The sequence below is a fragment of the Callospermophilus lateralis genome, chromosome 7 (assembly GCF_048772815.1).
Source record: "Callospermophilus lateralis isolate mCalLat2 chromosome 7, mCalLat2.hap1, whole genome shotgun sequence".
In the NCBI taxonomy this organism is placed as follows: Eukaryota; Metazoa; Chordata; class Mammalia; order Rodentia; family Sciuridae; genus Callospermophilus; species Callospermophilus lateralis.
Window position 1 is genome coordinate 114,355,528 of NC_135311.1, and position 107,028 is coordinate 114,462,555.

At 41.6% G+C, this 107,028-nt stretch overlaps 1 protein-coding gene and 1 non-coding gene across 2 annotated transcripts; one reads left to right on the top strand and one right to left on the bottom strand.

Moving 5' to 3' along the window:
- Positions 1-27,244: 27,244 nt before the first annotated feature.
- Positions 27,245-76,265, bottom strand: Smap2 (small ArfGAP2). Its single transcript, XM_076862903.2, has 10 exons — positions 75,746-76,265; positions 46,964-47,097; positions 44,926-45,011; positions 43,854-43,932; positions 39,295-39,381; positions 38,253-38,334; positions 37,119-37,225; positions 35,160-35,325; positions 34,391-34,707; positions 27,245-28,599 (listed from the first exon to the last, which is right to left on the bottom strand). The coding sequence occupies exons 1-10, from the start codon at positions 75,846-75,848 to the stop codon at positions 28,474-28,476; spliced, it is 1,287 nt and encodes a 428-aa protein (XP_076719018.2). The 5' UTR covers positions 75,849-76,265; the 3' UTR covers positions 27,245-28,473.
- Positions 76,266-79,548: 3,283 nt separating this feature from the next.
- Trnaa-agc (transfer RNA alanine (anticodon AGC)) lies at positions 79,549-79,620 on the top strand. Its single transcript has one exon. It is a non-coding gene; the product is annotated as a tRNA-Ala (tRNA).
- Positions 79,621-107,028: the final 27,408 nt, after the last annotated feature.

Below are 107,028 nucleotides of genomic sequence, written 5' to 3' on the forward strand. Positions count from 1 at the left end.
AGCCAATGACAAAAATCTATATTTGTATGAATCTAAACCAACATTTATTTTAAGATACACCATTATTTTCTGTACCATTAATAAAGAAAAATGCTTCAATTAACACATAATGCTTTTTTATAATTAGATTTTTATTTTATACTTAATGAAAGAGTTATTTTGGGTATTTTTGAGGCACAGATTTTTATCACGTGTCAGGCTGTATTGCTTTGTGACTTATTATGTACATGATGATAATTTTTCACTGCAAAACTAAATCACCCTGTATTTTTTAAGACATATAAAATAGTAATTAAACTGAAACATCCAGTACTAATAATCCTGGGGCACTCATAGTCATTGACTACTAATTTCAGGTCAGCTTTAGCTATGTTAAAGGGGAAAGGGATAAAGGGGAGAAAAAAATTACTTGAGTGGAAAAGAGGCAAATGGTATAATTAGATAATGCATGGAACAGAAATGCAAATGGTCACCAAGCACAAGAAAGGATAGTCAAACATACAAATTAAAAATAATAATAAGTACTACATTGTTCCCAAATGGCAAAAATGAGAAGTATGACAGTTATTCCAATTGAGAATGCACAGAGTATATTTTAATACACCACTGGGGTTAAGTTTTAATGAGTCATATGAAATTGCAATTTTTGTATATCAAAACTGATCAAATATCTGGAAGTTCACAAGGTTTAATCTCTAGGCAAGTGCTCTAGTTTTCTCATTTTAAAATATTTCATGGAGGGCTGGGGTTGTGGCTCAGTGGTAGAGCGCTTGCCTTGCATGTGTGAGGCCCTGGGTTTGATCTTCAGCTCTACATATAAATAAATAAAGAAATAAAGAAATAAATAAAATCAAGGTCCATCAAAAACTAAAAAAAGAAAAGAAATAGAGGAATTTAAATTATATATATTGGAGCCAGGCATGAAATTTGGGAGATTGAGGCAGGAGGTCCAGAAGTTTGAGGCAAGCCTCAGCAACTCAGCAAGATCTTGTCTCAAAATAAAAAATTAAAAGGGTTGAGGATGTAGCTCAATGGTAAAACACCCCTGGGTTCAATCCCTACTACCCCCCAAAAAAATAATTTGATGGAAACTAATTTAAACATTATACTATATACAGGTATCCAAATGTCACATTATCTCATTAATATGTATATTCTTTATGTATCAGAAATTTAAACTAAAAAAATGTCTTATGGAAATCCTGCCAACTGATGGTGTAGCTCTTATTGATCCTTTTTAAATCCTTAGTAATTCCCTTACTGATAGATATTTACTTTCTTATTTTCTGCCAGAAGAAACAGTTCTATAATAACCATCTTTGTACTATTGTCTTTTGAAACAGTGCTTTAATTTCCAAGGGATAGATTCTCAGGAGTGGGATTGCTTTGTCAAAAGATGCATACATTTAAAATTTTATGAAAAAAAAATTTTATGATATGTTACAGATTGCTTTTCCAAAGCAATATACATACGTACATACACATAATTAAAGAATATATTTACTGACCCACATATACATACATGCATACATACATACATACATATTAGATAATGTATATACAGGCATATATATACACACAAAAATATACATATTAAGATGCATGTTAGGTTGTTAACATGCACAAGCAAACGATTACCTCATAATACTGAGCTTGAACTGGGGACTTATGCTAAATGGTGTTGACTGAATTATATTGAAGCTCTCAGCTTCTTTTTTCATTTAATAAATGTACTCAAAAGAGGACATTTGTCTACTGTAAATAGGAAAGCATTAAATGACATAAAAAACAATTAAATATTACATCCAAGAAATTCAAATTTGAAATACGACAATGAGAAAAAGTAATAATACAATCAATGAACAAAAATAAATATCTGAAAAAAAACTTTCTCAGTGAGATGACTGCTTCTCAGTTTAAAAGGGCTTCCCCATCAAGATATTTTACTTGATGTCACTTATTTTTCTTTCTTTTTTTTTTTTTTTTTTTGGTGGTGCTGGAGTTTGAACCTGGGTTTGAACCTGGGTTTGAACCCAGGGCTTTGTGCATTCAAGGGAAGCACTCTACCAATGGAGCTATATCCCCAGCCCTCACTTATTTTTCAAAAAATAAAGTTAGCTAACTTAGTAATATGCCCTTCTCTGATTCTCTTATTTTTCATCTTTACTGGTATTTTCTGTGTTTCCCAAATAAACTATCGGCATTTCATTCTTTGTCTCAGGATCTGCTTCTGGTATAATCTAAATCAGATAGTCACTGAATGTGTGAACAGGAGTCTGAAGTCATGCAGTTCCTATGAGGGTTAGATATTTTGTCTGACCAGCCTATACCATCCTATCCCAAGCAAAAATATCCTTCAAATGTCATATTTAATGTACCTGTTATATTTCTTCTAATATAAATTTTAAAATAAGTACATAGACAATTCATCAAGCCGGAGGAAGCCCATCAACCCTTAAAACCCATCAAAGGGGGCGTGGCTACCAGCATGGTTCTATGGCTGATCCAGGTACCCGGTTTCCAACTCCCCCACCCTTAGCTGCGATAACTCAAAATATTTCCCACAAGCTTTTGGGGGATGTAGCTATCAACGCAAAACAACAACTGTACAGGCACCTGGTTTCCACCTCAGAGACTAGAGTAGGGAGGATACAGGTGGAAGCTCATGTCCTTTCACACTGGCTATATCCACCACCCTGAACACAGAGGCTCAAGCTAGGAATAGACAATGCCACCTCCTGGAAGAAAGGAAAACAGAGTTCTGAGAGACTTTTTTTTTCTTTCTCTCTTTTCTTCTCTCTCTTTCATAACCTCAACATATGTGAAACCAAGAACCGTGCATGAACAACCGAATCACCAAAATAATATAATATAGAGGAATTTCATATGCTCCACCTTCCCCCCCATTTTTTCCTTCCTTCTTTCTTTCTTTCTCCTTCTCTCTTTTTTCTCTTTTCTTCCTTTTTTTCTTTTCTTCATTCTTATTCTCTCTATCCTACTTTCAACCCCCTAACTTTTACTATCTATACATAGGGTAACTACCTAAATACAGATAGGAGGTTGAATCTATATATTCTTCCATAAATTACCACTCTACTGATTAGAGTTCTCCAAAGTTGCTAAGTTAGTTTAACCTCATACCCTCACTCCTTTCCCTCTAAGTATAACATCCTTCATCTGAAATTCAGTTTTCTATATGCCACCAGATATGGTATGCCTTTTATGAAACTAATGACTATATTTTTAAATAATAATTGAAACCAATATCTATAGACTTAGATTCTAACTATAAATGTATTAATAATGAAAACTTGTGCTTAGATGATGTACTGTTGATATTGGGAACTGTTAACATTGTCTTTCTCCGCAAAAAAAAAAAAAAAAAAAAAAAAAAGGATTTTGGAGCTATACAAGTACAATATAAATATATAAGGGGAAAACCATTAACACATCAGTTTCACAAAGCTATAAAGTAACATGAGCAGTATGAAAAGACAAGGAAAGAAAGGACCATAAACAACGCAGGTCAATTCAACATTAGAAGAGGTAATATCTGCAGCTAATGGAATGTCAGATAAAGAGTTCAGGATATACATGCTTCAGATGATCTGAGTCTCAAGGAAGACATTAGACAGCAAATTCAGACAATGAAAGATCACTTTGACAATGAATTACATAAACAAATCCAAGAAGCAAAAGATGAACTCTACAGGGAGAAGAGGATATATAAATATAAAAAAAACAGAAATCCTGGAAACTCAGGAAACAATAAACCAAATTAAAAACTCAAATGAGAGTATCACCAGCAGAGTAGAACACTTAGAAGATAGAACATCAGACAACGAAGACAAAGTTTTTCAACTTGAAAAGAACATAGACAGCTCAGCGAGAATGTTAAGAAATCATGAGCAGAACATCCAAGAATTATGGGATAACATCAAGAAACCAAACCTAAGAGTTATTGGGATACAAGAGGGTATAGAGGTCCAACCAAAGCAATGAAATAATACTAGAAAACTTCCCAGACTTAAAGAATGAAAAAGAAATCCAAATACTAGAAGCCCACAGGACGCCGAATGTACAAAATCATAAGAGATCCACACCAAGACACATAATAATGAAGATGCCCAACATACAGAATAAGGAGAGAATCTTAAAAGCCGTAAGAGAGAGGAAGCAGATTACATTTAGGGGTAAACCAATCAGGATAACAGCTGATCTTTCAACACAGACTCTGAAAGCTAGAATATCCTGGAACACAACATATTTCAAACGCTGAAAGAAAAAGGGTTCCAACCAAGAATCGTGTATCCAGTGAAATTAAGCTTCAGGAGTGAAGATGAAATAAAAATCTTCCATGATAAACAAAAGTTAAAAGAATTTGCAGCTGGAAAATCAGCTCTTCAAAACATCCTTGAGAAAACATTTTAGGAAGAGGAAATGAAAAATAACAATGAAAACCAACAGCAGGAGGTAGTACAGTAAAGGAAAAACTAATCAAAGAGGAAAAACAAATCATGTTAAGTAACATAAATAACCAAATATGGCTGGAAGTACAAACCATATCTCAATAGTAACCCTAAATGTTAATGGCTTAAATGCACCAATCAAAAGACATAGGCTAGTAGACTGGATTAAAAAAAATCCAACAATATGCTGCCTACAGGAGACTCATCTGATAGGAAAAGACATACATAGACTGAAGGTGAAAGGTTGGGAAAAATCATACCACTCATATGAACCTCAGAAGCAAGCAGGGGTGTCCATACTTGTATCAAATAAAATAGACTTCAAGCCATAGTTAATCAAAAGGGATAAACAAGGACAATACATACTGCTCAAGGGAACCATATACCAACAAGACTTAACGATCATTAATATATATGCCCCAAACAATGGTGCAGCTACATTCATCAAACTCTTCTCAAGTTCAAGAGTCAAATAGACCACAACACAATAATCATGGGAGATTTTAACACACCTCTGTCACCACTGGACAGATCTTCCAAACAAAAGTTGAATAAAGAAACCATAGAGCTCAGTAATACAATTAATAACTTAGATTTAATTGACATATACAGAACATACCACCCAACATCAAGTGGATACACTTTCTTCTCAGCAGCACATGGATCCTTTTCAAAAATAGACCATATATTATGTCACAGGACAAATCTTAGCAAATACAAAGGAGTAGAGATACTACCATGCATTTTATCTGATGATAATGGAATGAAATTGGAAATCAATAATAAAATAAGAAAGAAAAAATCCTACATCACATGGAGAATAAACAATATGCTACTGAGTGAACAAAGGGTTACAGAAGACATCAAAGAGGAAATTAAAAAATTCTTAGAGGTAAATGAAAACTCAGACACAATATATCAAAATCTCTGGGACACTATGAAAGCAGTACTAAGAGGAAAATTCATTTCATGGAGTTCATTCCTTAAAAGAAGGAAAAGTCAACAAATAAATGACCTCACACTACACCTCGAAGCCTTAGAAAAAGAAGAACAAATCAGCAGCAAATACTGTAGAAGGCAAGAAATAATTAAAATCAGAGCTAAAATCAATGAAATTGAAACAAAAGAAACAATCGAAAAAATTGACAAAACTAAAAGTTGGTTCTTTGAAAAAATAAATAAGATTGATAGACCACTAGCCACGCTAACAAAGAGAAGAAGAGAGAGAACCCAAATTACTACTTACAGGATGAAAAAGGCAGCATCACAACAGACACTTCATAAATACAGAAGATAATTAGAAATTATTTTGAAACACTATACTCTAATAAAATAGAGGATAGTGAAGGCATCGATAAATTCCTTAAGGCATATGAGCCACCCAGATTGAGTCAAGATGATATAAACAACCTAAACAGACCAATATCAAGTGAGGAAATAGAAGAAGCCATCAAATGACTACCAACCAAGAAAAGCCCAGGACCAGACGGATATACAGCAGAATTTTACAAGAACTTTAAAGAAGAACTAATACCAATACTCTTCAATCTATTTCAGGAGATAGAAAAAGAGGGAGTACTTCCAAATTCATTCTATGAGGCCAATATCACCCTGATTCCAAAACCAGATAAAGACACTTCAAAGAAAGAAAACCTCAGACCAATATCCCTAATGAATATAGATGCAAAAATCCTCAATAAAATTCTGGCAAACTGGATACAAAAACATATCAAAAAGATCGTGCACCATGACCAAGTGAGATTCATCCCTGGGATGCAAGGCTGGTTCAATATAGGGAAATCAATAAATGTAATTAACCACATCAATAGACTTAAAGATAAGAACCATATGATCATCTCCATAGATGCTGAAAAAGCATTTCACAAAATATAGCATCCCTTTATGTTCAAACTCTAGAAAAATTAGGGATAACAGGAAATTACCTCAACATGGCAAAAGCTATATATGTTAAGCCTCAGGCCAGCATCATTTTAAAGGTATTCCCTTTAAAATCTGGAACAAGACAGGGATGCCCTCTCTCACCATTTCTATTCAACATAGTTCTTCAAACACTAGCCAGAGCAATTAGACGAAAGAAATTAAAGGCATAAATATAGGAAAACAAGAACTTAAATTAGCACTGTTTGCCGATGACATGATCCTATACCTAGCAGACCCAAAAAGTTCAACCAAGAAACTTCTAGAACTAGTAAATGAATTCAGCAAAGTGGCAGGATATAAAATCAATACCAATAAATCAAAGGCATTCCTGTATATCAGTGACAAATTCTCTGAAATGGAAATGAGGACAACTACTCCATTCACAATATCCTCAAAAAAATAAAATAAAATACCTGGGAATCAACTTAACAAAAGAGGTGAAAGATCTATACAATGAAAACTACAGAACCCTGAAGAAAGAAATAGAAGAAGACCTTAGAAGATAGAAGGATTTACCTTGCTCATGGATTGGTAGAATTAATATTATTAAGATGGCCATATTACCAAAAGCACTTTACAGAATCAATGCAATTCCCATCAAAATCCCAATGACGGGAGGGGGGATAATAGAGGATAGGAAAGGCAGCAGAATACAACAGACACTAGTATGGCAATATGTAAATCAATGAATGTGTAACCGATGTGATTCTGCAATCTGTATATGGGGTAAAAATGGGAGTTCATAACCCACTTGAATCAAAGTGTGAAATATGATATATCAAGAACTATGTAATGTTTTGAACAACCAACAATAAAAATTAAAAAAAAAATCCCAATGACATTCCTTGAAGAAATAGAAAAAGCAATCATGAAAATCATCTGGAAAAATAAGAGACTCAGAATAGCTAAAGGAATTCTAAGCAGGAAGAGTGAAATTGATGGTATTGCGATTCCAGATTTTAAACTATACTATAGAGCAATAGTAACAAAAACAGCATGGTACTGGCACCAAAACAGGCTGGTAGACCAATGGTACAGAATAGAGGACACAGAGACAAATCCACAAAATTGCAACTACCTTATATTAGACAAAGGTGCTAAAACTATGCAATGGAGAAAAGATAGCATCTTCAACAAATGCTGCTGGGAGAACTGGAAATCCATATGCAATAAAATGAAATTGAATCCCTTTCTCTCACCATGCACAAAAGTCAACTCAAAACAGATCAAGGAGCTAGGAATCAGACCAAAGACTCTGCAACTAATAGAAGATAAAGTTGGCCCTAATCTTCATCACATGGGGGAAGGCCTCAAATTTCTTAATAAGACACCTATAGCACAAGAGTTAAAACCAAGAATCAACAAATGGGACGAATTCAAATTAAAAAGTTTTTTCTCAGCAAGAGAAATAATATGCGAGGTGAATAGGAAGCCTACATCCTGGGAACAAAGTTTTACCCCTCAAACATCAGATAGAGCTCTAATCTCTAGAGTATACAAAGAACTCAAAAAGTTAAACATCAAAAAAGCAAATAACCCAATCAACAAATGGGCCAAGGATTTAACAGAAACTTCCCAGAAGAGGATATACAATCAATCAACAAATACATAAAAAAATGCTCACCATCTCTAGCAATCAGAGAAATGCAAATTAAAACTACTATAAGATACCATCTCACTCCAATAAGAATGGCAGCCATTATGAAGTCAAACAACAATAAGTGCTGGCGAGGATGTGGGGAAAAAGCTACACTCACACATTGCTGGTGGGACTGCAAATTGGTGCAGCCAATTTGGAAAGCAGTATGGAGATTCCTTGGAAAGCTGGGAATGGAACCACCATTTGACCCAGCTATTTTCCTTCTCAGACTATACCCAAAAGGCCTAAAAGGAGCATACTACAGGGACACAGCCACGTCAATGTTTATAGCAGCACAATTCACAATAGCTAGAATGTGGAACCAACCTAGATGCCCTTCAATAGATGAATGGATTAAAAAATGTGGCATTTATACACAATGGAATATTACTCAGCACTAAAAAATAACAAGATCATGGCATTTGCAGGCAAATGGATGGCATTAGAGCAGATTATGCTGAGTGAAGTTAGCCAATCCCTAAAAAACAAATGCCGATTGTCTTCTCTGATATAAGGGGGGTGACTCAAAATGGGATAGGGAGGAAGAGCATGAGAAGAAGACTACCACTAAATAGGAAGAGAGGTGGGAGGGAAAAAGAGGGAGAAGGGGAGTTGCACGGAAGTTGGAAGGAGAACCTCATTGCTATACAGAATACATATATGATGTTGTGATGAGAAAAAGAAAAAAAGTGTGACATTAGATTGGATAGAGAGAAAGGATGGGAGAGGAGGGGAGGAGTAGGAGGGATAGGAAGGGCAGCAGAATAGAATAGACAATATGATTGATGTATGTACATTCCATGTATGTATTATACGTCAAAATACATTCTGCTGTCATGTATGACTAAAAAAATATTTAAAAAAATAAATAAAATAAATAAAAAGCTTTTAAAAATCCAGAAAAATAAAGAGATTAGCTGCCTGGGGTACCATTGAAAATGGTAGGGAAAGTGATGTTAAAAATAGAATTTGGGGGGACTGGGGTTGTGGCTCAGCAGTAGAATGCTTGGGTAGCACCTGTGATGCCCTGGGTTCGATCCTCAGCACCACGTAAAAATAAATAAATAAAACAAAGGTATTGTGTCCAACTACAACTAAAAAATAAATATTAAAAAGAAAAATAGAATTTGGGGGGCAAATCTATTAAAGCAGCAGTTAGTTTCCCAGCATCTCAATAACACTCAACAGTCAAATGACATTGACCTCTGCAATAGGCTAGAAGAGCCGTCTCAACAAGGTCTTGGAACTTGAAGGACACCAGGCACAGTTGAGGACAAGGTACTGTACTGAATATAGAAGATGACATTGGGGTAGGGATAAATGAAAATTTGCACACTCAAATGGCACGACATTTACTCAGTTTCCAAGGGGATTGGGAAAAAAAGACACAAAAATAGAAAAAGTGGGACGTGGTGGTTCAGCCTGCCTCTGGTGGAGGAAGACTGACCATGCGGGGGCTCAGCATGTCTATTATATAGGTTTAAATATCAAAAGGGTTTATTGTGAGAAAGCTTCCTTTAGATAAACGAAACCAAAGTTGTGGGTAAAACAGCCCCATTGGAGCTTATCAGCTTGCACCCATAACTCTCTAGTTTGGGCAGCTGGTGTTTGAACTCGACTATAAACTAATAAATTCTGCAGCTAGCACAGATACCCCCTTGAGCAAGGTGTCACCATCCACTGAGCAGTTTTTGACTGGCATCTTCCCACCAGGAAATTCCCAAGGGAGGTGTCACCTGTGTCTTCGGCAGTTCAAAGCAATGATTCATTCACCACTTCCCATGGAGTCTCCAAACTTCCTTCCCAGAAAGCTCCTATCCAAGTCTATACTCTCTGGACAATAAATCTGAAGAAACTTTTCCAGTGACTCCAGTTGGCCTTAGAGAAAAGATCTTAAATGGCATTAGTCAGCTTTCTGTCACTATAACAAATACTTGAGACGATCAACTTATAAAGAGAAAAGGTTTATTTTGGCACATAGTTTTGGAGGTTCCAGTCCACAATTAGTTGGAAGGAAGGGGCTGGGGTCTCCTAATCCCCTTTGAGGGCATGCCCACCAATAGTGTCACTCCAAGGACCAATCCTATAACATATAGACTCTGGAAGCACTTAAGATCCAAACTATAGCACTTATATTGGAGATTCCCCTTCAAGGACATAGACCAGACAAGTCACTACCCAGTTCATTGTGGGAAGTTCTGGTTCTAGGACAACAATGTTCTCATGATCTGGGGTTCAAGTAGGGAAGTAGTTATTTGCCAAAGGCAACACTTCAATTTTTGTAGTTCAGTGGCAAAGCACTCGCCTCACATATGTGAGGCACTGGGTATGATCCTCAGCACCACATAAAAATAAATAAACAAAATAAATATATTGAAAAAAGAAAAGTAAAAACATATTTTTTTAAAAAATCAGTTGCCTCTTTTGTGTTTCTTGCCTTTTATCTCGAAAGATTCTCTATACAGTGTCTAAATCTGCTATTGATCTATTGATTCATAGGTTGAAGGCAGAGCTGCCTGTAGTCTGAAGAGGAAGACTCTTCCCTCATTCTGAGCTACACTTGAAGCAGATAGTTTTTCAGATTATCCCTATAAGGTCCTTGCTTAGCATTTGGATGGCCATCTTAAGTGACAGCCGCCATTTTAAGGGAAAAGTTTCGCTTTCCCTCCAGAGGGTGTTTCTGAGAAAGGCTCACCATGCCCTCACACCAACCCAACCCCTAATGGCCTATATTAGAACCTGCCCGGCTCTGATCCCTGAGCCTGCCCCATAAAGGTCCCTGAACCCAAGCCTGTTTTGCCTCACTCCACTATAGAGATGGCCTTGTTCGTCAGCTCTGACAAATAAACTTTCAAGTGTACTCTGCCTGGTCTCCGTCTTTTATTTCTTGTTTTATTACCTGTCTCTTGTTCCTCATTTTTCCTTCAATCCCTAAAATTGATTTAGACAACACATCTAAATATGATCCATGGGCATCACAAATCCATAGAGAATAAGTACTTCTTTTGTAATAGGTTAAAAATTTCAGCAATTTGTTCCTGTCTTTAAGGTTATCCCAACATACCTCTGAAAGACCCCAGCCCAGAAACCCCAGGCCCCATTGTGAAACCATCAGGGCGTGTTGCTAACCCACGTAAAGAGAGGTCTCTCTGTTAATCAGTTAAGGGTAGTCTATTGTGAGGGGACAGGATGGTTGAGGAAGAACAGAAAAGCAGATCCCAAGGCATGTCTGAACAAACAGGAACTGATAATGATAAGCAGGAACAGAAAAACCAGAGTGTTAATATGTAACTGTCATGAGGTTTATCCAGGAACATAAAGTGAAAAACAACTTTGCCCTTTAGGTAATCTATATGTTGGGTTCAAAATAACCAATAAGAAACCTGTCACTTCCCGCGCGCGCGAAACCTGCCCCATTATCCTATAAAAGACCTGTACCCCAAAGCCCGGTGTGCCAGTTCACCAAAGCTCCGGCTGAGGTTTTGCTGAGCACCCACAGGCGTCTGTGTCTGAATAAACCTCTTGCGTTTGCAGCCAGTGCCTCGTGCGTCTTTCTTGGACAGGGAATCGGTGGGTCTTTCATTTGGCGAGCCAGCCAGGAGAACTCCTGTAACCCCGTCCGGATCCCTGCCCGAGGAACACCCGATAACCACTGGGAGGTAAGCTGGCCAACTCGTGTCATTTTGTCTGTCATTTTGTGTCCCTTTTTGCAGTCTCCGGTTGATATCTGTCTGTGTGCGGCGTCCGTACGATTGCGCGTAATCGCTCTGTTTTCTGGGCAGCTCGAGAAGGAGTTGACGAACTCGGACTTCTCCCCTGCCACCCTGGGAGACGTCCCGGGGATTTCTGACACCCTGGGAGACGTCCCAGGGATTCGGAGGGCCCATTTTTTCGGGAGGCCTACTTTCGGTTTGTGCCAAGGCCGCGCAACATTCTTTGTGTCCAATCTGATATTTGTGTCTGTCTTCTTGTTTTTGTATTTCTCATTCCATCTGAAACTAACATGGGACAATCTATAACAACTCCCTTGAGCCTTACTCTTGATCACTGGCAGGACGTCCGGAACCGGGCTGACAACCTGTCAGTGGAGATCAAGAAGAAAAAGTGGCCGGCGTTCAATGTTGGCTGGCCAAAAGAAGGGACATTTAATCTTGATCCCATTTTACAGGTGAAGTCTCAGGTGTTCGCCCAAGGGTCTCAAAGACACCCCGATCAAGTGCCCTACATCGTTACCTGGGAAAATTTGGTCTCTGACCCACCCCCTTGGGTCGCTCCTTTCTCTCCGTCTAAGCCTACTCCGCAATCTCCTCCCCCGACTTTTCCTCCCAACCAGCCTCTCCATCTGCCAACTTCCAACCGCTCCACACCTCCGCCATCTTCCGCTCCACTTATCCCTGTACCTACGCCTCCTCCCCCTTCAACCTCTAGACTCTACCCCATTCTCGATAAATCTAAAAAGGTGACTCCAATAGGGACAGAACCCAAAAAGGTTTTGCCGCCGGAAGACTCCACTCTCGTAGATTTGATGACTGAAGAACCCCCACCCTATGGGCCCCAGCCTGTACCGGCTCCAGATTCCATCCAGGCTTCCTCAGAGGAAGAAGAAGAACCAGCCGAACCAGTCACCAATAACCCTCCGGGCCCATCCCCAACCGCCTCGGGGGATACATCTAGAGTTCTCCCCTTGCGGCAGACGGGAGGCCCCGATGGGCTGTACCAATATTGGCCTTTCTCTGCCTCTGATCTCTATAACTGGAAAACACATAACCCATCCTTTTCCAGTGACCCTGTAGCTCTAACCTCTCTGATAGAATCTATTCTAGTGACTCACCAGCCAACATGGGATGATTGCCAACAGCTCCTACAGACCCTTCTCACTTCTGAGGAGAAACAGAAAGTTCTCCTGGAAGCCCGTAAAAATGTGCCCGGGGACGACGGGCGCCCCACTCAACTTCCAAATTTGATTAATGAAGCTTTCCCCTTGACTCGGCCAGACTGGAACTATAACACTGATGCAGGTAGGAACCACCTACGTCTCTATCGCCAGTTACTCATAGCGGGTCTCCATGGAGCAGGGCGGCGGCCCACTAATTTGGCTCAGGTAAGACAGACTATTCAGGGATCGACAGAAACTCCGACTGCATTTTTAGAGAGACTAAAGGAAGTTTACCGGAGGTACACACCTTTTGACCCCGACAGTGAGGATCAGAGAGGAAATGTTTCTATGGCCTTTATTTGGCAGTCCGCTCCAGATATTAGGACTAAGTTACAGAGATTAGATAACTTACAAGATTTTTCTCTAGCAGATTTATTGAGAGAAGCAGAAAAGATTTTTAACAAGAGAGAAACTCCAGAGGAAAAAGAGGAAAGAATCAGGAGGATGCAGGAGGAGAGAGATCTCAAATTTAAGGAAGAATTAGACAAGAGAGATCGAAAGCGTGATAAAGAATTAAGTAAGATATTGGCCACTGTAACACAGGCAGGGCAACAAGGAGATAAGCTAAGTAGGGAAAGGGAACAAGGCAGACCCCGTGTAGACCGAGACCAGTGTGCCTACTGCAAAGAAAGAGGACATTGGGTAAAGGACTGCCCAAAGAAACCCCCCAACCCCAGAAGAGGTACAAACCGGACCTCTCAATTGCTAGCCTTGGATGAAGATTAGGGGAGTCAGGGCCAGGAGCTCCCCCCTGAGCCCCGGGTAACCCTGCAAGTAGGGGGGCAACCTGTAACCTTCCTAGTAGATACGGGAGCCCAACACTCGGTGCTAACACGGGCACCAGGACCTATGAGCCACAAGACAACATGGGTCCAAGGCGCCACCGGGAGCAAACCTTACCGATGGACCACCAAAAGAGAAGTACACCTTGCCACAGGTAAAGTTTCCCATTCATTTCTGCATGTGCCTGATTGTCCGTATCCATTACTGGGAAGAGACTTATTGACCAAATTGAGAGCCCAAATTTATTTTAAAGATGGGAGTGCCTCCATCACGGGACCAAACCAGGCCCCTTTACACGTATTGACTTTCAAATTAGAGGACGAATATAAACTTTTTGACAAACCTTCTGTACCTATGAAGGACATGGACTATTGGCTTGATTCATACCCGGAGGCCTGGGCTGAAACTGGAGGAATGGGAATGGCTAAACAACAACCTCCAATAGTCATTCACCTAAAAGCAACCGCTACTCCCATAAACATTAAACAATATCCTATGTCGAGGGAAGCTCACCAGGGCATCAGACCACATATCAAACGCCTCCTAGACCAAGGCATCCTAACTCCTTGACGGTCACCCTGGAACACCCCATTGTTGCCAGTCAAAAAGCCAGGAACAAATGACTACAGACCTGTCCAAGATTTAAGAGAGGTAAACAAAAGGGTAGAAGATATTCACCCCACGGTGCCTAACCCTTATAATCTCCTCAGCACCTTGCCTCCTACCCATACTTGGTATTCCGTTTTGGACCTAAAAGATGCCTTCTTCTGCCTAAGATTGTCTCCCCAAAGCCAGGCTCTTTTTGCATTCGAATGGAAGGATCCCGAAGAAGGAGTCTCTGGACAGCTGACCTGGACAAGACTGCCACAAGGGTTTAAAAACAGCCCGACGCTCTTCGATGAGGCCTTACATCAGGATCTGGCCGATTTCCGTGTAAGACACCCCTCCTTAATTATGCTTCAATATGTAGATGACATCTTGCTGGCTGCTACTTCCGAGGAGGATTGCCTGGCAGGTACGGAAGCATTACTACAGACTTTGGGGCAATTGGGGTATAGAGCATCAGCTAAGAAGGCCCAGATCTGTCAGACAACAGTTACTTATCTTGGCTACGAACTTCATGATGGCCAGCGATGGTTGACAGCTGCCAGGAAAGAGACTATCTCGAGCATACCAACCCCCCAGAGTCCCAAGCAGCTGCGGGAGTTTCTAGGAACTGCAGGTTTCTGTAGACTCTGGATTCCTGGGTTTGCTGAGATAGCAGCCCCCCTGTATCCACTGACTAAACAGGGTAACTCTTTTGATTGGACGGAAGAACACCAATCGGCATTTGATCGCATCAAATTGGCCCTTTTATCTGCCCCCGCCTTAGGCTTACCAGATATTACCAAGCTTTTTGACCTATTTATAGATGAAAAGCAGGGCTATGCAAAGGGAGTCTTAACCCAAAAATTGGGGCCATGGAGGCGCCCCATAGCCTATCTGTCTAAGAAACTGGATCCAGTGGCATCAGGATGGCCCCCATGTCTTCGGATGATAGCAGCTGTGGCTGTCCTGATCAAAGACGCCACCAAACTAACTTTGGGACAACCATTGACTTTATTAACCCCTCATGCTATTGAGACAATAATTCGCCAACCGCCCGATCGCTGGGTGTCAAATGCCCGACTCACCCATTACCAATCTTTGTTGTTGGACACTGACGGAATTCAGTTTGGCCCCATAGTCACACTGAATCCAGCGACCCTCCTACCGCTCCCAGGAAAAGCTAATCCTCACAACTGCCAGCAGATTCTCGCAGAGACACAGGGAACCCGGCCAGACCTCACGGACCAACCCATGAAAGATGCAGAGCTGGTCTGGTACATGGACGGAAGCAGTTACCTACTCAATGGAGAACGGCAAGCAGGAGCAGCCATCACCACTGAATCTGAGGTAATATGGGCGAGTGCATTGCCGGGAGGGACATCAGCCCAGCGGGCAGAACTGATAGCTCTGACCCAAGCCTTAAAATTGGCAGAGGGGAAGAAACTAAACGTGTACACAGACAGCAGGTATGCTTTTGCCACGGCTCATATACATGGAGAAATTTACAGACGCCGGGGATTACTGACTTCAGAAGGAAAGGAAATTAAGAATAAGACTGAAATATTGGCTTTGCTTAAAGCTTTATTTCTACCCAAAAAGTTAAGCATTATGTATTGCCCTGGTCATCAAAAAGGAGACAATCCAGAAGCCAGGGGAAACAGATTGGCAGATGAAACAGCCAGAAAGGCAGCTTTGGGGCCCCAACTCTTGGTGATGACCCTATTGCCCCAGCACACCCCACATGTGGACTCTTCACTACGAGACCATAAGGACCAATGGATCTATGAGGATAAGGACTTAGATATCGTCCAGAAGCTAGAGGCCACTTACAACTCAGAGGACAATACCTGGGAGCATCAAGGAAAAACCATAATGCCCCTTAAAAATGCCAAAGAACTAATAAAATCACTACATGGACTAACCCACCTGGGGGCTAAAAAGATGAAAAAACTCTTGGACCGTGGAGAGGGTACTCTATATCTCCCAAACAGGGATCGACTCCTCCAACAGGTGGCAGAAAATTGTCAAGCATGTGCTCAGGTAAATGCTGGTAAAGTTAAGATTGGGACAGGAGTCCGAGTTAGAGGACACAAACCTGGAACACATTGGGAGATAGACTTCACTGAAGTCCAACCTGGTATGTATGGATATAAATATCTTCTAGTCTTTGTTGATACCTTTTCCGGATGGGTAGAGGCATTTCCCACCCGACATGAAACTGCCAAGGTCGTTGCTAAGAAGCTATTAGAAGAAATTTTCCCAAGGTATGGGGTACCTGGAACAATTGGGTCAGACAACGGGCCTGCCTTCGTCTCCCAGGTAAGTCAGGCAGTGGCCAATTCGCTGGGGATTAATTGGAAGTTACATTGTGCATACAGACCCCAAAGCTCAGGGCAAGTAGAAAGAATGAACAGAACAATTAAGGAGACTTTAACTAAATTAACGCTTGAAACTGGCACTAGAGACTGGGTACAACTCCTACCCTTAGCTCTATATCGAGTCAGGAATACTCCTAACTCTCAGGGACTAACCCCCTTTGAAATCCTATATGGTGCTCCACCACCTGCTGTTAACTTCTATGAAACTGAAATTTATGCCTCCCTTACCCCATCCATGCAGACTCATTTACGTGCACTGCAACTAGTCCAGGACGAGGTCTGGAAACCATTGGCAGCGGCATATAAGGAAGAACTCAAAACTCCTTCGGTGCCACACCCCTTCAGGATCGGAGACACCGTCTGGGTACGCAGACATCAGACCAAAAATCTTGAACCACGGTGGAAAGGACCTTACACCGTCCTGCTGACCACACCGACAGCACTGAAGGTAGACGGCATAGCTGCTTGGATCCACGCCTCTCACGTGAAAGCTGCTCATCCACCGGACTTGACCAACACCCCGGAGACATCAGGATGGAAGCTACAATGCACTCCAAACCCACTAAAGATAAGACTTACACGCTGTTAACCGTTCTTGCTCTTTGCTCTACTCCCCTTGTCTTAGGTAGTAACCCCCATGCTCCCATGAAGTTGACTTGGCAGGTATATTCTCAAACCGGGGAGGTAATTTGGTCTATTACAGCAACCCATACCCCTGGCACATGGTGGCCTACCCTGACCCCAGATTTTTGCCAACTAGCCGCTGGATTAGACTCATGGGATATTCCTGACAAATCACATGGCCAACTCCAGACCTACATGGCCCCCAGGCCTCAGCAAGGCACTAATTATGGATGCTCAACCCAGGTCGCTAGGTGCCGGCTAGCCCAAACTGACTTTTATGTCTGCCCTCGGGACGGTAGAGACAGATCACAGGCTTATAGATGTGGGGGATATGAAGCATACTTTTGCTCCTCCTGGGGCTGCGAAACCACAGGAGATGCATACTGGAGCCCCACCTCAAGCTGGGACCTGATACAGGTGGCCAAAAATTTTACGACCCCCAATTCAGATGGCCATACATGCTACAGGAAAAACTCACAATTTCAGGCGGGCCAGTCGCTGCCCCTTAAGATACAATTCACGGACAAAGGCAGGGAGACTATCGACCCCTGGCTTACTGGAAGAACATGGGGACTCAGATGGCACTTGCCTGGAAATGATCGAGGTGTAATTTTCAAAATTAGACTATCTCAAACCCCAGCTATAATTAGCTCTATAGGACCTAACCCTGTACTTGGGGGCCAAAAGATCCCTTCACCGCCTAAACAGCCCAAGAGCTTGGCAACAACTCCCTCCAGTAAGCCACCCGTGCCTCAAATTGTAACCATGGACTATCAATCCTCTAGTTCTTTCCCTGAACCCGTTTACCCAGGGACTGGAGATCAACTATTAGATTTGATTCGAGGAGCATTTTATGCCCTCAACGCCACCAACCCAGATCGCACCCAAGATTGTTGGCTGTGTCTCACCTCCAGTCCACCCTATTATGAAGGGATAGCAATGATGTCTAACTGGAATAGTAGTACAAACCCTGACCCTAAGTGTGTATCCCTACCCAGCTATAAGCTTACCATCACTGAAGTATCAGGACAAGGGGTCTGTATAGGGAACGTACCCCTATCACACCAACCTCTTTGTAATACTACCCTCCCAACGACAGGCTCACAAAATAGCTATTTATGGGGCCCCCCTGGAACTTACTGGGCCTGCAACACTGGGCTGACCCCCTGCATTTCTACGGCTGTCCTCAACGCAACCACTGATTTTTGTGTGTTGATACAATTATGGCCCAGAATATCATATCTAAGATCAGACTATGTCCTAGGACATCTAGAAGGGCAGAAGTGGTACCCTAGAGAGCCCATAAGCCTGACTATAGCCATACTGCTGGGCGTTGGAGGAATAGCCGCAGGGGTAGGAACAGGAACTGCAGCCTTAGTGCAGGGAAACCAATTCTTACATTTACAAGCAGCTATGAACGAAGATCTAACTGCAATGGCCAAGTCTATCACATCCCTAGAAAAATCTCTCTCTTCCCTCTCGGAAGTTGTGTTACAAAATAGGAGAGGATTAGATTTACTGTTCCTTAGAGAAGGTGACCTCTGTGTAGCCCTAAAAGAACAATGTTGTTTCTACGCTGACCATACGGGGGTTGTTAGAGAGACCATGGAAAAAGTCACTGAAAGATTAGCGAATAGACAAAAAGAATTTGAAAATCAACAGGGATGGTTTGAACACTGGTTCAGTAAGTCCCCTTGGTTAACAACTTTGTTATCCGCGGTAGCTGGACCCTTGATTATTTTACTGATAATCTTAACGTTTGGGCCTTGCATTCTCAACAGATTAATACGATTTATAAAAGAAAGACTGTCCATTATTCAGACCATGGTTCTTACTCAGCAGTATCAGTTGCTCCAGCAGCAAACAGGGTCACAGACCGATCTGGCTCAAGAACCTGAACAGGCAGAACAATGGATATAAGATTCTATCCATGAAATAGAAAAAGGGGGGAATGAAAGACCCCAGCCCAGAAACCCCAGGCCCCATTGTGAAACCATCAGGGCGTGTTGCTAACCCACGTAAAGAGAGGTCTCTCTGTTAATCAGTTAAGGGTAGTCTATTGTGAGGGGACAGGATGGTTGAGGAAGAACAGAAAAGCAGATCCCAAGGCATGTCTGAACAAACAGGAACTGATAATGATAAGCAGGAACAGAAAAACCAGAGTGTTAATATGTAACTGTCATGAAGTTTATCCAGGAACATAAAGTGAAAAACAACTTTGCCCTTTAGGTAATCTATATGTTGGGTTCAAAATAACCAATAAGAAACCTGTCACTTCCCGCGCGCGCGAAACCTGCCCCATTATCCTATAAAAGACCTGTACCCCAAAGCCCGGTGTGCCAGTTCACCAAAGCTCCGGCTGAGGTTTTGCTGAGCACCCACAGGCGTCTGTGTCTGAATAAACCTCTTGCGTTTGCAGCCAGTGCCTCGTGCGTCTTTCTTGGACAGGGAATCGGTGGGTCTTTCACCTCCAATAATTCATATAATGAGCTTGTAGTCCTTATAATGACTATAGTCCTTAGAGATTACATAATAGTAATGTCCATTACTTCCTGATTAAAACAACAGTAAGGATACCACCAGTTACCGGTGATGAGTCCTGCTTCCCCACTTTTCGAAGTATAACATTAGAGAAGCACGCAGAGGCAAGCATATAAAGCAGGGTTTATTTAAAAAGGGGCAACATAGACTTCTCCCAGGAGGGAGAAGGGAGCCATAGCTGGTATCCTGGTATCCCAATAAGCAAGGTATCTCAAAAAGCCTTTTTATATGTCTTAGGTTTCCTTTGTTCTCCTGCTCTCTTCCCCTCATCTTTCTCCTTCCTGCATACGTGACTAGGCTCAGGAACTGCTCAGTGGGATGACCAAATGGTGGGAAACAGGTGGGCTGAAGGGGGATGGACAGGATGAAGCAGCCCAGGACATATTTATTAACAACTTTTACAATTCAATGTAGGAAAGGGCAATTCCTGGGACAGGTTACCATAGCAATAGGTTGGAGCAGGAGCAGGTTAATTGATAGGGAGGAAGAAGGGCTCTGATGATATTTCAATTCCTGGGGGTGGAGGGCAGGGAAGTCTCCAACTTCCCATCTTCCCAGACTCACTCAAATGGGCCTCCTTGATCTGACCTGACTCGATTTACCTATCTATACCGACTGTCTACCTAATTCTGGTTTCATTGATCATTTATTCTCTCTCAGTTTCCATGAGTCAGGAATTTTGCAGGGCACAGTGCAGACCACATGTCCTTGCTCCATGATGTTGGGGGCCTACCTGGAAGACTTGAAGGCAAAGAGCTGCAATCATCTGAAGGCATATTCACTACCACGTATAGGGCTTTGCTGGGTCTATTAGCCAGAATACACAAAATGACCCTTCTGTGTGGCCTGGGCTTCCTCAAAATGTGAGGAATTGACTGAAAGTTCAAGAAATCCAAGAGAGAGGCAGGAAGAAGCCATATTGCCTTTTTATATCCTTGCCTTAGGGTCAGGTCATAGCAGCTGTCAAGGTAGTACTAACAGTCCTCTCATGTTCAAAAGGAGAGAAAATAGATCCCAGATTCCAAAGGAAGAATAGCAATGTCACATCATTAAGACAAGTGTGAGGAATGGGATACATGTTGGTGTCATCTTTGGAAAATACAATATCTCATAGTGGTAGTCAAAGCCCCCATAGACAAATGGTGGCATAGATTTAAGAGTTACATACTCCCCAGATGGAATGGTAAACTCATACTGCTCTCCTACCATGTAGGAGATAACTGCCTCTGATATTTTTTGCTCCCCTCCCAAACTGTCATGTTAATAGATTTATAGATATATAGTATCTATCTATCTATCCATCTCTCTATCTATCTATCTATCTTTCTATCTATACAGTGTCATGTTAGAAGATATATAGTATCTATCTATCTATCTATACAGTGTCACGTTAGTAGATATATAGATATATATAGTAGATATATATCAGGTGTCAGCCACTATCCTGATTCAATTCAAAAGGAAATGATTTCTGGTACAGAAACTGCAATAGATATCCCCACCTGATAAAGCTAATGGTCTGTCGTTCTCCCAAACCCTCCTCTTCTGCACCAGCTAGCCCAACAAATTAAATGGACATGTGATAGCAATCATCATTCTGCATCTGCACATGTCTTTCAATCTCTGCAACTCTCCCAGAGGTGGGGTGCTATAATGAGCTGTCTTTCTGGTGAGGAAGAACTCCAAGAACTTCTGCTCCTCTATTTCTTTCTTCACAGTCCTTACTTCATAGGTGAGCAAACCAGTGTGGGATTCTATCACTTACTAAGGGTATAATTTCCAACTGGACACTCAGGAATGTGGAGAAGTACTGTCAGAGAGGTTAAAAGTTCAACTTAGCCAATGTTGAGCCTGATTTAGGCCAAAACTCCATCATTACCTGGTCCCATATGGTCCCATTTGATAAATGGACAATGACATTATAGGTATCCAGGAACTGGTAAGAACTAACAGCTTGAGTCCATTTATTTCCCAAATGTTTGTGTAGTTTACCCTGCAGTTATCTAGATAACATGGTAATGAGTCCCTCTGGAGAAGACTAGGAGTAAGCCCCCATCAGGATACCTGGCCACCTTTATTCAGTAGGCTCTGAATCCATCAACTAACTCAGATGCAGCAATAGACTGCAAGACTGCATTCCTACCTTGATAACATCTGTCTGCAAATCTGAGAAATTTTAGTTACATAGATCAGGTAGGTCTTTGGTGATATCCATTTATCTGGAACTCTATCCCCAATTACCTCAATATCCATTCGGAATACCATAAATTGAAGGTGGATCATTGTTAAAAGCTATTATTGGAAACATCACAATTCCACTGAAAATAAGAAATAAACTTCAGCATTCTTAACCTACAGAAAACACCTACTAAATTATGTTTTAATGTGTATAGTATTTTTGTAACAAAGAAATGTCTTCAGAATCTTGCCAGGGATAAACTGGGAAAAGGATGATATATTTGGTAATCTGTCCCCTGAATTCCTTTCGGATTTCTTTTTCTTTTCTTTCTTTCTTTTGGTACCAGGGATTGAACCCAGAGGTGCTTAACCACTGAGCCACATCTCCAGCCCTTTTTATTTTTTATTTTGAGACAGGATCTCACTAAGTCACCCAGGCTGGCCTTGATCTTGTGATTCTCTTGACTCGGCCTCCCAAGTGGCTGGGATTATAGATCTGTGCCACCACATCTGGCTTGTTTTTCCAAGATTGTCATGACTGTTCTAGATTCCTTGCTTTTCCACATATATTTTATTTTTCAAAAGTATTTATTTTTTACTTATAGGTGGAAATAATGTCTTTATTTACTTTATGTGGTGCTAAGGATCAAACCCAGTGCCTCACCATGCTAGGCGAGCGCTCTGCATCTGAGCCACAACCCCAGCCCTCCACATAGATTTTAGAATCAGTTTTCACCAAAAGAGCCTGTTGGACATTTTGTATTCATCCAACATGTATCCCTGAAGTTCTACAAATTTTTGCTTTATTTATTTTGAGACTTTAAAAATGCTTATTTGTTCAGAATTCCTCTCTTTTTAATCCTGTTTCTAATAAAGCTTTCTGTCTTAAAGTTTATTTGCATATATAAATGGTGATTTAGATATGAATGATCCCTGTTTACTTTTGATTAGTGTTTGCCTGATTTTGCTCATCTCATTCATTTAAACATTTTCCTGTGCTTATGTTTCAGGCAAGAAACTAAGCAACTTTCAAAGGGTAGACGGAACTTCAGGTGAAGAGGTGATCTTAGAAGGAAGGTCTGAGATGGCAGGAGTGGATTTTACCACTGAGCTACACACATCCTTGTCCCCAGGAGTGGATTTTAAAGGTCTATCTGACAATCTCGATACTTTAACTGTATTTATTCCATTGATATTTTTAAGTTTTGCATTTAATTTGTTTCAAACAACATTGCTTTTAATTCTAATTGTTCCATTTTTCAGTGCTTTTAAAAATTTTTGTTCTTACCTCATCTTTTTCTTGGGGGAAGGCAGACGGTAGATATTTTTTGAATTTTGTTATTCCAGTGTTTTCCTCTTTATTGGTTTGGAATTTGCACACTCTGTTTCTATTCTTATGAGCAACTCTTAAAAATCTTACCATTTTATTTAATAGGTCCTTTTCCTCTACTTTTCCAATTACTTCAAATCAGTCTTCAGCCAACCATAAATTGGCTTCTGGCCCTACAACTTCATTGAAATTACTTTTGCAGAAGTTTTCAGATGCTGAATAGTTCTTTTAATAATCCTTTTTCATAGGATGTCCTTGCTGATTTGACACTTGTGGTCATCTCTCCTTCTAGATATTGTAGTAGGGTTCTTTGGCATTTCCATGACTGACTGTTTCTCCTCATCCCCGTTCTATCTGCTCTCCTTTTTAAGCCTTTCCTCCTTAACTCTTATTAAAAATAAATTATCCCCAAGATTCTGTCCCCAGCCCACTGCTCTTATTTCACAAATCCGTTCTCTGATCCCATCCCATGGCATCAGTTACCACCTGGATGGGGTTAATTCCCAAATTAATTCCTCTGGCCAAACCACTTCCTTGAAGCCCAGATTCTAAATCCAGTTCTTTAACCCAAATTCAGCATGCCTAAAACCAAACCTCTTACCACCCACTTCTCCTATAAATTTTTTTACTCAGATTTCTTTGATTCTTCCTTTTCCTCCATCCCACATCTCACCCGTTACTGAGACCTTCCAACTCCACCTCTTAGAGCATCTTTCTGGTTGCTTTCCTCAAATAGCATTCTATTCTTAGATAATTCAGAAAAGTGGATTCCATGACAAAATGAATGTTGGTGAATGCTAGAAAACCACGAAAAACTTTGTCTTTATCACAAGACTTTTTCAGATCCCTTTTTATGTAGATATTATATTCTAGATATACAAGAGGTGATATTATGTATTCTCACCCAGGCTTGTTTTAGCATTTCTAAGGCACACCTAGAAGAATCTCATGTGTCTCATAATCAGGAATTGCCGCTGTAAGTCACTTCATTCTCCCCTACCCCCATGATCATGGCCCTTGTTCAGCTACTACCATCTCTGGTTCCTTGACTCTGGTCTACTTTCCTCAAACATACTGATTACAGCAGTGCAAGAGTGAGCTATTTAGAACTCAAATCTACCATGTCACCTCACTGTTCATACTTCAGGTAAAATTCCTTCTTAGGGTTTAGGAAGTACTCCATGATTTGACCCAACTCCTCCTGTCCCACTTTACACCCAGATTTACATCAACCTTAGAAATTAGTAAACTGCTTATACTCCCCAAAATGGTCTATGTTCTTGGAGTTCTTTCTTCGTTCACACAGTACTATCCGGAATAGTCTTCTTACCCTCAGTGGTTAACCATTCTTTCTCCCTTTGACACTCAAGTTGAGTTGGGCACGGTGGTGCATACCTATAATCCCAGTTACTCCAGAGGCTGAGGCAGGAGGATCATCAAGTTTGAGGACAGCCTCAGCAATTTAGCAAGAACCTGTCTCAAAATAAAATAAAAAGGGATGGGGGAGGCCCTAGGTTTGATTACCAGCACCACAAAAACAAACAAAAACACATTCACTTAGCTCAAGTGACACAGGTTTCCCTAACTGCTGCTCCTCCTTAGCTCTCATAATCCACTGTGTAAGTAATTATAAATTTGTTGCTCCATGAGACCATTGGCTTCTTAAGAGTAGGAGCTATGCCAGATTCAGTTTGTTTTTCTTAACTACTCTTCTGAAATACTAAAAGCTGATAGGCCTATGATAGTCCTTTTCTGTTCTTGCCATTTTTGAGGCAAATGCATCTGCTCTCCTGGCTTTCCAAGCCATCCATACGCTGATGATTCCCAAACCTATGCTTCTAATTTCTGACACATTCACATTTATCCTGCTCTTTTTCTAGATTTCAAGCTCACAGGCTGCTTATTCAGATCTCCGTTCAAATGTAACTTTCTCCTGACTACCCCATCCAAAAAGTCCCCATGCACACATTTTCTGAAATAAAATTGATTTACTTGTTCGTTATCCATCTTTCCTAACACACTAGCCCATGCAGTTGGGATATTATTTATTGCTTTTTCTCCAGAGCCCAAGATGGTGTTTTGCATACTGTAAACACTAATCACTGGATGAATCAATTAATGCCTAATGTAAGTCTGGCACAAAATATTTGCTAATATCTGAATGCTTACTAACCAAAGGCGCAACAATATGTTAAATGCACCACAGGGATTACTTCTTTTTCTCTTATGTATTATCATTAGCTCCATTTAGCACTGAGACCCAGGAGTTTAATAGTGGATCCCAAAGAGGGATCCGAATGCTGGCAGCCTGATCCTGAGCTTCCTCAGCCTCTGCTCTATACTCCTGCTTCTACGTGTAAGCACTCAAAAACTGTACTCAAGCTGGACACAGTGGCACACACCTGTAATCCCAATGACTTGGGAAGCTGAGCCAGGAAGATTGTAAATCGGAGTCCAGCCTCAGCAACTTAATGAGGTCCTAAGCAACTTAGCAAGACCCTCAAAATAAAAAACAAAAAGGGCAGGGGATGTGGCTCAGTGGTTAAGCACCCCTGGGTTCAATCTCTAGTACCAAAAAATAAATAAATAAAACTGTACTCAAACAAAAGGAGGAGAGCTCATCCTTTCTATTGAGAACAGAAAGAGAATCAATTAGAGGAGGAAATGGACCACAGACCATTTGCTTGCTGTATTTCATACCACTCCAAGGCGAGTTGTTTTTTGTTTGGGGGGTTGTTTTGGTTCTGAGGATTGAACCCAGGGGTGCTTAAATACTAAGTCATATCCCCAGCCCTTTTTAGTTTTTATTTTGAGACAGGGTCTTGCTAAGTTGCTTAGGGCCTCACTAAATTGCTGAGATTGGCTTTTGCTGGGAGCCATCAGCCAAGTAGGTATGACAATTTCCTTGCCAGCGTACCCCCATGCTTCTTTAGTGGAAGGACTCATGGAAATAGGACATTTTGCAGCGACATTGCATGTAAAGTGACCTTGCTCAAGGACCAGGGCGGATCCGTGTATAGGGTGTTCCCGGTTTAGCATAATACAAGATTAGGGCGTTCCCCGTTTAGAATAGGGCGTATCCTGCTGCCTGAGTTCCCCTTGAGTTCTCACGGGATTCAGAATATATTTGGGAGACAGAAGCCCATGAGGTGTAGATTTGGGCAGAGAACGTGGATTTCCCCAGTATGTGTTTGTAGAAGGCCGGTGTGAGATCGGGAATAAAGAATTGCTGTTTGAATCTACAAGCTGTGAGTGGCTCGTGATTTGTGCCCAGCCAGACCGCGGCAGGCTTTGAACTCTCAATCTTCCTGCCTTAGCCTCCTGAGCTGCTTGGATTACAGTTGTGTGCCACAGGATGAGTGTTTTGTCTCTAATTCCTGCCACTGGTTCAGAAGTCCAGCCCCTCCTTGTTCTGACAGTTTAGAGAGGGCTGAATTGCCTTTACCAGGCAAGGCTACTGCTTCCTTGGCAGGGAGGAATTCCAACTTGTGATTTAATCACCCAGGCATAGGGAAAGAACAAGGGGCTGGAAATCCAGATTCTTCAGCAGGCTCTCTAGCGGTTCTTTGGCAGACCCCTGGCCAACTACTTCCTCCCCCTGGGACTCAGCTTCTCTATCTGTGGGGGGAAACATGCTCCTAGTTCTGATGTTCTGTGACCCTTATTCACAATTCTTTGCACCCACTGGAGAGAGAGCCCTTTTCTGACTGCTCAAACCTGGGTAAGTACAAAATTCTTTAAAATACAAGAAGTGAAGGAAGGAACTGCTCCTGGAAAGTAGAAAACCTATGTGGACCTCACCCACCTCCAAGAGTAACACACAGTAACAAGCAAACAGTCCTTCCCTGCAATATTTATTAAGGATTTTACACATACACAAAGGCAAACAGGCATTGTGGTTCCCACACATGAAATCCTTTAAGCAAAGTTTTTTTGTTTAAATTTTCAAGTGGGGTGAACAATGGCTGAGAGGAAAGCTGTCCAGGCTCTCTGCCTCACACACTGGGAAATAGGTGGGCAAATAAAATACCTGGATACGCGGGTATGAAAGAGTGACTGGTGGATGGGAGAAGGGAAAGGAGATAGGGAGCTATCGATGAGATGGTAATTTTTTTTTAAATATAAGAAAAACTGGCAACAGTTTTAGACTGTTGATAAATTAACTCCTCTCTGTTATAAACCTAAAACTAACAAACAAAAACAAAAATGCCCAGAGCAGTTAGGGAGAGGGTGGGAGGTGATATCCACATGTACACACACATAAGCAGTGCACAGATTAAGCTCTGCATCCCCACACTGGGGCTGGTCCTCCAGCCATGGAGCCAGATCCTCTGATGGCAGGGAGGAGGCAGCAGGGATGTACATCTGTATGGGACCTTCATAAAGTCTTTGGTGCTAATAAAGGCTGACTGAAGCAGCGAGTCCTGAAGCCCCAGATCCAGAAAGCAACTCAGGGCAAAGTGGAGTAATATTTTTGCTCATCCACACAGGAAGGGGCTTGCCTCACCCCAAGGCTAGGGTCAACCTGATCCAAGACCCAAGGAGTATTTAATTTGATTGCAGGACTTTTTTCATTCCCATAAAGCATGGGAACATGATACCTCTCTTAAACCAAAACTTTAAACACTTAGAAATAGCTTATTAACACATATAGAAGAATCTCTACACCCTCCCCTTTGCCTAATGCACAATGCCACAGACCTTTCTAAGGGTCTGACAGGAGGTTCAACCTTGAGGGAAGGTACTGAAAAGTGTGCACATTTTCCCTGTGGTTCAAGTGCCTTCTGCCAACGATTTCTAAGGTGCTGGTGCCAGGAAAGGATAGGGGCCGTGGCTGGGGAGGAAGTCAGGATGGCGAGGGGACATGAACAACATAGAGCAACAGAGAGGTCTGCATATTTGGGAAGTGGCTGGGTTGGGCAGGATGCCAAACCCCAAATGACTTATTGAGCAATTTCTAAATCAAATAGAGAGAGGTAGGAAAAAGGGATGGTGGGGAGGAGAGGTGAGGAAAGAAGGGGGAGAGCAAAGGCTAAGGAAAGTGGCAGCCATACAGGTGTTTGCTTTTATTTCCACATCTGAGGACTCAGAGTCTGATTTGCTGCCTGTCCATTTCCACCGCTCATTGACTGGCCATAGTTCATCATGCCGTTGGCTCCATAGAAGTTCATCCCAGCCATCTGCTGGGTCATCTGGAAGGGAGAGAGGAAACTTTCAGACTAGGCTGTGGGCATTCAGCCAGTTAATGCAAAAGGCAGGGTAGGAGTCCTTCTGTCTGTGGGGAGGGAAATCGAGACAAAGGGAGACTATTATTGTACACAACTGCCCTGAACCTTAACAGATCACTTCAAGGACACCACATCATGCACATAAAGGACTTATCAGAAGGGTGATGTTGCCAGAGACCAATGCTCAGAAGAGAAAAAAGGGATCCTGGGTCCATCAGCAAAAAAAAAAAAAAAAAAAAAAAAAGCATAAGAAGCCCTTCTTTTCTCCCTTTCCAGTTCCTTTTCATAACCAAAGGGGCCTGTTAACTGATCAAGGCCAACTCTAAGAGACCAAAGAAAAGCATCCCTTTCAGCGCTCCTGCCTCTTCTCCAGCAGAAAGCGGTTACTGTCAGGTCAGCACTTGAGCATGCTCCTTTGCAGAAGGAAAAAGAAACTGTACTGTTCCAAATGAATAAAGGAAGAGGAGTGGAGACCAACAAACACATCTTCAGTATAGGAGAAGGGAAGGAGCTGAGAGGAGTCATGGGAATGAAACCTGGGTGGGGCAGGGGCCTCATTATGAATTGGATTTGAAAGATTGGCCCCTGGCCACAAACAGACAAAATAGTTTGTCAAAGAAAAATGCCTTAAATTTCCTGAGTCTAGTTCATTTTCTAAATAAATTATTTTTCTTTAGGAGAATGTCTATTTTCTTCTACCAACTTTTTAAAGAAAATTTCAAACTTAAAAAAGTGAGACAATAGTACAAGATACCCATATGTATCTTCCTTAAACTCATCAATTGTTAACATTTTATTGTATTTTTTCTCCCTCTCTGTATGTGTGAGAAATATGAATATGTATGTATATAAACAATGTCAAGGAGCATCAAAAGTTGCAGATATCATCATGATAAATCAGGAGGTATCCCATAGGAATGAATGCCTTTCTAGAACCGTAATGTGATTAACACACTCAATAAATTTAACATTTTTTTAATTTAACCCAATACTCTAATGTATACTGCATTTCATTTTCACCTCTTTAGTCTCCTTTAATCTAAAACAGTTCTTCCACCACTCTCTTTTTTCCTGACATTGATATTTCAGGACAGTTATGTTGTAGACTATCTCAATTTGTATTGATCTCATATTTTCTCAAGATTGGGTACAGGTTACATATTTTTTTGGCAAGAATTCTATGTATGTGATATTGTGTCTTCCTCAGTACAAGATATCAGGAAGCACATGATAATTATTTGTCCCATTATTGGTAATTTTGTTTGATATATTGGCTAAGACATTTTTTAAAAATTGTAATTAACAAGGCTCAGTGGAACAGTGCTTGCCCAGCATGTGGGAAGCTGTGGGTTTAATCTCCAGCACCCCCAAAATAAAAGAAAAATGTTCCATATTTTTTTGTAGTGATTACCTGTATACTAATACTGTTGTCCTTAATTTCCTTCTCTTTTACTCAAGATTCTATGATTTAGCTTGACAGCTTACTGTATCCTTTGACTTACACCTATTTATCTTTCTTTCTTTATTTATTTATTTGGTACTGGGGATTCAACTCAGGGGTACTCAACCTATTTTGTATTTTATTTAGAGATCTGGTCTCACTGAGTTGCTTAGCACCTTGCTTTTTGTTGAGGCTAGCTTTGAACTTGTGATCCTCTTGCCTCAGCCTCCTGAGCCAAAGGGGATTACAGGTATGTGCCACCATGCCCAGCTATATCTATTTATTTTGCAACAATTAATTAACTTAGTCTACTTTCCTTTTTTTCCTCCCTCCTCTATTTGTTTTACTTTTATTATTATGTTTGTCAGAATACAACAAATTTGGGCTGGGGCTGTGGCTCAGCGGTGGAGCATTTACCCAGCATGAATGAGGCCCTGGGTTCGATCCTCAGCACCACATTAAAAATAAATAAATAGGGCTGGGGATGTGGCTCAAGCGGTAGCGCGCTCGCCTGGCATGCATGCGGCCCGGGTTCGATCCTCAGCACCACATACAAACAAAGATGTGTCTGCCGAAAACTAAAAAATAAATATTAAAAAATTCTCTCTCTCTCTCTCTCTCTCTCTCACACTCTCTCTTTAAAAAAAATAAAAATAAATAAATAAATAAATAAATAAACAATAAAATAAAGATATTCTGTCCAACTACAACTAAAAAATAATTTTACAAAAAAGAATACAGCAAATTTTCCTATCCTTATTACTACCCTTGTTTTAGTCTTAGGTTCTTAATAAACATTCAATGCTCATCAACAGTCCTTGTGCCAAAGTGTGTCTCCTAGGTGGATGAAGTTCACTTCTGTTAGATTCCTCAGAAAGGCTTGTAAGCACGTTTCCTAAATTCTTGCATACGTATTTTTTTACAGGCTTCACATCTGAAGATAGCTTGACTGGCTGTAAAATACCTATCTCAAGTATACTTGAGTGTCTTGGAGATTCCCTTTGTGGTCCTTTGCATGTTGCCTTTAGAAATCTGATGTCAACCTGAGTGGTTTGTGTTGTTGTTTGTTTTGTTTTGTTTCCAGGAAGTGATTAAGTTTTGTTGGGAAGGAAGTATGAAAAAGGATAGATTCCTGATATTTTTTCTAAAAGTTTACTGGAATGTTTTAGAGTAGATTATTTGGGGTTAATTTTTCTAGAATCACAGTGAGCCCATTAATGTTATTTACAACTCTATTTCTAGAAAGTTTTCTTGTATTATAGTTTTAAATACATTAATTCTGTCCTGATAAGGTGTCTTCCAAATGTATTTGTGTTAGGCTTTCTTTGCCTACTTTTTTGTTAACATTTATTTTTTAGTTGTAGGTGAACACAAGACCTTTATTTTATTTTGATGTGGTGCTAAGGATCAAACCCAGTGCCTCACGGATGCTAGGCGAGGGCTATTCCTCTGAGCCACAACCCCAGCCCATCTTTGCCTACTTTCTATAATATACTTTCTCTGATTCTTTTCAAACCCCTTCCTATATTTAGTTTTCATTCTCTTAGATGTTTTACATCTTTCTTCAACGTCAAATAGATTTTCATCTGAATTTATTCAATTTATTTCTAAGATAACTCTCTTTTTCTTTGATTTCTTTCCTGAATTCAATAAACTTTCATTTCAAAACTTCTAGTGTTTTGTCCATTTTTGGTTCTAAGTTTTTGAATTTTCGATTCAAGCTGCTTTGTCTTATCTGCAAATGTTTAAGGACATTCTCTTCAGGTTGGTAAACTGTTTAACAATTTTATTCTGCTTAATGACTTTTTTCCCCCTCTGAAAAGAGTTGGTACTTAAATGAAATCATAAATACTTTTTTTGCATTTCTTTTTTTCCCACATTATTATTGGAACATTATCTTTGTACACAATGATGAGATTTGTTGTTAAATACTCATATGTGCACACAACATAACAATATAATTTGGCCAATGTCACTCCCTAGCACTTCCCCCCTCCTTTCCTGACTTCCACCCCTTGGTTCCTTTCCTCTACTGATCTCCCTTTGATTTTCATGAGATCTACCCCCAGCTTTCTTTTCCTTTTTCCTTTCTAGCTTCCACATATGAGAAAAAACATATGTCTCTTGAGCTTCAGAATATGACTTATTTTGCTTAATATAATGGTCTCTGGTTCCATCCCTTTTCCTGAAAAGGACATAATTTCATTTTTCTTTATGGTGGAATAAAATTCCATTGTTTATATATATATATATACCACATTTTCTTTATCCATTCATCTAATGATAGACACCTAGGTAACTTCCATAGTTTGGCTATTATGAATTGTGCCGCTATAAACATGGGTATGCATGTATCACACTATACTATGATGACTTTAATTCTTTAGGATAAATACTGAGGACTGGTATAACTGGGTTATGGTGGTTTCATTCTGTAGGTTCTCTCTTCACATTCCTAATTGTTTCCTTTGCTGTGCAGAAGCTTTTTAATTTGATGCTATCTCATTTATTAACTCTTGGCATTATTTTCTGAGCTTTAGGAATCTTATTGAGAAAGTCATTGCCTATGCCTATGTTTAGCTCTATGTTTTCTTTTAGGAGTTGCATAGTTTCTGATCTAATTTCTAAGTCTGATCCATTTTGAGTTGATTTTGGAAAAGGGTGAGAGATGAGAGTCTAGTTTCATTCTTCTACAATATAGATAACCAGTTTTCCCAGCACCATTGTTAAAAGGGCCTTCTTGCTGGGCATGGTGGTGCATGCCTCTAATCCCAGTGACTTGGGAGGCTGAGGCAGGAGGATCACGAGTTCAAAGCCAGCCACAGCAGCTTAGCAAAGTCCTTAACAACACAGTGAGACCCTGTCTCTAAATAAAATTTTTAAAAAGGCTGGGATGTGGCACAGTAGTAGAGCACCCTGGGTTCAATCCCTGGTCCCCCCAATAAAGAGGGTCTGTCTTTTCTCCAATGTATGTTTTTGGCACCTTTGTCAATGATCAGATAACTATAGATGTGTAGGTTTGTCTCTGGGATCTTCTATTCTCTATCATTGGTCTGTGTGTCTGCTTTTATTCCAGTACCATGCAGTTGTTACTACAGCTCTATAGTATAATTTGAAGTCAGGTATTGTGATGCCTCCAGCATTGCTTTTTTGGCTTATAGAATTGCTTTGGCTATCCTGGGTCTTTTATTCTTCCAAATGAATTATAGGACTATTTTATTCTAGTTCTGCAAAGAACGTCATTGGTATTTTGATAGGGATTGCATTGAATGTGTATACTGCTTTTGGTAATATGGCCATTTTAAACAGTATTAATTCTGCTTAATGACTTTTTGAAGGGAGAATTTCCATTACCTGAAATGTTTTAGTATTTATTTATTTATTTTTAAGTAGAGCTGAGGATCAAACCCAGTGCCTCACACGTGAGGCAAGCACTCTACCACCAAACTACAGCCCCAGTTGAATGTTTTAAGTTTTGTTTTCTATTTTCAGTAGTTTTGTATAAATGTCATCTGTCATGTTCTGTTATTTTTTAGTGCTTTATTTTTCCAAATCGTTGATAATATAGACAGGTATGAGGATTTAGTAGATTTCTGAGTTCAAGACCACCCTCATCTGTTAATTAGGAAAATAATTATTTGGGAAGAAGGATGGTATCTTCTGATTTTGTAATTCTCTTTTCCACTTCAAATTTGTTTCTTTCCTTTCACTATCAGGTCTCCAAAGAGTTCCTCCTTCTTCTAAGTCACACCTATCTCTCTGCCATGCAAAACTTTTCCAAGGCTACAACCTATAATCCTATGTATTTCAAATTCCTTATTTTCAATCCCCTCCCCTGCCCAAAAACTGTTCTCAGTATGTCTCCATCAGGGTAGGCCTTTCTCCTCTGAGAGGTGACTTCATCTGCGCTCTGTCACTTATAGGCCCTGCTTCCCTATTCACATTCTGCAATCTCCTCTGTGATGCTGGCTCTGCTGGATTTGGGTGTTCTATGCTAATGTCATGTCATTGGAAGCCTGTAATAATGGTAGCAATGGACAACAGGTATTTTTATTTTTGTATTGTCTATCCATATAAGTCTTTCTGGTTTTGTTTTTGAGACAGTGTAGACTCAGATTTAGATAGTTACCTTTATTTTATAGGAAATAAGAACTCCTCAGAAAATTTTGACTCTAGGAAGGCAAATCTAAGAATGTCTCTCTGGCATTATCTCGTTTACATAGAAAGCATTCAAGGGATAAGGGAAAGGTGAGAAGTGAGATAGGCTTGAGGAAGACTCAGAAGTCTGATATCAGATCAAACAGGGCAGCTCACCTGAGTGAGGTTCCATTGCAGCTGCTGAGCTGGCTGAACCCCATACATAGTCTGGGGCATAGCTGCCATTCCTGCCATGTAGCCAGCCTGCTGGGTAGTCATCATCCCATTCGGCACCCCCATCATGGATGCCTGCATGCCACCCATATAGCCTGCAGGCATGGCCATAGGGGCAACCATTCCAGAAGCTCCAGGCTGAGCTACCATGCCGACTGGTGGGGGCATCATGCTCCCCATGATGCTGTTAGGAGGTGTAACCCCAGGGAAGCTGGGGTAAGCTGTGGGATATGCCATCTGAGCAGGAGCCATGAACATTGCTGCCAAGAAAACACACATCACATCTTAAAGAGGAAAGGACACAAAGTTAGCCCAAATTCTCACTGGCTACTTTTCCAGTTAGAGTTTTTTAAGACTATTCTCAACTCAGAATGCTGTTGTACATAGCAAAGCAGTTAGAAAGATTCTCTACCAGATTTGCTGTGGTTTATCAATGCAGCACTGACCTGGCCACTTCTCCTTAAGAAGCCAAATCCAAGCCTTGACTCAGACTTCACAAAGGTCTGACATCAGAACCCACAAAAGTATGACCCTGAGTTATATTAATATGTCTGTTGATACTCTGTGCTTTTACAAGTAATGTCAGTTTCAGGCATGTTTCCTATATGATACTCCAATCCCCAAAGCAAGTGTCCCTTATCACAACAAAAAACTCTGCGCGTATATTCTCATATCTCTTCCTTGTACAAAGCTATGACTCCATGGACTCTACCTTGGGCAGGCATTTGAGGCGTTTGGGATCCATATAGTGAGAGGATGGAGTCCTTGGAGAGTTGTTTCTTGCCTATTTCTTCTGATTTGCTCCCTGGCTCCGGAAACAGGTTCAGATTTTCAGGAACAGAACCAGCACTCCCGGCAGTTGGCATGGATCCTACAATCTTAGAGCACAGAGGGTAGGGGGATTGGTGGAATAATCTTCATGGGGGTCTCTATAAGGATCTCCATCACCTTGTGCTGCCTCTATCATTTGCAATAAGAATCATGGTTAAGGGGCTGGGGTTGTGGCTCAGCGGTAGAGCGCTCATCTAGCACGTGCCAGATGTTGGGTTCGATCCTCAGCACCACATAAAAGTAAATAAAATAAAGGCATTGTGTCCAACTACAACTAAAAAAATATTTAAAAAAAAAGAATTCATGGTTCAGGTTGGGGTTGTAGCTCAGTGGTAGAATACTTGCCTAGCGCATGTGAGACACTGGGTATGATCCTCCACACCACATAAAAATAAATAAATAAAAATAAAGGTATTGTGTCCATTTACAGTTAAAAATAAAAATATTTTTTAAAAATTCATGGTTTGTCTAGGTACAGTAGTATACCCCTGTAACCCCAGCTATTTGGAAGGCTCAGGCAGGAGAGTCACAAGTTTGAGACCAGTCTTGATAACTTAGTAAGATCCTGTCTCAAAATAAAATTTAAAAAGGGGCCAGGCACAGTAGCACATAATCCCAGTGACTCAGGAGGCTAAGGCAAGAAGATTACAAGTTCAAGGCCAGCCTCAGAAACTTAGCAAGGCCCTAAGCCACTTAGTGAGACCTTGTCTCAAAATAAAAAATGAAAAAGAAGGACTGGGTATGTGGCTCAGTGGTAAATCACCTCTGGTTCAATCCTTGATGGTCCCCCATCCCAAAATTTAAACAGGGCTGGAAATATGCATGGGTTAGTCATAGAACACTTGCTTAACACATGTGGGCCCTGGGTTCAATCCCCAGTACTGTAAATAAAGACAATTCATGGCTCATATCAGACATTTTTACCATAAAAATATGTGAATATACATAATAGCTAAACTCTGGTTCAATCCTTCATTCTTCAGAAAAGCTATGTGATTTAGTAGGAAAAAAACAAAAACAATCCACAAATGATGCTGCACAGACTACTGGGTTTAGATCCATGCAGACACTCACTCATTGCATAACCAGAGGCTAGTCACATAACTTTTCTGAACTAATATTTGCTCATCTGTAAATTATCTATTTTGAGGGGTACTGGTAAGGGCTTGAAATTATTAATAAAATATATAAAAATGAGATACATCAAACTCCTGGCTACTCCTTGCATACAATAGGCATTCCACAAATGGCAGCCAATAACACATCTACAACACCCTAGCGGGAACTCGGGCTGGGAAGCTGATCTAAAGTATAGCCTTTACAATCTGACAGATCTTTTTTTTTTTTTTTTAAGAGAGAGAATAACTTTTTTTTTTTTGTAGATGGACACAACACAATGCCTTTATTTTTATGTGGTGCTGAGAATCGAACCAGGGTCCCGCCTGTGCTAGGCGAGCGCTCTACTGCTGAGCCACAATCCCAGCAACCCCCCCACCATTTTTAAAAATATTGTTTTAGTTGTCGATGAACACGATATCTTTCTTTATTTATTTATTTTTATGTGGTGCTGAGGATCAAACTCAGTGCCTCACATATGCAAGGCAGGTGCTCTACCACTGAGCCCCAACCCCAGCCCTCTGACAGACCTTTGATAGAAGCCCACTCAAAGGGCCACTCTGTGAGGCAAAAACAAAACAGTATGAACAATGAGCTTAGGCTGTGCCAGAGATGATACAGTGTCAAGGGAAGAATTAAGAAAATCAAATTCTTCCAAGAAGTATGGCTTGGTTATCACTCTTTCCGGAAAATCCTTTAATCCTGAGAATCCCAGAAGACTCACCTTTCTGGAAACCGAAGATGGGGATGGAACAGAGGCCAAAAGATCTAAATCCTTCTCTAGTGTATTGCTGGTCTTACTATTTGTAATGGAGCAGGCCACAGGAGCATCTAGAAACAGATCAAAACCAAAATGTAGCACTGCTTACTCCTTCCTGCTATTGCAGACAAGAAGTAGAAAGAGAAGGCCCACAAGCTCTGTCATGGACCTGGAAATCTCGCCTGCTATTAGCTTGGATAGGCCTTCTCAGAGGAGGCCTCCCCCCCATATTTGCAAGAAGGCTATGGGATAAACTGTTAAGCACAGGCAGAAGAAACTCAGGCCTGACTGCTATATCAGTACAAAGGCTAGAGGACTGGCTGGCTCCTTCCTGGCAATTTGAAGAACAGTGTATAAGATTCATTTTCAGAGAAAAATAAAAGGTAAAGAAATTAGAAGCCTAAATAGCCAACCTAAGTCAACAGCAGAAGACTGAAACAAAGTACAGCCATCAGTGTGATGAGAGGCAGGGGAACAGGCTTTCTTTCTGAAAGGGGCAAAATCACTAGATTAATATTTCAAGGGAAGAATGGCCACAGAGTAACAGGCAATCTCTGAAACTGGTTGCACCTGAAAAATCAAGAGTGCAGGTAGGGAGTAGAAGGGAGGGAGTAGAGTACAGGGAGTAGAGTATAGGGAAATGGCAAAAGGGTGAAAGGTGTTGTTAAGTGGAACTGCAAACATTTAGTATGTGTCAAGCATTTAGTATGTGTCAAGCATAGCACTAAGAGCTTTAGAGGCATTATATCACTTAATCCTTCCAACAACACCTTTGAAGTAGAAACTTACCATCCTCATGGCACGGATTAGGAAAGTAATGTTCAGATATCACTATTTAAGATTACATACATATGTGTCGGGACTTGGCTCTAAAGCCATGCTTTTAACCACTACACTATACTGTTGCTCTGAAAAATGTCCCAGTAAACACTTTCTTAAAGCAATGGCTCAAATGTAAAACATAACAGGAAGAACAGGAGAGAACAATCTTAGTGAAGAAGATACAAATGAGAGTCCCATCTCTACCAATCTTCTCAGGGTCAGTCATAGAAATTTCATCAAAATATGTAAGAATGTGGGGGCTGACAAGTCTCTTACCAAGGCCCAACAAATCCATGACGGGTGCTGTGGATTTTGGGGAACTTTTCCGAGGTAGCTGTGAATCTTCTTTTTTCTGTGGCTAAAGTTAAAATATGTTATAAAAAGAAATCAGCAGGTATTTCTGAACTCTTTTCCCCCCCACTCCACTATAAAGCCACACATATTCTTGTGGTATAGTTGCTATTTATTCAAAGACAGTTATCAAAGAAACAAAACCCAGGAAGTGCTAGGAAGCTTGAGTGAATAAACCAAACCTGAAGTGAAAATAAAGATATTGTCTATACTTGGTTAGCTTTCTAGGGTTGCAGTTCTTTCTGAAACCAAGACAATCACCGAGCAAGGAATCTAACAGAAGTAGTAGTTTTGGGTCTCAAGAAAAATCAAGGATAAAAGTAGGTATCTGATTGTACAACAAATCTTCCAGTGGTTAGAAAATCTTTTAGTTTAACACTAAAGGGAGATCAGTTTAAAGATTACTTAATTCACTCTGCCATTATCACTAGTGACTGTCCACAGACAGTATGATTCACAATGGTGATAAAGAGTCTTCCTTACCCAATAGTAAAAAGTCCTCTCTCCCAAGATTCCAACCTCTTATATTCAGAATATCTACTACTAGAGCCACAGTAGCCATGTGGAAAAGGAAATTAGTGCAGCCTAACTTCTGGACTGCTCCTAAATGCAAAAGGAAAATGAAGCACATGAGGTCTAACAAGGACTACTGTGGAATCAGCATCTGCTCAGAAGCTGTCATGCAGCCATGTCATTCTAGCATGGAACAAGACTTGTGCTTAAATAGGACAGATGCAGTTTCCAAGCTGCCATCTAGCTTCCAAGAGAACACTTCAGGCAGCAATATGTAATGGGCAAGAAGCAGAAATGGCAGCAGGTGATCTGATCTAAATGTGAAGCCCTTTATTTCAGGTACAATGATAAAATATGGTATCAAACCCACCTGCCCACCATGAGGCCTCTCCTCCTCCCTCCATATATAAACACACACAAGACCATCACACAGGGCAAGGACTTTCCCACTTACCATTTTCACTTTCTCAAAAACAACAGGTTCCATTTTTTTCTCTGGAGCTGGTTCACTCCCTCTTTTCCACTTGTCATCCTTCTCTTTCTAGAAAGATTTAACAAGATAATAAACATAAGCTCCATGGTGATTCAATAAACTATAATCCTAAATGTTCACAAAGGACAGCAAAAATTCCAGTGATTCCTTTTTTTTTTTTTTTTTTTGGTACCAAGGATTGAACCCAGGGGCACTCAACCACTGAGCCACATCCCCAGATCTATTTTATATTTTATTGAGAGACAGGGTCTTGCTGAGTTGCTTGGGCCCTCACTAAGTTGTTGAGGCTGGCTTTGAACTTGTGATCCTCTTGCTCAGCCTCCCAGATTACAGGTGTGCACCACCACGTCTGCTATCCTAATGATTCTGATGCAAGAGTATGGCAAACTTGGGAGTGTGTCTTGGTGTGGAGCTGAGAGTTGACCTCCTCCACATATATTCCAAACATCTTAAACACTCACCTACTGGTCTGTCTAACCCACCCATGACTCTTGAAATTTGCAGTACAGACTATCCACAGAAGCTTTAAAGTTTGTTGCCCATTTTTGCCCTAAATGTAATTTGCTCATGTTTTGAACAGATCCCCTCATTTTAGTGTACTGGTAAATAAGTTCACGTTCATCTGACTCAGCTTATGCCCTTTGTGATTTTATAAATTCAATTACAGGCCCTGTCAATATTCATTTTTGTTTTTAAAAATGAGAAAACAGACCTAAATTATAAGATTAAAGATTAGAAAAACAAGAATTAAGGAAGCAAGGCAAGAAAGAATTAGGGAATTCTTAAGGAAAAAAAAAAAAAAGATTATAGGGCGTCCTGCATGGATTGCCTCTCTAGGGCCAAAAAGCATGTCAAAATAAATATTAGGGCCGGGAACAATGGTGCATGCCTGTAATCCCAGTGGCTTGGAAGACTAAAGCAGAAGATCGTTGAGTTCAAAACCAGCGAGGTGCAAGCAACTCAGTGAGACCCTGTCTCTAAATAAAATACAAAATAGGGCTGGGGGTGTGGCTCAGTGGCCAAATACCTGTGAGTTCAATCCCTGGTACCCACCCCCCCAAAAAATAAATAAATAAAATATTAGAAAATCTCTCAGTTTTTGAAGTTTTTCAGAGGCCACTTCATAATACCTTCACAAATTATAAAGTTATTGATCACATTTCAACAAATAAACACCTAATAGAAAACAGAACCACAAAGTAACCTTAAGAATATAGGCATATTGGGCTGGGCTTGTGGCTCAGTGGTAAAGGGCTTGCCTAGCATGTATAAGGCACTGGGTTCAATCCTCAGTGTCACATAAAAACATAGAGAAATAGTTAAAAAATATTTTTTAAAAAAGAATACAGGCATGTTTATCAAAAATACAAATAATAATGAATGCTGGAGAGGATGTAGAGGAAAAGGAACACTTATAAACTGTTAGTAGGACTGTAAATTAGTACAACCACTATGAAAATCTGTATGGAAGCTCCTCATAAGACTAGAAATAGAACCACCATATAACCCAGCTATACCTCCCCTTGGTATTTACCCTAAAGAATTAACATACTACAGTACTACATGCATACCCATGTAGCAGCACAATTCACAATAGCCAAACTATGGGTAAAGAAACCATAATATATGCACATAATCCAGCCATAAAAAAAGAATAAAATTATGTCATCTTCAGGGAAAATTTATGGAACTTGAGAGCATTATGCTAAGCAAAATGAAGTGAAACTAGCACGCTTACACCATGCTGAGAAGACAGTAAAAAATGGTATAACTTTTGGAAAGTACATTGGCAACTGTATGAAGAGACAAATATTGAAATCATCTGACCTAGATATACTATATCTTGTAATGAATCTTAAGAAAATAATAAAAAATATGAAAAAAGTTACATGTACTAAGACATTCATTCCAGAATTATTTATGTTATAGAAAAACTTAAATAACCACATTTATGTCACAGAAGAGAATAGTAAATGATACTGATTTACCTATTCACTAAGAAAAGATATTCAATGTAAGTAAGTAACATAGAAATGTATGATGTGTTATGTATAACATGAATCAAGAGAAGGAAAACAAGAGACATTATACCTAACTAGCTTTTGGAGAGTTCTGGGTTTTCTTGTGGTGCTGGGGATCAAATCCAGCACCATGAGCATACTGAGCAAGTGCTCTTTCAATGAGCTACATTCCCCACTCCCATATTAGATTTTAAATAAGTCTCCTATATAGAACAAAAGAGATAAAGCAAGATGATAAGCCTTAATAAAGATGATAAGAATTGTGAATTTTAACTTTTCATATTTTTTGTAAAAATAATTTGATAATCACAACACATACAGCTTTGTCTTTTTCATATATAGTATGGTACTTTAATATAGAATACTTTATTTCTTGAAGTTGAAAATGCTTTATCTATTAAAAAAGAATAATTGGCTAAGCATGTAGCTCACTGGTAGAGCACTTACCTAAGCATGTACAGGTTCAATCTCCAGTCCCACAAAAACAAAACACTATAGAATACTTTTTTTTTTTTTTGTAGTTGTAGAATGCCTTTATTTTATTTGTTTATTTTTATATGGTGCTAAGGATGAAACCCAGTGCCTCACATATGATAGGCAAAAGCTCTGCCACTGAGCTACAGCTCCAGCCCCAGGATATTCTTTTTAAAAGTCAGTCTCTTTTTGTTTGAAATTAAATGCTCTTACTTAGTAAATATTAATTCTTAGCATTAAAATCTTCAATAAAAACATAAACAAGTTAAACACATCAAATTAAAAAAAATTCTGAAATAGTTTTTTGATAAACAGGAGGTATTTCCTTTCCAAGAGAAAACATCCAATAATTAAAAGGCTTGTTTTCATGGGTATGGTGGGCCAGCAATGTAATTAGGAACATCTGAATGACTGTCTTAACATGGCAAATCTTTCCTCCTCCTCCATCCTCTGAATTACCTCAGATACCCTTTTCTCACCTCATCTGATTTTATATTTCAGGAATAATGAAGAGTTTGGCAGACAGACCATAGTTTTCTACAAATAAAAGGAAATGTGTGTACTTTGGTTTTAAACCTTTTTTGAGGGCTGGGGTTGTGGCTCAGCGGTAGAGTGCTCACCTAGCACATGCGAGGCCCTGGGTGCCATCCTCAGCACCACATAAAAATAAATAAATAAAGATATTGCGTCCAAATAAAAAATAAATATTAAAAAAAAAACACCTTTTTTTGGATGATGCTACTTGAGCTATAGCTGTTCACTGAATTAATTCCTTCTTGGAACAGTTAAGATAACTGACAAATCTTTTTTCTGGATGACTGTAAATAAGAATCTTTCATATTAAGTTAGGAAGGAATTCTTTTTTCCCTAACTCCATGAATACCTTGTACTTTCCTATAAGCCTGTGTTGAAATTCACCTTTCATACAGCTTCCAAAGAACAATCTAGAGCTGGTTCCAATTAAATTAATTTTTAATTACCAGAAAGGGCTTAGAGAGCCGCATGCAAACAGTGATTTCAATGGCTTTTTTATCATCCATCAAAATAAATAACTAGAAGGTAGATAGGAACTGTAATAGAACTGGCAAATCCCAGATTATATTTTTGTAGCTAGAGAAATAGTTAATTATTTCTAAGAGAATTTACTACAGAATCTTGTCAAGGCTATTTAAAAATCTTAATGGTTATATTTATTACTTCTCCCTTTATTTTCATTATTTAGGCATATTTTCTTCCAGAAACCATGTTGCATTTGCTCCTGATGTGTTATACTGACCTAGTTATCGCACACTGTTTCAGGTTCTAACCACACCTTGGATGAATGTGTACTTGGCAAATGGTAGTTAATTTCCTTCTGAAACTATTCTCAGGAACAAGAAAGGGTTCCAGTGGCCCTCAGTCCACCAATACACTGGTCAATACCAGGTAATAAGGGAATAATATGTTGGCCAAACTGAAAGAAACTGGTGATTTAATTATACCTGCTTCTGTTGACTTCATTTACAAAAGAAGAAAAAGTACATGTGTATTCATATATACTGATATATATACACACATACTTGTACACACATATTACTCTATTTAACCTACTGTGCCCAATGTGTCCACTTCAAGAAATAATTTGGAACTGAGAATCACTAATATCTTCTAAATATAGATCAAGACAAAGGATTCACTGGTGGTTTGTCCTCCCCATTGCTGAGGCAAAAGTTTTTTCCATGATATCCAATGGTCTTTACTCAGTAACTGGCTTTTTCCCTACTTTTTCATTTTTAAAATATTTTAGTTGTAGATAGACATAATAACTTTATTTATTTACTTTTTTATGTGGTGCTGAGGATCAAAACCAGTACCTCACACTTGCTAGGCAAGCACTCTACCACTGAGCCACAACCCCAGCCCTACTTTGGCATTTTTTAAGTGATGGTTTTAGAGTATTTTGGTAGCAGTTTGTCAAATTCTTCCTTGGCCTGATTAGTAAGCAATAACATATTATGAATAAAACCTGAAAGATTTACAACCAACCCTAAAGGCATTGATGTCCAGACTTCGGTCCATGTATTTCTTCTTCTCATATTTATCTCGAATAAATCCCTCAACAGCTCTGCAAAAAGCTTATTAAGGATGAATCAAATAAGTCTCTTCAAGAGTAAGAACATAAAAGATGAATTTATATCCCACAGAGCATTGATGTTCTCTTTCCCTACTGACTCATTTCCCTACAACTCTTGCTTCGTTGTATGCAGTTTCCTTGACCAAAATCTGGAAATTTTATGCCTTCTTTAAGCTACTGGAGGGAAGCATTGTTGCCTATGATTTCTCTTTAAAGTGATAACAGCAGCAAGTGGATTAACCTTCACATTGTCATCAGAGGGACCTCTGGCTGTTCTAAGATATAGGGGAAATGATGAATTATCTCTTTTAAAGCCCTCAGATGAACAGACTTCAAGCAAAGCAACTAAATGCCCCTTAAAAATATAACCTTGAGTCCCACTCCAAATCCTGATAAGTGAGTCTTCTACAGGGTCCCAAATCTACATTTAACAGGTTCTAACTGCAAACACCAAAAAATAAACTTTAACAAGGTGGTCTACAAACTACATTTTGAGAAGTACCACCTTTATGAAGTTTGGTTTTACATCTAGGCACTGTCCCCTGTTGAAGTGATGAGTGAAAACATTATTGATAAGCTGGTCAACAAAGGTTAATTCTTTCATACAAGACATAAGAATGCAATAAAAATGAATGACATTTTTCTGAATACCAAGGTTCAACAAAGCATAATAAACTATTCTTTTTATCAAAAAAATAGTTTTAGTAACCCAAAAACTAGCAGAGATGTCACTTTATAGAAAAATTCACAGAGAAATCACTGCAGTTTTAATTCCTGATTCTTTCCGTCTGATACTACATATAATCCCAACATCAGCAAGAATACATGTGCTTTTTCTGTCTTGATTGTAGGAGAGAAGAAAACCCACGCCTTTGACAAATCCACACAGAGATGGTTCCCTCAGGTCTCAGGCTTTGAATTTTGTCTGCCTCTCCCCAAACATCAAAGGATCACCAGCCTTCTAAATTGCTCCAGAAAAGATACAGGTCTATCTGAGGTCGCCGAAAGGTCTCAGGAAGGTATGCTTCATAAAGCCGGTTTGCCTTTCCATTGCCCATCTCTTGCATGCACTGCAATCAAAGAGAATACAGAAACGGGGAATGTCAGAATGGGAAAGAAAAACTTCTCATCCAGTTCTTCTATTTGCAGTTAAAGAGCCAATCTAGAGGGTGACAGAACCAAGACTTAAACTTGTGTATTCTGGTTTCCAATCCAGTATTCTCTCTACCCTACTAGGAATTCCAATCACTTGCTCCTACAGATTCTTTCCCTTCTCCATGGGTTCCTTTTATGGAAAGATTTGTCTTCCAAAATACATTTAATTCAGTAATAATTCAAGATGTTATTTGAAATTCTAAGATGCATAGCTAACAATCAAAATGTCTACTAGGCAGGCAATAAGGGGTATTACAATTCTAAGTTTATGCTATTAATTAACCTATTCAGCTCTATTAACCAGTCAATGTGTGTTTCCCACTAGGTTTTGGGGTGGGTTTTTTTTTTTTTTTTTTTTTTTTTGGTACCAGGGATTGAACCTATGGGTACTTAACCACTGAGACAGTCTCAAGCACTTTTTTTTTTTCATTTTGAGATAGGATCTAAGTTGCTTAGAGCCTTGATATATTGCTGAAGTTGGCATGGAATTTGCAATCCTCCTGCCTTCTCAGGCTCTGGAGCCACTGGAATTACTGTGTGCCACCATGGCGGCCTCCCATTAGGCTTTTCAAAAAGACCCCTTAAGCCAGGCATGGTGGCACATGCCTGTAATCCCAGCAGCCTAGGAGGCTGAGGCAGGATGATCACGAGTTCAAAGCCAGCCTCATCGAAAGCAAGGTACTAAGCAACTCAGTGAGACCCTGTCTCTAAATAAAATAAAATGTGGCTCAGGGGTCAAGTGCTCCTGAGTTCAATCCCCAGAACCAAAAAAAAAAAAAAAAAATACCCCTTAATAGCAGTGAACACTAGCTAAATCCCAAGAGTCTTTCAAATCTTCAAATTCAAAGATACCTCTATGATATATAATTTTCTTCATAAAATATAATAAAGTATAATTTAAAATGTAACTCACCACCTTAGACCTTTAAAGAATCTATAAATACAGTCTAAAGTAATTTTAAAGCCATCTTCTAATAAGAACACCCTCTTACTTCTGTCATCAACCTTAGTAATTAGTTTTCTGTAGCCTCTTCCCCCAACACAAACCACACACTCACAGACACACACACACAAAAAAAAAAGAAAAATTTGTTTTAATTAAAGCACTTCAATGTAGGAAGGGAACAGAAACTAATGAAGCTACATCAAGATGCAGATCTTGGGCTAGCTGGACTCATTAATTTAAGTGTCCCACTCCCAGACTAATAGTAAGCAAGATTTTAGCAATAAAATATTACTGTAATTCCAGGCTGGGGTTGTGGCTCAGCAGTAGAGCACTTGCCTAGCACATGCGAGGCACTGGGTTCAATCCTCAGCAACACTTAAAAATAAATAATAACTTAAAGGTATTGTATCCAACTATAACTAAAAAAAAATGTAAAAAATATTACTATAATTCTATAATTTTTGGAAGGCTCATATTTTGTTTTATTTATTTATTTATTTATTTATTTATTTATTTATTTATTTATTGCTGTGCTGAAGATTGAACCCAGGCAAGCATTCCCAGTCCAGGAGGTATTTTTGTTTTTTTGTTTTCCTTAAAGTGAATGCCTATATCTAAAACTACAAAGGTTAGACATGCAAATGCCAAGGGTCTTAAAAAGTAATCCAAAGATCCTTCTTAATGCCTTCAAAAACCCCTGGGGTCCTAGAACATAGAGTGTATTTTAAAAGAAGTAAAATAAAGGTGTCTTACCCTGCTGTCTTAAATAGAAAGATTAAAATTTTCTCTATTAAGGCATGAAAATTTGACATAAATGTTTAAAACTATCTTCATCTTGGTGCCTAGTTTGACTGACACTCATCTGAACTACTTTTACATAGATAAAGGGAGCAGCCAACTCTCTCTCAGTTGTGTAAGTACCTGAATCTGTTCTTGAGTCCACTGGTCGAGGTTAACTGATTTTACCCTGGATATGTGCACCCCCAAATTCCTGTGGATTCCAGCACATCGAATGCAGATAAACACGCCAATGTTCCAGGAGGCCCATCGTGGCCCTGTGAAGGTCAGGAACAGGACAGTCAAGTCAAATTCAACAACATTCAAGGCCCAAGGTGCCGCACTGAGATTATCAAGCAAAATTTCTGCTAAAATGAAAGTGAAAGAATATTGACCACAATCGTCTATTAATTAACTTGGTTCATCTCTCCATGGATCTGCTGCTTCTTCTTTTTTTAAGCGTAAAATTTTAAGTGTATAGTACAATGGTTTTTTGTATATTCATATAGTTTTATAATGATCACACTATCTAATTCCAAAATATTTTCATCATCCAAAAGGAAATTCCAAACTCATTAGCAGGCACTCCCACTACTCCCAACCCTTACTTCCCAGTTCCTGACAACCAAAGATCTACTTTCTGTTTAGATGAATTTGCCAATTCTGGACATTTAATATAAATTAAATTATGGACATATGGGCATTTATGCATGGAACAGTTTTCAACACTGATGAGTGTTGAAATACGAAATTATAATATGCTGCCACTTACATAAAGAAAAATCCCAGGAGAGCAGGGCAAAGTATGACACATTCTATTTAGCCTGGCACTTTACATGAACAGTCTTCCCCCAAGAGACTCTGCAAGGTGCTGGGCCTGGAATCAGTTTTCCAACTAGGAAAAAAGATACAGATATGGCATGCCAGCCCAAGGCTCAACCTGAAATTGAAAACTCTGTTTATCCTCTCATCCCCTGCAGACCTATAAAATATGCATCCACATTAACTTAATAGGATCCTTAATAAGATTCTTGGGTTGATGTCCCCACTTCACCCAACTACAGGATTATCTAGATTCAAAATTCTCAAATAATGCAATTATTTAGATGTTTATTGGAACAAAGGAGAAACCTCAGAAATGAATTTTAATAAACTTACAGAATCTCCCATCCCCTCTCAACTTTGCTCACCCTAATAATCACTCTGGAAAATCTCAAACTTCTCTTCATAATTTTTATACAGGGGGAAAAAAGTGACTTACTTTTACATGACACCTGTCAAAGACATACTGAAAAATCTAAATATTTTCTTCTCTATTTTTCCAGAGAAAATAAGGATGATGTTAAAATTAGAGGTTGCAATAAAGAGATGGAAAGGCACTAATTGATTTTCTTCACTGATAAATAGGACCTGTTTGGAACAAGATTGCAGTTCTATAGTACACAATTATTTGACATGTTAGCTTGTATGATTGACAGCAATTTTAATGAAGTAATGCTAGAGTCCTGTGTCGAAAACTATTCATACAAATTTGAATCCATGATTATTATAAATAAGGATAGAATTGTTTTGACAAACAGCACTCATTTATTACAACTACTGGTATAAATACATGAAGGCTTAAATCCTTCTTATCACCACCAGGTGGTGTTCTCTGCCTGAAATTTTATCCAATACTTTCTCATTGCTATTATCTTGATAGGGTAAGATGTATCTTCTAAAAAGATCGCTCTTTTTAGAACGGATTCGTTCAGATCCCTAGATGGATTCGCAGTCAGTTTTCCATATAACTAACTAACATGAAGACTCACATACTTGTTTTCAGGTGGTGGGTGTTTTACAAATGAAAAATGAGGCTTGCTGGGACTCTATGTATCTATTTTTGGTAATAGTTTTCAGAACTCAAATTAGATCTTAGTTATGTAAGATTTAAAATGGGACCAAAAGTTAATATTTCATGTTTTTTTTAACATTTTTCCTTCTCTCTAGATTCTATAGTCTAAAACTCTAAAACTCATGATAAGATAGTTAAAAGGTACTAGTTTGCTAACAAAGTTAAAAGTCAAAAATATTCATTTAAAGTTAGCTGTGGTAACAAAGAAGAATAAGATTATGGCATTTGCTGGTAAATGAATGGAACTGGAGACTATCATGCTAAGTGAAATAAGCCAATCCTCCAAAAACAAAAGCTGAATGTTCTCTCTGATATGTGGATGCTAATACACAATAAGGAGGTGGTGGGGAATAGATGTTCATTGGATTAGACAAAGGGAGTGAAGGGAAGGGAGGGAGGATGGGAATAGGAAGGAAAGACAGTAGAACAAATCAGACATAACTTTCCTGTGTTCATATATGAATACACAACCAATATAAAGTAAATCCACATCATGTACAGGAATGGGAAGTTATACTCCATGCATGTAAAATATCTTGAAATATATTCTACTGTCATGTATAACTAAAAGAACAAATAAAAAATTAAAAGTTAGCTGTGGAAGACTTGGGGGTGTAGCTCAAACCTTGCACCACCAGCAAAAAAAAAAAAAAAAAAAAAAGCAAAAAGGGCCAACAGAAGTTAGCTATGGAATGTCATGCTGTTTGCTTCCTGGCCCTAAGTCTGGAGAAGGCAATCCCCACTAACCTAAGCCACTGTCACAATGAGGAATTTCCCTAGATCCTCCAGAGTATTTACAGCCTTCTTGCCCCTGAGGTATGCAAGACAGGGAAGTGATGCTCTGGAGTCCCTGACAAGGCCTCAACACAGAAATAACCCAGCAACTGTCCTTTCATGAGAACCCAGATAAGAGCCTACTCTGCCCTATCCACCTCCCTGCCCCCCACAGAGCCATCACCTGACATCCCTCCTACAACATTTTCCCAGTGAAACAGTGACCCATTCTGTCCCAGATACCCATTCTCTTCTAGTTGCTAGTCACTACATTTATTAGTCAATAACTGCGTGACCCATAATAGATTCTGAAATTGGAGAAGAGAAAAAATATGAGACAAAAATTACTTATGTGCTGAGTTTAATTGACAACACTGAAGAAAGCGAGAGAGAGGGAGAGAGAAAGTAACTTATATGGCTAAAAAAGTGGAGAAATGGTATATGATTAAAAGTATAATATGAGGGGCTGGGGTTGTAGCTCAGTAGTAGAGTGTTTGCCTCACATGTGGAAGGCACTGGGTTCGATCCTCAGCACCACATAAAAATAAAATAAAGGTATTGTGTCCATCTACAACAAAAAACATTTTTTAAAAAAAGTATAATATGAGTTGGGCCCCAGCTACTTAGGAGGTTGAGGGAGGAGGATCACAAGCTTGAGGCCAGCTTGGGCAACTTAGCAAGACCCTTTCTCAAAATAAAAAATAAAAAGAACCAGGTGTGTGGCTCAGCAGTAAAGCACCCCAGGGTTCAATCCTTGGTACCAAAAGGAAAAAAAAAAAATCTGTGTAGCGAGAAGACTTAGGTTTGAATGCAGCTTCATCAGTAATTACAGTGATAAACCAAGTGATCTTCAGAGATATACTTAAACTTCCTAAGCCTGCATTTCCTCATCTGTAAAATATGTACAATAACATCCACCTGGCAGGACCTGGAACATAGAGCAACAATAATGAATGAAAGCTATGCATAAGAACATGGTATAGAATGAGGTTTCCAGAATCTACTTTTCATTCAACTTCATTGATAAAGGCCAGCTAAATCATTCATACATCTACACCAACACTCTAGGCAACACTACAGATGGGGATGAGTTCTGGTCTTAGAATGTCAAAACCAAAATTGATTGTATGTCAGAAAGAAGAAATTTAGGGCTGGGGATGTGGCTCAAGCGGTAGCGCGCTCGCCTGGCATGCATGTGGCCCGGGTTCGATCCTCAGCACCACATATAAAGAAAGATATTGCGTCCGCCGAAAACTAAAAAAAAGAAAAAAAAAAAAAGAAATTTACCTAATTAAGCCAATATCTTCTTTACTTTTAAACATATTTTGCTGTGCACAGTAAAAGTATAGACCATGATTTACATGATACATACATAATAAAATGGCTACTATAGTGGAATGGACATAATTTCAGTCTTCTAGAAAACATGAAATTCGAAGCAGTTTCCTTTACCTCAAAATAATTTGTAAATGCACTACCTAAACCCCTATCCATTCCCTTTCTTGGCTACACATCCCCTGCCCTTGTGCCCACACATTCCCCCACTACACACACAAAGAAGGCCCAGAGCTGCCAGCCTTAGTGGAAGGTGCCAAGATTCCATGGTATATGGCATTGCTGCTGCTAGGCCAGCCTACTTACATCTGGGATTCTTGCAGAAAGAAACCAATTGTTCACTACATATTAGTTATGACAACCAAGGAGAAAATACAAAAGGTGGGATGGAGTTGTGGCTCAGTGGTAAAGTGCTTGCCTAACATGTGAGAGGCCCTGGGTTCGATCCTCAGCACCACAGAAAAATAAATAAGTAAAATAAAGCTTTAAAAAAAAAAGAAATACAAAAGGTATTTTGAAATTGAAAATGAAAAGAGAGGGGCTGGGGCTGAGCAGTAGTGCACTTGCCTGGCATGTGGGTAGCACTGGGTTCGATTCTCAGCACCGCATATAAATAAATAAAATAAAGGTCTATCAACAACTATTAAAAATATTAAAAAAAAAGAAAAGAAAATGAAAAGGGATTCTGAGAGGCAATATTCCAAATAATTTTGAAAGCAAAGAAGATAGATAAATAAAATAAACTAGCCTAACATGCTCCATACTCAAAGCCCTGGGTTCAATCCTCAGCACTAGGGAAAAAAATATAAAATCAACTGTAGAAAGTACCAGCCCAGAGACTTGTTACATGCATTTGGAAATCTTTCTAGAGCATGTCTTCATTTGTAAAATGGAAAGCATGTAAGTAATATGTATTTATACTCGACTTCTGGACAGCATCTACATACAGAGAGTAAATACTGCTGCCCTGCTACAGATTTCCCTTGCTGCTAATACTCCCTAACCCCACCAGATCTGCCAGGACTAGAAGGGTTCCAGGCTTGAGAAGTCAGCAGAGAGAAGAAGAACTAGAATTACAGATAGCTTCAAGCTATCAGAATAATAATTTCAGCTTTCTGACCTCCAACCTATAGAGTTTCAGAAAAACAAGTGTTTGGGGGGTCAAAAATAAATTGAAGGCTACACATATTTTGACTTGGCAGTATTGTGGAGCTACTGAAAAGTTCTTAAACAGGCAGGATAAGAGAGAAGAGAGAAAATCTCTTCCATCTTCCAACCATACATGCTGAATGTATTCTGGAAACTTCCAGAATCTATCAATTTCTATCTAGACTGTCATCTCTCACCTATAAACATTAATTCTCTTAGTATGATTTATTGAGTCCTTAGGGCCCAGGTACCCTCTCAGCTGAATATTAAGGCTAGAAAGGCAGAGACAATAAAAATGTGATTTCTTTATGCAGTAGGGGGTGGAGAGCTTTCAGATTAACACCTAATTGGTTTCCAGATTCTTACCAGAATAATCTCTCTAAAACACAAATCTGTACAAAGACCTCTGAGTATAAATCTCACACTAGAGGTAAAATATAAATTGGTGCAACTTTTCTAACTAGCATATTTCAAACTGAGCTCTTAATCTCTAGCCAAAAAATCTGCTCTCCTCCATTATTCCCCAAGTTCATCAATTATACTCCCATCCATCAAGGGCAGCAGTCAAAAATTTAAACATCATCTTTGAAATCTCTCTCTCTTTCAACTCCTACATCAAGACCAAAATATCTGACAAGATATTATCTCTTCTATCTATATCACTATATATCTGATCTAAAATCACCCAAATCCTTAAACCAGTGCAATAATCTAATGTCTTTCCACTTTTACCTTTTCTTCTCCCCAATGCTGAAACAAAAACCATTCTCCACAAAACAGCCAATTTGAGATTTTCAAGAATCAAAAGCCACCTTGCCACTCTGCTGCTTAAAACACTTCTATGATACTTGGAAGGACGAGGCAGGAAGATCACAAGTTTGAGGTCATCCTGGGCAATTTAGCAAGACCCCATCTCAATAACAACAACTATACCCTTCTATAGAAGGTTTCTTTCTATTGCTGTTGTATTAAAAAAAAAAAAAAATCCTTAGTATGGTCTCCAAGGTCCTATACATCTAGCCCATGTCTACAGGAAGCTCCAGACTCAATTCCTGTGACACCAGCCCTCTTTCATTTCCTCTAGGCACAGCATGCTCCCTCTTAGGCTTCTGACCTTTGTTCACGCAGCTCCCATGCCTACAAAGCTCTTTCCCCAACCACTATCCAGCACTTGTAGGCTGGCAAATATCACGAGGGTCTTGGCTGAAATGTTTCTTCCTCAAAGGAGCCTTTCCTTGGCCTCCCCTTTGCAAATTATAATCCCTTTTCCATACTTTTTACATTTTAGTATGGAAATTTTCAAACACAAGAGCAGAGTATAGTTAACACCACCTTCAGCAATTATTAACTCTTTGCTTATTTCAGCTACGGTCCCACCACCTTCCCTCACCCCCAAAGACTGGATTATTTTGAAGCAAATCCCCCAAATTATACCATGTCAAACGTATATATGTCAGGCTATATCTCTAAAAGATAAGGACTTTTTCAAAGTTATGAACTTTCATTGGTCCTTTATATTTTCTTTCCAACTTGTACCACATTTTATTGTATTTATTTGTGTGACTATTTAGCATTTCTTTCCCACTGAATGACAAATGCCACAAGAGCTGATGCCAGTTTTACAACATTCACTGACATTCCTGGAGCTCAGCAGTAAGTAAATTGTCTCCCACCACTTGTAAAAATTCATCAATGTAACATCAGGTCAGGTATACAAAGAAATATGTCAAAATGTACATTATTGTGTGTGTGTGTGTGTGTGTGTGTGTGTGTATATATATATATATATATATATATATATATATAAAAATCAGAAATAGCAGAATGTGGAATTGCATACCTATAATCCTACCTACTTGGGAGGCTGACAAGAGGATGGCAAGCTCAAAGCCAGCCTGAGCAACTTAGTGAGACCCTGTATAAAAATAAAATTTTAAAAGGCTGGAATGAATTTCAGTGCCTGCCTAGCATATGTGGGACCCTGGGTTCAATCCCAAGTACTAGGAAAAAAATGCAGAAATAGCAATGGATTACATAAAGGAATTATGATATAAAAATATCACCATGATATATTAATTTTTAATTCAGTATTAAAACTGTATACATAAAGCAATTCCATTTTTGTTTAAAATGTGAAAATAAATATATATATACATACACACACACACACACACACACATTCACACATACATACAGGAAAAACATCTAAACAAATATATATACAATGATAAATGCTACTGTCTCTGGGAAATGGGATTGTGAAATATCTATTTTCTATGTTTATATATGTCCTACATTGTATGCACTGGGCTTATATTAACTTTGTGATGAGAAATAATGATACAGATATTTTATTTTATTTTTTGAGAGAGAGAATTTTTTAAATATTTATTTTTCAGTTTTTGGTGGACACAACATCTTTATTTTATTTTTATGTGATACTGAGGATCGAACCCAGCACCCTGCGCGTGCCAGGCGAGCACGTTACCACTTGAGCCACATCCCCAGCCCGATATAGATATTTTAAAGACAAAACAATACAATACTCCATGGCTCCTTACTGATTGAAACTCCTGAACATGATGCATAAAGCTCATAAAGAGCCTGTGATTTGCACATGCTGAGCTTGTCTTCATTCTGAAACGTGCTCATACACTCATACCTCTTTGCCTGTGCCATTCTTTATACCGGGAATGGTTTTCTCCCCTATCCTTTACTTTGGGAACTTTAAAACCCAGTCCAATGACACTGCTTCTGTGAGCTCTTCCCACGGAACAAATCTTGACCTTCTCTATGGCTAATAGTCACCAATATGCTTTATTCTTCTAATAGTATCTTATTAAAGTTAGTTATTTATAAGTCTCTGTTGCCCTAGACAGGCATTAAGCTCTAGAAGGTAAGAACCATGTCCCTCATCATTTACCCCAAATATTTAGCACAATACTGGCAAACAGATGTTGCACTCTTAAGTATTTACTAAATGAACTCAACGATAAGCAACAAAGTATATAATCTTTTTCTGTTTGGAAAAATGAAAAGGAAGCTAGTCATGGTGGTACACGCCTGAAATCCCAGCAACTTAGAAGGCTGAGGCAGGGGTATCACAAATTCAAGGCCAGCCCAGACAACTTAAGAGAGACACTATCTCAAAGTAAAAAGTAAGGAGCTGAGGTTGTGGCTCAGTGGTAGAGTGCTTGCCCAGCATGTATAAGGCCCTGGGTTTGATCCTCAGCACCATATAAAAATAAATAAATAAAATGAAGGTACTGTGTCCATCTACAACTTAAAAAAAAAGTAACAAGTCTGGGAATGAAGTTCAATGATAAAGCTCTAGTCTAGCATGCACAAGGCTTTGGGTTCCATCCCCAGTATCATCAAAAAAAGAAAGAAAAAAAGGAAGAAGTAGTTTTCAAATAGCACAAAGGCTAAATCATTCACAAAAAAAGAGGGATGAGTTTACTTTGGTGAGGTTTCAAATGCAGAACTAGCACCAATGCATAGAAGTTGATTTTATCACACTCTGGGGGAAAATTTTCTAACAATTAAGGTTGTGTGGAAACAAATGCACCATATCTAGAAATAGTAAAATCCCAGTAGGGGCAGAGGTTGGGTAATCAACTCTCCAGGCTGGTAGAAAAATGATTCCACATAGTAAACTGAGGGAACAATGACTCTTCCGGTTCTTTCCACTACTAAAGTTCTAGTTGGTGTTTTGTAGGTAATTTTTAGGGCCCTTCCTGATTAATATTCAATGGCTCTGAAGTACAAAACGAGATAATTAATTTATGAAGATATCAGGCACTAATAAACCTAAAACAGTTAATCAATTCAGCTAATGAGCCTGGAATTGGCATTGAAAATGGTTTAAATGTACATAAAGAAGAATCTAAATCAACAAACTGATTTTAAAATAGAGATATGTTCTCCTTGACTTAGCCTTTCATTAACTCTGCACAAAATCTGGGAGCCAAAGTTTAAAAAAAGAAAAGAAAAGCAGTACTTGTGAATGAATCCAAAGCCAGTTACCTTGATTCCACTCCTTATATGCCTCCATTCTCTGACTCACTACAAAGAATGCCAGAAACACCAGTACCATCTTGGAGAAGTTTAGGCCTGCTAGGAAGTTATGTTTACCAGCTCATTTCTATCTATATAAAAGCGAATTCATCCAGTTCCCTATTCCAAAATAACAATAAACAATAAGTACAAACTTTTTAAGGAACCAAAATAAGGGCTTGCTCAATCAACCTCTGCTCTCAAAATGCTTGCAAGAGAAGTCCTTTCTATCTGGGCTATAATGTAGTTTCCCTTTGTCAAACAGAAACACTATCCACATTTCTACATTGGAAAAAAAAAAAAAAGCAGAAGTTCAAAACAAAGCAAACTGATGAAACAATTCTGATACTGATTAAGGAAAAAAGGTAATAACACTAAACTAAGTTATTTAAAATCAGAGGATCAGAGGTGGGAAGGTTAGGAATGTAGCTCAGTAGCAGAGTACTCACAACTTTTGTGAGAGAGAGGAAAAAGAAAGGAAGGAGATCAATCAATGAGAGGTGGGAAAAAATCTTAAAAGCCATTAGGTCCAAACTCAGTGAAAGCAGGAGGAAATACTTCTACAGCTGACCACCAGGCTCATAGAGTGCTAGGTCAATTAGGAACCATTTCAAAAGACAGTTGTTCTACCATTACAGATGAGATTATTAAAGAGGCATCCCTTTTGCTGAGTACCATTAATTTGAATTCCTATCATTTCTATCTCCTGGCACTGTTTTTTACTTCCCTCATATTTATATAAAATATCAAAATATGCAAGATAAAGATGGAGTTTGGCAATTCTAACAAAAGAGAGCAGCATTCATATACCCAACCAAAATATAAGTTAACTGAACTAACTTAATTCAGAAGATCAATGAAAGAACATATGCTGCAATTAGACTGCTATGACATCTGTGGAAATGAAGCAAGGCAACCATATCTTCCTATCAGGTAACCAGAAAAAGAAAAAAAAGTGTTGAGTACTCACTGATGAAGTGATAATCAATCTACATCTTAACCTAAATTAATAGTTAAAGTGGCTTTTCTCAAAAGACATCAAGGCCTATCACTAGGAAATTAACAGGAAGGCAGACTGAGGTCTAGCAGAAGAAAGGAAGGGAGACATTCTTCTTTTTTCTCAGGTTGTTAGCAGTGCTTAAAGACAATGGTCTTGCCATGACTTTGCTCAACCCTGGAAACAGGTGGGCCACAAAATGAAATACTACTGCAAAAGAAATATAGAAAGGAATAAAAGTCCAAAGCAATAAAACCGTCAAGGGACAGGAGGCAAAACAAAGCACATGTCTACAGCCAGATGCAGCAGCCTCCCTCTGCTCCTCTACACATTTGCTATTCATTTCCTTTAAACTCTAGGAAACACAATATCTGCTCTCAACTGGTTCAATAATATTTTTGTATGTATCTGAGGTTATCTACCTGGCCCCTGCTATCCAGGGTTAAAGATATGTATGGATCAGCTAAACTATGTCATTAATTACCTGTGTGACTTTAAGCAAGTCAATTCACTTCTCTGAGGGTCAATTGCTTTACTTACATTAGATTACCTCTAAAATCTACCTCTTTTAGAAGATAGTAACTGCATCTTTAAAATTCAGCAAAGTACATAACCCTCAATAACCTTCAATCTTATTTCCCTCATTTGTTATGAGTAAGTAGAGTTTTATTATAGGTTAGGTTGTGACTCTTCCTGTCTATCCTAGCAGTGGATGATAACTAATGTATACTCACATGATGCTTCTGGTAATAAAGAACTGTAAATCAACCAACCTGTACCACTACTACTCAACTGTAAGCCCCTGAAGACTTCAGGAAGGAAAGGATAGGGTCCTAGTTTAAATTTTTTTGTCAGTTCTGAAAAGAACATGCTGCCAAGGTATATTCTGATGATGTCATCACCCCATTCAAAGACATGTAATCGGATTCCCACCATCAAATGAACTCTAATTTTTAAGTATGGTTTAAATTCTTGCATGATCTGAGCCTTTCTAGGATCAATTCTTATCACTCCTCTTCTCGCTTCTGTACACCAACAACGGGCATCACTTCCCCTTAAAATTATACGCACAGATGCCAGTTGTCTTGTTCCTGACACAGAGAAAGCTGAGAATGAATCCCATCCAGACATCTGAGGCATTTTTCTGATTTGGAGACAGGACACAGATAAAGGGACGCCTGGGTGTAGTAAGTCTTTGATTCCTACCAGGAAGCCTCTTGGCCACCACAAAAATCAACTCGCGCATATATCAAAACAATCATGTTGTACACTATAGGTATATATAGTTTTCATTGTCAATTATGCTTTAACTTTTATGCATGAGGCCCTGGGTTCACTACCCGCACCCACCCCCAAAATCCTTTTTCAGTGTCTTACAGCTGGTCCTGGAGCAGCTATGAAGGGCTCTTCTTGGTGGTGCTGTCTGAAATTTTAAAACAAAGCTCAAGTGTTTTGGCATTTCCCTGGGAGATTCTGGTATATGCTATGATTGTTTTTACAGTAAAGGGCAGAAATATTTTAAGAAGGTCAAAAGAGCTAACTATAAGATTTTCTGCTTTGGTTGAAGACTCTTGGGAAGTCAGTGAGATTTGACTGATTATTCAAGCCAATGAAGGCCTCCTGTTGCTTCCCATGGAAGCCATTCCTCTGATGGTAAAACAAAACAAAGAGGCCCACCTCTTCCCTTGAGCACATTGCAGTCTTAATCAACAAAGAATAAAAATGAGGCCCCCCCCCAAAGATAAGTGGAGTGCTAAGTCCATTAGGAACCAAGCTTTGGTTTTTATGGAGTGAAACAATGATGGCTCACCTTTAAACACAGCTGAGGTCCCTAGAAGATGCATCAAAAGTCCTTCATTCCATTATGACTGGCACCTAGCACTCCCTGGAAGCACCTCAGAAGAGTGAAGAACAACTTCTGAGGATAACAGACGGTGTGGTTGAAACATTCATCTCTAGGAAAGTCTAGGAGTGCCTTCCCCAAGAAGCCTCAATATGGAAGCAAAGAGTGTGGGAACTGAGTAAAAATGCTGGACAACTTGAACATATGAGTAAACAGGGTTGTAAGTAAAAGAGAAAGCCAGCTTAAAATCCACCACTGAAACTGCTGGAGATGATAAATTTGCTCTTTTAGAGCACCACATGAACAATGGCAACTTGGAACTAGGAAAAGGGTGAATCAGAAAATGGAACCACCCAAACTATCAGAAGTCAATCTGAAGAAGCTACTTGATACTGAAATGTTTCCTTTAAAAGGCTTGAAGAGCTTCTTACAGTTTCCTGATCAACTTAAGATCCTTCACAGGTCTTAGGGGCTACTGGTAAGAGAGCTTTTCATGAAAATCTTCCCCATAAAGCCTTTTCTCCTTCCTATTCCAACTCCAGCAGTATTTCATGGCCTTTTCTGGTGCACACACTCTTCTAAGGTTGTTCTTTTTTTTGTTGTTGTGTGTGGGGGGTGGCTACCAGGATTGAACTCAGGGGCACTTGACCACTGCCACATCCCCAGCCCTATTTTGTATTTTATTTAGAGATAAGGTCTCACTGAATTGCTCAACACCTCACTTTTTATTGAGGCTAGCTCTGAACTAGTGATCTTCCTGCCTCAGCCTCCCGAGCCACTAAGGTTACAGGCATATGCCACCGAGCCTGGCTCTAAGGTTGTTCTTTTGTTGGCTTTTATTTTTATTTTTATTGTCTCCTTTAACAAAACTACCTAATACAATATAATTTTTTTGTACAGCATATTCTTAAAACCTAATAAGAGTATTTTTCTTATGTGAATAAAGTTTTAAATGACTTATTATAGAAGAACCACACAAAGGTAACTTAAGTATTTGTTATGGTTTAGATATGAGGTATTCCCCTAAACTTCTATGTTAATGTAGGAATATTAAGAAGTGAAATGATTATGAGAACTGTAACCTAAATCATCCATCTTAGTTTGAATGGACTAAGTGGGTAGTAACTGTAGGCAGGTGGGTGGATGAAGGAGGTTTATCACTGGGGGCATGTCTTAGAAGGGTTCATCTTCCCTATGGCTGCTTCCCATTGCTTTCTCTCTGCTTCCTGGCCACTATGGACAGAGCAGGGCTCCTCCACCATGCCCTTCTGCCATGATATTCTGCCTCACCTGGGCCCAGAGCAATGGAGTCAGCCCACCACAGACTGAAATGCTGACACCATGAACCAAAATAAACTTTTCCTCCTCTAAATTATTCTTGTTAGGTATTCTGGTCACGGGGGGGGGGGGGGGGGGGATGCAGGTCAGTGGTAGAGCACTTGCCTAGCACATGGAGGGCCCTTGGTTCAATCCCAATACCACACACACAAAAAAAGTCCATTCAAACTAAGGTGACATTTTGTAGTACCCTACATAGAAAATCAGAGGAAAGGGTGTTTATGATGCTCCTTGTCTCCCGGTTAGTCCATGATATTTTAGCTGTAGCTAATCTCCTACACAAAGGCCCTGCTTAAGCATTTATGAATAAGCTAGAAGAATAATAGCTGAGACAGGGCTTCTCTGAAAAGAGAAGGGCAGAAACAAAAAAATAGCTGCTTTCATTGGGGGCAGGAAGAAGGTTATTTCATTAGGAGCCAAACAGTGAGATTATCTCAGTACAAACAATTGCTTGGCTTGAAGGCTTCATGTGCAGTTACTCCAGCAAACCCTCAGCTGGAATGGAACACAGAGCCTACTAGGACCCAAGAACAGGGTCTGAATGATGCACTCTTAAGTGTCAGAATCTAGCTTTAGGATCCCAGTCCATCCCAACAAGGATGCCCACAGAACATGCTCTTCCCCACTCAGCACCATTCTGTACCTGACCCAGTGAAGAAAATTTAAAGAGATGAGGAAAACTGGGAACAGTGGGAGCAAATTCAAAGTTATTCAAACTGCTGGACACAATGGTGAACACCTGCAATCCCAGCTACCCAGGAGGTTGAGGCAGTAAGATCACAAGTTTAAGAACAGCCTGGAAAACTTAACAAGACCCTGTCTCAAAATAAAATGAAAAGGGCAGAGGATGCAGCTCAGTGGTAGAGTGCTTGCTTAGCATGTGCAGGTCCTTGGTTCAATCCTCAATGCCACACACAAAAAAGTTATTTAAGCTACACTGACATTTTATAGCAAATGTAACAAATACAAAAATTAAGTCTCCTCAGAAATCTAATATATTTCAAATCATTACTTCAATAGCTAATGGCAGGTTGGGGAAGTGGGTGGATATAGAGAGATCACTGAGCTAACAGCCAGGCAAGTATTTCAAAGTCAGCCAGGTGGACCTGATATTTCAAAATCTGACATTATAATTAAATTAATTCCCTAGCACTCATGACCTCACTTCAGGTAATGAACACTAACTTGGTTTGCCAGAAGTTACTGTCTTCACTCTCTGGGGACATTTAGTTCCCTATTTTTTTTAGGTTACGTTGGGTTAAAGCTTTAACTTCCTCTTTTGCAACAACCACTGTCTATTCATATCCTCACAACTATACCAAATGCAAAGTGAGCCTGCCTGTGGAAGTATGTGGTGGGGTACCTTTAGGAGAAGGTGCTTAAGAAGGCTGAGGTGGTCCCTGATCCATGAGGATGCTCTCCATCCTCCATCCCTGGGATAGATTCCTGATGCCACCACACAGATGATAGATTAATTTCTTCCCCTGGGTAGGTAAGCTCATAATACTAGATTCCAGATAAACAGACCAAGTCCTAATCCACAATTCAAAAACCAAGGGGTTTCCTAGGTTGCTGACCCAATAGCCTTTGTAAGTAAATGCTTTCATACATTTCAATTACCACCTCCACCAATGGCCAACAGCAGGCTAGTATTACTATCATTAAATCAAATGTTGGCATTTTCCTGATAACAGTAAGCACAGAATACACATGCTGACAAAATAGCTAATAAACATCAAAAGAACAATGTGAAAATCAACAGAAAAAAAAACAGCCCACATTCAATCAGTCTACCTTTTCCCCCAAGACAATTTCTCCTCGAGAGGCAATGTCAATCTCTGTAGCAATTTTTGGTTGTCACAACTGGCAGAGGAGTTGGTGCTAGGCATCTGGTGGGCAGAGTCCATGGGATGCTGCTAAATATCCTAAAAAGCACAGGACAGTCCCCCAAACAAGTCATTATCCAAAATGTCAATAGTGCTGATGTCAAGAAATCCTGTTCTTGAGGAACCATTTTTATGCCATTTAGTTTGAAACAAGTGAGATATAAAAAACATACAAATTCTGCAGAAAAGACTCTTTTCCTGATGTGTTACAAACAGATAAACATTTAGAGTATTGCTATGGTTTAGATGAATGTCCTCCAAAGGTCCATGTATTAAATAAATTTTGGTCCCCAGGGTACCACTACTGAGAGGTGGTAGAAACTTTAAGAGGTGAGGCCTTAAGTGAGGTTCTTAGATCACTGGAGGTATAATCTCAAAGTGGATCATGGGACCTCAGTCTCTTCCTCTTCTTTGTTTCCTGGCTCATAATCTAAGTGGTTGTGTTCCACCAGGCACTCCAGTCATGATATGCTGCCCTTGCTATAGGCCCAAAGCTACAGGGCCACCTGATTTTGGACTGCCCAAGTTCACAGAAGAAATGATCATCAGTTGGACTGGAAGTAGAATCATCTTTACATACCCCAAATGTGTTATACATAGTAGATGTTCAATAATGAACACTAAGTCAGTATCTTGTTCTTCAGGGGTTCTTTTTATTACAACATATGAGTTACTGTGCTGCTTGGAAACTCAACATCTGAGATTGTGTGTGAAGACTTAGTCATAACCTTTCCCATTCCCACTCCCCTTCCTCAAAAGGAAGCCCAAAAGGGAAGAAGAGTGTAACATACTAGAAAGCTCAAGCCCAAGTGGCCAGGCAGAAAATGTTTCCAGTTGTTCCCAGGGAAATGCATGCCTTTCACCCAGGTAGAGGCTCTATGCAAAACCTTCTGGGTTGACAAATGAGACCCCATAAAAGGTCATGAATATGTGAACTTCTGTCTATTTAATGGAGTGCAGCAGCTTCCCTAACACATCAAAGGAGGCCCAATCAATAGCAAACACACAGAAAACTGATGCCAGTTTAACTGAATCACAACCATATTCAATCAAGCTAGAGAATTTTCATTTCTAAATAAACAGTAGAATAGAAATGAGTTCTGGGATCAAAGTACAAATGATTAGTCCAATGGCATGCTGCATGTTAGTCATCAGAACAGCCCGGGCTTAAAGGAGAGCAAAAGGTGGAGATTTGTCCTTTCACAAAGAAAATATTGACAGTAATGTTTCAAATGCCAGGTGTTACACAATTCAGTATAATGAGGTACAAGTCAAAAGATGTGGCACAATGGGATAGGTCAAAGATGGCAGCCATATTGCATAGAAAAATCCTGGACAGGAAACACTATGCAGAAAAACTCAGGGCAGGTCTCTAGGAAAATAATCACAGTTTCAAAAGAGCCAAAGATTTTTCAAACTAAACAAATCTATTCCAGTGAGTATACCAAGAGCTTCTAAAACTGCAGCAAAGTTATTATTAATTTCTAGAGCACCTGAAAACACTATCTAAATATTTACTCCCATCCCACAAAGGGCCAAAGAACTGCTATTTCAGCCCACTGTTTCATAGCCCTTGCTACATTTTCCCCAAGACTAAACCTCCTACTGAGAAGCTAGGGGATAGTGACTAGCTCCAAGTTCAAATGTGGCACAAGATGCCAGAAGCACACAAATGAAATAGCACAAAGAAGCAATTACCACAAAATACCCATGAGATTCACTTGCTCAGCTTCCTGTAATATCACAGATCTTCAAATATCTGAGCTAACAGTATGAAGGTCAAAAACAAAACAAAACATAAAAGAATATGATCTGAACACACATTAACAGACTGATACTATTTATGATGTGGACAGAGAAACTGCCAGACACTGTTCATTAGTTATCAAACACAGACATGAAGACAATCCCCGTTCTCATTTACAACCTAAGGAAAGCCCCTGTTTAAAAAAAAAAAAAAAAAAAAAGCAGAAGTCATTACTCCTTTCTACTAATAGGGCCTCCCATCCATTGTCAGTATATGAATTTAAGTGAAGAATGAGTGTGTGAACGACATAAAAGGCTAATCAATGGCACAACAATATCCCCCCACACCAAGCACAGCATGTGAAATGCTGGCCCATATTGCTGTGATATGGTTCATAAAACTGTAGTCAAGCCAGGGTGGCTCTCCACTCCTTCCCCCAACAGGTTCTATGGCAATGAAGCATGTTAAGAATGAGAGTTCTAAAGCAAGTTATCTTACAACTTTTTAAAATTAGAGGGTCCCAATGATTAGTTTAAAACTGAACATATAAACACCTTTCAGTCTAAGAGTAACACGGAAATTGGCATTGTACAATTACTTATTTTATTGAAAAACTGAAATCCAAATGTTCAACAATTAGGCAAAAGTTAAGGAAATAATGACCTATTCCCATGATGGGACACAATGATGTTTTTGGTTTTTTTTTTTCGAATTTTTTAATATTTATTTTTTTTTAGTTATCGGCAGACGCAACATCTTTGTTTGTATGTGGTACTGAGGATCAAACCCGGGCCACACGCATGCCTAGGCGAGCGCGCTACCGCTTGAGCCACATCCCCAGCCCCCACAATGATGTTTTAATGTCATGAAAATGCTTACAATAAATGTTATACAAAACATTAATGATATAACATCATTGTGGTATAAGCTCAAGTAAATAACCTATGATGAGGATTATGGAAACTATCTTCTGCATCAATCTGCTTTTTCATCCTTTCCAATAATTTTTTTCATGAATGTGGACAACTTTCATAGTCAGAAAAGATGAAATCTCTGCTTCTTAAAGAAACAGTGTTTAATGTTCAGATAATAAGCACAAGGACTCTCCCACCTGCCTACTTCTTCAGATACCAGCAGACAAAAACCAACTGGTCTGGGAATCTGTTCCTATGACAACAATTTTTTTTTCTTTGAATACATTAGAAATCTAATGAAACTGGGACCTATTTTTACTCTGCCATAATATGGACTCTTCAGGCACTTGTGTCAGGCTGCTTCTATTCACAGACAAGACTCAGAACCATATAGTATATATGGAGGAGCTAAGCTATAATCTTTCTGGTTCCAATGCTGCATTTAATGAAGCTTCCTTGCTCTCCTACAAGCAGGGAATGCTCATACAGTAGTTGCACTGTGGCAAAGACCTTCTCTCAAATTTCTCTGTCTGAAACAGTGACTCTAACCAAACTCCTCATGCCCACTTTCAGAGCAACAAAGTCAACCCTGTTACAAATAGCTTCTCTTTCAGAAAAAAAAAAAAAAAAAATGCTTTCAATGTTTATTTTCTTTTCAAATCAGTTGTCACACTCAAATTGGTTTTCATTAGCTCTGCTGTTTATGGCTATTTTGAACAAAAGCATCATAGTAAGAACAGGAGTTTCCTTCCTGTTTCTCCTCTGAGGGCTTGTGTTAGTTATCACATTAGATAAAGTATTTAACAAAAAGACACCAATGTCCCCTCCAGCAGGATCTTTATGCTATAGCATAAGCTGCCATCAGTTCACATAGAAAATCCTGTAAGAAATTGTTTTTCAAAGGCTTAAGAGCAAAAACAACCATCCAAATAATACTACAAGACAAACTTTTAAACTCAAAGCTAGAAACATTAGAGAACTCATTTCTAAATCCACACATATGGGGACTTCCAGTTAGACAAAAAAAGAGGAAGAAGGCAAACAACAAAATTTACTGTGTGTGCACTTCAGGCAAATGAGATGAAGTAACACTGCAGGATTAACATGTAAACCCACATCTAGAGATACAGGCTCTATGGTAGAGGTCTGGGGATTTACGGTTGATTCCTTCACTATCAACTGCTGCAATAAACAGCATAATCTGAAAAAAGAAAAACAAGACACTATATGGACCAACCACTATGTAAGGACAAGTCTATCGACTACAGCTGACAGAAGGTCGCTCCCTCTTGCCATTTGTTCTAAATACATAAAATGGGAACACCACACATTTGGTTTCTTGGTGAGGAGAAATAAATGAAGCCTGATGAATCCAGTTCTCATCATGGGGACTAAGAAATTTCTGTTTGAGAGCTCTGGCTTGAAATTTAAAAATAATCAACAAGGTATTCTCCAAATTGCCTTATATAATTCAGAACTTAGATAAACATTTATCCCATTTATACTTCAAAGCAAACCAGCATGCCTACAGGAAATACTCAAAAGAGGGTTTTGGTCAACAGAAATTGTCAGAGAATCACTTCACATTAATTGAAAATGAAAAGTAGGGCTGGGGTTGTGGCTCAGTGGTAGAGTGCTTGCCTAGCACGGGTGAGGCCCTGGGTTCGATCCTCAGCACCACATAAAGTAAAATAAAGACATTGTGTTCACCTAAAAAATAAATATTAAAAAAAAAAAAGAAAATGAAAAGTAGTAGGAACAATAGAATCCTATTACTACCCAGTGACAGGTTACAAAGGTGGGATCCCAGGGCAAGTTTCAGCTGCACAACAGGGAGGATGGGGAGAAGAGGACAGTGGGACAAACTGAAGACAACAACCAGGGCCACCTTACGCTGTTGGATGGCCACAGCTGAAGGTAGATTTGGCTCATCTCTGGGATTTTCCAGTGGGGAGGTACCTGCCGTTCAGCCATCAATGGACCAGCATTCACAAAGCCTGTTGGGAAATATAGGATCCAGAAGAGTGGGGTAGGAAAGGAGAAAGTTTGGAAAGGGAAGAGTCAAACACAATTGCAAAATATCATAATTTTTAAACAAGAGGCTTCAAAATGGACAGATGTGCCTTTTAAGGTATACCTTTAAAACCAAAATGGCCTTGCTGAAAAGAGCTGCTACTCTGGGAAGCAGCCGGATATGCTTTTTAAAATACCAAATTACAAATTTTCATTACATCTGCAAATTACAATAATACCTGCCAAGAGAAAATTATCTTTTTGGAAAAAGTAAAAAACAATGAAACCTACATGATTTTTACTGTTGTAACTTTATTCAAACAATGAAGGTCCCTTATCTGTGGTCTCTAAGGAAAGAAGCAGACACCCTCACACTGCACTGAAACCTTTTGCTGGCCTAGTTCCATCAACTCCATTAATGTAGCAAGGGCCCAAATGCTGCAATAAACAGCATAATCTGAAAAAAGAAAAACAAGACACTATTTGGACCAACCACTATGTAAGGACAAGTCTATCAACTACAGCTGACAGAAGGTCTCTGATTGACAAAAAAAAAAAAAAAAGAGCACTTCTAAAAAGTGCTGAACTTGTATCATGTAATTCAAATACTTTTATAATCAAGAAAAAAACTATTAACAACAACTTGGGAAGCTCTGCCTTTAAATGGAGCAGCAGCAGCAGCATTCCTTACACGACAAAACACTTTTCAAGTTTAATGTAGAAGAAAATAGATCCAGTGATCTCTCCTCCCTTAACCAGTCTAACTAGCTGAACTTGTGGGGGGAACCAACCAAGAAACTAACAAGACTAGTAAAAAAGATGTGCAGCACCAGGAAAATTAGCCCCACCACAATTACCTTAACTGTCAAGGAAAGCCTAAGCCAGGTTTAAGGCTGGCATCCTCAAACACTGTGCATCCTTCTGCATTCTAACTCGGGTCTCCAGCTGTAGATAAGACTAAATGTATCAGTGTAGCTACACCATGCTTAGGATTAAAACTTCCTAGAATCGACAGGGCGGGAACCCATATTCCTAAGAAAAAAAATGATAAATCATTTCTCACAATGGCCAACAGTCACATACAAATTCAAGAGAAGCCAATTTGCCTAGCCACACGCCCTACTTACACAGGCTATGACTGAGTTGTTAGATTACTTCCTGGGACTAATTCTTGTTTCAGCAACAAAGATACTTTAGAAGCACACCAAGTTGTACCTGCCTGAAAACCCTTTCTATCTCTTGCCTGTAATAACTCAAATGAGGAAAAGACTGTATCTCAGAGATGTTTCACGTGCTTTTGTCTTTACTTGCTGGCACTTGAGTCCTACCCTTCCTTGCTCCACTCTGTCACAGGGCACTACATCTCCCAGGCACTCTTGCCAACTGATTTCTGGATAAGTTCCCTCAACAGGAGGTATGGTGGGGATAAGAGGCAAGAGGAGGAGGCAAGAGCCAGGGTTCTCTTTCTCTTATTTGGCCTGGGTACCACTGGACAGCTCCTCTTTCCACACTTCCAGCTCATACTAAAGAGCTAGGACTTCTTGACCTTGGTGACACTTTTTCTATTTTCCTTAGGGGCATAATGCTCAAAAGTATCACTAATCCCTGGAGTGCCTCACCAGCCCCTGTTTAGCTTTTTGGCTCTTATGTTACCTGTGTAACCTATTCTCAATATTAAATTCCCTCTGCTTTTATGACCAATAGTGGTTTGCTTCTCTAATAAGGAAACGATTAAACAGGGACTTCAAAGCTTTTTTTAAAAACTTATTTTTCATAAATTAATTTTTCTAAGAATTAAAACAATTATTCAAAGAACCTACAAAAGATCTCTTCTAATGAAAAATAAAAGATGTATAGATAACAAGATCCATTTATTCATTCAAACAAAGATTTACTCAGAGCTTGGTCTTGTTAACCCCTTTCACTGCTGGAAAGACCACAGCAAACAAAACAGGACCAAAGCACTGCCCTCAAAGGCTAGCACTATTGTGGACACGTCATGTGTGGCAAATCATAATCTACAAAATTAACTAATACAGCCAGGCATGGTGGAGCACACCTGTAATCCCGCAACTCAGAAGGCTGAGGTAGGAGGTTATCAAGTTGGAGGTCAGCCTCAGCAACTGAGCAAGGTCCTAAGCATATGTGCAAGCCCCTGTCTCAAAATAAAAAATAAAAAGGACTGGGGATGTAGCTCAGCGGTAAAGTACCCATAAATTCAATCCTCTGTGCAAAAGAAAGGAAGAAAAGGATAAAGAAATTAACTAATCAGTATAGGCACAGCACAGTGGCACACACCTGTAATCCCAGAGGCTTGAGTAGCTGAAACAATAGAATCACGAGTTTGAAGCCAGCCTCAACAAAAGTGAGGCACTATGCAACTCAGTGAGACCCTGTCTCTAAATAAAACACAAAATAGGGATGCAGATGTGGCTCAGTGGTTGAGTGCCCCTTAGTTCAATTCCCAGTATCCAAAAAAAGGAAAAAAAAGTTAATCAATACAGGAATACTGCTTTAAAAACAAAGGAATCTGGTAAAAGTGAAGTAATGTTAAGGTGTGCTACTCTACATAGATTGTGTTCCTATCTTTCAATGTGGTATGCTGAACTGTTTCATTCCAGAGGCCAAAACAGAACTTCTTCAAAATTAATATCTATATAAACTGGTCACTTGCTCAAACAGAAGTACAACTGTGATAAGGATTTAAGCAGACATAACATCAAAATTAAGAACTGTGTGCTTAGAATGTAAAACACGTGCATTTTATGCAGATTCTTGCTTGGCATCTTTTTCACAAGGGATATCATCTGGATAAAGAAGAGTCTGGCTCTATTAAGTTAATTTATCCCTTCTCCACGACACAGGTAGACTGTGTCAACATAACATACAAAGACAGCTGTAATGTACATAATGAGTAGGGTATCAGAGTCACTGACTGCATGATATTATTCCAAAATGGAATTTTCAGGCAGGAGAAGAGAAACAGGCAATGACTCATGTGATGAATGGTTATACAGACAACTATGCCCAAGAAAGCTGCCACCTACATACCATGACATCAGATGAAAAATGCAGAAAGAAGGTAGTTTATGATATATCTGGAAACAAAAAAATTTGCTGCAAAGTATTCCCAAAAGGTGAAGCTGTGCCTACCTGTTTATGCAAGGTACCTTATACAATCAAGAGCACACATCAAATACTCAAAATATGACCTGCTTGAGCATAAAGGCATGTTCAACCTCGAAACTCAACAACACTGGCTCCAGAGATGATGTACTACATACTGCTGGCATTTCATTAGACTTTTCTAACGTAATTTAATGTACCCATGAAGGTACACTTCCATTGACATCTTGTACACACAAAACCCAGACCTTTCTTAATACTCAGCAATTAGAAAGCATTTCATTTGAGCAGCAGGTAGACCTACAACACTGTGAATTTCTTATACAACAGGGAATCTAAAGCATAATGCATATTCACAATTTCAGTGCCATAAAGCACATTAAGAGGAAAGGAGAGCCCATTGAACTGGGCTTTTAACTTTACTGGCCCCTGACTAGTTGACAAACTCTACCCCTTGACAAGCCCCAATGTGTGGGCAAGAAACTACCCACACACATAAACCATACAGCACACCTTGGAGGCTATGCACATTCTGTTTCCTCTTCCTGGAATGAAAAGTCCCCTAAATTCACCTAGCAAAGTTCTGCTTATCCTTTAAGTCACAGCCTAATTATCTCTTTGAAGCCATGACTTCCTGTGAAACAGTTTTCCTTCTCCAACCCATTCATTGTTCCCTGTACACAATGCCACAATGATAATTACAACATTATATCTGTATTTGTTTTACACATCTGCTTCCCTATTGGACAGTAAAATCCTTGCGATCAAAGATCTTATCTTTGAATCCATATGTCCTGGCAGAGTATCTGACATAAAGCATGTGCATAAAAAATATTTTCTGGGAGCTGGGGCTGTAGCTCAGTGATATAGCATTTGTCTGACACATGTAAGGCACTGGGTTCGATCCTCAGCACCACATAAAAATAAATTAATTAAATAAATTGTGTATATCTACAATGAAAAAAAAATTTAAAGAAATATTTTCTGAATAAATATATGTAGTATGGGATCTCAGACTTTCAAAGGATTCCCCCTAATAGACATGGCATTTTGTATTTTTTTTTCCTTACTGCCACAGAACAATATTTAAGAACAAGGAGAACAAATAGGAAAGTTATCTCCCAAGGAACAAGTTTAGCATGTTGATATTAAAAGACAATTTAGGGGTGGGGTTGTAGCTTAGTGGTAGAGCACTTGCCTAGCATGTGTGAGAGAGTGGGTTGGATTCTCAGCACCACATATAGATAAGAAATAAAGGTCCATTGACAAGTAAAAAAGACAATTTAATGGGGATTTTGATAAATTACTTTCAGTAAAACTGTGTCAATCTAATCATGACTGTCGAGTTAAGGTGTATTCAGTAGAGCCCTCGCCTAGCACATGTGAGGCCCTGGGTTCAATCCTCAGGCCACATAAAAATAAATAAATGAAGGTATAAAAAAAAATCTAGAAAATTATTTGATCTTAGCTATAGAAGGATGTTTAACAACCAGAAATGAAAGCAGAACTCCTCCTGTTATTAGATCTGATAGTTTTTTTAAGCTCTCAAAACGTGCTACCAATATAACTAAAAATAATTAAAAATTGACAGGAAAGCTAAACAGTAGAGAATTCCTATAATCCCAGAGACTCAGGGGACTAAGGCAGGAGAATTACAAATTCAGGACAGCCTCAGCAAATTAACAAGGCCTTCAGCAACTTAGTGAGACCCTGTCTCTAAATAAAAAATAAAAAGGGCTGAATATATAGCTCAGGGTTCAATCCCCAATACAAAAAAAAAAAAAAAAGAACAGGAAAATTATGTTCTAAGGAATGATATCTAAAAAGCAATAACTTAGTTATCTTAGCTATCAATGGAAAACAAATGAAAGAAAACTAAAGATTAATTAACAGAAATTAAAATTTAGAACTGTATTAGAAAATTTTCACACAAAGAAATTTACTGGTCTAATCTTTCATGCAAGTCTGAAAAGTCAGGGAATATCCAGAGGTCATCCTCAAGGGTACCATAAAGTAAATCTGCAAAAATGTCAGAACTCCCATATATAGGAAATGGTTTTGGCTTAAAGACTAGGGTTTTACTGGGTGAGTCATTCTAACTGTGGTTTCCAGTAACTAGAGTATTGTAAACGAATAAAGTAAAAAAGTGAAACTAACAAAATCAGAATTTAAAAAATAAGATTAACAACGGTAAAAGTAAATGATGCTTACATTTTAATAATATTTTAGTTTTCAAGGTACTTTCATCTTTTAAAGTTAAAAAATATTAAGGTGAGAAAATTGGGTGGCATGCTAAAGATCACAAAGCTAGTGTAAAAAGAATAAAGGAATTTAACTACATGTTCCATTCTAAAGTCTACTGCCCCTTCTACTACTCTGCCTCTTTGCCACCTGAAAGATGGGCTTATAAATGCTATGGATGGGCCTAGGACACTTCTAAGATGCCTCCAATGAGAGAAGCTGCCTTCCAAATCACTTGAGAATATCTTCCAACTTAATCAAGATATCCTGGATAGTGCCTTACACAATACCTTAAATAATGCAATGTGCATGGAGAGAGAACTTTCATCGTCTCCATGTTATACTGCTATATTGTTGATTGAAAAATGCAAGATACTAAGAATTGTGGGTAATATGCTACTATTTGCATAAAAGTACTAAAAGTAATATATTCAAATGCCTTTGTTCTTCATGGCATATATTATTCTCAAAAGTCAGGTAAGAAATTGCCAATAGTGGTTACCTTCCAGGAGGGAAAAAAGTGGCTGAGGGATCAGGGACAGAATAATGACTTTTCACTATACATGTTGTCTTTTGGATCTTTTGAATTTCGAACCACATAAAAGTGCTACCTTTTTCAAAAAGTAAATTTAAATTTAAAAATATATAATGGGAGTTGGAACAGAGGCAGTGGTAATTAGTGGTGAAACAAGATGTAGGAGATGTAAAAAGTAAATTAAAAAGTAAATATATATATAATTCTTAAGGTTCACAGTCTGAAGTAAATATTCCTCAAGACCATCAAATTTCTTCCATTTAAATTCTTTGCTCATTAAACAGCTCCCAATTTCTCATAAACCTTGACTGATAAAGGAGAGTCCCAATACTGGACATGAGTATTCAAATCAACAAAAAGGCAGATCTTCTCATGGTAAACAGGAGTGTCCAGTTTAATCCACAGTCTCTGAGGAGGTTGCTTGGGGGTTTATTCCAGGCACAAGAACTGCAGAGAAAAGACCAAGTCTTGGACCAGTAAGATTCCAAATATGAACAAAGTATGACATATTCCATCGTACTCAAAAATGAAACTGGGCCTCAATTAGCCAGAGTTACCACTGACATATCTGAAATTTTCAGTAGTTTTGTCCTCAGTTGATCATTATTTAAGACAGTCTAAAAATTGCCCCTAAAGATCACATTAGCTCAAGGTCTTTGGTGATGAGAAAACACATCTTGGGCTTAGGGGTTTTTTTAATTGTTTTTAGTTGTAGATGGATTTAATTCCTTTATTTTATTATTTATTTATTTTATGTGGTGCTGAGGAATGAACCCAGTGCCTCACACGTGCTAGGCAAGTGCTCTGCCATTGAGCCACAACCCCAGCCCCAGCAATGAAGCTTTTAAAGAGGCATCAGAGAAGCATCTTCTTTCCCCATACTGAAATCAAGCCAGTGCCATAGAGAACCCAGGCACTGGAGAACCTTGTGCTCAAAAAATGAAAAACCCCAGGACCAACAAAACTTCTACTAAATAAAAAGAACACCTGCTTTTTCTCTATTCTGAAATTTAAATTATACATTTTTAGGATCAATTAATAAAGAAATATCATTCCTAAATAAGACTTTAAAAAGAAGAGTCGTTGACAAAGAGTTATTTCAGAACATTACAGAAATATTCACTTGTGGGTCAGTAGTTCAGGCTGTATCAACTGATTGAATATTAATGGATGAGCACTCACCAGAGCCTATACAGTTAGAATTCAATTTTCTAAGAAAAGACACAAGAAATACAGATAAACAAACTCAAAATCTAAAAAAGATTCCTTCTCCAACCAAATATATTTTTTGTCAACGCTACCAGGTAACTATCTATTGATGTTTACCATCAACAGCAGCTATAGGTTTTTACAAGCAAGCAGTTACAAGTTCTCATTAAGAATTAACTAACGTTTCAATATATGATCCCCAACAAGGTTATTAGTAAAGAGCAACAGAAAATTTGAAAAAAAATTTGGAGGAAGAAGTGGTGAATCAACCTCTCTTCCACATGCTATATTTTATTGGGACATGAGTAAGAATACAAGTAATATGAGAAGTAGGGGAGTGGGTGCTACTAATCATCAAAATGGCATCTGACTCTCCAAATGTAGCAATGCTCACTCCAGTGGGTTGCTTCACTATGACTCAAAATCTGTCAAGTAAGGACATAAGGGAATTTGAGTAAAGACAAAAAACACAAATTTTAAACTGAATCCTCCAAAGATCTAACAAGGATCAATCTATAAGAAATTAACCTACTCAACATAAATTGATTCTAAAATACTTTTTTAAATAAATTCTTGCTAATGTAAAAATTTAGGAAAAGAAGTCTGGGGATCTGCTTTCCTAAAGACAAATTTCATTAACCTATTGGTAGAGGTCACTAAAATATACTACTAGGTAACTAAATCAATGCATCATTCCTCTGTCCTCCTTACATAACCTATTCTAAAAAAAAAAAAAAAAAGGTAATCAAGTGAAACCATTGATTAAGCATCTTCCTTTTTTAAAATAAATATATTTACATTTGAATTTTTATACTATATATATCCAACATGCCATATGGCAAATAACCCTAGCAAATCCTCTGCATTACCAACAAAAGTAAATGAATAATATCCCCCCAAATATTGCAATTTGTATCTATAAATGTTAAATGTAAACATTTCACTAATAACCAAGCTTTCCTATCACACTGGTTTTTAATTGTATTGAATCATGGATTTTGAGGGCACAGGAAACAAAGACTAAATGATTCTGCCAATTTACACTATTTCACCTTTACTAGAGTAATCACTATGGAAGCAACAAATCCGATGATGAATTCTTTGCTTCCTTTTGTCCACTGATAAAACTGATCCTGCGCTACAGCCCAAATCTGTTAGTTTCTGCCAGCACACACATGAGGCCTCCAACGCACTCCACAAACCGGGGCTAGGCTGTCTAGAAATCCGCACTGTGTCACTGCATAAGGCAGCTTCCCTCTGCACACATCCTGGAAGAAGAAAGCCACCTAAGCACTCTTGTCAGATCTCAGCAGGGCTGTAAAATGACAGAAGGAATTGCTCACCAAAGAGCAGGCAGCAACATTCACCACCTTTAAAAAATCATTTAAGCAGTTATCTGTCATCTCACCTCCCTCCTCACCTCCTCCCCTCTTCTCTCTCTCTCTCTCTCTCTCTCACACACACACACACACACACACACACACACACACACACACACGATGCCCGCGCGCGCGCGCACGCACACGCACACTCACAATGCAGTTCATCCATAGATCTGCAAGTAAAAGGCTGCTAGCTCCGGACTGACAGTTGACCCAGAAGTCATCAAATCCCTGAAATACAGACATTCTCACCTGAACACACCAATTTCACCGCCCCCTACACCCCCCATCATTACCACCTCTGACACACAATTCGCTCGCACCAAACCCCGAGCCCCACAAAACCTAGCATGCTCACCAGACGCGTTACCATTTAAAGATGACTTGGGCGCCCTAAACTCCACAAACCCCCTCCCCACGCAGGCCATCCATCCCCACAGCGCGGCCCGGCGACTGGACCCCTCGCCCACCCTGAGGGACGCGCTACCTTTAGACTGGCAGTCCGCACAAAACTTGTTATCCTCCTCCAGCAGCAGGTTGGCCAGGACCGCCTGGTACCGATCCACGTCCTTCACCGACTTGCCGGTCATGGCCAGGGTGCCGGCGGGGGCAGAGGGCGACGCGCCCTCCTCGCCCCCAGATGCCCCCGTCTCAGTCCGAGGTGAGAACTCCCGGTCCCCCGCCCAGGAGCACCACCTGAGCGGGGGAGAGCTCGCCTCCCGCACCTCCCGGCGCCGCTCTAGGGTCAGCGGCGTCAGCCCCCCACTCCTCAGCCCCTCGGCGCCGCGCCCCCTGGCGGGCTCAGGGAAAGGCCTGGGTCCAGCGGAGGTTGCTGGACCAGGGACCTTCAGCCCAGGCGAAGGAAACCCGCGGCTTCCTGGGTGCCGGACGCAGAGCCGACCCCAGGGCCTGCCTTTCTGCCGGCAGTGTGTCCCGCGCCTCGGTTTCCCTGGCAGCTGCCGACACCTCGGACACCACCTCCGCCGCCTACTTCCGGCAGCTCTTCCTCTCCACCTCCACCCTGCCTAGCCCGCGCATGCGCCCCGCCCCACCGCGCCGCGCTGCTTCGGCTCCGCCTCCCAAGAACCAATCCCGGGAGAGGCCGGGGCGGGGCTTCTGTAGGGGCGGAGGAAGAGAAGACACGCCCCCTGCATGTCCTTGGAAAAGAATGAATGGAGCCTGGCAGAAAGAGTGGAAGGAATAAAGATAAAGGAAGAAAGCAAACATTTGCTAAGTTCTTGCTGTGGAAGGCACAGTGCTAACCACGTTACACGAATTATCCCAATATAATCTTCACAAAAACTCAGAATTAAGTTTTTATCATCCTTATGTAATTTCCGGGTTGTGGATACCCCAAAGTCCTCCAGCTTTTTTTTTTTTTCCTTCAACAGACACATAAAAGGGCCCAAGTCCCTAGCCGAAGTTTAAGGGAACATCACACTCTCCCCATTTTTCGGAAGGTTCTGGTCACTCCTCTATGGGAATGCCGCCTCCCACTGATATTCACTAGCTTTCTACTGCCATCACCATCTTTGGACGTTGTTCTGCCTACTGCCTAGACAATCTGTGTCTTCTTTGATTCATTACATCCTCACAAAACAATGCAGTTTTGTGTAGCAGACTCATACTGAAGGTTATTTGGGAGGAGGGTGGTGATTACAACATAGCACAGAATAGGCAATGACTTAAAAATTATTATTAAACATCATTGTCCAAAGCCACCTTGCTACAGATAATTTATTAGTGGCTGTCCTTTTCTTTAGGAAAACATCTGCCATCTTGCTCTTGTTTTCATTCATTCATTCACTCACTCTGCAAATTATTCCTGAGAAACGGCTAAGTATCAGGCAAATCTCTTCTTTTCCCAAGTTCAAAAAGATGTTTTTGAAGTCTTGAATTTTCCCTTGACAATTCTTGCAAAAATGCTCCCCCTATTCCATAATATACTGTGTTATTTTATCATAAAACTGTTTCACATTAATGGTTATAATTTTCTATCTGTCTCAGCATCTGTTGTGCATTGTCATCTATGGTTATGAGAAAATTGGAAGAGGCCAAGGGCAGTGGCACACACTATAATCCTGTGGCTCCAGAGGCTGAGGCAGGAGGATTGCAAGTTTGAGATCAGCCTCAGCAATTGAGCAGGGACCAAAGATGTAGTTCAGTGGTAAAGTGTCCTTAGGGTCAATCCCCAGCACAAAAAGAAAGAAGAAATTTAAGAGTCCTGACAGCACATATCACACTCGACTCCCAGCTGATTTCTCTTCTTGGTCTTTAAATCAGAGTATTTTGCCACCTAGCTCACATTAAAAAAGGACAAAGTGAAATTGATTTTTAAGCAGTTATATTAGAGTAACCATGGAGAATATTCCCCCAAATATATGGTGAATATTGTTGGACTGTTGCCATAGGAAGTTTTCATTAACACATCTTCTAACTAAGAGATCAATTCTCTCCAGTCATATGTTGAACTAAAGCAGCTTCTGATCCACTGGTCAATTCACTTGGCCAATTTAGGATAATATGAATAAAAAGGCTTTTTCATTAGGAACGCAGGATGATTGTGCTCTCCACTTCACAGTCAGTTCTGTAGTCATTTGTCACATTAAGTGAACCTCAAACGAACTTGTAGTTCATTTAATCAACTCTCTTCAAGCAATTCTCAAGATTTTTTCCAACATGAAGGACTTGTGATTATTTCAAAGCCTCCCCTGCCTTGCAGTTGATTATGTCTTCAGCTTTGAAAGCGTGTCTGCTACGTGAGCCAGCTCCGTGAGCCTCCAGCTGCAGGCCCCTCTCTCCTGCCTCCCTTCCCATATGTCCCTCCCCACAGTCTCACAGCCTTGGAAGCAGCTCCTTTCGCCATTGCTGATGATACCCACTGTGACAAAGTCTTTCTCAATGACACTGTTTCATGACATCATGTTGCTCAGGATTCCAGGGGATTGGTGGTCACTGTTCCCTCACAAAGAGAGAATGGCCTCTCTCCAGCTCTGTGTCACACACCATCATCCAAGCCCCAAGTTAGACTTGCTTGTGTCCACTGTCTCCTGAAGTCTTTTCTAAGCCTTTGAACCTGTCTTCCATCCAAAGGGGCTCAGGCTCCATGCCAGGACCAGGGGGTCTGACAGGAACCAACTTCATGTTGTACCAACCCACCTTTCTTCTGAGACAATTTGCAGCTCCTACATCTACCAAACATCTCCCTCTTCCCTCCTCTCCCCCAACTGCCCACTGACCTCCATGGCTATTCACTAATATAGGACCTGGAAGAGGAGGCCAGGCTGCCTGTGCCAGTCTTGGAATCCTGGCTGAACTCATGGTCATGGAGCTCACACGGCACTGCCCACAGGTGTACGATAATAACAGATGGCAGCCATGAGCAGTTGTATTCAACTCTGCATGTCACAGGAGAGTGGGTGTCTGCATCAGCAGCTCCTGCATTTTCAGGGCCTAGGACGGACTGGGCAAATACACTTTGTGAAGGCCTACTCCAGGGACTCTGTAGCAATGACAGAAGAGTCACCCCACACCACAGCATATCATCTCAAAATAGCAGAACCCTGGGGAGAAAGGCAAGATCTGAAGTTTCCAGAGAGGAAAAACCAACCACATGAAAAACGACTAGGAATCAGAATAGCATAGAATTCTCAACAGCAATTCTGGAAGCCAGGAGACCATGGAACAGTGCCTCCAAAATTCTGAGGAAAAAAAAGAGTTGCCAACCTAGAATTCTGTGCCAGCCAAATAATCATTCTAGAGACAGCATGGAATAAAGGTTTTTTCAAATATGCTTGATTCTAAAATTGTATCTCCCATTCTGGCTTCTGTTCAGTTGCCCTCCACATTCCCTCTCTGCCCTTCACCCTGCTCTGGGCCCCAAGAGGTGACTCTGATAGATAGGACTGGCCTGGCTCCTGGCACATTGGCTTCTGGTTGCATTCAGTCAGTGGAGGCACAGGCAGGAAATCAGAAGCAGGAGCAGAGAGGTTATTTATTTTCTCTGCTTTCTCCCTGCTAGCACAGCCACTTCCTCCTTCCCCTGACAGCGGCCTCTCCTACAGCTACAGACTCACCACCTTCTGCTAATACCCTCTCCTGCCACCCCTCAGGCTGTGGGGGTTACAGCATCCTGCTGTTGCTAGCCTCAAGATACATGGCACCCTTTATTGGTTTCCTGTAACCTTTAAACTCTCCCCACTGCCTCTTTTTCATTGGCCCTGTGTTTCTTATTGGAACCTAGCCAAAGCACCTGCCATGCATACTTTGTCAAAAGCCACAGAATAAGGCTGCGATGTAGCTCAGTGGTAAAGTATTTGCCTAGCAAGCATGAGGCCCTGGGTTTGATCCCCAGCACTGCAAAAAAAAAAAAAAAAAAAAAGTGGCAAGGTAGGAGCAACCAGAGGGGAATGAACACAAACAAGCTCATGATCAATAATAACTAGTTATCATATTATGAACATTAATTTGATAAAATATTGGTACTTAACTATAGCCTGTAAATGTGGGAGAGGAAATCTGGGGGAGTAGTATAAAGGAATCTAAATCCGGGGCTGTGGCTGTGGCTCAGTGGTAGAGCACTCACCTGGCATGTGTGAGGCACTGGGTTCAATCCACATAAAAATAAAATAAAAATGTACTGTGTCTACCTACAACTAAATATATATGTGTGTGTATGTATATATATTAAAATCTAAATTCTCATCTTGCATATCAGGGAGAGAATAAACAAAGTTGGAGAGGTAAATACTGGTAGGATAAGCATCTCATTCACCTAAATTCACAAATTGCAGAATAAACCACTACAAGAGTTGAAAGTAGTTACTTCAAACAAGTGGGGATCGGAGTAAGTAGGGGCAGAGCAAGGCATTAATTACTGTTGGTCATTAAAACCCTGGTATATAAAAATATCCCCAAAGTCGTACTATTAGTAATACTCGTGGACTCTAGGAAATGATTCAAAACATTTCCTGTCGAGGCAGTTTTCACCTCAGAGTAAGTCAGCCTTGGATAAACATCCCTCTGCATTTTCTCTCCCTCTATTTGCTCCACAGTGTACAGCTCCTGGAAAGTTCGGTGGTTTTTTTTGGTATTGGGGAATGAACTCAGGGGTGCTTAACCACTGAGTCACATCCCTAGCCCTTTTTTATTTTGAGAGAGGGTCTCACCAAGTTGCTTAGGGCCTTGCTATGTTACTGAGGCTGACTTTGAACTTGTGATTCTCTTGCCTCAACCTCCAGAGTCACTGGGATTACATGCCTGTGCCACCATGCCCGGCTCAGAACTTTGAGGAGTTATAAGAAACACAACAGACTATGGCTTAAACAAACAGTGGTTTATTTTCACACAGAACAAGAAATCCAGAGGCAGGACTGTTGTTCACATTGCTTCAGCTACCCAACAGGGTCTATCCTGCCTTGCCATCCTCTATCTGCTGGGTTTTTTTGTTGTTTGTTTTTGTCTTGTGGTTTTTTGTTTGTTTGTTTGTTTGTTTTGTGTGTGTGTGTGTGTGTGTGTGTTTTTGTTTTTTGTGATGCTGGGGATCAATCCCAGGACCTTACATGTGCCAGGCAAGCACTTTACCAAAGACCTACATTCTCAACCTCATTCCTTAGATTCTCATCCTCATGTTCAGTGGTTTTTGTTTGTTTATTTGTTTGTTTTTTAATACTTATTGATTGAACTTTATTTATTTTTTTTATTTATATGTGGTGTCGAGACTCGAACCCAGAGCCTCACGCATGCCAGGCAAGTGTGCTACCTCTGAGCCATAACCCCAGCCCTGTTCAGTGGTTCTTAAGGAATGGGCCCCAGGTAAGAAGCATCAGTATCACCTGGAAACCTCTTAGAAATGGAAATTCTCACACCTATTCCAAACCTATGACTCAGAAGCTCTGAGGGTAGGACCAGCAGTCTGTGTTTTAAGAAACCATCTGGGTGATTCTAATACATTCAAGTTTGAGAACCACTGCTCATGCAAGTCATCTCATGGTCATAAGATGGTCACCACAGCTCCAAACATCACATCATCTTTCAGAGAAGGAAGAGGCGAAAAGGAATGTCTCAGTCCGGGAATTTTCTTTAATCAGGAAGGCAAAAATTTTCTCAGAATCAGACTTCTCCTTAAGACTTCATGGCCAGAATTAGGTCATGTGGCTCAATCCCTAAGTACAAAGGAGCCTAGGGAAGCACCTATAGCTGGAGACAGCAGAGAGAGAGCTGGAAATGACTATGGGCAGCCAGAAGACAGTGTCTGCCACTGGGTCCATGGTGATCAGGGCCACAGATAGCATCATTCCTTTCTCTACACTGAGAAAGCAATGGAAGATGTGGACACTCATCTGTTGTTACACAGGTCATGTAATCATAAGTTCATAATGTCGGATTCATTCTATCATCTCCTACCCCCCCTTCACTCCCCTCTGTCTAGTACAAAATACTTCTATTCTCCCTGCCCCACACTGGGAATTAACATCCACACATCAGAGAAAACATCCAGCATTACGTTCTTTGGGATCAGCTTATTTCACTTTGCATAATATTCTCCAGTCCTATCCATTTTACTGGCTAATGCCATAATCTCATTCTTCCTTAAGGCTGAGTGACAGAATGTTCACATTCTTTAGATGGGAGACTTCGAAGACATTGAAATCTCATTCGTGTTAATATGATTGGCCTCTTGTGGAGTGGTTTTGATCATTATTCACTATGTTAAAAGAATCCTGTTCCGTCAAAAATGAGCTGGGAGACCAGACAGGGTGGTGCTGAGGCAGGAGGATGACAAGTCCTAGGCCAGTCTCAGTGACTTAGTAAGAAGACCCTGTCTCAAAAAAAAAAAAAAAAAAAAAAAAGCAGGGAGGGAAGCCTGTGAATGTGACTCGGTGGTAGAGCAATCCTGGATTCAATCCCCAGTGCTGCAAAAAAAAAGGAAATAAAGAAAGAGAGAAGGAGGGAATTAGAGGGGTGGGGGTCAAAAAAAAAACCCAAAAACCAGTTCTGCTATACTGGCTTAAATTTAAACTTTTTTTTTTTTTTTACATAATCCCAGCAACTCAGGAGGCTGAAACAGGAGGATTGCAAGTTTGAGGATAACCTGGCAAATTAGTGAGGACCTCAGTAACTTAGTGAGAGCCTATCTCAAAATAAAAACATAAAAAGGGCTGGGGATAAAGCCAGTGGTAAAGCAGCCCTGGGTTTATCTTCATAGAGTTGAGTCAGTTTTCAGACAATCAAGGAGAACATTCCAGGAAGGGAGATTAGTATTATGAAAATGCAGAAGTGAGAAAGGAAAACTGCAAAGTGTTAGAGTATGTGTGGCATGCATTAGGAAAAACTGACAAGGGTCAGATCATGAGGGCCCTGTGTGCTGTGCTGGGGAGGTTGAAATCCACACTGTGGATTAAAGTTTAGTAGGTTAGGGTTAGGGTTAGGGTTAGGGTCTATGGACTCCGGTGCCTTACCAACCCTTCCAAATTGTATCACTGGTGTGTAGGTATGTGCACTTTTCTGGGGAGAGGGCCCCAAATTTGCAAAGATGGGTGTAAGCCAAATAAGTCTAAGAATCACTTCACTAAGGATCAATGAGCTACTCATTGCATGTTATATTCATCACCACAGTAAATTTAGACTCACACTAGACTCTAGATCCAGGTTGACAAGAAAAAGACAGAGTTGACTAGGGCCAGGGTTCCACCAGAGCCCTTTCCTGTGCAGGCTCTGAAGGGGGAAAATAAAGGACAAAACCCCCCAGTTCTGTGAAGGCTGTGCAAGTGCTAGGGGACAGGGGGCTCCCCCACATTGCATCAGAAATACCTTCCAGGTCACAGAGTCCCTGCTCTCCCCAACAGCCTCCCAGTCCTGCTCTCTGTCCCATTCCCAAATGAAGAGAGAGCTCAGGTGGGACATCTGTGAAGAGAGACCCACCAGCTCCCCATCAAAGCTGGGCACCCCCAGGAAGGCTCTAGAAAATGGGAACGGGGTGGATTTTTCCAATGGGAGGAGGACAGACACAGGGAACTTCTTGCCTATGACTTGTCCCTGAGAGTCCTGGTAAAAAGTGGGATAATGTGGACCTGCTCCCCTCTCTGAGTCTCCAGGGGAGTCTTTGACTCTGGCTGCTCGTACTAGTATTTGTCATGAGAGAGTAAGCAGTATGGGGCAGATTTCTTTTCTCTTTTTTTTTAATTAGAAATATTTTTTAATTGTAGATGGACATACCTTTATTTCCTTTATTTATTTTTATGTGGTGCTGATGATCAAACCCAGTGCCTCCCACGTGCTAGGCAAGTGCTCCACTGAGCCACAACCCCAGCTCTCATTTATTTTTCTTAACCCTCAGAGAGATTGCTTCATAAAAATCACTTGGAACAGCAGAATAAAATTGTTTGTTCTAGAACAAGGTACAGACATGTTCTTCCTATGATTAAACCCGCTCACTACGTGGTAGTGTCTGGGCTCTTTCCCATTAATGCCTGAGTTTAAGATGCCTTTAGGGGCCACATACCTGAACATTCATCCCAATAGACCCAGAGTCTACTGCAAGCAACTGTGTTAGGCCTGTTGATGAAAGTGAGGACTTCCCTGATTCACTCTCTGGGGCCTCACTGGCCCAAACATATTACACAACTCTTCCTGAACAGGAAGTGGTCCAGATTTGCAAATCGTCACACAATTTCAGCTTCACACTAATAACACAGTCTTGGTTTTGTCTCTTACCAGGAAACAGATGTGGCACGCTTCACTGCCAGCCTGTTTTCTTCTATTCTCAAACTCCTCACTGCTACCTGGATCTTTTAGTGTCATGCTCTTATGGCGTCACAGGGTAGGGACCCTGGGCTTGCACACTGCCCTCTGCACCCTTTGCTGATCTCCAGTAAGGTACAGTAAGTCTGACCCAACTTCTATGCTGGTGTGCCCTGAGATACAGCTGCTTCTGCCCTTGCTGAAGGCCACAATTCAAAAACCAGTAACTTCCTCTCCATTGGCTCACCTGGCATGGCCTTTGGCACTAATGATGTCCAGCTGTTGGCTTTATCATGTAACCTATTTAGTGAACTGTGGGGAGTCACTCTGAATGACCCACGCCTTCCATCCTGAAGCCAGAGGCTCTGACCCATCACTAGTGACTTTGGCGTTGTCTGTGTTCCAGAAGTTGAGGGCATGTCTTCAGATGTAGGCATATCACCATGGGGTTGAGCTACACTCACCTATTCCTTTATAATATTACCCCTTTGCCCTGTTTGGGATAGAATGTTCCATGGAAACGCCCTTTGCGTTTCCCCTTCTCTTTCTCTGCCTTTGGGTGTGGCCTTCCTACATGTCAGTCTACTTGCTGACAGCATACATCAGAAGCTAGACTCAACCCCCTGAAACCTGATGCCTTGCCTCATTTGAATGGCTTCTTCTCAGTAAAAGGGTTCAGCATGTGCGTTCTCTCTCTCTCTCTCTCTCTCTCTCTCTCTCTCTCTTTATGCGAACACTTAAAGTCAGAGGAGCCGTCACAGGACCCAAAGAAAAAGCTATCTCTTAAACTGGAGCATTTCCAAAGGATTAAAAAAAAAAAAGCTATATCTGTCTCTTGTGTGATTACTTGGTGCAGCCCAGTTCACCTGGAGTGACCCCAAGGGTTTTAGTCATGAGGAACCAGACAGTGAACTCAGAGCACCCAGCTGGGTGGCTATTGCCTAGCTTCTTGACTGGGAGCCCACCACCTCATACCCCCTCCTCCTCACTGGTGGGGGATCCAGCCCTCAGCACTGAGAGGACTGGGTAATACTGTCCACCCACCAGCCTGGGCCCCAAAGGAAGGTAGGAGATGATCACTATCTCTGTCTGACTCAGCAGCCCTCCAACATTTCCAACCAACTGCCAACGTGGGCAGACACATTGGTCGACTCGCTCCTGTAAGTGAATTTAGAAAGGATGATACACTGGTGCTTCAGCTGCAGAGAAAATAGCATTGTACAAATTGTCATGAGGACTCAAAAGAATACAAAGCAATGCTGCCACTTCCTGGCTATGTGACCTCAGGAAAGACATGTCACCTTCATCTTGACTCCATTTCCCCATCTGTTACACAGGGATAAAACATTAGAATAACACACAAGAGAGGTCTGGGATATTGTCGTGCTTAACAATGGCACAGATGACTGTTATTGTTATTATTGTTTTTATTATTGTTGGTACTGGGGGTTGAACTCAAGGGCACTTGATCACTGAGCTACATCGCCAGCCCTATTTTGTATTTTATTTAGAGACAGAGTCTCACTGAGTTGCTTAGTGCCTCTCTGTTGCTGAGGCTGGCTTTGAACTCCTGATCCTCTTCTCTCAGCCTCCTGAGGCGCTGGGATTATAGGCGTTCACCACCACCACCACCAGCATGGATGGTTATTATTAACTATGAACAGCAGGCCTGTTTTTGACCCCAGCTTTATCAGCGAAGTTACAAAACTTCATGCATTAAATAACACAGCAGCTATGGAAACAACAAAATTTTTTAAAAACCCTATTTTTAAAAAATCTGTGAAAAATCCACAGAAATGCAATTGTGGGAGAAGTTAATAAACTAAAGAAAAAAGGGAAAGGGAAGTGTAGGGAAGATGATATGAGCAGGCACTTTAGAGAAAAGCAAAAATGATCAATAAACACATGGAAATTTTTGCTCTCACTACAAATCAAACAGATACAAATTAGTAGAGCAACCAAATGCTATTTTCAGCTTGTGACGTTTTTTAAATTATGATGCCCAGGCTGGGAATGTAGCTCAGTGGTAGAGCACTTGCCTGGCACGCAAGAAATCCTGAGTTTGATCCCCCTACACGAGTGAAGGAAAAAGCAATAATTAGAGTTGAATAAAGGAGAATATTCTTCAAGCCACCATTATGGCTATTATTAACTATGAACAGCAGACTGTTTTTGACCCCAGCTTTATCAGCAAAGTTACAAAACCTCATGCATTAAATAACATAGCAGTTATGGCAACAACAAAATTTGTTAAGACCCTATTTTTAAAAAATATGTGTGTGTGTATATATATATATTATCATCAGAGAATTCCCTAAACATAATAGTCATAGAATAAGTCACACATACACATATTTTAACCTGTTAGAAAAAATCAGAAATTCTATTAACCATAAATGTGGAAAGTTTTGAGAAGGGGGAAAAGGAAAGCAAATAGAGTTTGCAGAAAGGAACACAGCCCTGTTCACAAGCTTCTGATCACAGAAGAGAACAACTTTGTTTTATTTTCAGCCACTAAGTTTGTGGTTGTTTCTTATAGGAGCAACAGAAAATGAACACAGGTTTTGATGCCACCGTAGCAAATATCTAAACACCTCAAGTGACTTTGGATTGGAGCACTGGGAAGAGGCAAGGAAAACTTTGAGGTGTGTGATCTTAAAAAGTCTGACTGGGGGCTGGGGCTATAGCTCAGTTGGTAGAGTGCTCGCCTCACATGCACAAGACCCTAGGTTGGATCTCCAGCACCACACACACACAAACACACACACAAAAAAACCAACCTGACCTGACTGGCTGAGCATGGTGGCCCACACCTGTGATCCCAGCACCTCAGGAGGCTAAGACAGGAAGATTGCAAGTTCAAAGCCAGTCTCAGCCAAAGCGCGGGGCTAAGCAACTCAGTAAGACCCTGTCTCTAAATAACATACAAACTAGGGCTGGGGATGTGCTCAGTGGTTGAGTGCCCCCCCGAGTTCAATCCCCAGTATCCCCCCACCAGAAAGAAAGCGTGACTGCCTCTAACAGTCTGTTAGTGGAAATACGGGTGTTAGTGACCCTGCGAGGGAAGACTGGGAAAGAAATGAGGTACCAAGGAGAATGTAAATCCTCCTAGGGAGCCCTGAATGGGGGACAGACCCGGTAGAGAGGGGTGTGAAAGGCGCCACTGCTGAGGAAACTGGAGCAATGGGATCCTTGCTACATAGGGACAAAAGCTTAGGATTGCGTGTGGGAAGTGAGAAGTGAGGGCGAACGTTTAGCTGAGGAGGCTCTGAGCCAAAGTGTGGAAGAGCAAGGCCCGCTTCCTTCTTGAGTGTCAGGTGGATGAAGGTGACTTAGGAACAAAGCACCAAGTAGCCCAGGGACACATGCGAAGGAAACGTGAATCAGGCACCAGGGAACCGCCTGTCAATCAGTGGGGCCTCCTGGCCAACCCTGGATCTCAGTCTGTTCCCCCAACCAACTCCAGCGGGAAAGGGACTCTAAAAACCCCTTTTGCTGTCCCAAGCCCTCCCTTTCTGTCCTAAGCCCCATAAAATTCCAGTCCTGTGGAGCCCCCATGGGGTTTCTCCTCAGACCCTCTTCCTATCACTCTGTCGGTCTAATAGAGTCCACCGGGGAGTGGAGTCTCAATAAAGCCTCCTTCAGCGGCCTTTTCAAATCTGCCTCCTTTTGGTTGCTGCGTTGCTGACCTTACATCTGGTGCGGAAACTCGAGAGGGATTTTCGGGCTGCTCCCATAAGGGATTGAAGTCCACCTCTTCCCCCTTCAAAGGAACTGGGAAATTCCTAAGCTGCCCTTTCCCTCTCCTTCATCCAGGCCCACAGCAGTGGGGCAAGTTCCCTTGTTGGGGGGGCGGGGTTGTCTATCCGTAAATCACGTGCTTGCCATGGACTCCCACGTTCCATTCAATGACCCAGGAACTGTGGAGAGGCCCCTGTTCTTATGTGAGCCATTCCGATCCATTTGGGCCCCCGGCAGGTCGCAGGAATGCCTCAACCCCCCAACCCCTGTCAGGCCCTTATCCGTTCCAGGGTGAGTGTGATCAGAATCTGGGACGCCTTTTTCTGCTCTCACTCACCCCCAAGGGTGCTGGAGTTTTCCTTAGGCCCCAAAAGTCTATATTCAAATTTTGCCAAGACTCACTTAAGACCTACGTGGCAACTGCCTGGTCTTTTACTCCACAGTGTGACTTAGAGAGTGGGTCAAAATGGCCCCCAGAAAGAACTTTTGATTTTAAACCTTCATTGAATTGGATGATTTCTGTCACCAGACAGGGAAGTGGGCAGAAACGTTCAAGCTTTTTGAGATAGGCTCCTGTCTTTCCCTCTGCTCTCCGCCCTGGTCCTCCTCTCTGTTCTGTTCTCCTGCTCAAGTCTTCCTTGCTAGGGAAAATCCCAAAACTCTCTCCCATTGCTCTTCAACCTCTCTTTCCACATTCCCAGAACCACCCCAGCTGCTCTCAGCCCTACCTTCCTGGTCTTCCACCTCCCAACCCACACCAATCCACTCCCACAGGCCCTCTCACCCCTCCACCCCTCCTCCTACTACCACAGCTCCTCCTCCCCCGCTCCAGGACCCTCCCTGTCTTCTCTCTCCTCTCCTGATTCCTCAGCCCACCTCTCCTATTGATAAACCCTTCCCCCTCCTCTCACTCACTCCTCTCTTCTCCGGTCAGTGCCCACACCCAGTCCCACCAGACCCTCTTACCAGATAACCCAAAGCTTCTTTGTCCTCTCAGGGAAGTGGCTGGTGCTGAAGGGATTGTCTGAGTATGTGTCCCATTCCCACTTCAAGATCTTTCCCAGATTGAAAAGTGTGGGAAGCCTTTCTCGCACGTGATTGGGCACCTCCCTGATTGGGTGTGAGGCGTTCTGGCTAAATTGTGTCGGAACTAATCCCCACCCTCTCTAGGTGCGAGAGCCCATCCGAGTGGGGGTGTGACTGACCATTGACCCTGAGACCAATCACTGACCCTGACCTTGGAATGCTGTCCCCCTCTACCTTGATTGGATGGAATTTTCCCCTGAATTTCTTGTTCCCCAATAAAATGCCACTCCCTGGAAAAAGGTAAATTGAGTTTTGTGTGTTTATTTTGATCTCACTAGTTAACTTCTATGCTTGCATGCTGGTCGCGTGGTGGAGAAAAGTACCTTGGGTCCTTCTCTACTGATTCTTCTACTTATATTTTGATACCTCTCTCAGACTTAATGGTCTTACCTGGCATGACATCTATGTCGTTCTCTCCTCCATCTTTACCCCAGCCCCCATGAACAAGCCCACATCCAGCAGGTCACATGAGATCATGCTGATAAAATTCATCTGACAGATATGACTCTCCCCATAGGTGAAGCAGCCGTTCCCTTAACCAAATCCAACTGGGACTATCAAGATGGCCAACAAGGTCGCCGTCACTGCACTCACATGGTCCAATACCTTATAGCGGTCATGCAGGCGGTTTCCAATAAGGTGGCTAACTTTAATAAGCTGAGAGAAATCACCCAGAATCCAGATGAAAATCCAGTCTTATTTCTCAACCGCCTTACAGAGGCCCTCACCAAATATACTAAGCTGGATCCTTAGTTTCCCTCCGGGGCTACAGTGTTAGCAACCCATTTCATTACTCAGTCAGCCCATGATATTAGAAAAAAAGCTCAAACAAGCTGAGGAGGGCCCTCAGACCCCTATCAGAGATCTGGTGAAAATGGCCTTTAAAGCAGGCTCCATTGCAGAAAAAGGTAACACTCCAAACCCAGGCCTTGGCAGCGGCCCTGAGGCCTATAGCTCCAGCAAAAGCTTCACCGGGACACCAGCAATCCTCTCCGCTAGGGGCTTGCTTCAAATGTGGATGTGAAGGTCACTGGGCTCGCCAATGCCCAAACCCACGGCACTCCCCACTCCAGGCCATGCCCCACCTGTAAGCAGACAGGACATTGGAAGAGTGATTGCCCCATGGCCGGCTCTTCCTCAGCACCTCCAGATGTATGACCAGCCAGGTGCTCCTTTCTCGTGAACTGTTGGGGTTCACAGAAGACTGAAGAAGCCAGGACTTGAGGACCCCCACCACCCTCACCAAGTCCAGGGTAATGCTCCTGGTAGTGGCTAAGTCCATAACCTTCCTTATGGACACGGGAGCTACCTATTCTGTCTTGCCTGCCCACTCTGGGCCTCTATTTTCTTCCCAGGTCTCAATTATGGGGATTATGGCAAACCCTCCTCCCCAAACCCAACTGCTAAGCTGGCCTGTGCCCTGGAGGGACACCCTTTCACACACTCTTTTTTGGTCATTCCATCCTGCCTGCTTCCTCTCCTAGGCAGAGATTTTCTCCAATTACTAGGAGCCACTCTCCAACTACACCCCAAGAGTGCTACCACTCATCTTCTTCTGTCTCTAATCCTTACTCTCTCTAATAACCCAACAGTACCCACCATCCCATTGCCCCCTGACCTAGTTGATCCCATGTCTGGGACATCTCCAAGCTGGTCATAGCCTCCCATCACAAGCTAGTCTGTATCCAGCTGAAACCCCAAACTAAATTTCCTTTGCATCCCCAATTTCCCATCTCCAAAACCCACAGGGAGGGAATTAAACCCATCATAGATGGGTTACTTGCCCAGGGACTCCTCATCGCTACTGACTCCCCCTGCAACACTCCCATATTGCCGGTACGCAAATCCTCCGGAGCCTATTGCTTAGTCCAGGATCTCTGCCTAATTAATGAAGCAGTTATTCCCATCCACATGGTGGTTCCCAACTCTTACTCTTCTTTCTCATATCTCCCCTTAGACCACTCACTTTACTGTCCTGGATCTTAAGATGCCTTCTTTACAGTGCCCCTCCATCTTGACTCTTATTACCTCTTTGCCTTCACGTGGGAAGGCACTATATCCTTTATGTCTCAACAGCTGACCTGGACAGTCCTACCCCAAGGCTTCAGGGACGGTCCCCACCTCTTTGGGCAAGGCTTGGCACAGGATCTAACTGCTTGTGACTTGGGGGATAGCACTCTCTTACAGTTGGATAGAAGCCTTCCCTACCTCCAGGGAAACTGCTGACACCATCACCTCCATCCTCATTGAGCAGAACTTTTCCAGGTTTGGACTTCCCGCCTCCATCCAGACAACAGTCCGGCATTCACTTCTCAGGTTGTTCAACTAGTCTCCAAAGGCCTCAACATCACTTGGAAGCTCCACATTCCCTACCTATCCCAGTCCTCAGGTAAGTTGAGAGGGCTAACGACATTCTCAAGGATCATCTCACTAAACTTGCTATTGAACTCAGGCTGTCCTGGTCCAATCTCCTGCCATTGGCCCTCACCCGAATTTGGGAAGCCCCCTCAGGCCTTAGTCCCTTTGAGCTACCCTATGGGCACCCATTTTTAGTCAACCAAAACTTTCCAGTCACTCCTCCTCCCCTTGTGCCCTACCTGCCCTATCTCACACTTCTACACAAAACCCTAAGGGAACACACAGACCAGTGCCTTCCTGTGCCATCCATTACCTCAATCCCAGCAAAACCAAAAACTGAATCGACCCTCTTCAACCGGGTGATGCAGTCTTACTTCAGGAACTGTGTCCTCAATTGTTGGAACCTCACTGGAAGGGGACCTCATTCAGTCATACTTACTACCCCAATGGTGGCCAAGCTTTTGGGCCACTCCCCCTGATACCATGTCTCCCACCTTAGAAAAGCACCTATTCCAAATGTCCAGTCCTAACTTCCACCACACTGGGGTCCACCAAACTCCAGATTTCTCACCAACCCTCTTCTTCTTTTACTAATCGTTAATCTCTCTCAAGTTTCTATCCCAACCCATAGGGCACCCGCCATCGGTGTTAGGCCAGTGCTTTCAAGATTCATCAGATTCATTTTCAGGACCCATAGATGGGCTTCTGCATCCAAGCGACATGGCAGCAGGATGGCACCACTCGCTCTCAGTTTATGGGTCAAGGCGATTGCCCTTCCACTGTCTGCAATTGGGTGGTCATCCTTAACATTATTGGATTTAACTGAACCACCTCGTCCCACCTACGTTCAGCAATGCTATACTTCATATCAGACCAAACTGAAGAATCTCAAAAGTGCTGGCCTAACACCTATGGTGGGTACCCTTATAATTCATGCAAGAAATGCTTCCTAGATAAGCCTGGCTATGAGAAACTATTTGGGACCCATGGGGCCTGAAATGGGCTTCTGGTGTAGATACTAAATTTTATTCTTGGGGTTTTGCCAAGCACCCCTCAGCCTCTATCAGAATATGGAGAACTTATATACAAGTGTTCCCTCAAATTCATGTAACCATCCAGGAGCAAGAGAAAGAACTCCAACACCAACTGAATGCAGTTGCCCGTCCTAAAGCTGATGATTTTTCATGATGGTCCTAATACGTCAGGGCTTTCAGCTTCTCAGTTTATCCAAAGTTAATAACATTTCAGGCTGTTTCCTCTGCACAGGTTTGGATCATACTCCATTAACTGTGATTCCCTTTGATTTTCCTCTCAATACCTCAACCAGACCCCAAGGGCTCCCCTCCAGCCTTTGAGGAAGTACCTCTTTTTTGTAACACATCAGGGAATTTCCACTGCTCCTACACTTCCTCTGGTTCAGCACCCTCTGACCAGATCGTTCGAATTTCTTCCCCAACCTTTGCTAGGCTGGAGTTCTTTTTCTGGTGCAATGGTACCCTACAAAAAAATCTAAGCCTCAACATGCCCTTTGCTTTTTGTGTTCCTTCCACCTTGGTCCCTCAATTAGCTCTGTACAGGAAGGCTAAATTAACATGGCTTATTTCTACCTCCCTTTCCAGTACAAGACAGGCTGTCTTTCTACCAGTAATAGTTGGACTCTCCCTGGCCTCCTCACTTGCTGCCTCCAGTCTGGGGGCAGGAGGACTTGGTTATGCAGTAACCGCTACTCAGAAGCTCGAACAACAACTTTGGGAAGCGGTAGAGGCATCAGCCGCCTCTCTTGCTTCCCTGCAAAGGCAAATAACATCTATTGCCCAAGTTTCATTACAGAACTGTTGAGCTCTAGATCTCCTGACAGCAGACAAAGGAGGAACCTGTCTATTCCTGATAGAAGAATGCTGCTACTATATCAATGAAACTGGATTGGTCGAAAAGAATGTCAAGACCCTCCGTTGTTTGGGTGAAAGATTTAAACAGCAACAATCAAATGACCCTTGGCCAGGCTGGCTAAACTCAACCCTCATTGTGTGGGCGACTCCCATTCTCACTCCTATATTAGTAATAGGACTTCTATTAATGATTGTCCCTTCCTCCTCAGGTTCATCTGAAAGCACCGTGGGTGAAATTTGCCAGAGTGACCTACAACCAGATGCTCCTACACCCCTACAGTCGCCTCCCCACCCAACCAACACCTGAGCCACTCCCTTCCCCCCAGCGCCCCTAGCCAGCAGGAAGTAGCCAGATGAAATTTGCCCCCCTATATCACCAAAAAGGCCTGGATGTCAGGTTGATGAAGGTGACTTAGGAACAAAGCATCAAGCAGCCCCTGCACACGCGTGAAGGAAACGTCAATCAGGCACCAACGGAACCACCTGTCAATCAGTGGGATCTCCTGGCCAATCCTGGATCTCAGCCTGTTCCCCCAACCAACTCCAGAGAGACAAGGGACTCTAAAAACCCCTTTTCCTGTCCCAATCTCTCCCTTCTTGCCCTAAGCCCCGTAAATTCCAGTCCCGTGGAGCCGCTACATGGTTTCTCCTCAGACCCTCTTCCTATCTGCTCTGTTGGTCTGATAGAGTTCTGCCTGGGAGTGGAGTCTCAATAAAGCTTCATTCAGCGGCCTTTTAAAATTTGCCTCCTTTTGGTTGCTGCCATTGCCTGACCTTACATTGAGAAGTGCAGAGTGGCCCATCTGTTTTCAGGACTGGATGATTTGGGAAATATCAGCCTACCCAGACTGCAGAGGATCTTAGGATGACCACGTTTGCCATCAGGAAAGTGTGCTCGAGAGGAAAAGCTGAGGAGATGGCTGAACGGCCTTTTGCTGTACCTCAGGAAGACCAAAGGGTCAGCTCATTCCCTCACATAAAAGGCTTTTTGGAGAGATGAAGTGTGTTACTCATATGTCCCTTCAGTCACCTCAAAGGAAGACAAAAAATAGAAATGGGTATACAGGGCGTATCTGTGGGAGAGACTTTTGTATGATGGAGTGGATCCTCAAAACTCTGGGAATTGAATACCAGAGAACCAGGAGTTTGGAGTGAAAGAGACACAGAGAATGAAATAAAAGAAAACTGTAGGATCCCCTAAATCCTACAGGCAGGAAATGGTCCATAAAACTACAGAGCTGCAAATGTGTGCTACCTTTCATGAAGACGGAAGAATGCCTCAGAGAGCAAGCCTTGAACCACAGAGGATTGCCCCCAGGTCTTGAAACCTAATGGAGTATGCCTGACTTAAGTTTGAATGGCTCAGGACTGGTGACTCCCCTATTTCTTTAATTTTCTCTTTCTGAATGGGATTGTCTGTTCCTGCTTACTGTCTACTGTCCTGTGTCAGTTCCATCATTGTTTGGGAGCAGAGAGTTTGTTTTCTAGTTTCACATGAACACAGAAGATCACATTCAATGAGTTTCATCCAGTACCAAATAAGATCATTGTGCTGATGAGCTTTAGATGAGGCTTTGGACTTTGAGTTGATCCTGTAATTGGCTGATGTTTTTAGGGAATGAGGTGAATGTATTTTGCACATAGGGTAGAAATGAGTGTTTGGGGGCCAGGGAGCAGACAGCGGTAGGCAGCATAATAGCCCTCCAAACATGTTCATGTTCTTAATCCCGAGAACCTGTGAATCTGTTACATGGCAGAAAGGGACTTTGCCGATGTGATTAAGTTAAGGATCCTGAGTTAGTCCTGGGAGCTTATTTTACACTAACTGGATGGGCCCACTGTAATCACAAATTTCCTTAAATGCAGAAGAGAAAGACAGAAGAAAGGAGCAATGGAAGATTTTACTGTGGAAGAATGGTCAGAGAAATGTAACTTTGCTGGCTTTGAAGATGGAGGAAGGGGACCATGAACTGAAAAATGTGGGAAGCTTCTAGAAGGTGGAAAAGGCTGGGAAATGGACTCCCTTTTAGAACCTCAAGAAAGGAACACAAGGGGAAATGTGTTACTCATATGTCCCTTCAGTCACCTCCAAAGCTTTCTGGGCACTGTGCTAAGCACTTCATGAACATCAAGGTATTCTTCCTTATGAGGAAACTGAGGCTCAAAGAAGTAAAAGAAGAAAGAAGAAATAAATCAAATTAAGAGGCAGTTGCAGCCATATGTGGTAGCATATGTCTGTAATCCCAGCAGCTCAGGAGGCTGACACAGGAGGATCATAAGTTCAAAGCCTCCTCAGCAAAAAGTGAGGCACTAAGCAACTCAGTTAGACCCTGTCTCTAAATGAAATTCAAAATAGGGCTGGGGATGGTCTAGTGCCCCTGAGTTCAATCCCTGGTACCAAAATAAAAAAAAAAGAGAGAGAGAGACAGTTGCAGGGGTATGGGGGTAGGAAGGACAGTAGAATGAATCAGACATTAATACTCTATGTGCACATATGATAGCACAACTTGTGTGATTCTGCATCATGTACAAACAGAAGAATGAGAAATTATACTCCATTTATGTATGATGCATCAAAATGCATTCTTCTGTCATGTATAACTAATTAGAACTTAAATAAATAAAAAGAGAGAGGCAGTTGCAATTATCTAAGCAAATGAAATACTGCTTAGTGAGGGAGGTGGTTTCAGTGGGGATGGAGAGGAGAGAATGGATTAGATAAACATACTGGGGTGTGATGATAATACTTCTATGGGGAGAGAGGGAAGAGTCAAGGCTAACACCCATATTTGTGGCCTAAGCAATATGGCAGAGGGTGGGATCATTGGCTGTGTAGGCCACACAGGAAGAGAGATAGGTTTGTGGGTAAGAAGATATTTCATTTGGGGCATGTCATCTGTGGAGCATCTAAAAGGCAGTTGAATAAGTAGGTCTGAAGCTCTGGGTGATGGAGCTTCACCAGCATATGAGTAATAGTTAAAGTCAATGGGGGTGGATAAGGTGGCCCTGGAAGAGCACAAAGTATGAAGAGAGTTAGGATGAAGATAATCGAGACTAGCTAACGGACACCAGCACTGTTGCTTATCAGTGTGAAACCAGAACTGGAAAAGAATCAGATGGAACACGTGGGAGGTGAAATATATTCAGGGTCAGGAATGGCAGTTTAGAGGAGTCTGGGGAGCTCTGCTCTAGCTGGAGAAGGAAGCATAGGTGGGAAACATTCCCTGCCTAGACATATGAGCACAGCCAGAGTCCAGGGGAGTGAACTTGCTTAGGGCTGGGCTTGGTCTAGATGGACAGCTGTACCCAGGAAGGATTTCAGCTCCTCTCATGTGCTGCCATTAATTGGCCATCCCCTGTCCCACCTTGCTCCATTGATCCGACTATATGTGACTGCTCTTCCCTGGAGGGACAAAGGATCATCTGTCACCCATCCTGTTTTCTGAACATGGGTCCCACTCCTTGCCTTGGCTTACAGTGTTCCTTCCGGGAGAAATAAGCATCCAAAGCTTTCTGGACACTGTGCTAAGCACTTCGTGAACATCAAGGTATTCTTCCTATGAGGAAACTGAGGCTCAAAGAAGTAAAGTGACTTCCCCACATCCACACAATCAGCATGTGGTAGAAACAGGACCCCATTCTAGCTGAATCCAAGCTCTAAGTTCTAGTTCTCCAGAAGCTATAATCTCTCACTCATTGAGTTCTCCCAGGGCTTCATCTCTCTCTCTCTCTCTCTCTCCTCATTACATCTCCCTGCAATTTGCAGGGAAAGGTGCTTTTTATTACCACCACCCGTATATTTGTTAAAGCATCGTGCTGCGGAACAGGACCAAGAGGTGGCGCCAGAGTACCAGCCAGCCTGATTTACTGCTGCCCTGCAGCTGGGAGCCTGAGAAAGCATGGGGAAGCTAGCTGGCTGCCTTGGGTGGCCTTTCAAGGCCAGCCCTCCTTTCTGTCAGAGTGGGGAAGAAAGGCCCTGGAGATTGGAAAGTTAGAGATTAATGGTCTGAGCGGTGTAAAGGGGAGTGGTCCAGGCCTCAAGTTTACCAGAAGATTCTAAGAATTCTCTGAGAAAGGCTAAGAATAGCAGAACAAAGCCAGCAAAAGGTTGTGGCCAGCCAGCCCCACCCCCCACTCCAGTCTATCATTCAGTTTTGTGTGTATCCCAAAATACCTATGATGTAGCCTTAGTGGAAAAGAGAAGAAATGCCCTGTACTGGGAAGGTACCCTGAGGGAAAACCTATGGAAGAATGTTGAAACTGTGACACAAAGAAAAGACCACCAACTCCAATTTTAAACCAAATTAAAGTAAGCTTATATTGTGTACACAAGAGAGCTGACCAGTAACTGTCTCACCCAAAAGCCTGGCTAGAGAACAGCAACAGCTCTCCCAGGAAGAAAGGTTTTTATAGCACAAAAAGTTACAAAGGTGGGATGTGTCTTGGGAATTTACAGCTAACAGGGTTCTCGCAAGCATAATACAAAGGCAGATAGCAGGTTAGTGATCTACATGGCTTAACATTTCAAGGTAGGGAGTAAATTGAGATTCCAGCATCAGAATTTATGAGGCACAGCTGAGGTTTTAGGAGGGTTGTTATCTGGTCAAGGAGAGCCAGGCATGGGTGAGTTCAGATCATGGGCAGGAATTTCAAACAAGTTTAAACATCAGGGTATGGTCAGGCAAAATAAGAATCTTAAAAGAGAAATGAACTTTTCATGACTTTGTGATGAGATAGCTCCCAATCTTGAGATGGAATTAGGTTGGGTTCATCAAAAAACAGATATTGTTAAGGCGAGATTGCAATAAATAACCAAATAGATCTTAAAGCAGGAGAAGGAACCTTTATTCACCAGTTGGCGGTCTGGATCCTCTAGCTGGCAGGCCAAGGGATAGGCTGCAAGTCTACAACCTTTGATCCCCTCCCGGAATTTGAGAACACCTTTTTTTTTTTTTTAATATATGTTTTTGTAAATATCCTTGTTTTATTTATCTATTTATTTACTTTTAGGTGGTGCTGAGGTTCAAACCCAGTGCCTCACACATGTGAGGCAAAAGCTCTACCACTGAGCCACAACCCCAGCCCCTTGAGTACACCTTTTATAGTTCAAAACCATATTAAAACATAAGTGGCTTTTGTTATGATTCAAAACCATAAACAAATATCATAAGATGTAAAATCATACGCAGAAAAGGGAGTAGGCTAAAATATCCCTAATTGAGTACAAGTTAAAGGATGGTTATTAACATACAGACAATCAATCTCTGACAGGACATATTGTCCAAGAAAAAATGGGAACCAAAGAGAGAACACTTTTTCATTGTATAAGAATTGGCATTTTGTGTTGCCAAACATGCTATGCTAAGTAACTGTTGACGGATATAGAGGCGGGGTGGTCCTATGGGAGAAGCATTTCTTACATGATGTGGAGTCTCAGGGCAAAATGAAGCTTGTTTGGTCATTGCCCATATAGTGTGGCCCATAACATGTGTCTTGGGGAAATATTTCATCGCTATAAGCCTCAGTTTTCTTGTGTAGACAAAATGCATTGTGACAAGGTTCAGGTGTGACATTTGGCAGGTGCTGCTTCTAAAGAGAACAATCACTGCACATATGGCAGGGATTTTGCAGTCATTCACAGGACCCCAGGCTGCCTACACACTGTGACAGAAGGTGTGGACACTTATTGGTACAGGTTGGATTCCTCATGAAGTTACCAGATCAAGAATTCCAGATATCCAGGTGGGTGGCACATGCCTGTAATCCCAGCAGCTGGGGAGGCTTAAGCAGAAAGATCACGAGTTCAAAGCCAAACTCAGCAACTGCCAAGTTCTAAGCAATTCAGTGAGACCCTGTCTCTGAATAAAATACAAAATAGGGCCAAGGATGTGACTCAGTGGTTGAGTGCCCCATCCCTGCCCTGGTTCAAAAAAAAAAAAAAAAAAAAAAAGATAAAACATTTCAGCCTTTACCTGCAGATCATAGAAAATGTGGCAGCAGTTCACAGCACTCTAATAAACTGCATATTTTTACTAAAGTGAAAAGTACAAAAAGAGATGTCCATTGGGGAAAAAATATATAAAAAATTGGGCTGGGTGCGGTGACACACACCTGTAATCTCAGTGATTCAGGAGGCTGAGTCAGAAGGATCACAAGTTTGAGGCTAGCCAACCTTGGCAACCTAGAAAGACCTTGTCTCAAAATAAAAAGGGCTGGGGATGTAGCTCAGTGGTGGAGCACCCCTAGGTGCAATCCCTAGTACCACACACATGCAATGCAAAACTGAAGTGGTTAAATATTTGCTAAGAATCAAGCCCTTGAAAATGCCACCAGGACTTCCAACAGAGGAGCACACTTCCAAAACATGTCTCAGGAGTGCTGGAGCAGACATAGTGGCCCACACCTATAATCCCAGCGGCTCAGGAGGCTGAGGCAGGAGGATGGCAAGTCATAGCCAGACTCAGCCAAAGCGAGGTGCTAACTCAGTGAGACCCTGTCTCTAAATAAAATAAAAAATAGGGCTGGGGATGTGGCTCAGTGGTCAAGTGCCCCTGAGTTCAATCCCTGGTATCCCCTCCCCCAAAAAACAGCCCTGGAAAGGGGCTGGGTGGATGGAGCTCATGGTAGAGCGTGCATTTAGCATGCCTGAGCCTAAGTTTTATAACCAGCTCAAAAAAAAAAAAAAAAAAAAAAAGCACCGGGTAATCAGTAGTATTTTAACCTGTGGAGCAGGAAACCATAAAGTCCTGATGCCACAGCAGCTTCAGATTTATTTTTTTTTTGAGAGAGAGAGAGAATTTTAATATTTATTTTTTAGTTCTCAGCGGACACAACATCTTTGTTTGTATGTGGTGCTGAGGATCGAACCCGGGCCACACGCATGCCAGGCGAGCGCGCTACCACTTGAGCCACATCCCCAGCCCAGCTTCAGATTTTAAAAAGTGAAAAATGAGAGCTGGGGCTATAGTCCAGTGGCAGCACCACAAAAAATAAAAACAAAAACATTTTTATTTAAAATTAGGAAAATTTTTTCATGAACATATATTTTTATAAAAACAAAATGTACATAAAACACCAGAACAATGTTTTATAACAAATACTAAATACTATTATGAACATATAATAATTATATAAATGTATGAAAGATGAGCATTATTATTGTTATTATTGGGTGCCAGGGATTGAACCCAGGGGAGCTTTACCACTGAGCCACATCCCCAGTCTTTTTTGATATTTCATTTAGAGACAGGGTCTCACTGAGTTGCTCAGGGCCTTGCTAAATTGCAGAGGCTGGCTTTGAACTCACAGATCCTCCTGCCTCAGTCTCGAGCCCCTGGGATTACAGGTGTGCACCACCATGCTCCTGCTCAGCCAAGATGAGCATTATTGTTGGATTGCTAGTGTTCTCCAGAGATACAAAACAGAAAACACACACACACACACACACACACACACACATACACACACACACACACACACACACAGTCGGGGTAAGGGCTTGTGAAAATTAGCTCACATGATTATCGAGGCCAAGATGTCCCATGATATGCTGTCTACAAGCTGGAGAACCAGAAAATATGGTGATGAATTCAGCCCCAGGACAAAAGCCTGGTAAAAAAAAAAAAAATAGAGCCATAAGCAATTGACTGGAACCTATAGTCATGTCCTATAGCCTTCCCTAAGATTTCTCTTGATCAGCTGTGGTTCAGTTTATAGCCCCAAATGTGGTAAGCTAGATTTTCCAAAGAAGACTTTATCAATCAATATATATCCCATCTCCCATACTCTTTTTTAAAAAAATATTTTCATAGTAGGTGGACACAATACCTTTATTTTATGTGGTGCTGAGGATCAAACCCAGTGCTTCACATGTGCTAGGCAAGCACTCTACCAACTGAGCTACAGCCCCAGCCCTCCTATACTCTTTTTGAAATGTGACATTGATATTTTTCTTCCAAGAGGTGGGTTTTCTGCATGCCTGAAATACTGGCTTGAGAAGCTGAGGCGAGAAGGTTGCGAGTTCAAAGCCAGCCTCAGCAAAAGCAAGACACTAAGAGACCCTGTCTCTAAATAAAATACAAAATAGGGCTGGGGATGTGGGTGAACTGCCCAATTTCAATCCCCTGGAGCACCACAAAAAAAAAAAAAAAAAAGAGAGAGAGAGAGAGAGATGGGGTCTCTGTTCCCCTGCCTGAAAGCTGAACAGAATTTTTTAATTGCCTCAACCTAAAGAACTGGTGGAGGTGACACTGTATGACTTCCGAGGAGGAATCAATGCATTGAGCTTCTAAGGACAGGCCAAGGGAACTGAAGAGGTGAATCTCTTGCATCTGATTCTCTCATTCTCTCTCTGAACTGCTTCAGCCACTTGAAGTCACCATGTGAGAGAGACCTCATGCAAAGCCTGCAGAGGGGTAAAAGAGAGTAGCGTCCAAAAAAACTCCAACTATTTCAGACCCAGCTATTGGAGACTTCCCAAGAAGACATCAGTCTAGTGAATGCAGATGCCTTCTAGATGACCCAGTCCCAGCCACCATCTGACTGTAACCTCATGGCAAAAACCCCAAGCCAGAACCAACCAGCAGAGCCACTCCTGAGTTCCTCATCCAAGAAATTGTCATTTTAAGCTACTAAATTTTTGAATGGTTGGTTATGCAGGAAAAGAATTCATGCACCAATGTGTGCTCTCCATATCTGAAGCCCAACCAATTTCCACAACTTCCCCACAAAAAAAAGAAAACTTATATGAGAACTTTGTGCATTGGGCCCACAAAGACATGAAGAGATGGACAATAAAAAGCCAACCTCTTAGTCAGGTGCAGTGGCACAAGCCTGTAATCCCAGCATCTCGGGAGGCTAAGGCAGGAAGATAGATCATGAGTTCAAAGCTAGCCTCAACAAGGGCGAGCAATTCAGTGAGCCTCTATCTCAAAATAAAATACAAAAAAGGGCTAGGGATGTGGTTCAGTGGTTAAGTGCCCCTGAGTTCAATCCCTGGTACCAAACAAACAAACAACAATCAAGCCACCAAACCAAGACAAAACAAAACAAAAAAACCAACATCTTAAAGTTGAATTTGGACATCCCAGTTTTTATAAGCTCTTTATACATATTACTCCACTGACTCCTGGCAGTGTCCACCATGCCTCCCTCACCCCTCTCACCACCTCCTCCTTTCATCTTCTTACACTCACCAAATTATTCCTCTCTCTGTTAGGCAGAGCAGTTAAATTCTCTAAAGTGTTTCCTGGCAAACTCAGTCCTGGGACCACCTTTCAAAGCACAGGCCCTTGACTAACCTGTCCGCTGGAGTGCGGCAGAGTTCCCAAAGGCTGTTTACCTTGACCATTTTAGCTGATCTGCTTATGGTCAGTTTTCCCACACTGACTGCAATCTTGATAAAAAGAGAATACTCAATAAGTCATAACTAAAATGTACCAATACCCACTATGTGCTGGTGCTAAATTAAGTACCTCCATGCATCATCTCATTCAATCTCTTTAAGATAAGGACTATTATTATCCCCACTTTAGAGATGAAAACACTAAGACTTTCATACATGTCGTTTGAGGTGCCTATGATCATACCTACAGTTGGTGACAGAGCCAGATTCCAAAGCACTTTACCAATGTTAAGTAAATGAAAGAGAAGGGAACCCAGAAGCTTTTAGACAGGTAGGCTTTGGAAACACCATTGAATAAAGTGATGGTTGTTCCCATGAACGTGGGAGAGATCACTTGGCAAAGGTGAATGAGAAGGCCCAGTCCTGGAGACACCAGTGCAAGGGAGCTGCAGAATAGTAAGGTAATAGCCATGCCTGGCATAAAGAGGTTGATCAATCATGGACCTCATATACACAGGTGGTTCCAAAAGATCATATAGCCTAGTGACATCATTGCTGTCTTAGTTTATGTAATACATTCTGTGTTTGCACAATGACCAAATCATCTTAATGACACTTTTCTTTCTTTTTTAATAACTGAATTTATTTATTTTTATGTGGTGCCGAGGACCAAACCCAGGGCCTTGCACGTGCGAGGTGAGAGCTCTACCGCTGAGCCATAACCCCAGCCCCTTAATGACACTTTTCTTAGAATGTGTCCTCATCCTTAAGTAATGTGACTGCAGAAGAAGGGGGGCTGAATGACAGAAGCTTGGGCAAGGAAGACTTGAAGGCCAGAATGGTCAAGGGCCCTTTGAGTTGCCAACTGCCTCCTCCCTGGAGGACTGAAGAGGGTTGAACTTCACTGGTGACCTCCCAGGTGGGACATAAACAGGGAGCCGAGGAAGTTTAGAGGTGGGAACAGACCATTCTTAAGAGTTGGCAAAGAAGCAGGGGGAAGAAAGAAGCAGATGGAGAAATTCACCAGATGGCTGATCTAGAAAGGACTTTGGTATGTTTTAAGTAAGAGGCTTGATTGTCCGTGGAGAGGAAAGAGCCCCCAGAAGAGCAGCAAGACGAATGGGGGCTGCTCAGACCCTGCTGCAAAGTCTGCAAAACCCGAGGCCTCTAAGCCTGGGTTCTGGGGGAGAGAGGACCTGGCCCGGCCGGGGCTCACAAGCAGAGGCAGCTGGGGAGGTGGGGAAATGATGGGGCTGCGGTTGGGGGCGAAAGGAGTCTCTCAGGCCGGAGGAGTCTCCCAGCAACCCGCTTTGCCTCCTCACAGAGAAAGGAGACCATGACTCCATCCCTGGGGCTCTGGCAAGCTCTGGCCAGGAGAACGGTGGGTGGGCACCGACGGCCGGACGGAGCAGGGCGGAGCTGGGCGGAGGACGCCCGCCTCCCTCCACTGGTGCTCTCAGGTGACAGACCCCTCCAGACCCCGCCCCGCCTCGCTGCGTATTCCGGAGGCCCACCCGCCGGGTCTGAGAGCAGCCTTAGCCTCCAGTGCGTGCGTGGACCGGCACCCATCCTCCAGAACCCGCCGCGCGTTATGGCCGCTGCGGCAGCCCCCCGCGGCCTCCTTATTCTCCTACAGGTGCTCGGGCTCGCCCTGGCTCAGATCGTAAGTTCCGCGGTCGCTCCGGTGGCGGGGTTCTGGGTTCGAGGTCCAGTGTTCAGGATCGGGAGTTTGCCTGTCTCCCACCCTCTACTGATACCCCCTGGCCCGAGGGGACAGCGGTAGACAGTCCCGGGAGCAGGCCCCTCTATGCGTGCGGCTTCGTGAAAGAAGGTGGATGAGCCTGGGAGCCCGAGGGTCCCTGATCCAAGATGCTCGGCCCTGCCCGGGACAGGCAGCGCAGGGCAGGAACTGACGCTCAGTCCTGGCAGCCGAGGGAGCCCAGGTGGCGGGGAAGACAATGCTGCCCATTCACCCAGCTACGGAGCCTCCACCCCCGCCACCTCCCGGGGGGCGCCGGCTCCAGCCAGACGCCGCTGTCGCCGGGCTAAGGCTTCTCCCGCCCACCCGCGCAGGTCCTCGCTTCCCAGTGTCGGCTGGGGGTGCGGGCACCTAACGCGACCCTTGCGCGGGTAGGATAGAGTCCGCGCTGTCTGGTGCCGGCACGGGTCGCAGCTCTCCTGCGGTGCGCCATCCTGGCACTTCCCGGCCCGGGGAGGGCATGGGCACCTGGCACGCGCGGGACCCCCTGTCTAAGTCAGGGCTTGCTGGGTAAGAGGAGCACTCCAAGGAAGAAAGATCAGAGTGCTCCCAGTGGGAAGAGAGTACACCTTCCCCTCCCTAAGTCTCCTTTCTCTGTGCCTCTTCCACTTTCCTATGGTTTTTTTTTTTTTTTTTTTTTTACTTGCACCAAGGGGAGAGAAGGAGATGCCAATTCGCCTCCTATACCTGTTGTTCCTCCAAAAGTAACAATACAAGCTACTATTCATTGAGGATCAGAGTCCGGGTAGGCACCACTATGCGTGTCATGCGTGATTTACTTGAGCCGCCAGCATCTCCATCTGTTCCCCATTAAGACAGCCCTAGGGCAACTTGTTACAGTGGAAGGAAGGAATCGTCCACGAACCTTTAATCTTTCTGTGCCTGTTTCTTCGCTTTCAAATTGCGGCCCTTAATAGAATTCGCCAGAGAGTTGTGAGCATTTAATAAGATAATTGACGTAATGGTACACAGCACCTAGTGCATAGAAGGCTCTAAACAAACAGGAGCTCGTGGCTCCCTGAAGAGCTAGCTCCCTTTATCAGGGAAGTTACGATACTAGGACACCGCTCCCAGGGTCGTTTGCAACCCTTGGGACGCCCTGCACTGAGGGCTGCACCCTTGCCTGTGTTTTCAGAGAGGACCGCCGGGAGAGCCCGGGCCCCCAGGCCCTCCTGGGCCGCCAGGAGTACCTGGATCTGATGGCATCGACGTGAGTCTAACTTGGGACGGAAGGGGGAAGGGAGGCGGCGGACAAAGAAGAACTTTATGAGTGATGGAAATGGGGTGGGGATGGGGGAGCATGTGTCTGACGTTGTAGTGCCCCCAGTCGCCAGTAGGCGGCACCGGCCCGCACCACAAGGAGCCTGTTTGTTCCGCAGAAACCTCAACCCAGTTCTGAAATGCAGAGCCCGTTATAGCCGCCCTCAGACAAGGGAGCGCTGTTTGGTCTGACGACCACAGCTCACAGCGAGTCCTTATCCCGCTCTCTTCCTTTCCTCTCCTTTTGGAGTAGGAGACGCCTTAACCTCTCGCGCCGCCCTGGCACACCTAGACGCCTCTTCAGGATAACTGGGAGCCTTGATCAGACCGCTAACTGGGGCCACACTCTTCCCTTTCCTTTTTTCTTCCACAATTTAGAATCATCTGGGCTTGTTCCCCTGCCCTCCCTTGCATGGTGAGGGTTAAAACCTCATTCTGGAGGCTCCCCCAGGAGGTCAGTTCTATGTTTACCGTCTGGACAGACTTCTATTCAGCGTGGTGTTCCCACCCCCAAACCCAGGGAGTTGGGCTCTGGCCAGGCCCAGGCTACTGCAGGCTCAGGAATGCCTGGGGGCCTCTCTGGGGCAGAATCTTACTCCACCGGCCCCGAATGAATGTCTTCACCAAAGGTCCTTTGTCACTGGTAAAGAGGTCCTTCCCTCCTTGGGAACATTTTGGATCTACCCCTTCTTGGCCCCCTTCGTCCTTGCCCCTGCCCCAGCCTCTAGTTTCATCTGACATCCAGAATGGAGCAGCAGCTCACCTCACTCCTCCCCACCTTCTCTAAAAGTCCTGCTCCCTTTTCTCCCACAGTTGCCCAAGTCCAAGAGGGTCAGCTCTCCCAGCTACCTTAGAGCCCTCAGCCCAGTTGCAGGCCTCAGAACTTGACACCTTAACAACAGCAGTATTACTAAACCCCCTGCATGTGGATATCCCCCTCTCCAGCTGCCTGGGGTTGGTTTCAATGAACCTACAAATGTCTTGGAGGAAAAGGGGCTATTTTCCCAGAAAGTACCAGACTGAGGGGACTCAGAACAGAAGAAAGGAGCTTGAGGAGATGAGCCTTTGGTACTGGCCAGCCAGGGGTGCTCACTGGGGAAGCATGAGTCAGTGTTGTCTCATCAACTTGAATCTTGCAGGGTGACAAGGGACCCCCTGGGAAAGCTGGCCCTCCGGTGAGTGCTTTTTTGCCTTTGAATTCTGACTTTTAATTCTTCCAGTTCTTGCTCTCCTTTAGCTAATATTTGCTCCATCTCTATTTTTAAGGGATCCAAGGGAGAGCCTGGCAAACCTGGGCCAGATGGGCCAGATGGGAAGCCTGGGATTGATGTGAGTACCTGAATACTGGGCAGGGCAGGGTAGGGCTCAGCCTATTGACTTCCAGAGCCTGGTTCTGGCTTCTTCGCTCATCTTCTGTTCAGAGTGGGCATCAGGATGGAGAATCTTCAGCTGTAAGCCTCCCCTTTACCTTCATATGACTTGTGAGCTCACTGGAACCTCACACCACTGAATGCAACTGGGGTCCAGAGAAGGGCTCTGTTTTCTGTAGGGTTCAGAGTTTTCCTGCTTGTCTGCAGCATCAGAACTTAGTC

Bases quoted from the DNA above. Each gene is read 5' to 3' on its own strand.
- Smap2 (XM_076862903.2), bottom strand. From the start codon at position 75,848: ATGACCGGCAAGTCGGTGAAGGACGTGGATCGGTACCAGGCGGTCCTG. The intron at 47,098-75,745 runs GTAGCGCGTCCC...TGACCTTCACAG, and splicing joins TGCGGACTGCCAGTCTAAAG to GGCCACGATGGGCCTCCTGG. The intron at 39,382-43,853 runs GTTGGTTGTAAA...AAATCTTTCTAG, and splicing joins TGGACATCAATGCCTTTAGG to AAAGAGAAGGATGACAAGTG.